This window comes from Polyodon spathula, chromosome 4 (genome assembly GCF_017654505.1).
Source record: "Polyodon spathula isolate WHYD16114869_AA chromosome 4, ASM1765450v1, whole genome shotgun sequence".
NCBI lineage: Eukaryota > Metazoa > Chordata > Actinopteri > Acipenseriformes > Polyodontidae > Polyodon > Polyodon spathula.
In genome coordinates this window covers 57,543,582-57,662,064 of record NC_054537.1, presented here as the reverse complement: position 1 = coordinate 57,662,064, position 118,483 = coordinate 57,543,582, and the positions used below count along the sequence as shown (strand labels likewise).

The window sequence follows — 118,483 nt, the reverse complement described above, 5'->3', positions numbered from 1 at the left end:
GCAGGGCGGCTAAGCCGTTTACCTGTCACAACACAGCACTTACTTTACTTCTGACTGCTCGGAAACAACGCACACCTTCCGCTTCCTACTACTCAGCAGCCCCCCGAGTAGACTGGCTGCTGACTATTTATACCCTGCACGTGGTCCTAATTTGCAATAATCCCCAGGTGCGGGTGACAATTAAACAATAAAATAATTAACAAAAATTTGCATTCGCACCTGTTTTTGACAGGGAAACTATTAACCCCTTCACTGCCGTATTACACATCCTCCTCCTCGTCTTTTCAAGATACCGGCCATTTAACGGCCACCTCCCTCCACCCTTAACCTCTTACGCCACCTTGTCCCGCAGGCAGAACATGGTACTGCAATTACACATTACATATAATAAATTATCTGTAATATTATTACAAAAGCAAAAGAGCAAAAAAAAAAGCTGACTCAATATCAAAATGTTGTTTTCCTACCATCAAACAGCGAATGAATTTTCCGAATTCGCAATTTCACCACTGATATATCCCCTTCGCAATGTGTCCCGGTGGGTAGCGCGAAGGATGAAATAGAAATGGTGGAAATGACAAATGACTGCTTCCTAACACAATTTGTGAAGGCACCCACTAGAGGGGAGGCATGCCTTGATTTAGTCTTTTCAAATAACAAAGATAGAATAACTAAAACAGAGGTCAGAGAACCACTGGCAAACTCAGACCACAACATGGTCTCATTTGAAGTGTTTTTTAAATCCCCAAAAGTAAAGACTAAAGCTAAGGTTTACAATTTTAGAAAAGCAAACTATGAAGGCATGAAACAGAGACTAACAGAAGTAGATTGGAGTAAAATAGAGAAAACACCCACAGAAGAAGGATGGTTGTTCTTCAAAAATGTAGTACTAGAGGCGCAAAACAATTATATCCCTAAAGTAGACAAATCTAAATGTAAAACTAAATTGCCAAAATGGTTTAATAGATCAATTAAAAAAAATATTCAGCGAAAAAAGGCACTTTACAGAGCATTAAAAAAGGACCAAAAAGAAAGTACGCAGAAAGAGTACACAGAACTGCAAACGCAAGTCAAAAAGGAAGTTAGAAAGGCCAAGAGAGAAATAGAAATGAACATTGCTAAGGGAGCTAAAACCAATTCCAAAATGTTTTTCCAATATTACAACAGCAAGAGAACATTCAAAGAGGAGATTAAATGTTTAAGAGATACAAATGGCAAAATCGTAGAGGAAGAAAAAAAAATAGCAAATATGTTAAATGATTACTTTTCACAAGTTTTTACAAAGGAAGATACTGACAACATGCCCCACATGTCATCCAGTTCCTATCCAGTTTTAAATAACTTTAGCATAACTGAGGCAGAAGTGTTAAAGGGACTAGGAGCTCTTAAAATAAACAAATCCCCTGGGCCGGATGAGATCCTCCCAGTAGTACTCAAAGAAATGAAAGAAGTAATTTACAAACCGCTAACCAAGATCATGCAGCAGTCTCTTGACACAGGGGTGGTACCGACAGACTGGAAAATTGCAAACGTAATACCGATCCACAAAAAGGGAAACAAAACTGAACCAGGTAACTACAGACCAGTAAGCCTGACTTCTATTATATGCAAACTTATGGAAACTATAATAAGATCCAAAATGGAAAATTACCTATATGGTAACAGGGTACTGGGAGACAGTCAACATGGTTTTAGGAAAGGGAGATCGTGCCTAACTAACTTGCTTGATTTTTTTGAGGATGCAACATCGATAATGGATAATTGCAAAGCATATGACATGGTTTATTTAGATTTCCAGAAAGCTTTTGACAAAGTCCCGCACAAAAGATTAATTCTCAAACTGAACGCAGTTGGGATTCAAGGAAACGCATGTACATGGATTAGGGAGTGGTTAACATGTAGAAAACAGAAAGTACTGATTAGAGGAAAAACCTCAGAATGGAGTGTGGTAACCAGCGGTGTACCACAGGGATCAGTATTAGGTCCTCTGCTATTCCTAATCTACATTAATGATTTAGATTCTGGTATAGTAAGCAAACTTGTTAAATTTGCAGACGACACAAAAGTAGGAGGAGTGGCAAACACTGTTGCAGCAGCAAAGGTCATTCAAAATGATCTAGACAAGATTCAGAACTGGGCAGACACATGGCAAATGACATTTAATAGAGAAAAGTGTAAGGTACTGCACGCAGGAAATAAAAATGTACATTATAAATATCATATGGGAGATATTGAAATTGGAGAAGGAATCTATGAAAAAGACCTAGGAGTTTTTGTTGACTCAGAAATGTCTTCATCTAGGCAATGTGGGGAAGCTATAAAAAAGGCTAACAAGATGCTCGGATACATTGTGAAAAGTGTTGAATTTAAATCAAGGGAAGTAATGTTAAAACTGTACAATGCACTTGTAAGACCTCATCTTGAATATTGTGTGCAGTTCTGGTCACCTCGCTATAAAAAAGATATTGCTGCTCTAGAAAGAGTGCAAAGAAGAGCGACCAGAATTATTCCGGGCTTAAAAGGCATGTCATATGCAGACAGGCTAAAAGAATTGAATCTGTTCAGTCTTGAACAAAGAAGACTACGTGGCGACCTAATTCAAGCATTCAAAATTCTAAAAGGTATTGACAGTGTCGACCCAAGGGACTTTTTCAGCCTGAAAAAAGAAACAAGGACCAGGGGTCACAAATGGAGTTTAGAAAAAGGGGCATTCAGAACAGAAAATAGGAGACACTTTTTTACACAGAGAATTGTGAGGGTCTGGAATCAACTCCCCAGTAATGTTGTTGAAGCTGACACCCTGGGATCCTTCAAGAAGCTGCTTGATGAGATTTTGGGATCAATAAGCTAATAACAACCAAACAAGCAAGATGGGCCGAATGGCCTCCTCTCGTTTGTAAACTTTCTTATGTTCTTAGTACCTCATGGTTCAAAAACAACTCAGATCGACTAGCTCTGCGTTTGGCTGCTCTGGCCTTACAACTATCTGTTGATGGTGAAATCTTCCTGATTATGTTGTAGGGGAGGTCACATGCTGTCCAATCACACCTTGACTTTGTTTGTAGCCTAATCCATTGAACAGTAAATCAATGTGCGTATGTAAACACACCATCTGTATTGCAAGGAGAACGCACCGTTACGCACTTCGGATTAAGGTATCTGATTATTTTTCAAATCGTAACATTTGTAAATCGAACCAAATTTCAAGCAGTGTTCCAAAGCATCCCAAAAAAGTCGATTCAGTCTTTTAGAAGTTTTGGAGGAGATGGATAGGAGTGAATGTGATGTTGAAAATGATCAGCTTTCTGGGTTGGAGAGCGCTGATTCAATGTCTGAAGCAGCATTTGAAGATGTATTGGATCCTCTTCAGGATTTGTAAAGATCCACATTTATTATTATTATTATTATTATTATTATTATTATTATTATTATTATTATTAACATTGAGCACTTCAGGGATGTAAATAGTTCATTTGTTCATTTTGTACAGTTCGTGTTATTAGGTTTTTGTTCAGTTTTATTCATTGTTTAAAAAGGAAAATATTTGATTTGATTTGAAGTAAACAGTTTATTTTGAAAAAAATCTCATTATTTTGCTTCTTGACATTTACATACTTTCAAGAAAGTGAGTAACAAAAATACAGAGTCAGGCACTGAAAATTCAAGTTACAAAAAAGTCCCTGTAGTAACACTCTCCTTCACAAACACACAGTTACGTGGGAGCAATGTGCCTAACAGTTGTGGCATATTAACTGAGAGTATTTGTCATGTATACTCATCATGGATACATTTCGGGCACCCCAAAGCTCTCCAAAAAGGCCACCTTTTGAATGAAATATTGGACAAAAAATAAAAAAGAGGATTGCAAAATCTAATTCGTGAGGCAATGTATAGCATGTGATGTGCCAAAAGGTAACATCCCTTTTAGAACTTGCTCAAGAAACTGGTGTATGACTGGCCATAAAGATTTACACAATATTCATTTTTGTTTATAATATTTAATATTCCTAGCTTTGTAAAAACTCTTTTAGAATTTGATCCCTTTGTTCAATCAGTTTCAGTGTTTGTTGTTTTTTTATGTATTTTTTCTGAATATCTCCCTCCAGTGTGGTACTGAGTAAGACTTTTATCAAATCTAAGGTTTTAGTCCTGATGCCACCGTCGGGAGCCAGCTTTCACGGAATACTTCCGTGCCATCTGATCCAAAACATCAACTATTATATTTTATAACATATTTTCTTGCGTTGTAAAACTCCACGGTCTCTGGTATTTATTTTCAGTAGTCACTGATGCTAATTGACTGACCAAAACAGCACAGCTGGCAAGCAGGCACCAGCCTTTGAAAAGGCTGATTGAAAAACAATAGTCTGTCAGTCACTCATTCAGGCAGAGAGTAGAGACTAATCTAATTACATCTAGGCACATTGCGGACTAGTAAATAATAATAATAAAACAGAACACTGTTCTGAATAATCACAATTCAATTGTTTTCTCTGTGGCCATCAATGTGACTGCTCCCGGGGCTTTTAGGTATAATGTAATATATCTTTATTTCTGCACTCTCGCGTTTCATGCTTTACGAGAATATTTAATACAAATGGAGAGAAAGGTACATGAACGCGCAGCCCCTTATGTTTTACATGGCTGGAGAAAATTACATTTTAAAACCAAAAACCGCCAAAATGACTACCGCGGGGCTTCGAGTGTTAAAATAGTGAAATCATTCACTTATGGTGGTAGCGGTACTAAGCCCTTTGGACCCAGCAGAAAAGAAAATAATAATAAGTATGGAAATCGGAGACCTGAAAAAGGCATTGGAGCAGTCGACCGAGACATAGAGAGAAACAATGCGCTTGTTGGAAGAAATACACCAGCAATGGAGGCAAAAGATGGGGTTGCACACACAGGAACCGATGGTGTCGGAGCTGGAGTTGAGGCGCGAGTGGTGTGGCCGGCACCACAAGAAGAATTGCCGGAGGTGGGGCAAAGATTGATGGCAGCCTAGTGAGAATCGATGGTGGAGCAGCAGTTGCTACCGTCGGCTATAGAGAAGAGGTGGAGGTGAGGAGCCCACCTCCACCACAGCCCCGACCACCCCTTCAGTGATCCAGTCCGGTACTGCTTGGTTTGATCCCTTGCCCTATACTCCCAGACACCCTGCCGTAATGCCCGGAGCTCCCTGGGATGGACCTAGTGCCCAGGTCGGTGCATCACCATGCACAGCTGTTCGCCTAGTCTCACACTCCGCTTCTCCTAAAACTCCAGACGTCATGGCGCAGTCGGCTGATGTCAAGTGCATTCCTCCGCTTCCTACTAAGTTCACCCTTGGAGAATCGGATGTCGCTGCGCCAGATCCAAGACTCTCACCTCTACCTGCTGCTGCACCCACCAGGTTACCAGCCTGTGCATCAGTTGCCCTGGACACCCCGTTTGGGTCCCACGTAGCAGGTTCGCAGTCCCGTCCCATCCCGAGGTCACCGGTGAATGGACTGACCCCCCCCTCAAGTCCGCCCATAAATGGTGAATGAGTTTTAAAGGTGGAGGGAGAATGTGCCTTGGTATGGCCTGTGTGCTACACACAAGTGGGAGGATGTGTGGCAGACTAGGGGAGGAAAAGGAAAATATGAAGCCCAGGAGAGGGAAAATGACTACATACCCCCAAAATGTCAGAGAGGGAGCCAGGGTGAAACTCACCTGGCTCTAATAATTAATGAGTATCACCTGCCTGTGATTAAGCAGGGAGGTATAAAGCAGTTTGAAAATGTTTGTTCTGGGCAGTCTTTAGTCAGTGTGAAGGCAAGAGGCTGTCAGTAGAAAAAAGGTACTTTGTGAAACCTTTGTGTGTAACTTTCGTGTGTAAAAGTGTTTATGTTTTACTGGTAAACAGCTTAACTGTCCAGCTGGTTACTTTAAAGACGGAACAAAGTGTAGTTAGTACTCCATGTGGTAGTTAGGTTTTTTACTTTTTATTTTTTTATTTTCTGTAAATAATAAAACGGCACTGTCTCTGGGTCTGCTTAAAAAGGGTTATCGAACCTTTAAAATAGTGAAATCTTTCACAGATCCTTTTGTCAAAGGATCTACCTTTCCTGTTTCACCAGTGTGCAGTAACACCTATCAGTTCTCCATCCCATCCAAGTTCTACCTGCACCACGTCTAGTTGATCGAACCAGTGATTTACCAACAATGCTAGTGCATTCGGAAACTACACGTAGTGGTTGAAGGGTTACCAAACCTTCCCATCTCAAAGACTACAAACTGACATAGTTAGGACTTTATAGACATGTGTAATGCACAAACACAAAACTTGTTTTGCGTAAACTACACTGTGTTCCGATTGAGAAAAATAAATAAAACCTCCATTACTGGAAACCTTGCATCGCTCTGAATCAATACAAACACAACTTGAGTACTAAGAGAAAATATGCATGAAAAGAGCCGCAATATAGTAATTTCAATATTTGTTGTATCTTCTTAGCGATATCTCTAGCATTCTAGATTGTGAGAGTCTGCATCACTGTTCAAATAAATAGTTGGAATTCAGTTGTCATTTGCTGCAGCAGAGGGCGCCCAAAGGATGACGTCCATACATGCAAGGGTGCAAGAATCAAAATAACATTGTTTTTGTTAAATGTAAACGTCATCTGTACAATGCATTCTGTTCCGTCTTCATTTTATCTATTGCAATATTGTTAGATATATAAAAAAATGAAAAGCAGTTTAATCCCATTAGATTCTATAGTGGGGCCCCTACCTTCACCCCCAAAAAGCTTTTCATAAAGTAGTCCCTCTCTAAACCGGACATTTGTCTGACACAAACAGGAGTTGGGTTTAAAACCAATACGATAAAATCGCACACACATACATTTATAGTGCTCAATATTATATATATATATATATATATATATATATATATATATATATATATATATATATATATATATATATATATATAACAAAAAAAAAGGATGGATAAGTTTCTTCTAATCACAAACTCTTCTTTCAACACTAAGTAACTTTGATGATTGTCTTACTGTGGCTAATCAAATAGTTTCAGTGCACTTGTATGGCATCTTTCATAGGGACATACCCAGCAAAGAACCAACAGACAATTTTATGGTGTTCTCCCTGGTTTTGTCACTTTAGTTTCTGAAAAGGTAAGATGGGTGATTTATTATTATTTTTTGTATTATGATCTTGGATAAGAACTCAATCTTCAAACACTGGTCTTTATATACAGTGCCTTGCAAAAGTATTCAGACCCCTGACCAATTCTCTCATTACCGAATAACAAATGGTACATTGAAATTTCATTCTGTTTGATATTTTATTTTTAAACACTGAAACTCAGAATCAATTATTGTAAGGTGACATTGGTTTTATGTTGGGAAATATTTTTAAGAAAAAATAAAAAAACTGAAATATCTTGCTTGCATAAGTATTCAACCCCTGAGCTCCCAGGAAGCACCGATGAAAGAAATTGTCCTAATGAGGACACAATTACCTTACCATTGGCCTCCACCTGTGAACCATTAAAGTTGCTGTCACATTTTCTGGATAAAAACCCCAATGTTGAAGGATCATTTGTAAGGCTGTGAATCTGAAGGAAAATGAACACCAAAGCGTGTTCTACAGAAGTTAGAGATAAAGTAATACAAATGCATAGATTAGGGAAAGGGTACAAAATAATATCCAAGTGTTTGGATATCCCAGTGAGCACAGTTGGATCAATAATCAAGAAGTGGAAGCTGCATCACACCACCCAGGCACTGCCAAGAAAAGGCCGTCCCTCAAAACTCAGCGCTCAAACAAGGAGACTTGTAAGAGAAGCCACAGAGAGGCCAACAATCACTTTGAAGGAGCTACAGAGTTCAGTGGCTGGGACTTGAGTAATGGTGCACCAGTCAACCATATCAAGAGCTCTGCATAACACTGGCCTGTATGGGAGGGTGGCAAGAAAGAAGCCGTTACTCAAAAAGTACCATCTGAAAGCACGTCCGGAGTTTGCCACAAAGCCTGAAAGTGACTCAGCTTTGTGGTCAGATGAGACCAAGATAGAGCTTTTTGGCCAAAATTCAAAGCGCTATGTGTGGCACAAACCTAACACTGCCCATGCCTCAAGACACACCATCCCTACAGTGAAGTATGGTATTGGCAGCATCATGCTGTGGGGATGCTTCTCATCAGCAGGGACTCGGCATCTTGTTACAACTGAAGGAAGAATGGATGGAGCAAAATACAGGAAAATACTGCAAGAGAATCTGCTTCAGTCCACTAAAAAACTGAAGCTTGGGAGGAAATTTACCTTTCAGCAGGACAATGATCCTAAGCACAAGGCCAAGCAACATTGGAGTGGCTCAAGAACAAAAAGATGAATGTCCTACAGTGGCCCAGTCAAAGTCCTGATCTCAATCCCATTGAGAATCTGTGGCACTATTTGAAAATTGCAGTCCACAAGCATCGTCCAACCAACCTGAACAACCTGGAGCAAATCTGCCAAAAAGAATGGGCCAAAATCACTCTGACACTGTGTGTAAAGCTGGTACATACTTACCCCAAAAGACTTAAAGTTGTTATTGCAGCGAAAGGTGGCTTTACCAAATATTATGTGTGGGGGTTGAATACTTATGCAAGCAAGATATTTTAGTTTTTTATTTTTCTTAAAAAATATTTCCCAACATAAAACCAATGTCACCTTACAATAACTGATTTTGAGTTTCAGTGTTTAAAAATAAAATATGGAACAGAACTAAATTTCAATGTACCATTTGTAATTCAGTAATATGAGAGAATTGGTCAGGGGTCTGAATACTTTTGCAAGGCACTGTATATATATATATATATATATATATATATATATATATATATATATATATATATAGTTTTCTTCCAGGACAACCTTGTACTTTGCTTGGTTCATGCCAAAGCTGCCCGATTCCAGCCTTGAAGCACCCCCAGATCATCACCGATCCTCCACCACATTTCACAGTGGGTGCGAGACACTATGGCTTGTAGGCCTCTCCAGGTCTCTGTCTAACCATTAGACGACCAGGTGTTGGGCAAAGCTGAAAATTGGACTCATCTGGGGGTGCTTCAGCAAGGCTGGAATCGGGCAGATTTGTCTTTGTGAAGGACGCATGAATCAAGCCAAGTACAAGGTTGTCCTCGAAGAAAACTTGCTTCCTTCTGCTCTGACAATGTTCCCCAACTCTGAGGATTGGCTTTTCCAGCAGGACAATGCTCCATGCCACACAGCCAGGTCAATCAAGGTGTGGATGGAGGACCACCAGATCAAGACCCTGTCATGGCCAGCCCAATCTCCAGACCTGAACCCCACTGAAAACCTCTGGAATGTGATCAAGAGGAAGATGGATGGTCACAAGTCATCAAACAAAGCCGAGCTGCTTGAATTTTTGCGCCAGGAGTGGCATAAAGTCACCCAACATCAATGTGAAAGACTGGTGGAGAGCATGCCAAGACGCATGAAAGCTGTGCTTGAAAATCAGGGTTATTCCACCAAATATTGATTTCTGAACTCTTCCTAAGTTAAAACATTAGTATTGTGTTGTTTAAAAATGAATATGAACTTATTTTCCTTGCATTATTCGAGGTCTGACAACACTGCATCTTTTTTGTTATTTTGACCAGTTGTCATTTTCTGCAAATAAATGCTCTAAATGACAATATTTTTATTTGGAATTTGGGAGAAACGTTGTCAGTAGTTTATAGAATAAAACAAAAATGTTCATTTTACCCAAACACATACCTATAAATAGTAAAACCAGAGAAACTGATAATTTTGCAGTGGTCTCTTAATTTTTTCCAGAGCTGTATGTATATATGTACAGTATACAGTACAGTAGTAAAATCAAATGCAATCTAGCACACTTTCTTTTTGCTTTAGCCTATCGGTAACACAAAATACATCATGCTGCTGCATTGTACACATTGGTGTACAATGCAAATAAAAGATTTTAAATTGAAACTAAATTATTATTTATTATTTAGTTTTTAAATTATTATTATTTTTAACTTGGCTTACTTAGTAGCCTAGACAATTACACAAAACAGATCATGGTCCTCTACAGATGCTCAGAATGACCTGGAGGGGTTAGTGGCACATGTGAGCATTCTATTGCTCCCAACACACTGGGAAAATCACAGATGTCATAGAAACATGTTTTCAAGGCTTGTAAGTACACCCTGACTTTAGTGAAAATTAGGTATGTAACAGGGGAGATCTGTGCTGACTGCGATGTTTGCATAGTGTTGCAGGAAGAGGGTAGCAGTCTCTGAAGATCCACTTATCATAAGAACATAAGAAAGTTTACAAACGAGATGAGGCCATTCGGCCCATCTTGCTTGTTTGGTTGTTCTCATGGCAGTGACACGGAGAGGAGGGGAAGAGGGTGTGTTGGCATTCCCTCTGTCTGAGTGGCTGAGAGGCCGGCAGAGATTTCTTTCCCTATAAAATAACACTCTCTTTTTCCCTCAGATCTGCCCCTATAGGATGTAAACAAAGCCAGTGGAAGCTTTGCGGCCAGACGGAAAAATGAAAGGAGACCACCCACAAACAAAATAAAGCAAAACAAAATAAGAAAACGGGGAAAGACCCCGAAAGACCCTTGGGAAGACCCTGAAAATATATTTTTAACCTACGCAGTTGAGGGAACTGTAGAATGCAGGTTGTAGTCTCGGGCTATGCGGGTAGCGACGGACAGAGAAACTCTGCAGAGGGCAGCATCTTTATTTTGTACTTTTGTCAACAGTGTTTTATTTTCTCTTTTTCTTTGTGTCTTCTGTATTGATTATTAAGTTTTGTGCACCTGCGAGTGTACCCAAGGTGATCTGTGAACCTTATACCATTGCTGGTAATCACAGGATAGCTGTGCCACCTTGTGGACAATAATAAATCATGCACCCAAGTGGTTTTTAGCACTACAGTTTTCTCCTGTGTCAGAGAATTAACCACCCTTCCACAAAGTACTTGGGTGTTTGCCTCAAAAATGCATTCAGCACAAGTAAAAGCGAACTGGGAAATGCCAGCAATTGCCACTGTTTCAAAAGTTCTTAACAAATTGATGCAATTGTAAGTGTTGCAATTGTCGGCAGCTTTAGTACATCTCATAATATTTGAGAACCGTCATTTTCACTATCTCCGCCCGCTTTTTGCTAATTTATGCAGAATCGCCCATAATTACATATTCATTTAAGGTTGAACCATAAAGAAAAACTGCTGACATAAAGCATTCCTAAAAAGTAGCTAACAGCATTGCGCATGTTTCGTACATTCGCCGTAGACTTCTGACTTGTCTGTAACTGGTTTGCAACTATTCCGACAGGCACAACACTTTACTACATCTACCCATCAGGGGTACATGTAGTAAGATGGGCCAGTCCCAGTGCAAACATACCACAATTTGCATTTTCGTTGCGACAATTCTCATAAGTATACATTTTGTCGTATGTCGTATGTGTATGTGTAAGAGAAAATGTGTTAATGAAAAGCGCAGCAATATACTAATTAAATATTTGATACGTCTTCTTAATACTGTGTATTAAGATAAGAATATATATATTAAGAATTATATAATATATATATATATAAAGTATATATATAAAGCATTGATTATATATATATATATATATATTATGACTATATATATATCATTACGCTCCTAGTTTTCACCCTAGATGTGTTTGCGACTATGCGAGTTATGGAGTAAACAACAGGAAAACTATTGACACAAATGCAATGTAAACAACCGCCCGTGTGTGTGTGTCCCGTCTCGCTCATTGGTTAAGATAACTGTAATATTTTACAACCGCACCAAGTTGCTCATTAAGTTATTTTCTTATGTGTGGGAAATATCCCTTCAACCATGCCAAGCAAGGAAGACAAGCAGCGTGGGCAGACATGATCGGATGTTGCTGTTGCAATGTTCTCCAGCAGTTTTTACTGCAATCCTGGTCATTGTGTGGTTTGCAATGCAGGTTTGCTTTACTCCTGGAACCAGCACAACATGAATCGATTACACCGTGTAACAATTTTTTTTTTTTTTTTGTGTCCTGGGTAGTAAGTGTTATTTCCTAATTGCTTATGCCTCAAAAGTATAGAAAATGGCTATTATTCCCCACAGACTTTGCTTTTGTGACCAGGACAGGTACATTTCAAAATACCGCTATTTCCAATGAGAAAACAGGCACTTTTGTGTCTTTTCGTTCACATAAAGTCAGAAAAAAACAATATATGAATCCAAATTAACATGTATTTATACTAAAGAAATACAAAAATGACTACAAAAGATTTAGAAGTGAGTAGTTTTTCGAGATTTATGATTATACTGTAAATTTATATTTGAAATGTACCTGTCCTGGTCACAAAAGCAAAGTTTGTGGGGAATAATAGCCATTTTCTATACTTTTGAGGCATAAGCAATTAGGAAATAACACTTACTACCCAGGAACAAAAATTGTGTTACATAGTGTTATTAAAACCAGAAAATCAAACAGGCAACTAAAGGGTGCGGTTTTTTTTTTTACTTCTTGTGTGCAGTTTGCATGGACATTCTCAATTTGAAAAACAGAATTAGCTTTTTTGAAATGTTAATTTCAAAATATAATTAATTGCTTTTTTCTATATTTCCCTTACTATTCCCATACTGAGTTATTGTTTTTTCCATAAATCTGCCTTTACTTTATGCTGTGCTTTGATCTTGTCTGGAGAATCCTAAGTCCCAGAACTGCATTCTAATTATGTGAATATACGACTTTTCAACTCACTAACCCAACTTACTCTACATGTATATCAACAGAGGGAGTAGGTGTCCAATAAAAAATGTAACTCATTGACTCTTATAGTTTACACTCTGGCTGCTCATACTATCTGCAGGCCTGACTATTATTCATGCCTTTCTTACTTACTGTTAACATTGTCCTATAGACTTTGCACAATACATTGACCTAGTAGGGACCAGGGGTGAGTAGATATAGTAGCCTCTTGTGAAAGGATAAGGGGTGCGGACTCCACTGCAGCTCAGTGTGTTGGAAAAATTGCAGTTACAAAATGTGGTTGTTGTGTATCATGCATAAAAATTAAAAATAAAAAAAAAAAAACTTTTAAAGTGCAGATAAATCTGTGAGAGGCAGGGAAAAGCAGACTACAAAGAATAGATGCAGCTTGAGTAATTGAACTGCACATAGCTGTGTGCTTGCCTTGTTCTTCAGTGTGCACTACAAAACTCCTGGGACCTTGAACACAGAAATTGTGGCAGGTAAGAACACTCTACTGAGTGATGATTTTTACCAAACTATTTTAGGATGCTGTCTGGGTCTGGCACCATCTGAGCCCGTAGCATCTTAGTTTCCAATTTAGAACACTGATTCCAAAGATATTACATGAAGCAATGAAATGTCAACTCTGCTGGCCTTACCAGACTATTATTATTATTATTATTATTATTATTATTATTATTATTATAGATAAGGAAATGTGTGTGGCAGCTACTATAAACAGAGCCTATCATCCAAATATGCAAAAAGAGCATGCAACAAATTATCCACACTGTGATCTTAATTAATCATACATATTATTTGCACAGTACATTCTTTTTAAGGTTTTAGAATAAATAATATAAAACAACTGGTTTTCATTTTTTTAAACATTATTTGTTTTTCATTTTTATAATACGTTAATGTAGTGTATATTACAGTTTATGCTGATTAGAGAAAAATCAACCAGATCAAAACTGCAGAACCAAAAATTAAAACTGTAAATTTCTTCATAAGTGATCATATTAGGGCATTTCTTTTATCTGTTTGGGCACTCATTATCTTGCTTTTCTCTGGTAAATTCAATTACAGTGTACATGCAGTGACTTTCTGTAGGGAAGTGAAAAGCACAGTGTCGTTATTGCACACACATTTTCTTCCGCTTACTGATATCAGTTATACAGTAAATGGTAGATTGCATTACTCAAAATTACCCAACAAAATGAAGCAACATGGTGAAATCAGTTTACTTAAGTGAAAAAATTCCACAAAGGACCAGATTTAATAAGCTTTTGCAACAGGTTTTTGCCAAATGGAACATGTTCATGTTCTAGAACCGACTATGAACTGCTCTGGATGGTAAAGTCTGGGTTCGATACAGTGCATGCACCTGGATCAAGCACTTTGTAAATCTGTCCGATAGATTCAATTGTCTGTTGTCACAGATAAGGATGATATGCATAAGTGTAGTGTAGTGTGAAGAAGTGTGAATGCATGGAAAACCACAGGCAGTGAGGAGTATGTTAAACAAAACGGTACACCATGGTAAATAAATAATATGAGCAGGCTAAACTGCTTATAGCTCGTATGTAGCTGTACATTTCAGAATGGGATTGTGTTTGCTGTTAATGTGATACAAGCAGGGGAGACAGAGATCCTCAACAACACATGTGGTGTTGTATTGTTTTGTATCTGTAGTGAAGGCTAAAGCTCAGCCTACAAGTGATGTGTTCTTTAGTTTGAACCTTTTATTTGGCCGTCGTACCAGTTTATTTTGTTCCTTTTCTTGTATTTGTTTTTGTTAATAAATGTGCACACCAGTGCTTAAACTGCAGTTTTCTGTCTGTAGGTCTAACTCCTGCCAGTAGCTACCCTGTCACATGTGGTATTAATAGTGGGATAGTGCCCCTTGTGATCCAGAGCAGGACTGCTGTTTAAAAAAAATGGACAATTGGATCTGCTGGAACCCTGACGCATACCAAACCCATTGAGACAGCGAATTGGAGGACCTCCTTGGTAGCCTCGAGGACCAAGGTTGGTGCCTTGCATGCTGGGAGGTCGGGCACAAGGTGGTAGTTAGGGATACTTAATAGTATTACCATAATTTATATATGTGTAACATGGCTGTTACCTAGCGTTATGCTTTTTCTTTTAAAACATTGTAAGTACAGAAAAACTTATATAGCATCTTTTAATTCAGGAGATTTAACAATAATCATTTTAATTTGGTCTAAAGCTGCAGGATTCTGAACTGGCTAGAATCTGTAAAAGGAATCAGAAGCAAGGAGGAAATGCCACCTCCAGTCTACAGTCCAATTTACAAACAAATCCCAGAAATGTCAATAAAATAAACTATGTCTTTTTTATTTTGCTTCCTGGAGCTCAACTAGAGCTTACACTTGACATCATTCACCGCATCACCTGGGACCTGGCTTTCCTGTTTGAGTATATATTCGTATGAGCTTAACATGCAGCCTATAGCATTCAGTGCTCCCAGGTCGCCCATCCAAGTACTAACCAAGCCCAACATTGCTTTGCTTAAGCACTGCATGGTAAGTTCGATTTGAAGAGCTTTTTGCCGTCAGAAACGTTGCTCAGGGGACACTACTAGGAAGTAGCTCTTCTTGACCCCCTCCTGTTTGAGTGAAATTGGCTTTTAAATTAGTTGTAGTTAAAAATAAATAAATAAATATAACAAAACAAAAACAATTCCATAAACCTAATTCAACAAACACTTCCATTTGCTATGAAGATCTCAAGCATGCAGTGTTAAACTAAACATGCTTTTTCATTTTAAACCACGACATCTGGCTCTATAGTTGGTTAAAGAAAGTTCCCAGTTTGCTTGCCTTGCATGCTACTGCTTCCTAAGTCAGGGTCAAAGCTTGTCACTAGCTGCCAATAGGGAAGCACACTCTTTGTAAAAAACATTTCTGGTGAAGAAGATGGCACAGAAGGATAAACCACAGAAGCACACATTCAGCCAGGAATCATATGTTAGTGTTAAACTGAACTTGACTGTAACTGTTGATTTGATTTCCCTGAGAAGCATTGAAACACTCTTTTAAATCCCTATTTACTACAGTATTACTTTGTGTCTATTTCTATAAAAGCTAAATTCCTGTGCATTTTTACATAACTATTCATCCCATATCACCCCATTTGGTTTGCACTACCTGTTATTATTATTACAAGCTGGATATAATTGGTAAATGGAGGCTGGAGAAGGAGATACTGGCTTACTAGGGGAAAGGGGAATTCTAGAGGAATTAAACACCTTAATACCATCTGGCAGCCCTGCATCAACAAATACAAAACAGAGTGACAGAAATGTTAACTCCTGTTGTTTTAATAGTAGCTAGTACCATCAATGTAGCTGCTAATGGTGCGCTGTGCATAGTGAAACCTGGAGATGATGGAGCAGAACCAATCTGAGACAGCCAATCAGAGGGATTCACAAGTGCCATTGCTGCCCTTCTAATAGATTCCCAAAGTAAAAGCATAGCAAAATGTACCCAGCACAGTGAAAGTATGATAAAGCATAGGTAAGCATATTAAAAAACATGGTAAACTATGGTAAATATATAGTATAACCAAGGGAAAATCATGCAAAAACTGCAAATGTATGGTGGTAAACATTTAGAAGAGTGAATCAAAGTTGGATAGAGGGGAGGGAGAAGAGGACATGGATTTTTAGACTTAAGTATGAAAGCTCTACTTTTTCTATGACCAATATGGGCCAGTAGCGATGTCTTCCTACTTACATGCAAATATATATTATCAAATAGTATTTATATTGTTCTTTCTGAGCCAACCCTTCCAGAGAGAGAGAGAGAGAGAGAGAGAGAGAGAGAGAGAGAGAGAGAGAGAGAGAGAGAGAGAGAGAGAGAGAGAGAAAGAAAGAATCAGAAGCATCGACCCATTCAGGATGACAGGTTTAATTCAAAAACAGGTTCACACTCACTAAACACTGTCACGGCTGTATACATACGGTGTGATGGAGAGGGCAAGGAGCCAGGGGGAAGAGGGCGGTAGGAAAAGAGGCAGGCAGGCACAGAGGGAGGAACCAGGGCTGGGGTTAAAAGTCTTTAAATTGTGACAGAGCAGATGAAGAGGCTAGAATGGGCTCAGAGATGAACTCCACAGACATGACCTCCACAGATCAGAGGGCCTCCCTGGATGTGAACAGGAATCCCACCCCGGGGTCCGCTGGATCCTCCAACTCCACTGCTAATCATGGGTGAGTAAGACTGACTTAGCTGTGGAGCCTCAAGGCTTCTCTCTTTAAACTAGATAACACCGGAGGAGGGGTTTCCCCATGGAGCCATTGCCTTTTTAAGGTTCATTGCCTTGTATACTTACAATAAAACATATCTCAGGAGGCTGTTACTTATATAGTTAAGAAAGGGGTCTTTCAAATTCATATATGGAATGGCTATTTATTCCTAATTAGTTCCTAATAACTGAATGATACTTTTTGTGCACAGGTTTAACTTGGTAAAAATGTAGCAAAGTGAAGTAAAGTATAAAGCTGTGAATACATGTCAAAGCAATAGGAAGCCCATTAAAGAATGGGCATGGTGAACAATCACAACCATTTTTATGTTGAAACATTATTTAATTTCACTAAAACAAGTGTACATTGTATAAAATTATTTATTGTATTTATTTTGTAAAAAAAAAAAAAAAAATTATTATTACAGTATATTACAAGTTTGTATGTTTTTTGTATGTTTTAATTTTAGAAATGAATTGTTGGCACATCATTACAAATTACAACTGTGAAACTTTCAGTTACTGTCTGTATGAGGTACATGGGCTAAAATTAATCTCTCAGATGAAAGTAATCTGATAATCACTCAACACTCCTGTGCAAACACATCGCACAGACAAATTAAATACCACAGGTCCTGTGCGGAAACTTGTCAGGAAAAGTCTAACTGTCTTAGACTGAACAGACTTCCTTATTCCAGTCAAATCATGTGACAGAGTAGATTGGGATAGCAAAGTCAGAAAATTTGAAAAAAATGAGGAAGTCTTTTGAAGGTCACATGGTTTGAAAGGAATGAGGGGGTTTGGATTCTCCTGACAAGCCAGATAAAGACAGGTACAGAGAAAAATGATAACTCAGTCTTGGAGCCTCAAAACCCCAAACCACTCAGCCTGATGACAAACATCATAAAAAGGGGGAGGAGCAAATAAGTTACATTTGGAGCTGCTTATTTACTTACCTTTTAGAAACATGTTCTGAAGTGAGGTGGGGAAGCACATAAGTGTTGCACCGACTCTTCTCTCCAGTGTTTCGTACAATGCTAAAAGAGCAATTTTTTTTCTGGAATAGTTAGTAGCATGGAAAACAGTTATCAAAGCAGCAGCAACAATGTATAATCTAGGGATGTGCTTTTGGTAAAATTTTTATGAACGTTTAAACTCTCTGCAATGTCAGCGTTTAAATGTTTAAACCATATATATATATACTGCGACAGAAATACAATGATTCTTGGTTGTAAATCTCCCTCCTGATCTGTGAGGGCGCTAAGCAGCGAGTTCCTTGGAAGGGCTGGCCTGACAGTTCTTTCCCAGGGTTCAAGGGAAGTTGGCCAGCTCGGAAGGGGGCGAGACTCAATGTTGCAAGAACACATTGACCTGGACAGGAAACCATGTGCCAGCCGCAGATTGGAGAGGCGGTTGCACTCGTTTACCAAGGGGTCATGTGTGACAGCATAAAAGGGGACAGAGAATCATAATCTGTTCCTTCGCTTGGTTTGTGTAAATAAACTGACAAGGACTGTGAGAGACCACGTTACCAGACAGCTAACACAGATCTGAAGCTGTCGTCAAGGGCCAGCACTAAGCTGGAACGGCACTTCACCAATAATCACTAAATAAACTGTATCACCCACCCGAGCACTACTGCACGCACCCAGGACTGGTGACTGTGCATGTATTATTGTGGGTCAGATATGGTGTTTATTAGTTGGGACTGCAATCCTGTTATTGTTTACCCCGTGCAGTACACATTGTTGTGTATTGCAGGTGGATTATTGTTTAAGTCATCAGACCTGGAATATAAAATAAAGATTCACTTTTCCAAACTAGATTACAAGGCGTTTCATTACCACACTGCATCACTCCTGCACCTGTTCCCACAATAAACACACACATTCTTTATATTAGATTCTGATACTGGCAGCACTGGTTACTACTGTCTAAGCAAATAAACCTAAATAAGCAAATAACGTTTTAACATCGCAAAGACTTAACTACAAAGAAAAAAATAAATAAATACAACTCCAACACATGAAAGTATATATTAAATGTTTAAATTTATGGTTGCAATTAAAGTTGCCAGTGAAGATATAACTTTATACTATATACATATTTAACACATTTTCGGATAGTATAATGTTTTTAGACTAGTATGTTTCTTAAAGGTTCATTTAACAACAACAAAACAGGAACATATTACATTTTTTAGTTTTTGTTTTTTTTTGTTATAAGTAACTTTGCCCAAAATGATATGGTTTAAAAAATAAAAATAAATAAATAAAAGAGATGACCATCAACCACTGTACAGCGCGAAAATTATTTTACTTACAATTGAAAAAAACATTGGAAATATTTTCACTTCTGGGAAAGGTAATTACCAGGGATAATATCACAATTTCTGGAATTTTAAAGAGCACTGTGACTGAAAAAGTCTGCGGTCTTTGTTAGAAACGGTGGGATTAGGGATTTTTTAAATTGTTGCTCGAGACGAGTACTTCAGCATTACAATTTGAGTACTCGAATCAAACGGCATTCTCCTCTATATACTGTACTAGTGTACACAAACCTCCCAAATATTGCCACAAGTCCTATTTGAAATGCCAAATTAATACACAATCAAGTAATATATTAAGTAATTAATATGTTTGGCTTCTTGTGCAGTTAATTCAGTATGGTCAAGTATTACTAAATAACGTATTCAAATTCACGTATCCACACAACTTTATATTAAATTGTAAATAGATATGCCTGGCCTACCTGTTTGAAGTGTGTCTCCGGGATCCCTTACTTTAATTCAGTAGTTCCAACATACAAATACAAACTGTACTAAACATAAACGGTCGTTCGGTCCAAAAGCTTACAGAACAATTTCAAGTGAAAAAAAAACCTTCCTCCTATGGGAAGATTGGGGAATGGGGTCCACGAGTCTATGGTAATTGTAACTTTTTCTCCCTTTGAAAGTTTTGTGTGAACAGCTGCAGTATGATTTTCTGGAATTTTTCCAGCCTCGCTCTTATTGTTATACGACTCAGCACAGTATTGGGATAATCTTACATCGATTTCAAAACTGCTGCATTCACGATTCACACGCACTGTTCTCATCGGGGATAACGCGATCACGCCCAATGTTCGGCCAAATCTGTTGCAAATGGTGTCACATTTGTCACGGGACCGGTTATACGTCTAGCATATTATTAAACGTTTTACCACTTCTTTGAAGTTTTTACATTTAAAATTCCCATCCCCAGTATAATCATGACAAAGAACACACACAATAAAAATATAGATGGATTAAAGTACCCCAGCTTTTTTGATCATAAACTGTAGATCTCCAGTGTATACCAAAAGAAATAACATCAAAAAACCTCAATATTATTAATAAGTATAGCTTAGTATTTGTGAAATTAAAAACACTGATTTTACTTTGTTAATTTCACGAAGACAGCAAGAGTGTTAATAAACCACTGATAAAGTATGTATAGTAAGAACTGGTATTTATTTTATTGCCACTAATTTTTAACATTATTGTCAATTATTTTTATGTTTTGTTGACACTTCTCTCACTTTTGAGGGCACTTAGTAGGTGCTGTATACTATGGCAATGGGCAGTCAATACATCACTCTGTATTTGAACATCTCTTTTCACAGCTCTTCCTGTCCCATGAAGATCCAGAAGTATATACGGATCAAGAACTGGGAGACCGGCCAGCTATTCTACGACACCCTGCAAATGCAGTCCACGATGGTTAGTTAAAAAACATTACAGTCAGTACAGTACAGTGTCATTGCAATAAGTCTACAGTCAGTACAGAACACAGTGTCATTGCAATAAGTCTAGAGTCAGTACAGAACACAGTGTCATTGCAGTAAGTCTAGAGTCGGTACAGAACACAGCGTCATTGCATTAAATCTGCAGTCAGTACAGAACAGTGTCATTGCAATAAGTCTACAGTCAGTACAGAACACTGTCATTGCAATAAGTCTACTCAATACAGAACAGAGTCATTGCAATGAGTCTACAGTCAGTACAGTGTCATTGCAATAAGTCTACAGTCAGTACAGAACACAATGTTACTGCAATAAGTCTACAATCACTACAGTACACAGTGTCAGTTCAATATCAATAAAGTGTGTCAAATGTGTGCCACAGAGTTAAGCTTGACAGGTAGTAATAGTGGATTGTAAGGAAAAGGATGGCTATTATAAGATTGTCTTTTTGTGATAGAATGGATAGAAGCAACAGTTCCTCTTACAGTATCACTAACATTAATCCCCATTGATCTGATCTCTAGAGGAGGGGCGTGTGTGTGTGGGGGGGTATGAATTAGTTAGTCTCCATGCCTGTTCATTAATTAATCCCCATTAGCTGCTATCTATGTGGGTTGAGATGAAGTAATATCCCACCTTCAACCCACCCCCCAATCTTCCTGGAACTGAGAGATCTCCATCCCTCAATGAGCCACTTAGCTCAAGCACACTGACGTGAGTAGATACATTTTCCTGTGCTTGCAGGAGGTACCCTGTGGAGAGCGGAGGTGTTTGGGCTCAGTCATGTTCCCTGAGCAGTTGATCTGCAGACCTTCAGAGGAGCCTGTCAACAGAGAGAGGCTTCTGAGCATGGCAACAGACTTCATCAACCAGTACTACACCTCCATCAAACGGTAAGGAGAAGAGAGGGAGAGAGAAAGCACAATACCAAGGGCACGTAAAGTTGTCAATAAGGCAAAAGTGTGTGTAGGGTGGAGGGGAGGGGTATGTTGACTCATGGAGGGGTGAAATTAAATTAAAGGCATGATTGCAGAGGGAGTATTTTTATTAGGTAGGTATATTACGTTTACAATTAGGCATGCTTAAAATTCAAAGGTAGAGCACAGCACACAGTCACGCTTAAGAATCATGACGTGCAGTTAACATATTGTGACAATCTCTGGGAGGGTGGGGGTTCCTCAGGAGTTATCTGGTGTGATTGTGTGAGTGGTTGAGGGGTAGGGGAAATGCGGTTGGGGTGACTGTAAGTGCAAGCTAGGAGTGGGAGGCGGGGTGTAGGGAGGAACATATGCGACATTAATACGGGCTCAAGCCTTAAAAGTGGCAGGATAATGAAGAAGAGAAAACCAGGTAAGATGCTAGTGCCAGCCTGGAGAGGAGACAGGGAGCTTCATGTAGGAGAGGATCGGTAACTAGGGCGAGAGCTCAGGTGGCTCTGGTCGCTGAAGTGAAGCACGGCTGAGGATAGCCGAAGAGTGGCCGGAGATGCACAAGGGTGACCCAGAGCTGTGGTGGATGGAGCCGGAAGTGACGGAAGTCACTGGGGGTATTGGGGAATGACATCACAGCCCTAATTATAAAGATGTACCCATGCCGGCGGATAGCATGTGACCGCATGGGGCGGGATGCGTTTCTGGGTGCTGTTACACCCATTGAACTCCAGAGCCACCTACTGCTTGCGGGGCCTGCTACCCTGCAGCAGGCCATAAATTAACCATGGCGACTTGAACCCATTCTGTTGCCAGCCCCTGCCCTCCCCAGTACTCAAACTGCCCCAGTTAACACCACAGCCCCAATGCACCTGTGCCAGCCTGTACTTACCGAACCTGGCATGACGCTGGTGGTAGAGCCAGTGTGGATGGCCCTGGTAGTCCTCATGAACAAGAAGGACGGTAACTTGAGGTTCTGTGTGGAGTACCCCTGGCTCAATGTGGTGACCTGCATCGATGAGGCACTGGATGAAATTGCAGGGTCCATGTGGTTCAGCTCACTTGACCTCAGGAGCGGCTACTGGCAAGTAGAGCTCACCCCGGAGGCTTGGCCCAAGACAACGTTCATGACCAGACAAGGCCTGTGGCAGTTCCAGGTCATGCCCTTTAGCCTCTGCAATGCACCCGCCAGGTTATGGGTCATGTGTGGCTGATTGCTTAAGTTGATTTGGTGATTTCTGTATAGTACATTATAGATTTTTTTAATTCATACCTCATTTTCTTTGCTTTCAATTAAGGAAAAAAATAAGAACAAAAAATAACAGTAAAGGTCGTCCAAAGCCTAAATTGGACCTCTGTAACAGGGAGGACTAAAACAGAATTGCCTTTTTAATTGCTCATGGTATGAAAAAATCAAATGGTTGATTGAGAATATTCGCAGTTTGGTTTTTCAAACCGGCTCTTCATGTTACCAATGGATTTCTGTGGGCTACAGTGATTTAAAAAATCTTCCACCAGCTACAAAAATATTTTTTCTACAAATGACATCACTCAAGATTCACCAAGCCCACAATGTTTTTGTTCTATTCAGTTGCTTGCCTTATGTGCTACTTATACAGCAAAGCAGCCCCAAACCATCACACTCCCACCACCATGCTTGATGGTTGGGATGATGTTCTTCTGTTCGAATGCAGTGTTTGGTTTTCGACAAACATGACGTTTCTCACTGAGACCAAAAAGTTATACCTTTGACTCGTCTGTCCAGAGAACATTGTGCCAGAAGTCTTGTCGATCATCTATGTGCTCTTTGGCGAACTTCAGACAGGCAGCAATGTTCTTTTTAGAGAGCAGTGGTTTCCTCCTGGCTATCCTTCCATGAACACCGTTCTTCTTCAGTCTTTTTCTGGTAGTTGAGTCACGAACACTCACATTAGCCAAGGCGAGAGTGGCCTGCAGATCCTTGAATGTTACTCTGGGGTTCTTTGTGACTTCCGGTTTGTTCTTGGAGAGATTTTGGTAGGACAACCGCTTGAACTTTCTCCATTTGTCTGCTTTCTCCATTTGTAGAGAAAGTACCATCTGTCTGACAGTAGATTGATGGAGCCCAAATCGTGAGAAATGGTTTTGTAACCCTTTCTAGACGAATGAGCATCAATAACTGTTTTTCTGAGGTCCTGAGAGATTTCTTTTGATCGTGGCATGACGTGTTTCCACACACCTGTATGGTGAAGACCAAATTCACAAAGTTTCTGATCTTTATATAGGGTGGGGTCTCCCAAACTCACCCCTGAAGATCTACCTAATTATTTAAACACTTGATTCTAATTATCCCCTTAATGAGGTGATAAAACCAGGGGTTCACTTACTTTTTCACATACCCTGAATCTTTATTACCTATTGTTTGTCTAATTCATGCACCATTTTGTTTCAAAAGACATGGAATTGGTTAATAAAAACCCAATTGTATATTTAAGAAAAGACTGGTTTTAATTCAAGAAGGCTATCATGCTAAAACTACGGAATTTCCATAGTTATCACTGGGGTTCACAAACTTTTTCTATCCACTTTCTATATATATACACACATAGTGCCTATAGAAAGTTTACACCCCCTTTCAAAATGTTCATCTTTTGTTGCCTTATAGCCTGGAATTAAAATGCATTAAAATAGTTTTTTTCATTTATCTACACATCCTGCCCCACAACTTCCAAGTGAAAAATATATTCTAGAAATTTAATTAAAAATAAAAACTGAAATAGCTTGGTTGGATAAGTGTTCGCTCCTCTTGTAATAACAATCCTAAATTAGCCCAAGAGTAACCAATCGCCTTCAAAATCACACACCAAGTTAAGTGGCCTCCACCTGTGTTAAATTGTAGTGATTCACATGATTTCAAGATAAAGTCAGTAGTTCCTGTAGGTTCCCTCTGCTGGGTAGTGCATTTCAAAGCAAATACTCAACCATGCGCACCAATGCACTTTCAAAAGAACTCCGGGACAAAGTTGTTGAAAGGCACAGATCAGGGGATGGAAATAAAAATATATCAAAAGCCTTGAATATCCCTTGGAGCATGGTCAAGACAATTATTAAGAAGTGGAAGGTGTATGGCACCACCAAGACCCCGCCTAGATCAGGCCGTCTCTCCAAACTGGATGACCAAGCAAGAAGGAGACTGAACAGAGAGGCTACCAAGATGTCAATGGCAACTTTACAAGAACTACAGGCTTTTATGGCCAAGACTGGTCAAAGTGTGCATGTGACAACAATATCCCAAACACTCCACAAATCTGGCCTGTATGGTAGGTTGGCAAGAAGGAAGCCATTACTCAACAATAAAGCCCACCTTGAATCCTGTTTGAAGTATGTAACACTCAGTAGATTCTATAGCCATGTGGCAAAAAGTTTTGTGGTATGACAAAACTAAAATGTTACTGTGAAGCATGGTGGTGTCAGCATCATGTTATGGGGACTGGGGGCACTTGTCAGGATAGAAGGGAAAATGCGTGGAGCAAAGTACAGAGAAATCCTTGAGGAAAACCTGTAACAGAGAGCGTCCCCTATTTTTCCACATTAATGCCTCTTATTTACTAAATACCACGGTATCTCTGAATAAATAATTGTCTCCTTGTTAAAAATATGCAAACTATTTTAATGAGCAGTTTGTCCCTCAATTGCTGTGGTACCCAAATATGATAAATTTACTATCAATGCTAAATTACTGGTTTGACACATTCTCTTCATTTTACCCTTAAAAGTAGGTCTCTGTCTTTGGACTGCCAAGGATAATATTACAATGAACACTGTACCAGTCTTGGCAGTCAATACGTTTTGGTGGGTAAAATGTAGAAAGTGTCCAGCCACTCATTCAGCAATGGTAGTAAATTAATGCTATATAGGGTACCACTGAACATGTGAGATGCATTGCTCTTTAAATTCCTTACTGCCTATGGCTCTATGCTACAGACACAATCTTGAACTCTGTGAAGACCTTTTGCTGGTGGAGATTATTTTTTTTGATAGAAGATAATGCCCATTGTCATAGTGACAGGATTGTCATGGATTATCTTGAGCAGACTATATACTGTCAGTTATGGACTTGGCCAGCAAAGTCCAGATCTATAATCCCATAGAACACCTTTGGGACCTTCCAGGATGTCATGTTTATTAGCATTGTAACCCTCCATGTGACATCAGAGAGCTTGGTGTTGCACTGACTGAAGAATTGGACAGGATCCCCTAAGACGTCATCTGTCACCTGATTAGAAGCATGTCCTGTTGATGTAGAGAATGCATTTTGCCAGAGGAGCTCATACTCAAAAATGAGACATTCATTTGGACCATTTTCAAACTACCAAAAATTGATCTCCAGAGACCAAGCCTATGGGTATTTTGATTTCCATGGGTCTCATGTTCAGATGTAATTTACTGATCTTTGAAATGTTGTTTTTTTTAAATGTGTATCTCTCTCTCTCTCCTCATTGTTTAAATTTCATTGTTTACTAATTGTTTATTTTTTAATCACTGTGTTTTTTGTTCATTATAACTATGTTATTTTTCTCAAGCAAACAGTTATAACAAAGACACCAAAAGTAAAGCTGGGAGGAGAAAATATTTAAGAAAATATATATTAGCATTGAAACATACACTTGCAGTACAATTCTAAACAGTGCAGAGCAGTTTGTGCGCTTACCCCAGCAGGGCTGTGCTGATTCTATGTGTCTCTGATGCAGGTCCCAGTCCCAGGCGCACCTGCAGCGTCTGAGCACGGTGCAGAGTGATATCAGAGCTACGGGCTCCTACCAGCTGGAGGAGACAGAGCTGACCTATGGTGCTAAGATGGCCTGGAGGAACGCCTCCCGCTGTGTCGGGCGCATCCAGTGGTCAAAGCTACAGGTAACTGGGCTGAGAGTCAAGAGAAGAAAGCAAACCAGCATTGTAATAGCCCACATTTCATACAAATCATGTGACAATTTGACCTTTCAACTCAGCCAGCCTATATAAATGTAGAGTAGGTAGAGAAACGTTGAAAATTCACATTGTCACATGATTTGAATGGATTCATGAAGGCTGTTCAGTCCCAACACTACTTCCAGCAGGATTGTCCAGACAAGCTCAAACTAAGGTAAGAGCAGATTTAGTGAAAACAATACTTCGTTATTGGAGCAGGAAAACATAGAACCATTCAGGATGATTGCAAATACCATAAACAAGCAAGGGAATGTAAAAACAAAATGAAAAGCACATCTGAATGTACTCACTCTTAAATAAACTAGTAGCAGTTCAGGGTTTTTCAAAATTACCAGCCCAGACTGATTATATTGTTCTTTTGTCTTGTTGCAGATGAGAATCAAATGTACAGCGATGGCGCAGCATACCTCTGACTTTTCAAAAGCTCTGTACATTCAGACAATTAAATAACTGATAGAGAATCTGACATTTTTCATGTGTATATATATATATATATATATATATATATATATATATATATATATATATATATATATATATATATATATATATATATATATATTTATTTATGCCTATAGAAAGTCTACACCCCCTTGAACATTTTTTCACATTTTGTTGTGTCAGTGCCTCAGAGTTTCATGCATTTAAATAAGGATTTTTTCCCTCTTATCTACACATCATACTCCACACTGTTAAGGGGAAAAAAGTTTTTATTGAGAAAAAAAAAAAAAGTATTAAAAATACAAAACTGAAAGATCATAATTGGATAAGATTCCACCCCCCTGAGTTAATACTTGGTGGAAGCACCTTTGTTAGCAATTACAGCTGTGAGTCTGTTGGGATAGATCTCTACCAACTTTGCACACCTAGATTTGACAATATTTGACCATACCTCTTTACAAAAGCCCTGTCAAGTTCCTTGGGGAGCATTGATGGACAGCAATCTTCAAGTCATGCCACAAATTTTTGATTAGATTTAATTTGGGGCTGGGCCACTCAAGGACATTTACCTTTTTGTTCCTTAGCCACTCCAATGTAGCTTTGGCTGTGTGCTTTGGGTCGTTGTCATGCTGAAAGGTGAACTTACGTTTCAGTTTCAGCTTTCTTCCAGAGGGCAGCAGGTTTTCCTCAAGGACTTCTAGGTACTTTGCGCCATTCATTTTCCCTTCTATCCTGACAAGTGCCCCAGTCCCTGTTGATGAGAAACATCCCCATAACATGATGCTACCACCACCATGCTTCACAGTAGGGATGGTGTTCTTTGGGTTTGCGCCAAACATAACGCTTTGCATTTAGGCCAAAAATTCCATTTTAGTTTCATCAGACCACAAAACTTTTTGCCACATGGCTACGGAATCTCCTGATTGTTTTTTTGCATACTTTAAATAGGATTCGAGGTGGGCTTTGTTGAGTAATGGCTTCCTTCTTGCCACCTTACCATACAGGCCAGATTTGTGGAGTGCTCGGGATATTGTTGTCACATGCACACTTTGACCAGTCTTGGCCATAAAAGCCTGTAGTTCTTGCAAAGTTGCCATTGGCCTCTTGGTAGCCTCTCTGTTCAGTCTACCTCTTGCTCAATCATCCAGTTTGGAGGGACGGCCTGATCTAGACAGGGTCTTGGTGGTGCCATACACATTCCACTTCTTGACCGTGCTCTAAGGGTTATTCAAGGCCTTTGATATTTTTTTTTATACCCATCCCCTGATCTGTGCCTTTCAACAGCTTTGTCCCGGAGTTCTTTTGAAAGCGCCTTGGCTGAGTCTTTGCTTTGAAATGCACTACCCAGCAGAGGGAACCTACAGATACTGCTGAATTTATCCTGAAATCATGTGAATCACTACAATTTAACACAGATGGAGGCCACTTAACTTTTATGACCAATAAAATAACTACCCATATAGCGTAATGTATGCTCTTGCTGTACTGTGTTGGGGCCTGCTTAACCTCTGCTTCATGTCTCTCTTGGATCAGTGACTTTCTAAAACATGTTCATGGTTATCATTCAAGTTTGTCTGTATGGTAGACTCATGGGAAGGTAGAATAGAGGCTGCTGTGTTGTCTAGTAATGGTCTGAGCTGATGAGATAAGGTTTACACATTACACAAGGATTGCACATATAGCACAGTAGCCTACCTGGAATGAAGGAAGGTGAGGAACTTATATTCAGTGGTATCATGGTTAGAGCTGACAGACTTGGATAGAGTGGTCTAGTGGTTAGAGCTGAGGGACTGGAAGGCAGTGTGGTCTTTAGTGGTTATTTGAGCTGTGAGAATGTGCACTTGGGTTTTGTTAATTAGTTTGGTTGCAATTTATGGTTTATTCACTAATTTATTTAATGCTGTTTATTGTTATTTATATTGATTACTTACCAGTTCTGTAACATTAATGGTTTGTTTTTGCACAAAAAATAGTGCTAACTTACCCTGGTGATTTCTGAAAATGGCCCAACATTTGTTTCCATACTGTAGCACTTCCACAAAAAGTCACCACACAAGAGTCTGTTTGTAATAGTATACTCTATATTTAAATGCAATGCTTTTGGCTCTAACGGAGCTGTGGTTCAGGGTATTTGACTCAAGGTATTTGAGAAAAAAAAAAAAAAAAAAACATGGGCGAGTTCTTTGTGATACATTATCTCTCAGATCCCAATGTAATATCCCCCGTTTTTTTACTTGTTTCTATTCACTGTCTACAGACATGATCAACTGGGTATTTATTGTGTATTTGTGAGGAAACTGCAGAAAAGTTATAGGTTATTATACAGTAATTATAAGGGAATTAGCATAGCATAACATGGTTAGTATTACTTATATAAATACATTCTATTAATTATGTAGTGATTGTAAATTTCACTTTTTTGCATTAATATTGTTTTATTATCCTCTTAATGATCATTAAACTCCCAAAGTGGTAATTATGTATTGTTTACATGGCATTTATTTACTGTATGTTCCCCTCGCAACCTGATGCCTCACAAGTCGCAAAAGAAAAAAAGATTAATGAAAACTAGAGCTGTTGTCAGTTTGTATTTGCAGAGGCCAACACCAATCTTACAGACACTCAGAAATCAAATTTATTATATATTTAATTTACTGTGAAATCTCCAGGATGCTTTTGGTCACACAAAACTCTAGGCTTAGAAATACTAAAAGAAACATAATACATTAAATGACAAGTGTTTGACTTTCTGCAGGTCTGCTACTGGCAAGTGTTTCATCATTGGTACTGTTTGAATTCTGGTATCAACTAGTCAGGGCTGTTGTGTAACAATCTTTTGTTTGTGGCTCCACAGGTGTTTGACGCCCGGGACTGCAGCTCGGCTAATGAGATGTTTACTCACATCTGCACCCACATAAAGTATGCCACCAACAAGGGCAACCTGCGGTGAGGAGAGTACATTGTTTCTCTGTGTAGCGTAGAGTCTGCATACTCAGCCAAGCCAAGGTCTGGATAAACCGCAAGCTCTTCTGTCACTATGGGTGGCACTATTAAAAGGTGCAGAGTTAAGGGCTGGGCCGAATTTATGTAATCGGGCCACCTCTTATTAAAAAATACATTAGTAACACATCTTTGAGTTCATCTGAACACCATAGATAAATAACAATTTTAAGGTAAAACTAAAAGAAACTAAGTCAAGATGGTAACCTTTTGGCTAGTATCTCTGTTACACTGAAGGCGGCACTAGCCAAAACATTTGTCTAACACACTTGCAGGATTAAACTAAGTCACCTTTAAGTCTACAGGTTAAAATAGCAATTTGTGGGAAATAGCTCAAGTGTGTCATTTTCGGGACACCAATGCAAGCTGTATTAACATAAATGATATGAAATGATAGCTGGATACATGTGAATGAGTCACATTTGATCTTAAATAAGGCAAGCTATGACTATCCTTCAAATTCTTTCCCTACTCACACAGACAGTTACGTCACAAACAGATGTTGCTACGTCTGGTGTAACCCTTCTCATTCACAAAAATGCAGGACACACCAAAAAAAAAAAAAAAAAAATCTTTAGCATAGTTTGGTGGCCATATTTAATTTGTAATTTTTATTTTCTGAAATCGTTACGGCGATTGAATCGAAACTTTGCATACATAGTCTTGGCAAGATTGGCTATGAAGTTTGTTAAAAGCAAGTCGCTACATAAAAAAAACAAAACATTTTTTTTATTCTTATTAAACTTCTTTAGTCTACCACCAGTGTCCATTGTTTGTTTGTTTATTGATTTCTTTTTTGTTTACATGAAGCTTAAAATTCCTATACAAAGTGTGGGTAATATAATTTATGCTTAATACATATGAGCCAATTGTTTTTTTTATATATTTTGTTATAGTCACTTAAGTGTTTATCGGGGTATAAAGATGTGTTTTCTTAGAAGAGGAAATAAGTAGTTAATACCTGTACATTCTAATTGTAGTTTATGTGGCTGGTTTAGTGTGATATAAAACAGAAAAGTTTACAGACTGTCAGCTGTATTAATTTATACATATACAGGTTAGGAATCTGACATTAGATTATGGTTGAATTATTAATGCACATGAAAGCTTTTTTAGGTTATTATTATTATTATTATTATTAATAATATAATAATAATAATAATAATAATAATAATAATAATATTTTAGGTCAGATTCTGACCTAATCACAACGTTTGCCACACAAAATGGCGAGAGCCAGTCAAACTAAAAGGAATGTCCCACTCCAAGAACCTCCTACTCCTATGGTAACCCTCTCTATATTACAGGGATCAACATCCCTTAAACTGACCTACTATTGTTGCTTCCGAAATCCCGGCCTCCCAGTCCTGGCTGAGCAGCCTTCACGAGCACCGTCCTGCAGTCGAGGGGTTCTGTGTAGTGGTTACTACAGAGCGGATGCTTCCCTCCACGATGTAAACAAACTTGTTCTAGATCAGCGCCCATCTATATAGCAGTGGCCTTGCAGCTCCTTGAACTGTGGCACAGAGACTTTTTGAACTCTGTGCAGCATCCCTGGGCATGCTACCCCAGCCAATCCAGACCTCCACTCAACGCTGGGCAGTCTAACTGCCCAATCGGTTGCCAAGCAACGCAGGCCCTGTTGTTCAATATACAGATGGTTGAGGCTTGGAAACCTGTATCTGATCCACTGGGAGAAGCTGGGTGCCAGTTACTGACTATGCCCACCTTCCCCCCTTCTGTTCTTCCTCCTCTCTGCAGATCGGCCATCACAATTTTCCCGCAAAGGTCAGAGGGTCTCACGGATTTCCGCATTTGGAACCCTCAGCTGAATCGCTACGCCGGGTACAGCCAGCCAGATGGCTCAGTCATTGGGGATCCCGCCAACGTCGAGCTCACAGAGGTCAGTCTGCCTTATAAAAGTTTGCCATAGTAAAAGCATAGCAAAGCATAATAAAACAAAGTGAAAGCATGGTAAAGCATAGGAAAGCAATGTAAAAAATAATGAGGTATGGTAAAGTATATTAATAAACATGGTAAATCAGGGTAAATTATGGTTAATACATGGTATTACCAAGGAAAAAGCATGGTAAAAGTGCAAAAATACCATAGTAAACTTGTATTAGGGTGGACACAGCCGGGATAACCTCTCTTGCACCCAATCAACACTTCATTGATTACAGACTAATGGAAATATAACTGTGTACTGCTCCAGTATATTGTTCCCTATGCTTGTACAGTACTATAACCTTTCCTCAGTAGACATGGCAGATTCTACTCCAGTTTACTGTCACCCTGTGCTTGTCCTCGCAGCTCTGCATGCAGTAATATACAGTACTTTGATATACAGTATACAGGTACATGACTGTGTCCTGCTCTAGTTTACAGTCACCTTGTGGTTATTCTCACAGCTCTGTATGCAGTCATATGTCTTATTCTACAGCACATGTCTGTGTCTGCCCCAGCCCACCTTGTGCTTGTCTCCACAGCTCTGCATCGAGATGGGCTGGAAGCCTCGTTACGGGCGCTTCGACATCCTGCCCCTGATCTTGCAAGCAAGGGACGAACCACCTGCTTTCTTTGAGCTGCCGGCCGAGCTGGTCCTGGAGGTGTCCATCACACACCCCACGTGAGTCCTGAGCACACGGTGCACACTGACCACAGGAAGAACAACCCAGCCACTGCTGTGTAGATGTGGCTTCTGTTTCCAGCACTGTATATTTATCAATTGTATAATAAAAGTATGAAGGACAAGAGTGATGGCAAAAAATGTAATATTTACTATGAAAGTTATTTCACCTTTGATAGAATTACCATAAGGGATACATCTACCAAAAATAACTTTGTTGTTTAAAGATGCAGAGATTTGAGATAGAGATTGGTATTTATTTACTCACTGCTGCCACAGTTGCAGTGGGGCCAGAAATACAGATTGTATAAGATAGAGTGAGAAATATATGTAGTATGAAGAATATTGATTTAGAAATGTCCTTAGTTTTATGTATATGAAATTTAAATATTTCTGAGTCATAAGAGGAATTTTCTTTGCCCTTGATTTCCACCTCATCTAAAGAGCCTTTTGTGGTCATATTTTTTATATGCATATTTTAGCTGACCCTATTTAAAAGGTATCATAGAAAAAAAACTTCATACCTTGTACAAAGGAGTATGTCTATCTCAAATCTCTGTATCTTCAAATCTGCATCTTTAGGGTGCTGTGTGGTCCAGTGGTTAAGGAAACAGGCTTGTAATCAGCAGGTCTCCAGTTCAAATCCCAGCTTAGTCACTGACTCATTATGTGACCCTGAGCAAGTCACTTTACCGCCTTGTGCTCCATCTTGTGGGCGAGATGTTGTTGTAAGTGACTCTGCAACTGATGCATAGTTCACACACCCCCTAGTCTTGTATTTTGTAAAGTGCTTTGTGATGGTGGTCCACTACAAAAGGTGCTATATAAAAAGAAAAAAAATATATTCTGGCTAGTGATAAGAACAAATGTTTTATTGCTAGTAATTTAAATTGATGGCTTGTCTCTCTCTCTCTGGTAGGTTTGAGTGGTTTGCGGAACTGGATTTGAAGTGGTATGCGCTCCCCGCAGTGTCCAACATGATGCTTGAGATTGGAGGGCTGGAGTTTACAGCAGCCCCCTTTAATGGGTGGTACCTGGGCTCTGAGGTCGGAGTCAGAAACTTCTGCGACAACCACAGATACAACATCCTGGAGGTATCATCACTATTTTTTACTTTAGTTACAAATCAGGTATTTTCCTGAAAAACACAGGGCTTGCTGCTGAAATAATCCCAAAATATCTGTGTAGAGAATTTAGTTGCAGTCGCCTGAAGAAGAGAGCGGAATGGTCTGCTTTTCTGTTGTCCCTGCTCCTTGCAATACAATGCTTTGTTTGACTGCACCACCTGCCATATTAAAATATCTTATTACTGTGGCAGGCTGGCGAGTGGATAGAGGCCCAGAGACAGACTGCAGTTCAAAAAAATAACTATTTTATTATAAATAAACACAAAAATGAAAGGGCACAAGGGCCAAAACAAAGCAATTTAAACAGAAAGACAAAAAAACCAAAAACTTACAAAAATAACAATTTCCAGGCTGGGCAATGCCTTCACTGGATTCAAACTTTCCAAACAACCAACCAAAAACCCAACCTGCTTCCTCAGCTCCCTCCTCAAATGAGAAGCAGAGGCCTCCTTTTATGTCAGGTGGCTGGGCGCTGATTGATCGTTAATTAAACTAATCATCTAATCAACCCCAGCCACCTGAACACAATGAACCCAGGCAGGTAGGGGAATTTAACCCCATCCCTGCCAATTTCTAAAGGGCAGAGCTGTGCTCTGCCACAATTACATATAATGGTCTTTTTAAAAATGAAATTCACTAAATAAGAACCATGCAAATTAAGCCAGTTATTAACAAGGGTAGAATTACATTTTTCATAACAATAAAACAGCTGGCTAACAGCAGTGTGTAACAGAGCCCCTTTCCATGTTCTAGTTATGTATCTCGAGTAAACACCAAACACAATGTACAGGACACAACATTATCCGGTTTTGCATCGATCTCACCAATACTTAGCAGGGCATCCTTTGAGAATGAGACATTTCTGCAGTTCTAATTTATCAATGAAAGTTGGAATAAAGCTCTGAACTGCTCATTTCAACATCGATCCAAAAGGGCTATATGTTGTATGACCTGCTATGCTTAGTAGAGCTACTAAGTACAGCAGTAGTACCAATAGCTCCAGTACGGTTAGTCTCACTTAGAGCTTACAACCCCAAGACTAAATCAGATGTCTTATGTGTTAATATTAGCAATGTCATTTCTGTGTTGCACAAGCAGTTGTCATTCCTCTGGGTTCCTTGTTTCTCTGCTGTAGGAGGTGGGCAGACGGATGGGGCTGGACACCAAGAAGACCTCCTCCCTCTGGAAGGACAAGGCTGTGGTGGAGATCAACATTGCTGTGCTGCACAGCTACCAGGTAACACAGTCTCAACACCAACTTGCTGCTCAGAGCACAAACCTGTACCCCAGGACCAACCTGGGGCAGCGTAGGTACACAGGTGTAACTGACCAGCACTGCAATCTGGTGGCATGGTGAATAGAACTTTTACATACAAAAATTGAGAAACAATAGTGATGTGTTAAATTGAAAGCAGGGGGGCAGGGGGTGCCAGGGGGCCAACCTCAGTGGTAGAAGCACTCTCCAGTGGATCTGTTTCTTGTTGGAAGCGATACAAAAAGTTTGCTCTTATTGTGGCAAATCTTTTGATTATTTTATTATTAAAGTCAGGAATAACTACATCAGACATCGTATCTTTTTCAATTGATAACATGGCTAAAGCATTTAATTGTTGGGATTTCATACTGTTTCTCAAGAAGGTTTTTATCCGCTTCAGTGTTTATGCCTCTTCTGTAGTCATCGGAGTGGTAATAACTATCTTCACTAGTTTTGTAATCTCCAGAAAAATTCTGTCCAAGTTGTTATATATCATCAGTTCAAGCATACTTAATGCATTTTCAGCATTTTTTAAATCTTCTGTTTCATACACTGTTTGTAAGTCAATGACGAGGAAGTCTTACTAAGCACTAGATATGATTGAACTGTTTCCTCAAAACAGTCACTCTGCAGCAATTTGCAGAGACAAGATGTTTTCTGAAGGCAAACCGTTATTTTGCGTGAGAGATGATGATGTCACAAATTTGCATGGCAGCTGTCATAATCTTCTGTGGTATTTGGGCCCCTTCTTTTTGGCATTTGTGGCAGGTTCTCAGGGAGGCTGGGTTCCATTGTCCTAACAGATGCTCGGATGTCCTGATTGCTTTGAACAAATTGAGTTATCGCTTCATTTGCATCAACAGATGTAATATTCCTTGCATGGAGATTCCCATACAAAATATCCACCTTCTTCATTATCTTTTGGAACAAGTATATGAAGCACAGAAACTCTATCCATGAGGCTATGGCAAAAACTATTAGCTTCTCTAACTGTGACACTGTTAAAGTCACCTGAATCACTAATTGTTTGAAAACACTAAGAGGTGATTGCGCTGTTCAAACACTGTCTTTACTGATTGACTAAGAAAATTCCACCTTCATTCAAAACAGCAGTTTTCTTTGGAGAGAGAGAAAAAAGTTAAAAACCATAGATGGTCTGGCAAAAAATTTTAACCTCTGAAACTTGACTTGCTGCTTGTCCCATGCATTACACTAGCTCCATCGTAGCTCTGTGCAATTATTTTAGCCTTTTCACTTTCTTCTCTGAATATAGCATCTAGCTGTTGTATAATGGCTGTGGAAATAGCGTCAGCATTTCCATGTTGCAACGCAACCCATCGCTCAACAACACTTCCAGTTTTGGGAACAATGTACCTAAAAACTAGTACACTTTGAGAAATATGTGTAATGTCACTGGTTTCATCGACTTGAATAGTAACATAATCAGTCTGTTTCAGTTCTTTCACAATATTTTCCATGCAGACCTCTAACATACAGCCTAGAAGTAATTTTCTACTGTCTTTGAGGTGCCTTTAAAGACTGTGACTCCCTCAAGTGTGTTTCTAATTGCATGCTCAAGCTTTGAAACAAAATCTACCAGCCCAAGAAACACACCAGGATTGGAAGATATTGATGAGTCATGACCTCAACAGGCCAATTCAAAAGCTCCACAGAACTTTATGCATTCAGTGATGTGTGCAAGTATGTGTTGGTTTTTAGACACTTCTTTGTTACGCTTCTTTATGGCATTTTGGTAAGCAGTGCTGAGCTGGACAACAATATTCACTGTCCCTAACATACCTAGATGCATTTCACATGTTTTACGAACTCCTGAGTTTTCATGTTTCTTTTTTTTTATTTAAAGGAGAGATGTTGCGGGTCTGTAACTCCGGTTCTTGACCATGCTGCATCAGTGTCAACCCAAGCCTTAACAAAAAGGAGGCAAAGAAAGCAAAACAGTGGATTATGGTTTTCACTTGCACAACAACATGACCTAAGCTTATACCACAACTCGTTAAAAGTTTGATTGTGTGCCAGTCCTCTGTCACTATTCACCTGCACTCATTTTATTGGAGGTCTGCTGGGTCCCAACCTTTTGATCTGCAGTTTCTGCACTTTCTCCACTGTAGCAAAATTATTAGCAAGCAAATATTCTACCGTATTCATGTCTTAGAATATAAAAACGTGGCAATATACAAAAAAAAAAAAAGATTAAAAAAAATAAAACACACTGAATGTACTCTGAAATTTAAATGTGTACTTATTTAAATTTAAGTTATCCCTGAATCTAAATCAAGTTCAAAGACCAGGAATAGGAACAAATAAGACCTTAAATGGAAGTCACAAATAAGGCCAAAGGAAAAAGAAAATAAAAAAGCACTGAAATTAACAATGAAGTACATTTTAATTTTAATTTTCAGGAACCAACAGATCATTTATATAGACCTACGACTGATTAGTCATTAAGTACTGTAATCTGGTGAGGGGTTGGGGTAATTATAGATTGTGATAAACACAGAGACACAGAGATATTGTGATATGGTTTGAACACCACGGTGTCTGTATACAGTGCCGAGAAAAAGTTTGTGAACCCCAGTGATAATTATGGAAATTCCGTAGTTTTAGCATGATAGCCTTCTTGAATCAAAACCAGTCTTTTCTTAAATATACAATTGGGTTTATATTAACCAATTCCATGTCTTTTGAAACAAAATGGTGTATGAATTAGACAAACAATGGGTAATAATGATTCAGGGTTTGTGAAAAAGTAAGTGAACCCCTGGTTTTATCAGCTCAATTAAATGCATAATTAGAATCAAGTGTTTAAATAAATAGGTAGATCTTCAGGGGTGAGTTTGGGAGGCCCCACCCTATATAAAGATCAGAAACTTTGTGAATTTGGTCTTCACCATACAGGTGTGTGGAAACATGTCATACCACGATCAAAAGAAATCTCTCAGGACCTCAGAAAGACAGTTATTGATGCTCATTAGTCTAGAAAGTGTTACAAAACCATTTCTCAGGATTTGGGCTCCACAAATCCACAGTCAGACAAATGGAGAAAGTTCAAGACCACAGTCACTCTACCCAGGAGTGATCATCCTACCAAAATCTCTCCAAGAACAAACCGGAAAATCATCAAGGAAGTCACAAAGAATCCCAGAGTAACATCCAAGGATCTGCAGGCCACTCTCGCCTTGACTAATGTGGGTGTTCATGACTCAACTACCAGAAAAAGACTGAACAAGAATGGTATTCATGGCAGGATAGCCAGGAGGAAACCCCTGCTCTCTAAAAAGAACATTGCTGCCTGTCTGAAGTTTGCCAAAGAGCACATAGGTGAAGCACAAGACTTCTGGAACAATGTTCTCTGGACAGATGAGTCAAAAGTAGAACTTTTTGGCCTCAATGAGAAGCGTTATGTTTGGCAAAAACCAAACGCTGTGTTCGAACAGAATAACCTCATCCCAGCCATCAAGCATGGTGGTGGGAGTATGATGTTTTGGGGCTGCTTTGCTGCCTCAGGACCTGGACAGCTTGCCATCATTGACAAAACCATGAATTCTGCATTGTATCAGAAGATTCTAGAGGAGAATGTCAGGCCGTCCGTCCGTGAGCTGAAGCTGAACCAAAAGTGGGTCATGCAGCAAGACAATGATCCTAAACATACAAGCAGATCTACAAAAGAATGGCTGTAGAAGAAGAAATTCCGCGTCTTAAGAATAGCCTAGTCAAAGTCTGTACCTAAACCCATCGAAATATTGTGACCTGAAGCAAGCTGTCCATGCAAGGAAGCCCTCAAATGTCACTGAGTTGAAGCAGTTCTGTAAGGAGGAATGGGCCAAAATTCCTCAAAACCGATGTGAGAGACTGACCAACAGTTACAGGAAATGCTTAGTTGAAGTCATTGCTGCTCAAGGGTGCGCCACCAATTACTGAATCTAAAGGTTCACATACTTTTTGTTGAATCATTTGTGGATAAATAAATGTTGAGAAAGTATCATGTTTTTATGTCATTTGTTTAATCAGGTTATCTTTCCCTATTGTTAGGACTTAGATTAAGATCTAATAACATTTTAAGTTTGAAATATGTGAAATATGCAATAATAGACAGTCTGATGGCTCAGAAAAAAGTTTTTTTTTTTCCGGGTTCAGGTACTCATCCAGTCCAATAGTCCATTCCACTACTCGAGATCTAATTTTGTTTCAAAGTCGTAGCCAATATATCCTTTGTTTGTTTGTTTCGTTCTTTCTTTCTTTCCTTCTCGCTCGTTCTCTGTACGTCTGCCGTCCTTAAAGTCCTTTTCTTCACCACTACACTCAGACTCAGTTTGCTGGACAGAGCCTGCTTTTATAGGTGCATTGATCCACGGCACCTGTCTCTTATTGAGCTTGTTAGTGCTGAATAACAAATGACAAAAAAGGCGAAGGTACACAGCGGCCATCAATTACCCTACCCTCTGACATATTATAGTATTTAGTGTTGCATAATGTCATTTATTTACAGTTATCTGTGAGTTTACAATGTTCCAATGTATATAAGTCAGTATTCATGTTGCTTACCTACTAGCTTTCAAATTACTGTGCGTAGTCGTTACTTCGTCTCCACCACCTCGATGTAGCGAGTCGCACTTCATTGCGAGTGCGTGCGTGGAAAAAGCTGCATATCTGTGCAGCTGTTGAAGTCCATGGCCTTGTGACTTGGTGATGTAGAAGGTCATAATCTGTGCAGCAGACTGAGAAAAGTCTTAGGAAATTTAAACTGGAAATTGATGGTCAAATATTTTTCGGACTTGCAGAATTTTCGTACATTTGGCCATTTTTGCAATTATCGATAGGTTGAAATAATCGTAGAAATCCACACTTTCAGAGATGCAGAGGCTTGATGAGGCTCTTCTGTGCAGCATTACCATCTGGTTTGCTGGTTCCTCAGCACCAGAGAATTGTCTGCAAGAGCTGTTGAGTGTGCTCTGTAAGAAAAATGCAGTCACAAGGGTCACTGAAATATTAACAGTGACAGAGCCAGACATTATATATCCCATGCACCCCTGGTCCCTTTTTGCTGTGAGATTAAAATTATATTATTCAGGCAGGGTGCCCCCGCCCACGTGCATTTTTTATGTTTCATGTTGTATGTGGTGTGTGTCATGTTGTCTGTTATATGTGGATATAGTGGTGCACATAATATTAATTGGGCTATTTAGCACGAGTGTTGTAATATGTATTTTTAGGTACAGGGATTGCACAATCACTTCAAGTGCAGATAAAATGTGTATTAGTATGAGAGCACAGGGAGTGCACAGATTAGTTCACGTGCTGCGATTCAATTGAATAATTAATTAGTAATTGAATCCTGGCACAATTGTACATAGAGGCACGTTTCATTCACTTGGGGTTGGGTGTGTTTGAGAGTGGAGAACAGGAGAGGAGAGAAATAAATTATAAAATCAAAACAAATGGTACTCATGCGGGAGGACTCGCATGATACTTGTTTGGCGTTTCGTCTAATGTTTGTTTGTCTGCCTATTTGTTTTGGCCACCTCACCGTTTGTTTTGTTCAGTGTTTTGTATTTTGTTAAATCTTTTTATTTATTAAAACGTGCAAGCAAGCGCATTCACATTTCATTTGACTCGCAGTGCTGTGTGTTTCTTACGGGTCTGATGTCACCACTCAGGCCCGCTTGTCCCAATTATCTAGAAAGTGTAGGGTTTTATTACGGTCACTAAAATTAGCAATAAAAGAAAATGACTCCGAGGCTTGTCTGCACAGTTCAGATATTTCTTACTGTTTTTCTACTGTTGATATCAAGAGGTACACTAAGTAAAGACGCGTCTGTTTCGGCAGCTGGCGAAGGTGACGATTGTGGACCACCACGCTGCCACAGAGTCCTTCATGAAGCACATGGAGAATGAGTATCGCACGCGAGGGGGCTGTCCTGCAGACTGGGTGTGGATCGTCCCACCCATCTCCGGCAGCATCACCCCTGTCTTCCACCAGGAGATGCTGAACTACTTCATCTCACCCTTCTTCTCCTACCAGGTACCCCAAATCAGCAGGGCATCTTTCTCACAGTGCACCCCAAGAGGCCTGCTCTCCAATGTGCAAAACAAAATCGTACATAAGTCCTTGATCCAGCAAAACAATCATTCTCACACAAATTTCATTCTACCTGTCAATAATGAAAGGTGCACAAATAAAGGAATGTAAAGCACAATTGCCCTGGGGTAACGTGAGCCATTTATACTAGAGTAACGTTGTTATTATTTGTATTGATTAGGTCTATGTAGGATACAGTCTGTAAAAAATCTCTCTTCCTCACTGTGATTGTCTCTCTTTCAGCCTGATCCCTGGAAGCTCCCGGGTTTCTCTACCAAGAAGAAGTTAACCTTCAAGGAAATCGCAGAGTAATGCTGCTTGCTGACTAACCCACACTCCCAGTTGGGCATTCTCCACTTAGTGACTTGGTGTTCATTGTGCTGTTTAGTGTTTAGTGCTGTTTACTATAAACTGCACTTTGAGATCTATGTAAGTAATGATAATGCAAAACAGATAAGGTTTATGTAATTACTTTTGCTTCAGCACAGCAGTCTTGTCAATTGAACATAATTATACAGCTGTGTTAGCTGGGCTAACAGAATCTCTGGAATCCTCTACACATCACAAGCATTTCCCAGCAGACGAGTGCTCATCGTAACTTATTCTCATAGTTACTCTGGGATGAGTAAAACCCGGGACACTAATAATGAAATGATTCCATTTGGAATTAAAGCTTGCTCTGTTTTTATTTCAGGGCAGTAACGTTTTCTGCCAGTCTGATGTACCACGCCATGGCAAAGCGAGTGAAAGCCAGAATTCTGTATGCCACGGAGACAGGCAAATCTGAGACCTATGCACATATGCTGTGTGACATCTTCAAACAGGCCTTCAATCCTAAGGTCGGGGATAGAGGAAATTGCTCATGTAATACCTCTTTTGACAATGGTGTTCAGAGGTTTTTGTAATTGTGACAATGCCAATTAGGGATTTTTCAGATGAAGAAAAAGATTTGTATACATATGTTATGGGTTTCTGGATGTGAAGATCCATCCTCTTAATTGTTGATATTTACGGAGTCTGGACTATATTGTTTAAGACATGACCACTAATGTTATGTAGTTTATAAACATTTTGATTCAAGCAGAACAAAGAAAAAACACAACGCGTGTATCTTCCTCAGAATAGATACACGACAATTGCTAACTGGAGATGAATTAATCCAATCATTGAACAATACATTAAATAATATACGTAGACAATTTAAACATCATATAACATTTCTGGAAAAACATTGCTATCCAATTAAAAAACTATTTTGGAATAAACTATTAAATATACTTTATATATATATTTAATTGTTCAGTCATTACACCACTTTAATATATTGAAATATTTAAAATATATACCATTACAGATCATACTACATTTAATATACAAATATGTCAGAAACTTTTGTACTCTCATTCCACTTAACCTGCAAAAAAGATTAAAGATTCAAGTTGGCATGTAACAATTAATCATCTAGTATTTCAGAGAAATGGAATGAAATCGAGGATTTTATTGTGGGTTCTATTTTTTAAAAAAACTCAATAAAAAGCTGCTTTTTGTAACAAAACCTAGTAGTAACAGAATCTGAAGGATAATACAACTCATTAGTGTTTTTACACACTTAAGAGATTTGTTTCGGCATGTTTCAAACTAATGGAAAGCTAGCTTTTTAGTACAAATATGCTTTTATATTTATAGACAAGCAAAATGTGCAAGTCAGTGCTGGGGATGGGAAACACACAGCAACATATCTAAATAGAAATGCAAAACAAGGAGAGAAAACAACACACACTGTTCAAATAGTGTGATATTAATGCACTCTGTGTTCTGTTGGTTGGGTTTGAGTGATGTGCGGTACTGTGAGATGGTTGACACACTCTGTTTCCCTCTTATTTGCAGGTCGTCTGCATGGATGAGTATGACATTGTCAACCTGGAGCATGAGAATCTGGTCCTGGTCGTTACCAGCACCTTCGGGAACGGAGACCCGCCAGAGAATGGAGAGGTGATCAAACTTTCTTTTTTTATCTTTCTTTTCTCAAGACAAACTATCTGGTTACACAGATTCCAGTTAGCACAAATCTACCTCATTTTACTTTTAAGTTATAACAACTCCTTTGATAACTGTCAAAACATGTGGTGACAGCAATTGCTGAACAGAATGTATACTGTGAAATAAAGGAGACATTTATGGATCAACATTTCATAAGCCCTTAATTCAAAACCAAGGTGCTGTAATTTGCTGTGAATCTGCCCCTTGTGTGGAAAAGTTGCAGAATTAGAACATGTAATGAGCATTGTTCCCTTTCAAGTAGGGAATATTAACCATGACAAAATGGGTGTTCCCCTTTAAGACACCCAAACCTGAAAACTTTATACCAAAGACACTCGTCAGAGGAGGGTGCCGTAGTGCTGCTCTGCCTCCAAGATCATAAACTCACTATTCACCCTGACAGTATCGACATTTTCCTTTTCAATCTAACCTGATTAATATCAGAGAGTTGACAGCAAATCCTCCTGACTATTTTCACGCTCCTTTTAGCAATTGATTTCAAAGAAGTGTGGAATTAGTACGGAATCGCTATAATAATTATTTTTATTATTTCTAGCGTGCTTCTGTATATTTTCTGTGTATTCTAATGTTTCAGTTACTGGAAGGTAAGCACAAGTGGTTTGCTTAGCTTGTTGCTCAGTGTTGTATACCATGTCCTTGTGACAGATTGGGTATATTCATAGAACATTAGGGTGGGTCCTTACTAATGTTTTTATTCCAGCCTACGCTGGTATTTGAATCAGACACAAGACGGTGTAGTTTTTAAAAAAAAAAATTATGTATGCTCCATGTCCTTACAGCTTTGGTATACCCACCCATTTTGTAATGGTTAATATTCCCTACTTGAAGGGGAACGTTAGGTTATTATCATAACCCTGGTTCCCTGAAATAGGAATATTAACCATTAACGTAGGTGTAACAGAGTGAAATCCCTCCCTTACTAAATTACAGCAATGGACTTTTTATGTGCTGATAGTTTGTATATAACGAATGTACATAAACATAATACTGAAATGTAATACAAAATGCTTACTGGAGCTTGTGGCCTGCGTTCCATGAGCTGCTGCGAGTGTTGTTCAGTGAAAAGCGGGCGCGCACTTCATGTGCATCTTTTCAGGGAGTTGGGGGTGCGCCTAATGTTGTTCTATGTAAGGGGGGGAAGAAGAAATGGTAAATGATAATTTTAATGCCACAATAGTAATTGAATGGGACAGTTTAATGTACACATATATATTATTGAAGTAAATAGCCCAGATAGGTTGTTTTATTGTTTAATTATTGGTTGTTATTAAACATCTAACATGTAACGGAGTTGTGTAAATGCCAGTCTGGCGATCAAACAATAATCCTCCGGCAATACACACCGATGTGTAAAGCACAGAAGAAAACGACAATGAAATGGCTTGCAGACCAAATAAATAATACAGGTTATCCGCACCACAGTAATAACACAGTACACGGTCACCAGTCCAGGTGGGTGTTGTAGTGCTCGTGGTGGGTGATAACAATTTAACAGTGACAGTGGTGCAGTGTTGTTCCGGGTAGGTAACAGCTCCAGAGACGTGTTAGTGATGGTCTGTCTGTGATTATTCCTGCACTGCATCACCTATGCACCTGTTCATAATCAGCAGCCACTTTGCCATAGGCCCTATTTATCAACGTTCGCAAACCCCTAAGGCAATCGCAAAACACTTTTGCGGACAGTTAGCGCACCAAAATCAAACGCATATCTGGGCAGACTTTGCCCACCTATGTGATTTAGCAACCCTGTTTTAGCTCCCACGTGGTTGGTGCTGGACATGGGTTGAACTTTAGCGGAGTGTCCTTATTTGCGTATAACTGTAATGATTTAGCAAACTGCCAACAGTGCTAGCGTTTGAATGGGAAGCAGGTAAAGAAAAGAGAGAGAAAAAAGAGAGTGCACTGGATTTCTATGTGACCAGACAGAGAAAGGAGGAGGAGGAGATGTCCCCAAATATTTAGAAGTCATCTGTTTTTTCTGAGCCTTTCTGAAACATAATGTATGCAGCAATTTTGCCTCAACAGACAAACAATTACTGACTGACTGAAAAATCTGCCAACTGCTTCAGGCTGACCTGGAAGAAGACATTGTTTGCCTATAGCACTAAGGGTACCTGCTGAACTAACATTTTATACCACTGGCTCGTCCCACCTCTACATGAATCGTAAGGGGCCAGATTCTGTCAACTTGCAAGTAGTATGTGATGCCAAAAACTACTTCACTATCCTGGCTCCCCTTATGACTCGTTTATCCTCGCTAATTCACAGGTGGCAGCTACGTTTCAGCTGGATGACAGTCTGAGAGGCTGGTTGATAGGGGAAAATAGGTATCCACTGAAGCGGTGGCTACTGACACCGCTGCTCAACCCCATGACCCCTGACAAACAGAGGTTTAACCGTAGCATTAAATGTGCTTATACTGTAATTGAGCAAACATTTGGAATCTTCAAAATGCGATTCCGATTTTTGGATGTCTCTGGGGGAACACTACAGTACACACACTCCTCAAAAGATAAGGAACATCATCCTGGCTTCTTGTGTTTTACATAACATAGCTCTCTGTAATGGATGTGATGTTAAACTGTGGCAAAGTGGTAAGGTAATCTGCAGGTGAATAACAGGTGATGTAATCCAACTGAAATAAACAGGCAACAAAGTATGGATGAAATGGTTTGTTTATTAATTTGTAATCCAGGTGGTCTGATGACAAGGCAGAAAAGAATAATTTTCTGGCAATACACAGCAATGTGTATTGCACAGTAGATATAAAGGGTTGCAGTCTCTCCAATAATAACTTGCTACAAAACACCCACGATGTACAAACAAGGTCACCAGTCCAATAGTGTGTGCTGTAGTGCTCGTGGTGCAAATACAATTAATCGTGATACACAGTGCAGTGTTGTCCGGTTTTGTGCTGGCCCTTGGTAACAGCTCCAGATCATGTTAGCCGTCTAACAATGACAACAAGCAAACATTTAGACACGACAAAACAAGCAAAACACTCATGATACAATACGATAAGGGACCTTCCTGGTTTCGTAACACAAGGATGAACAGACAAAACAAACAAGCACGTGCTGGTCCTCCAGCACGACGTAGCAATTGCTTTTCTTTGCTTTTTCTCCTTCTCTCTCTCATTTCTCCATGAACATCCAACCCTGAGTGAGTGCTTCGTGCCACTATATATACAGCTGTGCCAAGATTCACTTGAATCTCGACACATGAACTAAATTGTGCAATCCCGTGCTGACATATTATTACATACTTTATCTGCACGTGAAGTTATTGTGCAATCCCTGTGCCTAAACACAACTATATATTTTAAATAACTTGTGTTACACAGACTCATGTATATCCTGTGCACCAATACATATACACAAACAGTAACACACCACATGCAACATTTAATGACATAACACACACATGGGCAGGGCACACTGCTACATGAACATGCAGAGGAAATATTACAGGGTTTGAGGGAAGCAGATGCTGAACTTGAAGCCCCAGTGTTGGGTGTTGCAGATGCTAAGTGCCAGGTAGGTCAGACAAAGTCTTATAGATGACTTTTTTTATTTTGTAAGTATTCACTTTACCCCTCCAGGCTGCTAAAAAAAAAAAATGTAGCCTTGCTTGAGGAGCTTGGCCTTTAATTTGTTTCCGCTTTTATCTCCTTTCTTCATTTTTTTTTGGTTTCAAAATGGCCCCTGTTCACCATTGCAGAGGCAGTGTGGTCCAGTGGTTAAAGTTCAGGGCTTGTAACCTGAAGTCCACCAGTTCAAATCCCACCTCTTCCACTGTGTGCCCCTGAGCAAGTCACTTCACCTCCTTGTGCTCCATCCTGCAGATGAGATGTTAAATCAATGTCCTATTATAAGTGACTCTGCATATAATGCACAGTTCACAGCCTCCCTCTGTAAATCACTTTGTGATGGTGGTCCACTATGAAATGCGCTATATAAAAATATTATTATATTAAAGGGAATGTTGAATCCTTATTGGTTGTAACCTTACGCCACCCCCCTCCACTGTGCTTTGATTGGCTGGGTGCATGATTTGCTATTTGATGTGCGTTAGCCCAGGCATGAGATTCGACTTCAAATCTGTCACGACGGGTCACTAACGCTGTCATTTTTGCCTGAGCGGAAGCTGCTGCTCACATATTTGCTAAATAGGGCCCTAAAACTCAATGCAATAAATCTGTATTGGCAATCTTTCTGTGACACTCACAATAATTGAATCCCTCTTCTCTAGAGCTTTGCCAAAGCACTGATGGACATGGCCCAACCTACCTCAGAACAACCGGAACCTCAGAAGTGAGTATCGGAAGCTTCAGGTTGTAACAAGTAGATGCTTCAAGTAGAGCTGTGCTGGATAAGACACACCTGCAATTCTGATCATTTTATTTCAATAATACATGTACTGGAACAGAATACAGAGTTGCAAGACAAATAACAAAACCAAACCAGGGTAAAACCATGAGCACGGACCATTCCAAGATCCAGATGTGTGTTATTAGGTTTTTAGAATAAAAAAAAAAAACATGGTTTGGTTCTATAAATGAATCAATTTATAACTGTTGTGTGTGTGTGTGAGTGTGTTTTAGGAGCTACAAGAGGCGTTTCAACAGCCTGTCTAAAATGGACAGCATTCTGGAGTTGCAGAACAGGAAACCTCATCTGTCCAGCACCACAGAGAGTGCCGGGCCCCTGGGCACTGTCAGGTACAGAATCAGTCTAATACCTTACTGTAGAGACCTGCACTTTAGGTCTATCTTACCCATAGTACAGACCTGCAGCTCAGCACTTAACCTGTCTAGACCAATATAGACCTGCAGCTCAGCACTGTCACTGTCTGGTACTGTAAACAAAGTAATACTATAAGAGACAAGTTTTAGTGTACTAATACCTTATATACCTGTAGCTCAGTCCCGCCAACACCTAACCTTGTCTGTCCATGCCTGCAATTCCTTGCTGGATGTGATGTGTGCTGGGTATAATGCATATTTCTTCACAGGTTCTCTGTGTTTGGTCTGGGCTCAAGTGCATACCCCCACTTCTGTGCTTTCGGCCATGCGGTGGACACACGCTTTGACGAGCTGGGAGGGGAGCGCATCCTGCAGATGGGAGAGGGAGATGAGCTCTGCGGGCAAGAGGAGTCCTTCAGGACCTGGGCCAGGGACATCTTCAGGGTAACCTCTCCATAAAACATAGCTATTACATCTGTTTATCACTTTAAAGAAAATACAGTTGATGCACTGACGTGGCTGGGCCATGACTGTCCCTCTGTATACTCCTCTGGGGGCTAGTTTTTTTATACCAGTTTTCAATATAAAGTCAACTTAATAGTCTCAGAATCTGGCTGCATGCACAATTATGCAATACTGGATTGATATAAATGCAATTTGGGTTTCCTGCCTTCAGGCTGCTTGTGACACATTCTGCGTGGGGAGTGATTTGAGTCCGGACCAGGACGAGGATGTGTTCTCAGGGGATCACGGCTGGCAACCTGAAAAATACAGGACAGTGATCGAGGCCACACCCACAGACCCGATCACAGGTGAGCACTGTCAGCAGATGAGGGTCCTGTGCCAGTGGATAGTGGAGTCACATTCTAACCACTCTGTCACAAAAAGCAATGGAATACACCCTTTGCATTCTCAGACAAAAACAGCGGTATTCATCAGATAAAAGAGCTTTGTCACATTATCTAGTGATTCAGTAATGAGCCCAGATATGTGTGTACATGACCTATGTGTTATTGAATCACTAGAGAATGTGCCAAAGCTCTTTTTATCTGATGAATAGCACTGCTTAGAGATCTGATCTGGTTGTGTGTTCAGCATCTGAGCATTCTGACACCTGTATCAATGTTCTGTCTACCAGGACCCCTTGAAAATGAGATGTTGATTTCAATGGTTTGCCAACCTCCTTATATAAGAAAGCATGAATTTGATATTGATAACATAATCGTATGGCAGCCTTGGTGACAAATAGATTCCTTCTTGCTGTGCAGTGAATTCTGTCCCTATGTCTGTCTGTCTGTTTCCAGCCCTCTCCAAGCTCCACAAGAGGAAGGTCTTTCAGGCTAAAGTCGTCTCAACACAAAACCTGCAGAGCCCAAAATCCAGGTAACTCAGATTCCCTTTATTTAGTATTGGCATACAAAATGTAGCTGTAGGTGTACAGTATGCTTTTCTTTCTTTTCTTAACCTGCCATTTGTAAAAAGACACAACCCTGGGTACCCTGCATATTTTAATACATTTCAGTTATTGAATTTAGATTATCACTTTCTAATCCGTACAAAATTAGGATACAATACAAACAATATAATATCGCTCTCAAGCAGTGTTGGGGTCAATTCCACTTTTTCATTCCAATTCAATTTCCAGTCCCAATTCCCTTTTATACAATACCAATTCCTATTCTGTTTTACAGCACTGTCCTGAGGTTTATGCAATAGGCTTTATCAGGTTAACTGACAAGTTCATTAAGTTGTATACAGTATTTAAATGCTCAATAAAGCATTTGTTGTAAAATGATTGGAATAGGAATTTGAACTGATTAAAAGGGAAATGGGATTAGAAGTTATGAATTGAAAAAATGGAATTGACCCCAACTCTACTGAGCCCAATCTAATCTGGCACAGAAATTCTATTTCAGTCAAGATTTTTTCCAGATTGCATTTCAGTGGAACAAAAACATTGATTCCAGACTTGGCCATCCCTGACTGTATTTGCACAGACCCACGTGGGAATGACGTTGTGGTCTCTGCTCTGACTTGTGTGCACTAACTGTGTGTGTTTGTGTGTGTGTGTGTGTGTGTTTGTGTGTGCATGCAGTCGTGCGACGATCCTGGTGCGCTTGGACACAGGGGGGCAGAAAGAGCTACAGTACCTCCCCGGGGATCACCTGGGCATCTTTCCAACCAATCAGGACGAGTTGGTGCAGGCCGTGCTGTCCCACATCTCCGATGCCCCGCCCATTAACGAGACCATCGCTGTGGAATTCCTGGAAAAGAATGGTAACCAGGGGACACACCACGGGGGGGGGGGGGGGGGGGGGGGGGGGGGGTTAGCAGGGCTGTTCTTATCGTTGTTCATTTTTCTGAATTGCAAGCTGTCAATGTCAGCTAATTGTATGGCTGTATCAGGTGTCATTGTCATTGTGGTTTTGTAAACATTCAATAAAAATGTCTTTAATGGACAAAATGCTTTTCAAGCCTAAAACTTTTTGTAGTACCATATGTAGACTGGTGTTTGGTTACAGCTGTCAACAATATTGATGGAACGACCAACAAGTTAGCAGGTGAGACAAAACCACATGCAAAAATAATGTAACCAGGAAATACACAAATATAAACCAAAAATATAGGTATAATAACAATAATAAAAAAAAATACAGTATAATCGTAAGTCTCGAAAAACTACTCACTTCTAAATCTTTTGTAGTCATTTTTGTATTACTTTAGTATAAATACATGTTAATTTGGATTCATATGTTGTTTTTTTCTGACTTTATGTGAACGAAAAGACACCCATTTGCCCATTTTCCTATTGGAAATAGTGATATTTCAAAATATCACTGTCCTGGTCACAAAAGCAAAGTTTGTGGGGAATAATAGCCATTTTCTATACTTTTGAGGCATAAGCAATTAGGAAATAACACTTACTAGCTATGGAACAAAAAAATAAATAAAATAAAAAATAATTGTTACACGGTGGAATCAGACACAAAAGTAAAGCAGTTTCTGTAATCTTTATTAGCATGTCATTAGACTGCTTGAGGACTTTTAATGTATGAACTAGTGTTTAAAATTATAGACAAGATTTATTAGAGCACAAAAAAGTTTGGCAATCTTGTTTTGTGCTGTTTGTTTAAATGTAAATGAGTCTTGTGTAACACACATGCCATCTAGTGGCTAAGGAATGTACTTGTACTAACTTTTTTGAAACCTGATTCTGCTGTGAATCTCATAAACAGTATCACATCTTCAAATCTAATGCCGGTAATCTTACAGTTCATGACTTGATCCCACGTGTTCAGGGGATTGTGGATTTTGTAGGCTGATGGGACTCTTTTTCTCTGCTGCAGGTAAAAGCAGCTGGGTGCGTGAGAACCGCCTGCCCCCCTGCACCCTGCTCCAGGCTCTGTCTCACTTCCTAGACCTCAGCAGCCCTCCAAGCCCCAAGCTCCTGCGCTCCCTGTCCCAGTGTGCCAGCGCAGATGAGGACAAGAGCAGGCTGGAGAAACTAAGCCAGGTAGGACACACCCCTAATAAATGGTTCCCACAGTAAAAGCATAGGAAAGTGGAATAACGCACATTGAAAGCATGGTGAAGCAGTTATGCAGAGAGGCACAGTAAAGCTTGTTAAAAATCATGGCAAACCAGGGTATACTGTGGGAAATGGATAGTATGACTATGGGGAAGGCACGGTAAAAATGCAAAAATATTGTGCTGAACTGTTTTTAAGGGACAGCAGGGCAGTGCAGACACACAGGAGAGCTAGTTAAATCCTTTAAACAATGCTGCCATAAAACATGTATTTGATATACCACAGACCTCTTTTGAAAGCCTTTGAAACACTGAAGCAACCCTGTTCAAAAACTCTAGTGGGGTAAATTTGAATGGAGACTGTTTTAAACATTAGTGTTATGTGGCTTTTCTAGGAGCAGTTGTTTTCATGGAAATTCTATAAATGTCCATGATTGAAATAACAAAAATTGTGGATGTTTTAAAAAAAATACAAAAAACATTTAAGACTTAAAGCAGAGTAGTGCTGAGAGCAGTGGGGTTGGTGGTTTCACTGTGGTGTGACTGTAAAGCACAAAGCAAAGCAGACAACTGTGTTGTGAGCGTTATTTGTACCGCAGGCTGGAGATGACTATGAGCAGTGGAAGTGGTTCCACTCTCCCACACTGGCAGAGGTTCTAGAGGAGTTCCCCTCACTCAGCTTGCCCTCCTCCCTCCTGCTCAGCCAGGTGCCCCTGCTGCAGCCCCGCTACTACTCCATCAGCTCCTCCCCCGAGACCACCCCCAGCCAGGTCCATGCCACCGTCGCTGTGGTGCAGTACAGGACACAAGGTTAGAGAGCTGTCTATCTGTCTGCCTGCCTATCTGTCTGTTAAACCGATTTCACAGAGCTTTCGGAAGAAGCCGGGTCGACCTGTGTGATAGAAGCAAGTAAAGGCGCGTATGCAATGCACTGGAAGGAGCTTCTTACAGACCTTTCCATTCAAGCTTCTCTAGATTGATTCATCAGCCCAAATGTTGATTAGAGCAAATGTTTCTTCATCCCTGCTGCAATCTAGCTCAATCAACAAAAATATGGCTAAACAGAGATGTTGCTTATAAAAGTAAAACCTTCATGCAGGTGTGGCAGTTTGTTACTTCGTCTGCTTACACCCATGCATTTTGTTTCACTCTACCCGGGTCAAAGCATGTCGACCCACAGGTTAACCCAAATACGATTCAAGTACGTGGTTTCACACTATGCAGGATTGTGACCCAGGTAGCCAGAACCCGGGTCGGAACCCGGTTAGGAGCATCAGTGTGAAAAGGGTTTTAGACTGTCTACTTGCCTGCCTGTCTGTCTATCTGAATGGATGTCTGCATATGTACCGGCACCTTTAATGTAGTATAATTGTTTGCCTGCACCTACCTGCAGGGCAGCAGCCATGAATTTTGTGGCCCAGAACAATCCTGCCCCCCCTTAATTCAGTTAGCGCACATTGACACTGTTTACTTTGTAAACAACCTTCTAATTTTATAATTTATTTTCTTTAACAAAACCTTACTTGTCAGCCATGAACCAAGACACATATTCATATACACATATACAGCAAACCTATTTGAATAATTATTTTCTAAACTATTTAGATACATATTCATGATTTTGTATGTACTTATTTCCCTAGGATTAATAGCCCATGTTAAAGAAACAAAAACAGTCCACGTTATGCAGACACCAGCTGTTACAAATAGTAGCTTAACTGCTTGGGCTTATACCCAGTAATAAATCGAGACCAGCTGAAGTGTTCTTAGTTGTGTATCAGTTAATACACAGTTTAAAAGTGGCTGTTCAGACTCTGAACATACCATGTGTTTTCATAATGTCCAACTCGTTTATTGAAATGTGTTGTGTTGCTTTACTTTGAGAAATAATATAACGTTTACTACTTTTAACACTTTGAAAGGGATATCATTAATATGCAACATCCAAGGTTAAATACTATATACATATTTCAATTATTGCCTTTCTTAAATTATTTTCTTAGGCTTATTGATTTTTATGAATATAATTTTGTAGATTGCATTCAGTAGGTCCACGACCTTTCTCTATGTGAAAGCGCCTTGTTTTTCTCTTTATTTACATCACTTACAAAACACTTTAATACAGGGTTCCTGCTTCTCAGCTCCGATTCGCTTTTCTCTTTCCTTTCTCTATTTTGCTTTCGCGAGCCGGATTTATGATGATACATTGAATCAGCCTACAATCACACTTTTATGGACGAGCATAATGCATACTAAGAATCCGTTTGCTACGGAATAACGCAGGAAAACACAGATTTTCAATGCTGTCGGAGAATTTTTAGTTTTACACTTAGGGATTTTCAAAAGGCATGCAAGGCTTTTTGTTTGTTTGTTTGATAATCACATCAATACATGTACCATATATAATCATCAATACAGGCAAATTTTCTTTAAATTTACGTTTACATACGTGTTCAGTAAAACTGCTTCTAGTGTAGAGGTCAAGGTTGAACGAGGCGCGCTGTCACATTTATGTTGAAACGAACGTATCTGCAATTTACTTCAGTATCCAGTGCGTTGTTACGACTTCCCTTAAAACATGCAGACAACGATAAAAACCACACCTAAGACCGGGTCAAGGAGTTTGGCAATACTATCCCGTTAACAAAGTCTAACTCGGAGATAAACTGGTATGAATACTATTTATTATTTATTATTATTATTATTATTATTATTATTATTATTACTACACAAACGTATTGGTAATGTTTAAGGTAAAATTGTAAGTTTGTTTATATTAATGACTGATGGCACCTGTGAGCTTGTTAGTGTTACTTCCTTAGAATTGTGTTAACTGTTATTCTATAGTACTGTTTGTTTAACTTATGTGACGGTGGAAGCTCAATTTTAGCCTTTTATTTTAATTGCGGAATAATGCGGATTTTGTGTTTTGGTTATTTTTTTTAAATCTGAGAATTTGTATTTATTTATTTTTATTCTGGAAAGCTAGGATCCGTGGTGATGACGGTATGCGTGAGGTCAGTCGATAGCGCACGAGCAAACCATTTCTCAGCAAAAGGAAAGGGACGGGGGACGGGGGGGGCATTTAAAGCTTATTGTATGATTTGAAAGCAAACATTATTTGAAAATATTTCCAGGACATAAGGAAATGTGTTTTGGCAATACAGTTAAAACAATAAACAAAGCCCTTACTGCTCGGCCCGGGACAGCTGTCAGGGTTGTACCCCCCTGATGGCGGCCCTGCCTACCTGTATGTCTACCTATCTGTTCTTGTCTGTTTGTCTGCCAGTTTGCATGCCTGTCGATCTGTTTACTTGTCTGTCTGCCTCGTTCTCTGTGTATAATGCCCCTCTTCACCTCCCGCTTTGCCTCGGTCTCCTTTCCCCCCAGATGGAGCAGGTCCCCTGCACCTTGGAGTCTGTTCCACATGGCTGAACCAGCTCAAGCCTGGGGAGGAGGTGCCCATCTTCATCAAAGGGTAAGGTACACCGTGTGTTAAGGGAAGGAGGAAAGGAGGGATGTATTCAGGGCTGTGAAGAGACCTCGCTTATGTGAAATGATGATGGATGGAGTGGTTTACTCATCTCTACTTAACCCACTTCTTAATCATCAGTGTGGTTTAATTCATCATGTTTGTGGCATACAGGCAGCAGCAACAAGTATGTGAGCTAGTTTGCACAATTTGCAAAAGTTGTTCTGTAAAACTAAATCTATTGTTAACACCAAAGAGCACAACCATTTGTATGTTTCTATGGTAAAAAGTAAATGGCTTTGGTGTTGCCCAAACAAAAAAGTATGAGAACCTTTGCACTAGACTTCCCCGTAGGTTAAGCTGGTTTTGAACCCAATATATCCCACCTATTAGATCACTAGACCACAGTCCTCGGCTGCAGCTCTACACTCTTCCCTTACAGGGCACCCTCCTTCCACTTGCCTGCTGATGACTCTGTGCCCTGTATCCTGGTGGGGCCAGGCACTGGTATCGCCCCCTTCAGGAGTTTCTGGCAACAGCGGCTGTACGAGATAGAGCACCAAGGTCAGTCGGTCTCCTCAGATAATTTCTTGAGCAATATCAGCATTCCTTTGCTCTCGGTTTTGCACGCTAAGATACCCTCATTGTATCTGTTTTGCTAATCATTTATGTATTGTCTATTTAACCGGGAGAGTACCCATTACGACACAAGCCTATTTTACAAGGGGGTCCTGAAAACACAGACCGAGAAGTCAATCAGCAACTCAGCAGAAGCATCAGCACTCAACACATATTTAAACACATTACAGTAAAAATAACTGGGATAAGAGTAAGGAGAGATAGCGTCGCCACCTACACTACCGGTCAAAAGTTTTAGAACACCTAAATTTTTCCAGTTTTTATTGAAATTGACACAGTTTAATGTCTCAGCGTACTCTGAAATTAAAGCATAGAACAAATAAACAATTGGAGATAAAAAAGAAATCATGGAATCATTTGTTTACAAAATTTAATCAAAATTTTTGACTAATCAAAGTAGCCACCTTTTGCAGATATAACAGCCAAACACACTCGTGGCAATCATTCTACGATGGAAATCAAATATTGTTTCGAAAGTTCTTCCCAACACTGTTGTAGAAGTTCCCACAGATGTGTTGCACTTGTAGGTTGCTTTGCTTTCACCCTTCTGTCCAGTTCATCCCAAACCAGCTCGATGGGGTTTAAGTCTGGAGACTGTGCCGGCCATTCCATGATTTGAAGCCTACCGTCTTGTTCTTTTCTTCTAAGGTAGTTCTGACATAGCCTGGAGGTATGTTTTGGGTCATTATCTTGAAGGAGGATGAACCCCTGACCATCTAGGCGTATACCAGAGGGTATTGCATGGCCCTGCAAAATGCTGTGGTAGCCATTCTGGTTCAGGGTGCCACTTACTCTGTTCAAGTTGCTGATTCTGGATCCAGCAAAAGAGCCCCAGACCATCACGCTTCCTCCTCCATGTTTGACAGTTGGTGTCACACACCAAGGAACCATCCTTTCGCCTACTCGACAGCGTACAAAAACCCTGCGTGATTCATCGGTCCATAAATTTTGATTCATCGGTCCATAAACATTCTTCCAGTCTTCAGTAGTCCACTGGCGGTGCTTCAAGGCCCAGGCAAGCCTTTTTTCTTATTTTACCATCTTAGCAATGGCTTTCTTACTGCCACTCGACCTGTCAAACCTGCAGCTCGAAGTCTTCTCTTCACAGTTGAAACTGAGACTTGCTTACTTCGACCAGTGTTAAGCTGTGCTTGAAGCTGTTGTCCTGTGAGCCGCCTATCACGCAAGCTGTTGACTCTCAGAAACTTGTCTTCTGATGCTGTTGTGGCTTTGGCTCTGCCAGACCTCTTCCTGTCAGAGTTTCCTCCAGTTTCCAAGTGCCTTTTGATGGTGTAGGAAACTGTACTCACTGACACCTTGACTTACAATTTCTCTAAAGGAAAGACCAACACTTTTAAGGGTTATAATGGTCTGTCTGTCTTCCTTTGTTAATTGCCTTTTTCTCGCCATTATGATAGCAATATACTACTTCCTGCAGTTCAATACTGTCCAAATAATGCTTAAGAGGGTGTAGTAACACAGTCTGCTTTTATACAGACAGAGGGTTTGTAAGTAATCAACAAAAGTTGGGACACCTGTAGGAATTGTTAGCATCAACTTTCAAGGCTTAATTTGCTTCCATTGCTGCAGAACAGCTGTAAGTTGTTAACCCATTACTTGTTCCCTGAAAAAGGCCTTTTTGTATAACTCTGAAATGTACATTATTTTTCAGTTTTTGGTAACCTAAACCTTTTTTTTAACCTCTGGCAGTTTACTGCTTACCTTTGTACCTCTGTGCTTAAATTTCAATAAAAACTGGAAAAATGGGGGTGTTCTAAAACTTTTGACCGGTAGTGTAACTTTAAATCAACATGTTGGTCAGATAAAAGTCACAATCAGTGCAAAATGTGCTGTTCAGTATCTATACAACAAATACGTCCAGAGAACTTTTAAATCTTATCCTATACAGTACTGGTAATGCTTGAGTCATAAGGTTCGTTTCGTTTGAATTTTTAATGGGTACGTCAGCACTACGTGAAAAATAAAACATAAACTATCCCACCTTGCTATTTTGAATGTATTTGGTCATTCTACGTGGAGGTACTATAGCTTACACAACGCTTCATTGGGCATGCACCAGTACACCTGACAGTACATGCAGAAGTCAAGTTTTCTGGCTCAGAAGAGATGCTCCAGAAGAATGATTTTGGACATTGTCCGTGCGGCATTAGCAAATGTTTGGACGCATACAGATTTTTATACAATGAACATATACATTCGGAACAGCAAGGTAGTTTATGTTTTACTTGTCATGTAGTGCTGATGTACCCTTTAATAACCCATTTCTCTAATGCACCGTTCTTAGGAAAAAAGCCCAAGGAAATGGTGCTGGTATTTGGCTGTCGCCGGGCAGAGTTTGATCACATTTACAAGGAGGAAATGGAGGACGTGAAATGCAAGGGGGCCCTCAGTGGCGTGTACACAGCCTACTCCAGGGAGGAGCACACCCCGAAGGTACTGCCCAGACAACGTGCATACCCATCTCTATAGAGCAGGGGTGGCCAAGCTTGGTCCTTCCAGTCCTGGTCTTTGTTCCAACCCTGTTCTAAATTGTTTTCTGTAGAGTAGCATGGCATTCTGTTCTCGTCACAGATGTATGTCCAGGATATTCTGCGGGAGCAGCTGGCCTCACAGGTGTACCAGACGCTGTGTGTGCAGAGGGGTCACATGTACGTGTGCGGAGACGTCACCATGGCGAAGGATGTGCTGAACACGGTGAAAGAGATCCTGTCAACACAAGGGGGGATGAGTCTCGATGAGGCTGGGGAGTATCTCAGCAAGCTGAGGGTGAGGATATTATTACAGATTTAATTAACATTACAGTATAAGCTAGAATGAACATCAAACACAAAAGTGAGTTTGCCTTATTTTTCAACTAATAAAGCGTTACTAACTTAGCATGATCATTAATTAGCAGCTAATACCTGTAGAGCAGTAATAAAGATTAGTAGTGCTGAGAATATGAAAGTGGAAAGTTTTGCAAGCTCTTTCTGCCTCTTTTTAATGATTTCACACTCATGTGAATGAATAGGATTCAAGAAAGAAATGTAGTTTGGAAAACATTCAGTAGGGAAACAGGGTAGTTAGAATGTAAAGCTACATACTGTTACTAAAACATGAACCCCAGTTTCCTCTGCATTGACTTGGCATCCATTGCCACTAATTTGACATTATTTGCTAAGGCAAAGATCTACTCACTATCAAATAACAACCTCTTTTTTGCAGGACCAGAGCCAGTACCATGAGGATATCTTTGGGATCACTTTGCGTACACATGAAATTAGGTCTCTGATCCGATACAGATTCCACTTTCAGGAGCAGAAAAAGCTCGGGAATGTGGAGAAGTCAGAGCAATAATCTGCTATTGTCTTGTCAGTGGGACCCATACCACATTTACACACACTAATACACATAAACACACACACACACACATATAATGTGGACATACACAATATATACAACTCAGTCAAGCAGACAAACGTTTCGGCTCTTGCTTCAACAACAACAACAACAACAACAACAACATTACATTGATATAGCCTTTCAAGCCAAAATTGTTCCCAAAGTGCTTAACATTAGGTTCATGAAACAGTTTGAGCCAACCAACTTGAGCCTGCTTGTTCAAGCATGTTTGTCTTCAGAAGAAATTATATTGTATCTTTTCTATCAGTTAAGCAGGGATATCCCATCCCTGTGAGAGCTATATGTGAACAGCACTCATACTTATGGTTGTGTTAATGGGTGGGGTTTCATATAAAGTCTGACACATGAAGTCACACATGTTCTCTTAAGTTACAATCACCGTAATACTGAACACACTCAATTACACTCGCATGCAGTCCTCAGCAGGGCCTCCCAAAGACATTCACAGGCATTCTACTGCCCTGATACCCTTAGTTCATTACTAAAAAAATTATACTTGCCAATGATTGTTTAAATGCATCAAAAGCTTTGTTTGATTTGTTTCTTCCAATTTTTGTAGGTGATCACAATGCTGTATGGTTTTCTATTGCATGACAAGGGGAGTCTGTCTGCCATTCCCATTCCTTAAGATTCCAACCCTTTATTCTGTGATAAAATTCCGACATACAAACATCATAAAGGGTCCATAGCGATAGCAGCCAGTCAGCAAAAGCAAGTCATAGCTTATTTCATTACAATTCAGGACATAAAAAAGACAAATCTTCTCATATAATAGCTATAGCCACAGTACAAGGCACCTATCCTATACAGATTCCTTCGCAAGAAGAACATCTCATGATGTGCTCTGTATTTTTCTCTTAAATGTATTTTTAAACCTCTATGATCACAATAAAGCCTCAATCACAGAATACTTTTTAATGACCTATTAATAAAGTCTCAGACGTTTTGAAATCATGATGCTTTGTTTTAGATTTTGTTAATATTGAAAGGTTTGTTGAGCGTTGTCTGTGGTGTTCCACTGGATTCTTTTTTCACACAACCTCGAACCTGAATCCAACGTTCAGCTGTGGAGGAGGGTCAGCTGTATGTTCCACGGTGGTGTTATAAAACTAAAAAGAAACTTGGTTATAAAATTAGACAAACTTTCAATGACTCTTTGTCAATGTCCAATCCACAACATTGGAAGGTGGTTTAAAGGAATATTTAATACATCCACAAACACAGAGCACAACAAAGTACTACTAAGCTATATGTTTACACTTCTTTTTTTCGTTAGACAGCATGAGTTGTTTTTAACTGAGTTCTAACATAAACAGTGGCCCCTGCAGTGATGCAACACTTACAACAATTTTAGAAAGAATAAAATGCTGCATGCGGCAATGCTTCTTCAAAGTTATAGTTTTATTGTGTTTTGTGTAATGTGCTGATGTGATCACTGTTGTATGGGATGGTATGTTCTTATGTCGACTTTTAGCTTCTGCTATTTACAGGCCATTGATTGGTAGAAATGCATTAAACATTGAAATGCCTATTTTAAACTGCTGAAAGAGCCAGCTTGAATAAATTAGAATCTGTTATTGTTTGAGTGGTCTCTGTAAGCTCCTCTCACCTCGACAAGTGCCATGACAGCAAAAAAGGAAGTTACTACAAAATGTCTATGCAGTATAGCTAATTAATGTAGTCCAGATACACAAACAAATATATCATGGATTTGAGTTTAAATCTGGCACCAGAATTGTATTGGGGGTATTGGTCTTGAAATTGGACAGTGCTACACACACACTCATTGTAGGAGACAGTAGGCCTAATTCAAATTTAGTTTGACACATCTGTATAAAGGGAAATTCACAGAGGAAAACGTAGAAATAGCATTCCTTAAATATCAGTAGCTACACTATAAAATTATATAGTTGTAGCTTTTGGAACAGTTGCAATGAGTCAGATTAGATTATAATCAGACTAAGTTAATTCTATATTATATATATATATATATATATATATATATATATATATATATATATATATATATATATATATATATAAATATATAATCAACAAAAGGTGAACATTTTGAAAAGGGGTGTAGACTTTCTATAGGCACTATATATATAGTGCCTATAGAAAGTCTACACCCCCTTTCAAAATTGTTGCCTTATAGCCTGGAATTAAAATGCATTAAAACAGTTTTTTTTTTCATTTATATACACATTCTACCCCACAACTTCCTAGTGAAAAAAATGTTCTACAACTTTGAGGAAATTAATTAAAAATAAAAACTGAAATTGCTTGGTTTGATAAGTGTCCACCCCCCATGTAATAGCAATCCTAAATTAGCTCAGGTGTAACCAATCGCCTTCAGAAATCACACACCAAATTAAGTGGCCTCCACCTGTGCTAAATTGTAGTGATTCACATGATTTCAGGATAAATTCAACAGTTCCTGTAGGTTCCCTCTGCTGGGTAGTGCATTTCAAAGTAAAGACCCAACCATGAGCACCAATGCGCTTTCAAAAGAACTCCGGGATAAAGTTGTTGAAAGGCACAGATCAGGGGAATGGAAATAAAAAAATATCAAAGGCCTTGAATATCTCTTGGAGCACGGTCAAGACAATTACTAAGTGGAAAGTGTGTTCCTACTCTGTATAATAATCCAACTGCTTGTGTACAGATTGGGTTGGCTAGGTCTTCTTAATTCACTCTGGGCAGAGCTACTAGGCTACTAGGCTCCCCTTTCCCCTCTGCTTTTTACTTTTTCTCTAGAACCGTATGCACAGGCTGTCAGGCAGTGCAGTAATATTGCTCCCATTGAAGTAATGGGCTCCAATCACCACATCTCCCTGTATGCTGATGATATATTGTTATTTATCTCTGATATATCCAACTCAATTCCCTGTGCTCTGGAATTGTTTGACTTTTTTGGTACTCTTTCTGGCTATAAAATCAATTGGTCTAAATCAGTGCTAATGCCTTTAAATTCAGTGGCCAATGTAACTCCATCACAGTTACAAATTCATCTACAGCTTCACACTTCAAGCTTTACTTATCTAGGTATCAAAATTTATACAAATTTTCAAACAATTCGCAAATTTTTTTTTATAAAGGCTCTGAGTAAAATGAAAGCTGATTTAAATAGATGGGCTCCACTACATCTTACCTTAGATGGCAGAATATCGGCGATAAAGATGAATATTCCCAGTCATATAGCATTTTTGTTTTCCATGTTGCCCTTGTCTCTTTCCCCTGGATACATTGAAGATATTAACTCAACATGGTCTAAATTTATTTGGAACAGCAAGCATCCTAGAGTCAGGCTGGCTACCTTGCATCGTCCGAAAGCACTAGGCGGGTTGGCATTACCAAATTTTAAATTTTATTATTGGGCTTTCCAACTTAGATCTCTAAAAGCCTGGCTTGAACTTGAATTTTCAGCTTCTTGGCACCCTATTAAGGCCAACATAGCAAAACCAATTAGACTCCAAGATCTCGCATTTAGTGGCCTCAAATAGCGTTTTGTCTCTCTACGTATGGTAACTATTATTACTAACATGCTAGAGTTATGAAGAAGGGTTAATAGCTTCTTTGGAACAAATGCTAAACTACATAAACTTTCCCTGATTTGGAACAACTTATTTCTGCTAACAGGTAATCAACTCTTTGTCTATCCTCTCTGGGCTAATAAACATATTTGTGTTTTAGGTGACATTTTCAATGATTCTGACCTACGCATATTTCAGGACCTTCAGAAAACATATTCACTCCCTGGTTTTCCATACTTTCTGTATCTCAGGCTCCGCTCATTCCTGAAGGCTTTTGGTGTACCGTGGAACTCGACTTTGCTCAATCACCCTCTGCAGTTCTTTTCTCCATTACAGCCAAATAGAGGCTTGGTCTCTGTACTTTACAAATATTTTATTCTCTATCAAACAGACCCCCTACCAATTACCAGTATATAGAAAAGAGCGTTAGTAACATCTGATTTTACTCCAGACTAGGAACAAATATGGGATAAGATTTTTAAGTCCTCAAGAAATATGGCACATCAATTAATACTTTTGAAATTTGCTCATAGAGCTTTTGCAACCCCCATAGAAAATACCAAATGAAAATATTGGGAGACCCCCTCTGTCATGGGTGTACACAGGGTGCAGTTGGCACTTATCTTCATGTGTTCTGGGAGAGACCCTCTGTCATGGGTGTACACAGGGTGCAGTTGGCACTTATCTTCATGTGTTCTGGGAGAGCCCCAAGGTCCAGCCCCTCTGGAAATTTGTAGTGTTAGTACCATCTGGTCTGATTGATGTTCAGGTACCATTGTGCCCAGAAGTACTCCTTCTGGGTGACAAATCGCAACTTGAAATTCACAGAATGCTGTTAGATATATATATATATCTCTGCAGACAAAAGTAATGACACCTTATGCTTATTATACCACAATTCAAGGTAAACAGATTAGGAATAGATTTGTAAACTTACCACTTGCATAAAACAAAAAGCAAAATACACAATTTCTAGTAATTTAACAAATAATCTTTACAAAAAAACAAAAACAACTTCATAAAACTATTTGTTCATGACAAAAGTATTGGCATCCCTTTTTAATATTTTGTGTGGCCTCTTCTTGCTATGTTTTTACCTACCTGTGTTCACATTGAAATTTTCCAAATAAGTAAGATGAAGTGTATTATCAAGCATACATTATATTTTTTCCCTTTTACATTTAGCCGAAAACACAAAAAACCTCAGACTTGCCAGAGCACGAATGCATAAGCGTGATTGTCTACAACAGCTCCATCCTGCCCACCCACCAGCACCATCTTGTTAATGTCTATTGTCATCTTCCTCTCTCGCCCTGCTTCAAAACTCCACGCCCAATCACAGCAGCTGCAGCCTGTTAATGTCTATCCAATTGCTGCAGTCTCAATTTAAACCACACCCTCGTCACTGCCCCAGCTTCATTACGGTGTGTCTCTTCAGGAATATGGGTAGGAAAATAAACGACACGCCAGAGTGCTGTGAGTAGTGACTGAGAAGCTGCAGTCATGGAGCACCACTACCACTGCACAGCATGGCACCACTGTGTACCTGTAACTACAACTGGAGCACCTTTCCGTGCACTTGTGGATTACAGTACTCTGTTATTGTTTTGTGAAACCTTTTTGTTTGGTTACTGGAAACCCACCGTTTGACCCCATAACATTGCTGGTTTTGGTGGTTGCTCTTGTTAATAAAAACTGTCTGTTTTGTAATCATAATGACTTCTTTGGACATTCACTTCTGTGTAACACCACTCACATCCTGACAGGGAGGAATAATAACAAATGTATTTACAATGATGAGATTAGTGTGTGCAGAAGGATGTATCTGACATCTATAACTGCGGATGCGAGGCACATTGTCAAAGACAGGTCCTGCTGGTGCAATAGTTGAATGCATGTTGGCTCAAGTGCAATAAGATAATGCTTTTGGCACCTAGGGGATTGTAATACTTCTAGCACACCCAATTCCCATAAAATTGAATATTACATCACATGATCTCATGTTACCAACATTTTCAAAGCAGCTTAAGACCTGAAATTTCATCAATCCCCTCTGAGTAGTAGTACTAGTCCAAGTACAAATCTGTTTGTTTCCACTACTGTACAAAGCAACATTACAATTAAAATACTGTACTCAGAAAATGCAGGACCTTTATTGTTACCCTGTAAGGGGCACGTACTGCATGGAGCACCACACTGTATCAGCATGGTTACTGATTTTCATATTTAAGTATGCTAGCTCAGCTAGTACACTTCAGCAACTGAAATCTAGAAATCTATCAGCAGCTTTTTTACTTCATACCATTTTGACAGGCATTGTAAAACCTGTTCCCCTTCATTGTGTAATATCTATTTAAAGTATAAGTATTGTGCAACACACCTTTCCAAAAGAGGCATCAGCATCAAAACATAACTATAAAAGAGAACTTTTACTGGAACAGCTCAACAGATTTTGCAGTCAGTTCCTGTTAGTGTTTTATCACTTCTGTATAAGGTTGTAGAAAGTTTTGTTACTGTTGCTGATAGAAAGAGAGATCTCGAGCAAGGAGCTGTGATTGGAAAATGCAGTCCACCACTGTACTGAAGATTATTTTTGTCACCGTCCTCTGTGGGGTCGTGAATGGAAAGGTGTTTGAACGGTGTGAACTGGCAAAGAAGCTGAAGATATCTGGTTTGGATGGATACCAAGGGTACAGTCTGCCAAACTGTGAGTTAACTGTTCTATCTGTTTGCCTGTCTGTATATCTACAGAATATACACGTCTATCCTCCCACCATTTTCTTTTCAATCCCTCCACCCCACTTTAAGACAGGACACAATAGAACGACACACAACTGCAGGAATAGGAAACTCCAGTTTAGTCATTCAATTCCATATTTAATACCAGCATGAGATGTGCAGGGGTTTAATTGGTTCAGTTTAGTAATACAGGTTGAACTGGAAGTACAATGTAGTCTACTCCTGGTATATTTTGGTCAATGGAAGATGATAGAGCAGGAACTGGCATTGTTTGCATCTCTAGTCCAGCACTGGCTTGCACCAGCTTAAAATCATATAGTTAAAATGTGCTGTAAAGCTTCTAGAAGGTAACACATTAAAAGCAATGTTAGTGAACACTATAATTAAGCAAGCTGGTGCAACCAAACACAGGTCTTTGGTACAACCGTATCTCTATATATGTAACTTCACCCCTGGCCATGTCTTAAAGCTCTTAGTCATTGAATTATTACACCTTGAGTAAAACTGCAGGTCTTGTTTTGTCATTATTTATACTTGATGATTATAGTTCACTGAGGAGGATTTTAAGGTGACTAAAGATTCAGTCATCTTCAATTCGAATATATCTAGCTTAGGCTCTCCGAAGAGCCTGTACAGATTACCAAGCCATGCTTTTTAGGTTGTATTGCTGGAGATAAATCAGTGTAAAGATAGCCCAGTGCTTCTCTGGAAGAATCCCATTTTCACTCTCTCCTCAGGGGTGTGCCTATCATTCTACGAGTCTCGTTTCAACACTCAGGCGGTGAACCACAACACAGACCAGTCCACTGATTACGGGATCTTTCAGATCAACAGCCGCTGGTGGTGTGAGGATGGGAGGACGCCGCGCTCCAAAAATGCTTGCAACATCCCCTGCAGCCGTGAGTGAAGCTCGGAAGGAGGGAAATGGGAGCAGGGGACATACATATTTCCTCAGGGTGTGCCTACTCTATTGTAGGAGGGGGGTGATGGAGATCCTAATAAAGTGGCTGAACCCTGTTTTTTCTTTCTTGCATTTCTGATAAAAAGTAATTTTTTCCCTCCTAGGCCTGCTGGATGATGACATCACTGATGACATCCAATGTGCTAAGCGTGTAGTGAGGGACCCAAATGGAATGAAGGCATGGTAAGGGCGTACTTATTATAGTTTGGCATGGTTTTCATGGGGGGGGGGGTCACAGGGCGGGATGTGCATAGTGGTGGTGGTGGTGGTGGTGGGGGGGGGGGGGTGTTGTTTAAATAGTTATGAAAATCTAAATATCAAGTCATGCTTTACATAGAGTAACAGAACATTGCAACACTACACTTTGACCAATCAACTAATACATCTCCGAATAACTACTTACAATGATACAATGTGTGATTGCCATTTAATAATTTTCCTGACAATATCAATATGTAACACAATTTTTGTTCCTGGGTAGTAAGTGTTATTTCCTAATTGCTTATGCCTGAAAAGTATAGAAAATGGCTATTATTCCCCACAGACTTTGCTTTTGTGACCAGGACAGTGATACTTTGAAATTTACCTATTTCCAATGAGAAAACGATCTTTTCGTTCACATAAAGTCAGAAAAAAACAACACATGAATCCAAATTAACATGTATTTATACTAAAGTAATACAAAAATATTTAGAAGACTACAAAAGATTTAGAAGTGAGTAGTTTTTCGGGATTTACGATTATACTGTAAATCGCTTTCACGAATCAGGCCCCAAATGTAGTCTCCCATCATGTTCTCGTTATACTGTCCTTGGTAGTAGCGTTCAAAGTCCAGTATATCCTGGTGAAAGTGCTCGCCTTGCTCCTCTGAGTACGCTCCCATGTTCTCCTTGAATTTATCAAGATGAGCATCAAGGATATGGACTTTGAGGGACATCCTACAGCCTATTGTGCCGTAGTTCTTCACCAGAGTCTCAACCAGCTCCACATAGTTTTCGGCCTTGTGATTGCCCAGGAAGCCCCGAACCACTGCGACAAAGCTGTTCCAAGCTGCTTTCTCCTTACTAGTGATCTTCTTGGGAAATTCATTGCACTCCAGGATCTTCTTTATCTGTGGTCCGACGAAGACACTGACTTTGACCTTTGACTCAGACAGCTTAGGGAAGAAGTCTTGAAGGTACTTGAAGGCTGCCGACTCCTTATCTAGAGATCTGACAAATTGTTTCATAAGGCCCAATTTGATGTGCAGTGGTGGCATCTGCACCTTCCGGGGGTCCACCAGTGGCTCCCACTTGACGTTGTTCCTCCCCACAGAAAACTCGGTCCGCTGTGGCCAGTCCCGCCTGTGGTAGTGCGCCTTGGTGTCCCTGCTGTCCCAAAGGCAAACATAGCAGGGAAACTTGATAAAACCGCCTTGGAGACCCATCAGGAATGCCACCATTGCAGCCTCTTGATGCCATCTCAGAAAAATGCAGATATGTATCCACTTAGGCAGCAGGAACTAAACTGAACTGGTGGGCTTAAGGCCCCTGTATTAATACTACTATTTATATTACTGGAAAGTTCTAGAAAGTTCTAGAAGTTACTCCAAGTTTACTCAGCACTGAATCTATCTGGAATGTTCTGCAAAATAGGTAAATTTCAAAATATCACTGTCCTGATCACAAAAGCAAAGTTTGTGGGGAATAATAGCCATTTTCTATACTTTTGAGGCATATGCAATTAGGAAATAACACTTACTACCCAGGAACAAAAAAAAAAAAAAAAAAAAATTGTTACACGGTGTATTCAAATGACATCTTGCAATCTTGCTCCAATGTGTTTAACTGTAAATGAAAAGTTTCTAAATTAAACATGGCATGGCAGTAAACAGAGGAAAAATAAACTAGGTTTTCTTAATGTTGCCAAACAGGTTTTTTTAAGCCCAAATAAAAGAGCTTTGACAGGCTCAGTTTCTTCTGCCAATTTCCTGTGCCTGAACACTGGTGGCCGCATTGCAAGTTTTTCTTGAAAAGATTTAGTTTATCATATGAAAAATAAAGAAAATATAGACATATGCATGTAAGTTTTTCATGTATTGCTATAATTTTCTTTTTAATTTTCTTTACTATACCTTTCTAGGTTTTACGAAACTAACACATGCTTTCACTATGCTTTATTACAGTATGCTATGCTTTTACGAGCTTGTTAGAATCAGTGCTAGGAGGCAGCATAGGCAACCTATAGACCCAGATTACTAAAAGCACAGCCCAGTACAAAAGTTTAGATCCTAATAACAGCAGCCACCTGCCATTTTACATTTTCATTCTTTAACATACTTCACAGATGTCATCATACTGGGATATTCTCAACCAGTTGGTGGTCCTGAAGGACTAGCACTGCTTCTTAGTTTAACACGAACAAATTAGTTAGGGAAGTGCAAGTCATTTAGATTTAATGTACTTCCTGTTTCCTCCAATCTAATTACCTCTTTCTTTTCATTCAGGGTTGCCTGGCGTAAGTTCTGTGAAGGTCGGGATCTTACCAAGTACACAGCTGGCTGTGGAGTTACACCAAAAAATAACTGGGTGGGCAGTGCATAAATTCTGTAACTTTTAGGAATCTAAAGTAATCTGGATTTCATGTCTTACAAATGCCTATTTTTCAATATAATTTTCTAGTGCTACATTTTTTATCATTAAAAAACAAAAATGCATGCACTTTTGCTTATTCATTTTTGATTTATGTATGATTGCAGAAAGAGAAGTGAAGGAGCATGCAATACTTAGTAAGCTAACAATGACAGAGCATTAGCGCTTGTGGGTAAAGCCAGAGTGACAGCAAAGCAGCACTTCTGGTTCCACCCTACAAGCACTCACACTCCAGAAACCACAATCTTTCTTTGATTTATCATCTGTTCAATTAGCTTTTTTCCTGTCAAATACATTGTAGAGTAGATTCCTGTTTAAATCAATAAAGTGTTCTTTGTGAATCCCATTTAATTGAATTGAGATGTCCTGTTTATTTATTTATTTATTTATTTATTTATTTGTTTTTGTAAAAAATGTTGTAAAGTTTATGATGCAAATCTGCAGATGTGTAATAGCGAAAAGGCTGGGCATGAACCGCTGACCAATCAGACCACAAGCAGGCATCTCAACCATCATGTAAACGAATCGGGCTCTTCTGCATTTGTATCGTAGAGCTTTAAACTTCATCTCATCAACATGGGTCAGAATCTGTAACTATAGTGTATCACACAACATTGCACGTTACAGGAACAGAGCACAAGTGATGAATGTGTTAGAGGATAGCAAGTAGAAACAGGACTGCCTTATCTTGAGTTACAATAACATGGTTACATGGTTAATGTTATGAAGATGGCCATTTTTAATGTTCTACTGTGAAACCCAAGAAGATGGGATCCTAACCATCAATACACAATAAAGAGCAATCTGGTCAATTGTGAGTGAGCGATTGAAAGAAAAGAGCAACACAGAGGCTCCAACAAATTACATTCACATTTTTCATCAACACACCTGTATATTACACCCTTGAAACCCATGTCATCATGAACACCAGCCTGAAGATCTGTCCACAGTATTGCTACTGGAGTTCTGGATCAGGCTGACAGTGTTTAATCAAGTCTGCTGCTAGGTTTTATTAGACAGCTATTCTGTCTATTATCTTCCCTGTGGTACTGTAGATTTAACAACCACTTTACATTTCAGAAATATTTAGAGTTGGTAAATACTTGTGTATTGTACTTTATTGACCAGTCCAGATCCCTTCCATGTCAGGGTACTGAAACAAGCCTCCATAGCAGGGATACTCGATTCTATTCTCTGGCTGGGCAGATAAGGCAATGTCCAAACCTTGGGGAGGGAGGTGGGTGGGGTTACAGGGCACTCATGATGTGCACAGTGGTGGGGGGGCCATTTAAATGGTTATGAAAATCTGACTATCCAGTCATGCTTTACAAACAGTAACAGAATGTTGCAACACTACACTTTGACCAATCAACTAATACATCTCCGAATAACTACTTACAATGATACAATGTCTGATTGCCATTTAATAATTTTCCTGACAATATTCAAACAACATCTTTCAAACAAATAATTATACAAATCCCACTGTAATGCTATTAAAACAGCATTCGTTTTAATTTTATAAAAATTTCTGTGCAGCAAGCATTTAAGTTAATTAACAAAAGCATGTCAATTATTGAACGCTTTACTTATTTTTTATAAGCATCTTATTAAGCGCCTGATTAAAAGTGTAGCACTGTGTCTAAATGTGCATGTTCCAGCTCCAATGTGTTTAACTGTAAATGAAAAGTTTCTAAATTAAACATGGCATGGCAGTAAACAAAAGGAAAATAAACTAGGTTTTCTTAATGTTGCCAAACAGGTTTTTTTAAGCCCAAATAAAAGATCTTTGACAGGCTCAGTTTCTTCTGCCAATTTCCTGTGCCTGAACACTGGTGGCCGCATTGCACATTTTATTTGAAAAGTGTTTAAACGTTTTACATACATTAAACTCACAGGAAACAACAGGAACAGCCAATAACAGTTTTATGAATATAAAAATTTATTTCATTCATTAAAACAAACAAAATTTTTTTATTTATACAGTAGGTATGGCCCAGTGCTACAGAACTAGTAAAAAGTCAAAATTTGTCAGATTTTAACAGCTTTTTTTCCATATTTCCCTTACTATTCCCATATTGAGCTATAATTTCTTCCCTAAATCTGCCTTTACTTTGCTTTGTGCTGTGCTTTGATCTTGTCTGGAGAATCCTAAGTCATGATTCATGCTTCATGATTCTCCTCTACACAATGATTCAAACCCACCTTCTTGGTTACCTTTCCACACACACACACACACACACACACACACACACACACACACACACACACACACACACACAGAAAATTATATAAAACATAATTTCTACTAAGTGCAAGTTTTGCTACTTAGAATTTATATTTGTGTGTGTCTGTGTCGAACATCTGAAAGTTAAATTTCCTTAACACTAGAACTGCAAAGTTGAGTATAACCGCAGCGGTTCTAGTGTTAAAGTAATCCACAAATGTACATTTTGTGTGTGTGTTTGGGGTGTGTGTGTTTTTTGTGTGTATGTGTGTGTGTTGTGTGTGTGTGTGTGTGTGTTGGGGTGTGTGTATGTTTTGTACGGCCTTTCCACTGGAGATATCTTGAGATTAAGTCAGAAGAATGGGATTTTGACTGCTGAAATCTCGTGAGCAGCAATCACAATTCCTGCTCCGGTTTAGATGGGTTTTTACACCTATTTTTTATCATGAGAAAGCGATTGACCCTGCCATTAAAGTCGCACTGCCAAAAGGACGTCCTTTTGCTGTTTCACTATATATTCGTGTGACAACGTCACACAGTCATGACTGTAGAGTCGATTTTCACGTGCATGTAAATTAATTTATCATATACATTATTAGTAAAGTACATTCTTTTTGTGGTTTTAGAATAATAAAACAGTTTGTTGTTTGATTTAACATTATCGGTATTAGTTTTTCAGTTTTTCAGTAAGAAATGAATTTAGAATATACTACAGTTCATGTATAGTTTTCATAATTGGCAAACAAATAGAAAAGGAACAATGAACAAGTCATATTAGGGCATTTCTTGTATCTGTTTGGGTACTCATTGCTTTGCTTTTCTCTGCTAAATTAAATTTCAGTGTACATGCAATGACTTGGGTTTTCTGTAGGGAAGTGAAAAGCACAGTATCAATATTGCACACAAATTTTCTTCCGCTTACTGATATCAGTTATACAGTAAATGGTAGATTGCATTGCTCAAAATTACCCAACAAAATGAAGCAACATGGTGAAATCAGTTTGCTTAAGTGAAAAAATTCCACAAAGGACCAGATTTAATAAGCTTTTGCAACAGGTTTTTGCCACTTTCTTTCTAAATGGAACATGTTCATGTTTTAAAACAGACTATGAACAGCTCTGCATGGTAAATTCTGGGTTCGATACAGTGCATGCACCTGGATCAAGCACTTTGTAAATCTGTCGGATAGATTCAGTTGTCTGTTATCACAGATAAGGATGATATGCATAAGTGTAGTGTAGTGTGAAGAAGTGTGAATGCATGGAAAACCACAGGCAGTGAGGAGTATGTTAAACAAAACGGTACACTACAGTAAATATATAAATACATAAACTGCTTATAGCTCGTATGTAGCTGTACATTTCAGAATGGGATTGTGTTTGCTGTTAATATGATACGAGCAGGTGAGGACAGAAAGATCCTCAATAATACATGTAGTGGACAAGAAAATATGTATTCACCCCCCCCTTGGACTTTTCCACATTTTATTGTGTTACAACATGGAATCAAAATGGATTTAATTAGGAGTTTTTGCCAATGATCAACACAAAAAGGTCCATAATGTCAAAGTGAAAAATAAAATCTACAAATTGATATTATTTAAAACTACTAAATTAATTACAAATATAAAACAGAAAATAATTGACTGCATAAGTATTCACCCCCTTTGCAATGATACACCTAAATAAGCTCTGGTGCAACCAATTGTCTTTAGAAGTCGTCACATCATTCGTTGAATGCAGTCCACATGTTTGCAATTAAGGAGTTTCACATGATCTCAGGTTAAATACACCTGTCTCTGGGAGGTCCCACAGTTGGTTAATACATTTCCTAAGAAAAACTACATCATGAAGATGAATGAACATTCAAAGCAAATCCAGAATAAGGTTCTTCAAAAGCACCAATCAGAGGTAGGATATAAGAACATTTCCAAGGCATTGAATATCCCCTGGAGCACAGTAAGGTCCATTATTAAGAAATGGAGAGAATAAGGCACAACTGTGAATCTGGCTAGAGCAGGCCGTCCTCAAAAACTGAATATCCGGGCAAGAAGGGCACTAGTCAGGCAGTCCACCAAGAGGCCTATGGCAACTCTAAATGAGTTACAGTCTTCCATGGCTGAGCTGGGAGACATTGTACATATGACTACAATAGCCCAGGTGCTTCACAAAACTGGCCTTTATAGGAGAGCGGCAAAAAGAAAGCCATTGTTGAAAAAAACTCACATCAAATCTCTGCTTGAGTTTGCCAGAAGGCATGTGGGACGACTCTGAGACCAAGTGTAAGAAGATTCTATGGTCTGATGAGACCAAAATAGAGCTTTTTGGCTATAACGCTAAGCGCTATGTTTAGCGCAAGCCTAACACCGCACATCATCCTGAGAACACCATCCCTACAGTGAAGCATGGCGGTGTCAGAATCATGCTATGGGGATGCTTCTCTGCATCAGGGCCTGGAAAGCGTGTGAAGATAGAGGGCAAAATAGATGCAACAAAGAACAAAGAAATCCTGGAGGAAAACCTGCTGAAGTCTGGGACTTGGGAGAAGATTCATCTTCCAGCTGGACAATAACCCCAAACATACAGCCAAAGCCACACTGGAATGGCTTAAAAACAAAAAGGTCAATGTCCTGGAGTGGCCCAGTCAAAGCCTGGACCTCAATACAATTGAGAATATTTGGAAAGCGTTGAAAATTGCTGTTCACCAAAGATCCCCATCCAACTTGATGGAGCTTGAGCAATTTTGCAAAGAAGAATGGGCAAAAATTGTAGTGTCCAGATGTGCAAAGCTGGTAGAGACTCATGGCTGTAATTGCTGCCAAAGGTGCCTCTACTAAATATTGACTCAAGGGGGTGAATACTTATGCAATCAATTATTTTTTGTTTTATATTTGTAATTAATTTAGAACAATTTGTAGATTTTATTTTTCACTTTGATATTATGGACTTTTTTGTGTTATCAGTGGCAAAAACTCCAATTTAAACAAATTAAATCTATTGTGATTCCATATTATAACACAATAAAATGTTGAAAAGTCCAAGGGGGGTGAATACTTTTGAGAGCCACTGTGTGTGTGTGTGTGTGTGTGTGTATATATATATATATATATATATATATATATATATATATATATATATATATATTAGAGGAGGCCAGTTGGCTCATCAAAGCCCAGTTTCAAGTAATTGATTGAACTCAGAACTTTGTCAAATTGGTCTTAAAGAATCTCAGCGAATCTGCCTTTTTGCTATTTTTGTGTATATGCTGAACACAAATACTGTAACCATAGTAACACACCTGTCTTGGTTTGTTTTTCTGAATGATGTTAGCGTATAAATGGATGCCAAAGCCCCCTGGATCTAGGAGGTGGAGGTGTGTGCCAGTGATGGGAATGGCATCAGGGAGCAGCCTCGGGATAACCACACTATCCTGGTCCAGGAACTGAGGGTGGATCCAGATGCACAGTGCAGCAGAGCACGACAAAGCCATATATGTTCTTCAGAGAAGGCAGTATGAGTTGCTTTAGTCCACCCTTCCTGACTTGTCTGAACACACCAAGGCAATGCACAGCCAGAGTGTCGCATTGAATCACATGGCTCCAGCACTAGAAGAGGTGGCAGACAGCAATCTGCAGCTGGTGTTGAGTGTCTCTACGCTCACTGCCAGTCACCAGCATGGTGTTGACATGATCCTCCAACGGCAGCCCGGTGCCGCTGATGACTACAGGTAATCCAAGCACCTGTACACTATTGCCACCAGTTCGGTCTTCAATGGGTCTCCGTAGGATGGGGGGAGGCGGGCAAGGAATGTCTTGTCTCGAACACTCACACCGTCCAGTAATTTTGTATGTTTAACTCTGCAAATATTTGTTGGGTCAACTTCATATCCCCCTGGTTTATGAATTTATATGAATCAAATATTATCAAAGCACATCACTAGCTCTATCAATTTAAACATTTTACATTTCAAAAGGTGTTCAGGGAACCTCTTTTGTTAACGTTTAATTGTATTTATGGCATTCAGTACCTGCTGTAAACAACGGGAAAGCGTAGGTTGCGATATTCCATCAATTGCTGAGGCACTTGTCTGTAACAACCCTGATGCAAAATAATGTAGTGTGCACAGTAATTTCACTAGACCTGGCATGGCATGACTCCTGTCTGTCAGTGGATCTCCTCATATATGACCTTCATGCTCAATCTGTACCTAGTTATTATCTCGTCCTCACACAGCCCTATTAATGTCTGCCTGGTCTTACATATTCTCTCCGACTCTTCTCCTTTCCCTCATTTGCGCTCCTCTCCTGGCTCTGTGATACAGAATCACCTCCATGTTTCGCACAGTGTCTGTATGAATATTTTGTTTATTTTGTTATTTTTACTTTTTCAAAACACTACTTTATTTCTTCAAAAAAGACTCACCACTATACGATTTATCGAATTCATTTGATTATAGTGTTTAAACATCAGTGATAAAATGTGTTGTCTAAATTTGTAGGTGTGTAGCAGGGCGGTAGGAAAGCCCTGCTGTTTAATTGTATTTTTCGTTTATTTTTAGAACGGGGTCTCCCCCTCCGCCCCAGTGTTATTTTGTATTTGTTTATTGTGTGTATTTGTGTATATTTATAGATGACGGCAAACCGCCGTGCATTTTGTTTTGTACTGTTTTGCAGCGTGGATGGGATTTGTTGCTAATTGTGAGATGGTCATCTGTATAAATACCTGCAGCTCTCTTCATTCTGGGTGGCTGTACGGAGGCAAGAGTGAGAGCGAGATATTGATATTTAAAATACAGGATCAGTGACAGCAATCTGCCCAGCCTGACCTGTGTGTGTAGTTTATTTTTGTGATCGTGATTTGTTTTTGTTTAAACCTTTTATTTTTGTACTCTGTGAGCAGTGTTTATTTTTGTTTTCTTTAAATAAAACAGTGCACGCACCACTGCACCGTACCCATCTGTTGTTCCTCCTTCTGGTCTGAGTGACCGCAACACCATTTCCTGCCACACGTGGTGTGCAGCGTGGGATCACCAGCGCCTCCTGGACTCAGGCCAGAAGAGGTACTGCAGAAGGGTACTGCAGTTTCGTTTTTGTTTTTAATTAATTGTTATAATTATTTTTTTTGGAGGGGAGAAGAGGAGGATGGGAGGAAAAAGAAGGAGCTCGAGGAAGCAGCAGCAACAGCCGCAGCAAGTCTGCCTGACTTGCTTGAGGGGGCAGGAGTGGTGTTTTAAAGTTGGCAATGTCAGCCACGTGTCGCCTGACTGCTACTACTCTCCACATCAGGAAGAGGAGGTGGAACCAGGGCTACAGCCACAGGAGGAGATTGGCTGGGAAGCCTTCCTCCTCAGCATGGGAGTGCAGTATTGCTGCTGCAACTGTGGGGAGTGGGGGCATTTCCCAGCAAACTGCCCCCTCCCACCAGAGGAATGCCTGCTGTGCCCACCCCCACTTCAACCCAAGAGGGAGGAGCCCGAATGTTCACAGCCCAAGAGGGGGGAGTCGGTGCGTCCACAGCCCAAGAGGGGGGAGTCGGTGCGTCCACAGCCCAAGAGAGGGGAGTCAGTGCATCCACAGCCCAGGTACCCACCAGCAGAGGGAGAATGCCTTCTGGGTCCACCTGCACCTCCATGGGAGGACTGTGTGCAACTACCACCTCCACCAGCAGAGGGAGAATGCCTGCTGGTTCCACCTCCACCTCTGTGGGAGGACTGCTTGTCGCTCCCACCTCCACCACCGGAGGGAGTATGCCTGCTGGTTTCCCCAATGCAGCCAGTAGGGGAGGACCTCCGGCCGCCATCACTGCCAGAAGGGGAGGAGCCCCGGCCGAGGTCGCTGCCAGAAGAGGAGGAGCCCTGTCTCCACCGCCACCAGGAGCAGAGCTGCAGGAGCTGCCTCTGTCTCCAACCCCGCTACAGGGAGAGAAGCAGGAGCTGCTTCTCCCTTCAGCATTGGAGGGACCAGGGCAGGATGCTGCCTGACTTCAGCAGCCCCTGCATAAGTTGCTGAGGGGAGCATGAGGATAAAACACCTGGCCACAGTGGCTGCGAAGAGGGTCAAACCCACCACAGCTAGGCCTGGCTCTCCTCCTGCCGTCGCCTCCCGAGGGTCCGTTGCTGCCCTGCCTCGCACCGTCCAAGGATGCCAGCCTCGCATCGCCTGGGGCTCCCCCAGCCGCACTTTCGGGGCGGGGGGAGGTCAGGAGACCAGTTCCCCCTGCTACAGTTCGGTTGGAGCCCCGGAAGAGGGGGCTACCAGCCAGGAAGACATGGGGTGAGCCTCCCACCATGGCCACCCCCATGGATTACCCCAGACCCCTCTTCCGGGACATTGAGACTGAGGGGGGAGGTGGCCATTGGGGCCATGTGTGCTTCGTACAAGGAGGGGGATATGTAGCAGGGCGGTAGGAAAGCCCTGCTGTTTAATCGTATTGTTTGTTTATTTTTAGAGCAGGGTCTTCCTCTCTGCCTGTGTTATTTTGCATTTGTTTATTGTATTTGTGTATATTTATAGATGACGGCAAATCGCCGTGCGTTTTGTTTTGCAATGTGGATGGGAAACCCCATCCACATTAAGAACTTGTGCAGAAGGTGGCCATCTCCCGATTAGCACAAATGAATCACTTAATTCGGGAGATGGCCACCTGTATAAATACCTGCAGCTCTCTTCATTCCGGGTGTCTGTACAGAGGCGAGAGCGAGAGTAAGATATTGATATTTAAAATACAAGATCGGTGACATCAATCTGCCCAGCCTGACCTGTGTGTGTAGTTTATTTATGTGTTCGTGATCTGAGTGACCGCAACACCATTTCCTGCCACAAGGTGATATTTGATTAAGTTGTTCCTAAAGTGTTTCTCATTATCTAGCAGTTTTTTAGAAGTATGTAACTTCTGAACAAACAGACTTTTTTAAAATATTCAAGCAGTCTATTATGTTAAACAAGTACTATCAAGCATTTAGGGGAACCATTCTAATATAACATTATCTCATGTGTTTTATGTAATGTATATGTTCACAACTGCTTCAGACTTTTGATCTCTCTAAAATAAGAACTGTATCTTTACTTTAAACTGCATGGAAGTTAGAACCAGGTATCAGGGACTGGGGATCGGGGATTTACGAAAAAGAAAAGAAAATGCACACACATAGGAAATAACATCTGTAGCATCAGTGAGTTCTGATTTTACTGTGTCATGATTATAAATGTACATAAAATAAAGTCAGAGTGATTACCAGTTTGTTTTCTGCTTTCTTTTTCTTTCCTGGGAGGGATAAGCTGACTGTGCGGTGCATTCAAGTGTACCGTAATGAGTGTAAGAGCAGTGCATTTAGAATTGTTAACACAGTGAAGAAAGCACCATTACTATGTTGTATATCCCACTGTTTTATACTGGTTCAGTATTTAACTGAACAGCAACTGTGTCAACTGGGAAAAAGTTCATTTGATATATAAAACAATAAACATTGCTCCCGGGCCACCATGAGAACCCTTGTAGGATGCTGGCTTCCAACCCCTGCCATAGAGGTTAATAATTTACAAGCACACACAAGTTGTTTTACTCCTATTGTGTAGAGAAATTAATTCAATTTACTTTTTCTAAGAAACAAGCTACTTTCCTGTTAATATTTACACACTGTAAAAAAGATAACACTTTTAATTTGTTTATGGTATTTTTTGTTTATTATGTAATTAACACGCACACACCCTGCAGTTGAATAAAATACAGCAATCCAATTGCAACCAGTGTTCGCCTTAAAAATAAAAAAAATAAACAATGATGTCAAAGAAAATTCACCTGTTGATTAAACAGAGTGCAGGGACAGGAAAACAAAGTTTCAGTGAAAGCTACTGCCTTTGTGAGACCACTTTGTGAGTTCAAATTAGGTTGTTTGGTTCAGGAGTGGGATATTTCTGTTTCTATTCCTTGTGGTCAACCCACATTGACTGCAGACTCACTTACATTTTTAGCTTTAACCTTGGAGAGCACGCCTTCCTATCGTGCTTTAACTTGGTGTGGACAATCTTTACATAAACTCTTTAGTGTGTCATAATCTAATTCAGTTTAATCTATAGTGATTTATTTCTGGCTGAATTTATGATTTATTTTTGAGCTAATGAAATACCTTCAGAACAGCTCACCCGAGTATGATAACAGTGTGTATAAAGTTATTCAAATAGTGTAATATACATTACAAACTGCATGTTAATAAATCTGATTAGTTTAAAAATGCATCCTGTAGATCTCAAGGAGAAAAAAGGAAGGAAAGAAAAAAGAAGCCCAAAGTGCTACAAAAAAATAAAATACAATAATAAAAAATAAAGCAAAGCCACACCTTGACCAATAACAAATAAACCTTCCAGTAACTCTTATGTAGGGTGTTTTCGCTTACTGTAAAATGACATGAATAGTTTTAGGTCTCCCTGTTCTGAAATTTCCTATACAGCTAATAATAAAATGGCAACAAGACAAACAAAGCAACACTGTAGAAAAATACATACATGAGATAGTTAAGTGCAGTCCAATCACATTTACACTGATCAGCCAAAGACCGAACTGTAACTCTGGTTCCTGATCTGTTCTGATCTACGGAATGCCTCAATTTACTCCGGCCACAAGTGAGGCAAAATAGTCAGTGCAGTCTCAATGCTTTTGATATTATGGTTTTACTGGGTCATTCCCAAAACTCCTTACCAAAGAAATGTAGGATTGCTAGTGTTGGAGGATAACAGATACACACACTCCACGTGCACGTCCCATACAACCTGAAGAACATTCCTGGTCTAAGCTACCTGCTGCCAGTCAAAAAAGGACTGGATTACACTATAGCTGCAGGGAACCCACTTTAGCAGAACTCAAATCCTTTAACAAACCACTGTCCTAAATCCTGTGCATGGCAAAGCATAACCCCTTCGTTCAACAGATTTCCCCGACTGGTAAGAGAGGGACCACTATTCCTGTGGGGCCCCTCCACTCTGGGGACTCTTGAGAGCATTTCTTTGGCTGCCCCTGTTGGGTGTGGAGGATTTACCCCCTTTCCCTCTGCCTCCTCCCCCACCTGTCCCACCTCCCTGTCTTTTTCTCCTCTGCCCCTGCTGGCCCGCTTCCCCATCGACAGCCTGTGCCCAGAGCTTATCGAAGCAGCCTGGCGCCTGGTAGCCTGGCTCAGCTGTGTCCAGGGGGTCCTTGGAGAGCAGCACCCAGATGGCGGGCACATTCCTCTTGACGGTGAGGGTGTCGAGGCCAGCCTCGGGTACAAGTGGTTCCCAGTGCTCTTCTATGTGTCGGTAGAGCAGCCGGGTGAGCTGGTGCAGCCCCTTGACGCGTCGCTTCATGATCTCCACGCAGGAGATGGTCTTGGCCACAGCCTTGCCGGTGCCGCTGAATAGGATGTGCCGTGCCGTATCGCTCTCCATGCGCCCGATAGCAAAGCCCATCAGGTTGCGGATCTTGCTGCCGTCCTTCACCTTCACCTCGGGAGTTTCGGGGGGAAGCCCTGTGAAGGGAGGGGGGCAGGGCAGCTCCACCGTACGAGTCTTGCGGTAATTCTCCATTCGTCAACAACCCGCACCTGCTTTGAAGAAGCAAGAGAACTTAACAACTTAATCTTCATCATTATAATTAAGTCTAAGGTTAGAAACTCACACTGGTCCTGCATCTAATTCTGGGTTTCAGAACTCCTCTAAATGTATTATAGTACATTTCCATACATTACATGGATTGTGCATGTCAAGAAAATAACTAAAGTCAGGGTTTCCCATAAACAACTTGCAAGAAATAAAGGTTGGGGTTGGGGCTAGGGGTAGTATTATATTAGATTAATATAAGTCATGAATATTATGGGCCTGTTGTTAACATCAGTGTGTAAATAGTAAGGGGGTCATACAATATTACACCACTACTTTGTAGATAGTGGCATGTGTATGCATGGCAGTAAACCATGCACTATTTCTTCACTACAGCACACACAAGTGGAATACAAAATAGACCAAGCCACAAAACCATTAAAAAAAACAAAACAAAAAACTGAAGTATAAATACATTGTAGTTTAATTAAAGCCCTGTTCACACGTACATTTTTATGCCTGTATTATTGCAGAACAGTATCGCAACGTCTGTTCACACTTGAGTTGACATCAGAACAACTGTATCAATACGAAACCCAGACAAGAGCAAGTTTAGTAGCAGTGTAGTGTTATTTTTTTGTATGCATTAAGTGACATGCAGAGCACTGCACTTGCTTGTTTTTGAGTTTTTCTGCAAGAAAGCAGAGAAACGCCCATTCAAAATCCGGTAGCTTACACTGTTTTAGGCCTTTTACATGGTTTTAAATTTAATTTATCATACTTTTCCAGTCTTTTACATAGTTTTTAATGTAAGTTATAATATTTTTCCAAAATTTAGCTAATAGTATGCAAATATTTATCATATGCAATAAATTGGGTGTTGTAATTTTTTTTATTTGTGACTTCTTATTTTGTGCTGTTCGTCATTAATATTTTTTTTCTTTTACTATTAAAAGATAAATTGGTTATCTGTTTTTAGTTTAAGTTTGCAAAACATAATGTATAATTCACTTTAGTGCTGCAACAAATATTTAAACAAATATTTTTTGACATGCATTCTGATACAAAAACAGATGTTTGTATTTGGTAGAAATGACAAAAACACCTTGCACTTATTTACCACCTAACCAGAAGCTGCACGACAGTTTCAAAAATGTCAAATGAAAAAGAGCTGTGTGATATGTAAGATAAATATATATAAAAAAAATAAAAAAAACACAGGATCAACACAGCAGCTCTTGAGCCTCTATTTAAAAGTTTTAGACAGTAAAAAGTAAACAAACCAGAGTATGCACATGCATGCATACGCCACTAAATAAACCTGGTTTCAGCGGGTCTTAACACAGTGCTTAATTGTTTATTTGGACCCCAGCACTGTTATCAGAATCGCTTTGGCGAATATGTTATTGATGGGGTAGGCGCTCTATAACGGGGCTAGACATGTCTTCAGAATACCATTTCAGTACCATTTCAGTGCCAGAACACAGCCCTAAGGGTTTTAGTTTATAGACAGTAAGAGTTGAAGAAGTTTGTGTTAATAAAAGGTTTTTACATCATGTCTTTTCCTTGAAAAACTATAAAATAGGTTATAAATGAAAAAATGATTTCAATCTATTTTTTGTTAGATTTTTTTTTAAATCAAGGGATTTAAATTGACTTGATTTAAATCAGCCAACCCCGTAAAGTAATAAAATTACTTATGAATATAATAGGTTTACATGTGCTTTTTTGTAGCTGAACAAACAGGTTCCCTGAAAGGAAGATGGCCACCAAAACATCATTATGGGATATACGCCTGCCTATTGGTAGGTGTCACTGAGCTCTTTCTATTAAAGCTGCCGATAGGCCCTCTCCCCTCGGTGACCCCCTCAGTCCCGCCTACCGAGAGTACATAACCGTCACGCAGGAAAGACTCACTCTCTTTTTGCGATGAAACCGTGATGACGACCGGCGCGACCTTGCGGTTGGTGACCATCTTCTTTTCAGGGAACCAGGTTTACAGTAGGTAAACTAACGTTCCCTTTCAATTCGAAGATGGCCACCAAAACATCGTTATGGGAAAACAAGTACCAGAGCTGTCGCAAGGGAGAGAAGAATGGCAGCTATGAAGGACGCCTTAGCCCTGCCTGACCAAGGTCAGCTGTGCGAGCGTGCAACCTCAAGCACCCTAGTGCCCATACAGTATAATGAGGGATCTATCATATTCAGGAGATAAAACCTGGCAAAAGTATGCAGGGTAGCCCAGCTAGCCACATCACAGATCTCAGCCATGGAGGCACCTCTGAAGAGGGCCCATGACGTAGCTACAGCTCTCGTAGAATGTGCTGTTACCTGCCCAGGTGGGGGTAAGTCGGCACCATCATATGCAGCCGAGACTGTGTCCGCAATCCAATGCGATAGTCGCTGCTTCGAAAGGGCTGTTCCAGGGTCCATGTCCCATGGCAGACGAACAGGTGGTCAGGCTGACACAGCGCTCTTGTCCTCTCCGCATAACTTCTCGATGCCCGAACCGGGCACAGAAAGTTCAACTTCCTATCCTCCTCAAAAGCAAACGGTAGACGGCTGTAACCACCTTGGGGAGAAAAGCAGGGTTTGTACACAGTGACACTCTGCTACCATCACCCCAAATACGCATGCAGATGTTATACCTGCAGCGCCTTGGAGAAACCAGGTAGCCAGGAAATGCGCACCTGGGGACACTGAGTCAACGGGGGCATGGCAAGCAGAAATAGCCGCTAGGGATACCGTCAGTGTGGAAGGTGATCTACCAGCCTCAAGCAGATCTTGCAGAAACTGCAAGATAACAGGCAAGGGACAAGAGATTGGATCATGACCGTTAGTACGGCACCAATCTTGGAAATATTTCCACTTATAGGCATACAGCGACCTAGTGGAATGAGCCCTAGCATTCTGCAGTTTACCAACAGCCACGTCCAACAGCCTTAAGGCTGACCAGCGGTCCCTTTCAGGCAGATCACCATACGTAGTCCTGACGCCGAGAAAAGAAAGGGGTCCCAAGCGAAACTTTAGCGCGTAACCATATTGTATGGTTGCGAGCTCCCACGCATCGGAGGTGCAAGCGCGCCAGTAGTGCAGCTGATGTGCCATAAACTGGTTCTGAGGACGCAAACCCTCAGGGGCCCTGCTGGGGCGGGGCTGGCTGAGGCAGTTCCCTAGGGTGAGTGCCCTGGAACTGCCTTCTAGGGCGCTGCTGCATGGACTGGCCACAGCTGCGCCCTCCATGTTGCGGGAGAGTCTTGTCCCTCGCCTGAGATGAGGCCTGTAGGTGATGTCTAAGGTCACCTAGCGGGCTGTGGGAACTGGCGCCATCCTGGTGACTGTGTGCCTTGGGGTTGTGTGCCAGCGGCTCGACCTATCCCACGCCGGAGGATCTCTTCCACTGCTGGACCAAAGGTATGGCCTGGCGATATAGGTGCGTCCAAAAGCGCAGCCTTATTGGCATCAGGCACCCACGCCTGCGACAGCCACAGCTGTCTGCGTGCAACCACTAGGCCTGCCAGGCTTCGGCCCAGGGCCTGCCCATGCAGGCCAGAGATCTGGAGCAATGTGTGCGATACTAATCGCAACTCCGTGGCCATCGGCTCTGGAAGCGGGGCGTCACGCAAAATACCATCCATGTATGCAACCAGCAAGGAACTCAGGTTCCGCCTCGAACTCCATCTCTGCTGAAAAAGCTAGCTCCTCCCACGTGGCGGCGATAGAGAGCGCGTCCTTGTCAGAGCAAAGCGCCCGGTCGACCTGCTCTCCCACGGGGAGGTCAGGGGCTGTACAGCGACTCTGGTCGGCACTGGGGGTGAGGTGGGCGCCACACGGGGGCCTAAGGCCGGCGCCGGTGGGGCATGTTGCCTCTCTAAAAGCTCCATTATTCGGCTGATCTGAGCTTTCCTGTCCATAATATCCCACGCCTGCTGGGACTACTTCACCCATCTAGCCGTAGGTGACAGGGAGTGGCTGGGGTGGACACAGACGCCTGCACAGAAGGGATCCCCCCGGACGGGCTCTGTGACTGTGTTGGGAGGCGTGGCTGGGAGGGGCCCGTAGCAGGGGACGAAGAACGCCCCCATGCGACTCTCTCCAGGCAACTGGCGAGCACTTGAGGCTGAAAAGCAGCGCAGATGTCGCAAGAGCCTTGTAGGGCTGTGGAAGCGTGCTCAGGGCCTAAGCACTCTCTCCAGGCAACTGGCGAGCACTTGTGGCTGAAAAGTACCGCAGATGTCACAAGCAGCCTTGTAGGGCGTGTACATCTACAGAGTACTGTGCAGCGCTGGGCACCGTGCGCACTGCGTGCACCGAGTACCGTGCCACACCGGCGCACTTGCCTGTATCGGTACTGCAAGTCAATAAGCACCGTGCGCACTGTGGTACTTAATTGGCACGGGCTGAGTCTCACGCACTGCGGTATTTAACAAACACTGGGGCCAGCTACGCACAGTGCCTACCCTGACCGCGTGGTCACACACCTGAGCAGTGCCTAGCATACAACAGGGGGACAGGGCCGAAGCCGCGGCAGGCGATTGACTTGTACAACACAGTAAATCACAATACAATATACAATAATAGTATTTATTACAGTACAGATGGGGGAGAGCACACTGTCTGTTTGATTGTAAGGCCTACACACATGGTGAAAGGCCAACAACAGGGGCAAGCCTCAGTGAGGAGTATAAGGCTGGTCTGGCTGTAAGCAGCCGTGCTGCAGCTAGTCCTCTGCGCAAGCACAGGGATGCGCAGCTACAATCAAAATATCAAGGCCCGACCGGCGGCCCGCAGTGCTGGTGGGCTAACTCGACAGCGGGGACAAGGCAGGCTCAGGGGAACTAGCAGCAAGCTCAACACAGCGCTTTTTAAGTAATAAAAAGGGCTCAATGCAACACAGAGGTCTTACCGTACCAATCTTGAGAAGCAAAAAGAGGCTCCCCTGCGTGACGGTTATGTACCCTCGGTAGGCGGGACCGAGGGGGTCACCGAGGGGAGGGGGCCTATCGGCAACTTTGATAGAAAAAGCTCAGTGACACCTACTAATAGGCAGGATTATAAAATATAACAATGTTTTGGTGGCCATCTTCGAATTGAAAGGGAACTGAAATTTAACTTTAAACACTTGAAATTAAAACTAACGTGGAATTGACATTGTAAAATGAAGGGGGGGAAAAAACTCACCGTTTTGGTTCTCATTTATTACATTCCACATAGTAGAAAGTCGCAACAAAAATTATATATAATATATAAAATCTATGTAAAAATCACTACGCAACATTGTTTAAGCATGTCAGAATAACGCCTTTTTTCTGTTCCGTAAGATTCTGACTCGCTCTAAGCAGCACAAAGTGTTTTTGACCCAGGTGGCTTTCCATAGAGATCACTACATACCAAACTAAATTAATTAATCTTAAATACATAAATAAAGCAAATTACTTATAATTGTGGCATCCTCTAAATGTGAACTACAATATGTGAACTACGAGAATTTAGCGATGGAGTACGCCAGAGAGAAATCCCCCTCACTCATCCCAGTCATTCTTTTCTTTTACTTTTCTTTCTTTGATTTGCTTTTTCTGTGTCAGTCCAAACACATGCAGTTGTTAATTAGGACTACTTTGCTTTATAGTGTGTTCAATTGTTAAAGATCCTGATTGCTGCCTCTAATGTAGGCGAAGGGAGGTTGAAGTACAGTTACAACAATGTGATGTGATAAAGGTATGAACAAGAATTTCAGCATTGTCAGTGGAGACATCAGGTTGGACCTGGTGTCATGTTACTTTCTGGTAAGCGTCATAAAAAACACTTCATAAACTTGTACCTGTATTAAGTATGTAGACACCACTTGTTTACATTAAAACACTCGTCAGAAACTGGACTGCATAAACGTGATTTCAATATAAATGTACCACTTATTTGACAGCTGCAAAACACAACATAATGTGGTACATATGAAACGTTATTTAAATATACTGGGTTGAAAATAGCGAAACAACCATCAGATCGCAATTGACAGCACTTGTACCAAAACCTGACAGCTTAACATTTTCTGACATTACAGGAGAATGTTTTAGTACGTTTAACGCATGCTGCCACCGGTACAGCTGCACTCGGAACTAAATGTTAAAATATGGACAGGTACAGTTAAAATGTGGACAACAGAATGGGTGAGTCTGAGGCATGCCCACACTTGCACAAAAGTAATTGAAAGGTTAGATGTATCGATATAAACCAGCTTAATGTGGACATAGCAACAGTATAGGTACGGTACTACTGCTGTTGTAGAGTGAGTCAGGACAGAAAGTGCTCCGTACGTTATATTCTAAACCGAAACCAAATATTACCAGTATCGTACCGGTACATATGTGAACACGGCTTAAACTACACACCCAGCAATACGTCCGACCTCCTACATATGAAACAATACAAAAACTCACCTAGTCAAAGTCAATCTAATACAATCTTAATCTATAGACTCTGCCACAAGACACAATTTGCTGTAGTGTCCCACTGTAGCCGTAAAGCTGTCTTTCTTCCTTACGTAAAATCAGCCAGCACTGGTGTAAAATGTTGTTTCACAGTTGTGGAGGTGGGAGTTGTAGTTTTTACTGTTGAAAACTGCAAGACATTTCAAACGTAGATTTTTTTTTCTTTTTTTTTTGTGCCAACCAATACATTTGTAATATTTACGTGGCAGTCCGCGTAGTCCAGTAAATGTATACCAAACTGTATTTTTAATACAAAAACATCCAGTCTATTGACTCCTAAAACGGTGCTGTACCTCTCTAACATATTTTTGCTGATCTATAAAACGCCGCCGCCCTTTCGCAGTATTAACACTGCATTGTTTTCGAGGCAGTTACTGCAGATTCCAGATAAGAATGATCTAGTACCACTGAATTGTACAGCATTAAGTTACACTGTACACTTCGGGCAAAATTGTAATATTTTGTAATATCATGTAATATTTACTACTGAAAGGGCATTTTGTCTGCAAAATTATAGCCACTGTGTTCAGTGCTACTGGCACTATATTACTCAGCATTTTTTTCTTTTAATACAAAGTATATTCTTTCTACTCTATTTTAAGGAGTTCAGAAATACACCCCCCCCCCCCCAACTTAATCAATTCAACAGTTGAACTGATTTCTAATTATGTGTATTATTACAGACATTTTGTACAGAAAGATGATTGCCTAGCCATGTGAATGAGGTCTTTATTTTGAAACTCATTGCAGGGAGAACACCAACTAGTCCGACTGAGAAAATGCCCATTACCTCACCAGGTACTGTACATCCTGTATTCCCGATAGCCCACCTCACCCATACAAACCACGCTAGGTGGAGCGGGGTCATGTTCTCCCTATATGCCAACACAGCCTGGAGTGCAGGTGGGTGGAAAACATTTTATTCCAGAAGAATCTCACCAATTTTAAAGTTTGACACTTTCTCAACTAATCAATATAGAACCCTGATAAGGGGGCAATACCATCTGTTTGTTGATCGAATTAGCAATACTGCATATCATACAAGGTCAACTACCAAGAAACTATTTGATATTCAGGGTTTTATTCCAATGATAATGTTAAATAATGTTAAATATTTCAGCAGGTTTCACAGATACCGACTAGCACTAATCTTAGATTATCCAATGTTACTTTTAGCAGGAGTACAATATGTGAAACCATCTGAATATTCTATTATTTAAAATGTTGTTGCACCCTCTAATGTATATTCCTGATTGATGGATGACAGCATTGAGTTTTCAAATACAACTACAAGTAAAGAAATCTAACAAACAAACAATAGTGGGGTTTATTAAGTTACATTTAATGTGGTCCTTTACAAAATACAGTTTTAGTTCTGATGAACAACAGGTATACTATCAGTTATCATACCTAAAAGGTGCAGATAGATGTTTCTGATCTGGTCCCCCTCTGCTCACTCTCTCAGCTGAATAGCTTTAATTTCTCTTCTCCATTTACCTGTACTGTAACAATCCCCTAACCTGCACTAACAATGCAGTGCACTGCTGTGGAGGACAGTGGTCAGCAAAGAGGCAACCCAATTTGTGTCTAAAATTAACAAAAATACATTGTGTGCAATGAATATATCAGCACTCAAGAAGAGGAAGTGTTTTTTGTTTTATGTTTTTTTGGGAGAGTTGTTCGGAGGATGGCATAATGGCATCACTCCTTCACCGCCTTCACTTGCTGGATGTTTCCAACAGCCTCAGCATCTCATCCCACTGCGAAAACTGCTTGGACAGGAGGAACATCTTCCAGCAGCCATTAAGGAGAATATTTAAATAACACCAAGCATGAATAGGATTGGATGTAGAACATTTTGTGCAAATATGAAATGATTAAATACTTGTAGACAGGCACACAGATGTGCAATCTCAAACAGTTTCCTAAGCAAGTGTCCTAACAATTGAACATGTGGTTGTCTAACCCTTAACCATATTTGCATACACATGTATGCACATGCATGAAATAAGGGGTAAACACTTCACGTAATTGACAGGCACACTGAAAATGGCATCGAGAGTGTAAACATTACATAAATGTCATTTGTATATAAACACACAAGAGGAATACTTGCCAAAAAGTCTACAATCTGTAGGTATAAAATTTCAAATGGTTTCTCAGAAATGTTGAAAGTGTGGCAGGCTTAATAAGACGACTACTAATAATAATGGCATAAAATATAACTTGGAGACCCGGTTGAGTAAAATATTTGAAATGATCAGTGAATAATAAAAATAAGGGTAACCACTGCAAGGCCAAAGACTTCATTCTTTATTGACCTAGCTGGGAAGGATGATTAGGAAATAGGATGCAGAATGCTAACAATGCTACACTACTGAACACATCTATGCATTCTGTTTCAGGAGCTTTCTGTAAAGGATACCATCTTGTTGTAGTCTTCAAACAGCATCTTCACATCCTCTGTCAGATCTTTATATTGGTCCTGACAGAAGACAAAGAGGGAGTCAGCCCAGGCAGCTCAAACTTTATCCCTGTCAATGATTATTCCTGGTCAGGATTTTGTAGAGATGTAGAGAATTAATTAATTGCTTAGTGATTATATTTTTGACCTGGTTCCCTCTTTGGAGCATCAAGTGTAATTATATTACTGGCAAATACTAATTATGTTGTATTTGGAGGCTTTTGTGAAGAGTCTACATTTTTTTTTTTTTTTTTTAAACTAAAGTTTGCAATTCATACAGCTCCAGAACATACATAAAATGAAAGAGCACCTTGTAAAACATTTTGTATACAAAGAGATCAGACAGAAAAAAGAAAGCCATAGAATAGACGGCAAACCTTGCGTACGTCACAAGTTTGCAGTCTATTCTATGTTTTTTTTTTCTTCAGTCTGATCTCTTTGTATACATGCCCTAAGGCAGTGTTAGTAATGCGATATATGTTTCTGAAGTCAGGAAGGAGAGATTTAAATTATCAGCTGACTATTATCCAATTGTGTTCCATGCAAAAATCCCTATATGTGAAGACATTAAGAGTTGGAGATACTGAAGCAAACAATCAATGATCTAAACTAAAGTACATACATAGTATTTAATTTTATTATTTTTGCAGTTTTGCTTATTTACCTTTATTTTATTTGTATTTGATTAAGACTGCAGAAAAGGTGCAGGGTCTGCTGTGAAAATCAAATCCCAAAGGACAGCAGTCCCAGGGTTCTGTTGCCTCGATCACGTCAATGACTGACACAGAGTGAATCGCTAACCCTACACAAAATATGTAACAATATAACTCAGGTGTTTTTTTTCAAAATTATACTGTCTATATGTATGTTTTACCATTTACTCTATATCTATCTATCTATCTATCTATAATATATATATATATATATATATATATATATATATATATATATATATATACACACACACACATATATACACACACATATATATATATATATATATATATATATATATATATATATATATATATATATATATATATATACACACACACTATATATATATTTGTATTCCTTTTACATAGTGTGCATAATTTTGCACATTTTACATAAACTTGAATATTTCTGTTATGTATATAAAGCATTTTACTGTGTATACATTTTGTTAACTAATATATATTAGTTTGTTTTTGTTCATAAAAAAATAAAATGTAAAAGAAAGGATTAAAAACTTGTCTGTTTTGCTTTATTAAATAGGACTACCTAGTACAGAGGAGCCTAAAGGGTTAATAAATGCACTGACTTTTCCCCCCCAAATATTATTTTACACCAATTTCAGGGGTAAAAATACCAACTGCAATCATTTCAAAATCTGGAGTACACACTCACTTTTGCACCTGGAGTTGAAGAGGTTGTTACCAGCCCGACATAACAGTAGGAAACTGCTTTCTGACTGCACTTTTATAATTTAAGACTTTAGAAGACAGTGAGATAGCTCACACAAGCTCCCCTTCAAGTCACAATAATTATATAAATAATGATGTATTCTTTGCACTGTGGTCTTAGTTGTACATTAACATTTATTTGATGTTTTAAAGAAGACTCTTTCCAGCACAGAGCTAAAAGCTAGTGTCGAGAAAAAGTTTGTGAACCCCAATGATAATTATGGATATTCCAGTTTTACCATGATAGCCTTCTTGAATCAAAATAATTTCTTAAATATCCACTAGGGTTTATATTAATCAATTCCATGTCTTTTAAAACAAAATGATGTATGAATTACACAAACAATGAGTAATTAAGATTTAGGGTATGTGAAAAAGTAAGTGAACCCCTGTTTTTATCAGCTGAATTAAGGGGATAATTAGAATCAAGTGTTTAAATAACTAGGTAGATCTTCAGGGGTGAGTTTGGGAGGCCCCATCCTATATAAAGATCAGAAACTTTGTGAGTTTGGTCTTCACCATACAGGTGTGTGGAAACACGTCATGCCACGATCAAAAGAAAACTCAGAGGACCTCAGAAAAGCAGTTTTGATGCTCAGTCTAGAAAGGGTTACAAAACCATTTCTCAGGATTTAGGCTTCACCAATCAATCCACTGTCAGACATAGTCTACAAATGGAGAAAGTTCAAGACCATAGTCATTCTACCCAGGAGAAGTCGTCCTTCCAAAATCTCTCCAAGAACAAACCGAAAAATCATCAAGGAAGTCACAAAGAACCACAGAGTAACATCTTAGGCTCTGTACGCCACTCTCACCTTGGATAATATGAGTGTTCATGACTCAAATATCAGAAAAAGACTGAACAAGAATGGTGTTCATGGAAGGATAAGCCAGGAAGAAACCACTGCTCTCTAAAAGGAACATTGCTGCCCACCCGAAGTTCCTGGAGTTCAAGGAAAATCCTTCAAAAGTCTCCAAGGTAAATCACAAAAGCATAGAATGTTAAGTTACAGTCCCCATTAACCATTTTTAACAGTAACATTTCATCTGTAATCCTGGTTAAAAATAAGTTGTTCTATTTATTTTCACACATGTCGTGCTAAAATAGATAATGTTTTGCCCAAGACAGATAAAAGTTTAAAGACATTCAATGAAAAACAAATAAAAACAGGCAAAGACACACATTAGTATATTAGACTAGTTTACTCGTCTGCTGTTTTGAGTTCACTTCCACACTGTTTCAAGTAAGAACATACCTGCTGCAGGATGTGAATTTGCGAAAGGGACTGCAGCTTGGATGCATGCTCAGGGGCCACTGTGCAGGACAGAGAACAGTTTTATTTTGGTTGCTAAAGACCAGTTAACCGCGCAGTATGGTTTAAAACATGTTCTTAGCTTCTTCTGAATTGTACAATTGTGTCTGACTGAATAAAAGCTTTCACCACTACTTCAGATTGCAACTTTAAAAAGCACACACTGTAGCTATGGTCCAGACATGAACATATTACTATATTTGTTCACCGTATTTTTTGGCAACTGCCACCCTTGTTCCACTGACATTCAACAGAACTCTAGAAACAAATTATTACAATAAGTTACTGTCTAATGTTGGGCTGCATCATAATACAAATAAAAATAAAAGGCAAACTGAATGACGTGCAGATTTGCCAAATGTCCTTCATCAGCTTAAAGACGTAACATGGAATGTCTCACTTTTACCTTCATTTAGCATTGTAATTGTCAATAGGAGACACTTCGCTGTATCTACAAATCAAATCTTTTAATGTTTGAGCAGTAAGCCAGTGTGTACTGTACCTGTAATGTGCGAGCTGTCAAGCAGAGGGCGCAGTCCACTCAACTGTTCCAGGAGGCTTGCTTGTGAGAGGATGAACTCCTCCTCTGTGAGAAAGAGAGACAGCATTCAAATTAGCTGGCCAATGTATGATAATTAGAGCTCTTAAATAGTTGTTTAACTAGCATATAAATGTGCAACAAAAAAGAATCCTGCTATTTTCAAACTTTTTTTTTCTTCAGAGTATGTTGCTTCAGACCAGTGGAACTCACTTGTGGCCCTTAATCCATCCCTATCCAGGACCCTGGTCTAACCAGTTCCAAACCTATTTTTGTTATACCTGTACTAAGTAAAACAGGCAACAAATGTTCTGCTCTTTTACTGTTCATTAAACATTGATAACAAATATTCATACATACAGTCAGCGCTCCAGATAAGGTTTTGAGTCATGGAGAAATTTACTCTCCAATTTAGACACTATGTGACTGAAATGTATTTTGAATAAAATGCAACATTACTTTCAAGTACTTTCGTATTTTAATGATTACTTATGGGGTATGCATTAACTGCAAAGTTACATTTTAACTGTACTGCTATTTTGAACTACTGTACAAAAACTTGGTCTTACAAAAACAATTATTGTTATTTGCTTTATTGACCACAGACAAGATGCTGCAGATGGAATATACTTAACAAAAAGACCTGAATGCACATAGTATATTATTTGTAAAGAAATTATAATATTGCATTCCTTACTGATTGCCTTACTATAGCAATATAAAGCATCCTGACACAAAATATTGTCTTTATTGTATAGATTTATCTTCCAAAAACTCAGTTGATGGACAGATAAATTGATAGTGTAGGCTGACAGGGACTAAGAGGGTGCTGAGGATCAAGAACCCAGTCACTAGCCAGAAACACGCACTGCAAGTGAGTGGATTCAACCGTACATTTGAAAAACAAACAAACAGAAAAATACTGAAAACCCAGACTTATTGGTCATGTGTTTCTGGAAATGTCCAGGCAGGCTACAACTAACTGTAGTTGTCCTGACATTTTTATGGTTAATTTACTAGCTACCCCATGCAGTATACTCTCAATTGACCATTGAAATGGCAGGACCAACAAAATACAAGAAGCCTGATAACATGCAAACTCAAGCTGTGCCGTAAAATTGCTATGCGCATTCTTTACACATTAAATGTAATCATCATACAGAACTCATATGTTTTCGATATATTAACCATCCGGTACGCAGCTAATCTAGAGCTAATCATACAGTGCATATATAATGCACACAAGTGAAGAAATACACAGACATACCTGCAAGGATGAACTCCACTTTAATGGCATCTGGAACAGCGATCTTGTCAATGAACTGAGGGTCCAGGTACTTCAACAAATCTTCAACTGGGGACAGAAACAAGAGACCTGACTGTGTGCAAATATTCGACAACAAAAACCAAATTGCTAGAGATGTTAAGAAAACAGCAAGTGGAAATACTAGAAACCCTGATTTCCGTACGGCTTTCAGTCTTGCTTTCCAGGACTCCCTTGAAAAGGAGTGTTTTTTTTCTGGTAAAGTAACTTTATAATAAAATCAAGTTCTTCAGGGACATAAAACCCCAGGAAATACAAAATGACAGCTATCAATATACAATAATGAAAAACGAAGATCTGTACTAGTGAGCGGGTGTTTTCAACAGCAGGCGACATCATTACTGCACAGAGATCACAGCTTAAAGCTAATAATGTGGATATGCATACTTTTTTTCATTTGTGGATGTGTGACATATTCAGAGTTGGTTCTGATAACTGCACAGCGATCTCAGCTAAAAGCTAAACATATGAAGAACTTTTCTGAAGAATAAATCGGGCATTATTTAGATGATTGCTTGGCACATATTGCTAAACAACACTTACTCTTCTTGTGTAAGATCTTGACACGCTCTCTCTTGTTAGCAGTGTTGGCTAGGGAAGCCTGGACTTTAACCAGCGCATCAGCACACTGACAAGAAAACAGGAGAGAGAGAGAGAGAGAGAGAGAGAGAGAGAGAGAGAGAGAAAGAAAATGTATTCGGGACCTGCTACACTCTGTATTTGAGCTGTCATTTTGTAATGGGGAAAAATACACACAAAAAATCTACATAATAAAACTTGCAAGAAATACCTTTGTAGGAGTGTACAAAACAAGTCAGAGGTATATGTAAAATATTGTAAAGAATTGTTGTGATAACCAAACTGCCAGATGCATCTGTAGTGTTACACCTGCATACTGGAAAAAAAAATAAACTGAAAAAACCCCGCCTCAGTTCTCCTGTCAAGATGCATTTATGACTTTAGTATTTACTGTTTTAAGAATCTGTGTTTATTCGAAACCCCTGCGACCACTAGTACCTTTACCGACTTGCCGGCCCTGACTCCTCGGTCGCCATACAGCTTCGTTTCCAGGTCATCAAGCCTCAGCTGTAAACTCTCAATCCCAGTTCCGCTCTCCATCTTTACCAGTAAAGATGTTGTTGTTACATACGAGACAGTACAACAGGAGCCGGAAACTGGTCATTGGACCTGCGTAAACGCAGATACAGCTGATGCTTTAGCGGCGCCACCTTGTGGGGCAGGGTTCACTTACTCACACACTCAAAAATAGAAACTTCAATTATTTTTTTGCTCGGTAAGCTTTAATAGGTCATTTAAACAACAATAAAGTGAGGAAAATACAGATATTGTGAATTTATTTATGAAATATAGGTGAAAACAGTTAACGTTACTGTGTATTACCTTTCAGTTCAGGGCGGTGAGGGTCGGATGTAGTCACTATAGTATAGGCAGCTAGCTGGTGCATAACAATTTAACACATGACCTTTATTAATTTATTTATTATTAAGACTAACTTAGTACGGTTGGTCGTTCTACATCGCATTTTAGTACGGTTAGTCGTCCATACAGCACATTTCAAAACAAAGACAGCTCAATTATTCTCTGAAATGCATCTGAAAATTATTGAAATGAAAAAAACCTTTTGTCCTGAAGCATTTTGTTCAGTAAGGTTCGCTCGCCGTTGCTGAGTCGCGTGAACCGCATCATGCGCAATGCAAGGTAGTGTAGACCCACATAACCCAGTGTCTCAAGTGAAAGGCATCACTAAAATGTAACAGAATACAGAACTATATATAATATTTTAAATAATTATATTACATTGACAATTGCACGGTGTACGTTGTATCATTACCTGTGTGTCGTTGATACACAATATTAAGCAATTATACATTTTCTAATTTAGCCTATAATTTAAATATCCTTTTCCTTTTCTTTCTCATTTATCTCCCTTATTTAAAAAAAAAAGTAGTATACTGCAAGTGTGCCCGGGTCAAAATATTACGGTTTTAGTTTAACTGCTATACTATTTATTAGTATAACTGCTATTTTACTTTAATTATACCAATGCTTTTATGAAGCAAATATTTATTTATTTATTTTAATTTATACAGACGGCTGTGACAAGGCCTGGATCCATATCGCCTGTCTTGAGCTGATGCAAGCCATCTTTCTTATTCACTAAAACCGGTTTCAGACCTTAAAAATAGTTTAGTTTGCTTTTATGAAAAAAATGGTGAACACTTGTGTAGTCATTGGCTGTTTTAGTAAGCATGTACGAGGGTCATTTCATTAGGTATGTTACTTTTAGCACATTATTGAATAGCAGTTAAGTTATTTGAAATGGCCTGTTCCAGAAATATAATATAATATAAATAAGTTACAGTAATATAAGAATCTAAATTGAGCAGCAAATATATTCTAATGATAGAATACTTCAATATAGTAGTATTTGTATATAAATATCTCAATATATTAATAATTGTTTGATTTTGTAACAAGCAGAATGCGGTGTTATCGCAAAGTTGATTAGAAAAGTGAATTAAGTTTGATATATAGTGTGGGGAGCTGTTCTGGTGCTGTAAGGAGACCCCTTGGGCTCGCAGCGTCGTCCTCTACGTTGATATAATCGGCCACAGCGACCACAAAAAAAACCCCCCAAAAAAACAGCTTGGGCATAGTAAAAAGTAATAAAATTATAACATAATAAAAAGTTATATTTTATTTACCTTGAATCCTTAGAGTTCGTGGAAGCAAATGTGGATGCGTCATATTTTTCCATGCAAAACTGCGTATACACAAATCTATATGATGCGGTTGGCAAATTGGTATACAAAAGGAAAATCGTGTATACATGAATTCCGCGGTTGGCGAGGGATTACTGTATATATAGTGCCTATAGAAAGTCTACACCCCTTTCAAAATTTTCACCTTTTGTTGCATTATAGCCTGTAATTAAAATGCATTAAAATAGTTTTTTTCTTATTTGTCAACACATCCAACCCCACAACTTCCAAGTAAAAAAAATATTCTAGAAATTTGTAGAAAATTAATTAAAAATAAAAAAAATAGCTTGGCTGGATAAGTGTCCACCCCCCTTGTAATAACAGTCCTAAATTAGCCCAGGTGTAACCAATCACCTTCAAAATCACACACCAAGTTGTGGCTTCCACCTGTGTTAAATTGTAGTGATTCACATGATTTCAGGATAAATTCAGCAGTTCCTGTAGGTTCCCTCTGCTGGATAGTGCATTTCAAAGCAAAGGCTCAACCATGAACACCAAGGCGCTTTCAAAAGAACTCTGGGACAAAGTTGTTGAAAGGCACAGATCAGGGGACGGGTATAAAAAAATATCAAAGGCCTTGAATATCCCTTGGAGCACGGTCAAGATGATTATTAAAAATTGGAAGGTGTATGGCACCACCAAGACCCTGCCTAGATCAGGGCATTCCTCCAAACTGCATGACCGAGCAAGAAGGAGATTGATCAGAGAGGCTACCAAGAGGCCAATGGCAACTTTACAAGAGCTACAGGATTTTATGGCCAAGAATGGTCAAAGTGTGCATGTGACAACAGTATCCCAAGTACTCCACAAATCTGGCCTGTATGGTAGGGTGGCAAGAAGGAAGCCATTGCTCGAGAAAGCCCACCTTGAAACCCCTTTTGAGGTATGCAAAAAAACACTCAGGAGATTCTGTAGCCATGTGGCAAAAAGTTTTGTGGTCTGACGAAACTAAAATTGAACTTTTTGGCCTAAATGCAAAGCATTATGTTTGGTGCAAACCCAACACAGCGCATCCCCCAAAGAACAGCATCCCTACTGTGAAGCGTGGTGGTGGCAGCATCATGTTATGGGGATGTTTCTTATCGGCGGGACTTGGGCACTTGTCAGGATAGAAGGGAAAATGAATGGAGCAAAGTACCTAGAAGTCCTTGAGCAAAACCTGCTGCCCTCTGCAAGAAAGCTAAAACTGGGACGGAAGTTCAACTTTCAGCATGACAACGACCCAAAGCACACAGCCAAAGCTGCACTGGAGTGGCTAAGGAACAAAAAGGTAAATGACCTTGAGTGGCACAGTCAGAGCCAAGACCTAAATCCAGTTGAGAATTTGTGGCATAACTTGTCGATTGCTGTCTATCAACGCTCTCCAACAAACTTGACAGAGCTTGAAAAGTTTTGTAAAGAAGAATGGTCAATATTGCCAAATCTAGATGTGCATAGTTGGTAGAGACCTATCCCAACAGACTCATAGCTATAATTGCTGCCAAAGGTGCTTCCACCAAGTATTAACTCAGGGGGGGTGGAGACTTATCCAATTATGATCTTTCAGTTTTGTATTTTATATACATTATATATATATATTTTTTTTCTCAATAAAAACTTTTTTCCCCTTAACAGTGTGGAGTATGGTGTATAGATAAGTGGAAAAAAAATCCTCATTTAAATGCAGGAAACTCTCCAGGTCTCCGTCTAACCATTAGATGACGAGGTGTTGGGCAAAGCTGAAAATTGGACTCATCTGGGGGTGCTTCAGCAAGGCTGGAATTGGGCAGATTTGTCTTTGTGAAGGGCGCATGAATCAAGCCAAGTACAAGGTTGTCCTGGAAGAAAACTTGCTTCCTTCTGCTCTGACAATGTTCCCCAACTCTGAGGAATGGTTTTTCCAGCAGGACAATGCTCCATGCCACACAGCCAGGTCAATCAAGGTGTGTATGGAGGACCACCAGATCAAGACCCTGTCACGGCCAGCCCAATCTCCAGACCTGAACCCCATTGAAAACCTCTGGAATGTGATCAAAAGGAAGATGGATGGTCACAAGCCATCAAACAAAGCTGAGCTGCTTGAAATTTTGCACCAGGAGTGGCCTAAAGTCACCCAACATCAATGTGAAAGACTGGTGGAGAGCATTCCAAGATGCATGGAAGCTGTGCTTGAAAATCAGGGTTATTCCACCAAATATTGATTTCTGAACTCTTTCTAAGTTAAAACATTAGTATTATGTTGTTTAAAAATGAATCTGAACTTATTTTCTTTGTATTATTCAAGGTCTGACAACACTGCGTCTTTTTTTTTATTTTGACCAGTTGTCATTTTCTGCAAATAAATGCTCTAAATGACAATATTTTTATTTGGAATTTGGGAGAAATGTTGTCAGTAGTTTATAGAATAAAACAAAAATGTTCATTTTACCTAAACACATACCTATAAATAGTAAAACCAGAGAAACTGATCATTTTGCAGTGGTCTCTTAATTTTTTCCAGAGCTGTATATAGTGCTGAGAAAAAGTTTGTGAACCCCTTAGGATTTTCACATATTTCAGAACTAAAATATTATTAGATCTTAATCTAAGTCCTAATAATAAAGATAACCTGATTAAACAAATGACACAAAAATGTGATACTTTTTCAACATTTATTTATCCACAAATGATTCAGCATTCAATATCCATGTGTGAAAAAGTATGTGAACCTTTAGATTCAGTAACTGGTGGCACCCCCTTGAGCAGCAATGACTAAGCGTTTCCTGTAACTGTTGGTCAGTCTCTCACATCAGTTTTGAGGAATTTTGGCCCATTCCTCCTTACAGAACTTTTTCAACTCGGTGACATTTGAGGGCTTCATTGCATTAACAGCTTGCTTCTGGTCACAATATTTCAATGGGGTTTAGGTCCGGACTTTGACTAGGCCATTCTAAAATGTGGAATTTCTTCTTCTGCAGCCATTTTTTTGTAGATCTGTTTATATGTTTAGGATCATTGTCTGAACTGACGGACGGATGGCCTGACATTCTCCTCTAGAAGCTTCTGATACAATGCAGAATTCATGGTTGTGTCAATGATGGTAAGCCATTCAGGTCCTGAGGCAGCAAAGCAGCCCCAAACCATCACACTCCCACCACCATGCTTGACGGTTTGGATGAGTTTCTTCTGTTCGAACGCAGTGTTTGGTTTTCACCAAACATAACGTTTCTCATTGAAGCCAAAAAGTTCTACTTTTGACTCGTCTGTCCAGAGAACATTGTTCCAGAAGTCTTGTTGATCATCTATGAGCTCCTTGGCGAACTTCAGACGGGCAAGTATGTTCTTTTTAGAGAGCAGTGGTTTCCTCCTGGCTATCGTTCCATGAGCACCATTCTTGTTCAGTCTTTCTCTGATAGTTGAGTCATGTACGCTCACTTTAGCCAAGGTGATCAAGACGGCTATCATGGTAAAACTATGGAATTTCCATAATTACCATTGGGGTTCAATTAATGGGGTAACCCATATATATATATATATATATATATATATATATAATATATATATAATATATATATATATATTACGACGCTGTATCAGTACACAGTGCTGTGTATCTACAGTATTCTTTTTTTTTGTTTGGGTTTGTGAACACGATGGCTTGTGGTGACATCAGACTAGGAAGGATAATAAACACAGCCAGGACTGAAGTAAATGAAAGCGCTGATGCACGGATCTATTGTAAAATAAAAGGTTTAAACAAAACACGAAAACACTGAACAAAACAAACGGCACTTTGGCCAAAATAAATAGACAGACAAAACAGACTTTAGACGAACCCCGAACAAGTATCGTTCTGGTCCTTCCAGCACGAGTAGCAATTGTTATTTTAATTATTCATTCTTTTTCTTTCTTTCTCCTCTCTCCTGTTCTCCACTGCGAACACACCCTGTGCACCAAATACATAAACACCAACAATAACACTCCACATAAAAGACAAAATACGCACAGGGACGAGACACCCCACCACAGGGTTCCATAAACCCTACAGTAAAATACCTGTATACTGCAGTGTGTAATTGTATTCTTTTAAATACATTTTATTCAAGTTTGTTCCATTAATTTTGTTTCTATTTGTAATGTTTTGCCATACTGTGTTTTGTATGTGTTTCTTTAATTAAATGCTGCAACTATTGGAGCTGGGGTAGGGAAAACAAAAAAAAAAAAAGCTGTACATGTTTCATTATTGAGAGCAGCATTTATTTCGAGAGTGGCATCTATTACAAATAGGGCAGTGGTAATACAAAGTAAAGACTTAAACTAGGGGAAAAACTAGCTTACAAATCTGTTATGCTGGTTCCATTTCTAATCATTTTACTCTCACAATCACTACAACGAATCACTACTCTCCTAAGAACGGCGTATAAACATAATGTTTTTTTTTTAATATTACACATTGTGACCAAACAGGCAGTTAAAAAAAGAAAACTTAAATAACAATAATAACTACAAGTTGCAAGTAACTTTACGGCTGCAAGGAGTTATTGTGAATTTTAAGCATTTTGATTGGTTGTCATAAGCAGCTACGACGCTATGAAATTTCAAAAGTTTTCATGCAGCAGTTTTCATTTTATGCATCTTTTAATGTTTTGTTTGTGGCAAGAAAAATAGTAATAATAATAATCTTAACAACAACAATAGAGTTCCTAGCCATGGGCTTGAAAGCCTGAAAAGGAATAAACTCTAGTGGCAAGATACATGACGAGACCGAAGGTCGAGTATCCGTATCACCAGAAGTCTGAAATACAATTACAGGTTTTTATTGCACACTTTGGTGTACTTTATGTGTTACAATTAGTTGTAGCCGCTTACAATAGTTTGAAAAAGAGCACATATGACCATTTATTTCCCTTCCCTTGTTTTTTTTAATACTTTTGTTTTGCCCCTAAACTTACTTTGTTTTTGTGAAGTCTGTTTGGTTACAGTAGTAAATTGAACTTTCATATTTTTGTCGCATTAAGTACCTGTCTTTGCTTCCTATACCGTAATGTTGTTGAGTTGCTTTCCTGGTATTTGATTCATTTTCCTATTTTCTCAATTTTCTTCCAGGTAAGCTTTTAGTACATTTATATCACTCAACATATTTTTCTTGTGGCAACATTTTCCTGATTTTCAATGAACATATCTCTGTTTTCCTCAATTACATTTTGAAATCTGGTCATCATTTTTATTAAACAGCCAGTTTGTGTGCTGTGGTGAAGTCAGTTAAGATGTCCATGTGACCTGTACAAAATAAACCTTATAATCGTACAGCTGTATATAATAAGACTGTAAACTCTGGGAGTTATAATTTATAATATAATCTATATGGCTAAATGGCTACTACAGATAATAATAATAATAATAATAATAATAATAATAATAATAATAATAATAATAATAATAATAATAATAATAATAATAATAACACAACTTGGCAATTATGTGTTAATGATTAGGAAAATGTATTATTAATTATAAGATAAGACACTGATCAAATTTAAATACATATGTAACTTTAAATGTGCTCTTACCATGCTCAATCCTGGAAGAGCTGCAGAATTCAGATCATGCAGTGATAGTGTACTAACATTTGATGGCATCAACGTATTTGCCAGAAACAGATGGTCGGTGCTTTTACCGATTTTTTTTCACTCTGGCATTCTGGATCGTTAAAAGAGAGATTTTTTCTTCTTTCTGAAGACTTCAAACAAACATATCTGCTTCTGTACCACAACTACATAAACAGTACAAGTCTATGAGCTTAAAATGTCTGTTTCGCTTCAACCGATCACACAAGATTACATGCAAGTCCACACTTATGAAGATGAAATTTTGCAAACCAAGGGTACGCACAGTGTGTAACTTGCGTATGGCTGTCGCCACCAATGCACACTTTGGCTTGATTCATATGCGTGCTTGCACAAAGTGGGGTGTAGCCGCCTCCATTTTTTGTACTGGCCCATCATCAGAGTAAGTCTGGCACCACCACTGTTTACCTTTGTGCCGGTTTTATCGAGAGAAATGGCAGTTTCTTTGCCAAGTTTGAAAAGAAACTGACGGAGCTCTCTAGTGAACATTGTGTTGTGCTAAATCTTGGGTATCACCAAAACAATACTATAAGATGTAAAGGCACTGTAGCACATGTATTAATTGATTTAATTGATTTATTAACATTTGAATGTTTGTTAGTTTAGAATTAGACCCTGGGACCCCAGGTTCTGTGTCTGTGTCTATGTGTAGTGTATTCAGATCTGCACAGGAGTAACTTCTGATTTTGTGTTGTGTAGGTATTTCAAGTTACATTAAGGGATATCTTTCCCATTTGTGCTTGTATTAGTTTCTTTAGATCAGTGCAATCTTTGTGGACATAAAAGAGACTTTGTTCCTTCTCTTTATCCTTAATATGAAAAACTTTCTGTCCTGCTTTTCTTCAACTTGGAGAATCCCTTTAAATGTAGAGTAAAGTTTTCCATCCTTCACATGTGCATTTAACCCCCTGTTACACAGAAACAGGGAGGGTTATTTATCAGGAGACTAATACATCAGTGGGAAAGAAGGATTGAGAACCAAAGGAGAGTGTGATACTTCCAACGGGTCAGCAGAGGGGGACAGACACTCACAGATAGAGTTTCATGGGAGATTTGAATGAAAACTGCTAATCTACAGCCAACTGATGTCAGTTTAGTCTCAATTAAACACAGATTATTAAGCAAACATCTAAGATATGCAAAAGCATGAATCACATATTAAACGTGGTTCAACACCGGGTGGTACACTTTTATTTTTCTAAAATAAACACAAACAGCAAAATATGACCCAAAAGGTACTGCCTTCTTAAGCAGGGTCAGCAGTTCAGCAAACTTCACCCAAGCTCCTCTGTTATACATGTGGCCAAGCTAAATTTGCATATAATTATCCAATTTAGCCTGACCTCATTGTTTCTTGTTTTTTTTAGCCCAGGGATAGGGAATTTGAAACATACTCTGCCAAACAAAACGGTAGGTTACGGATGTAACCCCAGTTCTCTGAAAAAGAATACAGGCAACAGCAATACTTTTGGGATATGCCTGCCACAGGTCAGGTATTTACCAAACATTTTATGTCAGAGCTGCTGATGGGCTCCTCCGGGGAGTGACGTCCTTGGTCCTGCCTACCTAGAGATTAAGTAGTCACTCCGTGGAGATCATGTTCTCTTTTGTATTGAACCTGTGAATGCGAGTGATGTGACCTCGCAAGGTTTGTTGGCCGTCTTCTCTTTCAGGGAACCGGGGTTACAGCCGTAACCTATTGTTCCCTTTCAATTCAAAGATGACCAATAACGATACTTTTGGGAAAGCATATCAAAGCTGTCACAAGGGAGCATGAGTGGACAGCAGATGAGGGATGTCCTGCTACCAGCAAAATAATCTTTGTGGTACGAGAGTGCAACCTCAAGGACCCTTGTGCCTAGGGAAAGCATGGAGGGATCTACTCCTCTGGTAGAGTGCACTGCCACCCTCCCAGGTGAGGGTAGGCTGGATTAGTATATGCAGTTGAAATTGTATCCATAATCCAGTGGGGCAGTCGCTGCTTTGAGAGGGCTTGACCCAAAGTCCTTTCGCTATGACAGATGAAGAGCTCTCATCCTATTCACGTAACATCTCAATACCTGAAACGGACTGAGGGAATTCAATCTCCGATCCTCCTCTGAAGAAAAAGGAGGGGGGTGGAAAGCCTCTAGTTCCACTGATTGATTCAAGAGGAAAGCTGTAACCACCTTAGGGAAGAAAGCGGAGTTTGTGTGTAACAACGCTGTTTCCACCATCACAAACACGCATACAGGAACTGTGCACTGAGAGTGCCTGTAGCTCACTAATCAGCTTAGCGGAGGTGATGGCTAACAAAAAGGCTGTCTTCATAGAGAGATATTTCAGTGAAATCCTCCAAACCACGTCTAGACTCCACTCTGGGAGGAATTCCTTTCTAAGAGGATGGTGTCAATGGGGAGTCATTTAATGTGTCTGTGTCTTGCCAGCTTTTCCCGCTGTCATGCTGTTGCTGCGCTCTACCTCACTGCTATTGCTGAAACACTCAAACCCTCTTTTTTTTTGAGCACTTGAACTTTGTTTGCATTATGCAGTTATCAGAATTAAAATGCAATGTACAATGGACTTTGGGACCGAGCAGCTTCATGCAATTAAGCAAATTATGTATTTAGCCGATATGCATTAAACCGTGTCATACAGTCATAGAAAATGATACACAAAAAAGGGACCAGCTGCATGCTAGGAAATTAAGCAATTAATGCAATTATCCAATATGCAAATAAGTGGAGTCTACTGTGCAAATCTTAATGTGCATTTTGCAACCTTTTTTTGTTACAAAGATGGGGCAGGGGGTAAGCCATCCAATTAGGCTTGGTTGCGATTTATTTTCTTATGTTGACATCTACTTTTGTATATATTTCAGTTTGTACGATTGTAGGCTATAAATAAATACGTCTGTAGTGTAATTTGTGTTTGTAGTTGTTAGTTATTATACATGTATACCTTCATATATTTATTAAGCTTCAAAAATTATGATAAAACTCCCTAACCCAATACACAATTTGTTTATAATTGTTCGGTAGGGGCTCCCGAATGACGCATCCGGTAAAGGCACCACGTGAATGCGACCTAAAGCCTGGACATCGCTGGCTATTCCACTGCTGACCATGGACGGTGAACAATTGGCTGAGCACTGCCCAAGGGGGTGGCAGAGGGAAGAGGGCTTAGGTCTGACGGGGTGTCCTTGGCTCACCGTGCATCAGCGACCCCTGTAGACTGTCTGGGCGCCTACGGGCCTGTCTGTAAGCTGCCCAGAGCTGCGTTGTCCTCCGACTCTGTAGCTCTGAGGTGGCTGCCCAGTGGGTCTGCAATGTGAAGATGAAGCGGTCGGCTAATGGCACACGATTCGGAGGACAGCGTGTGTTCGTCTTTGTCACTTCTGAGTCAGCACGGGGGTGGTAGCGGTGAGCTGCGCTTAAAAATAATTGGACATTCCAAATTGGGAGGAAATAAAAAACACAATTATATATATATATATATATATATATATATATATATATATATATATATATATATATATATAAATATATATATAATAAATTGTTTGGTGAATTCCTCTAATCATGTTGAATGCATGTTCTGTGATAGACTACTCTTTGCTCACCTCTGCGATAAATAAACTCAACATGAATTGATGCAGTCACTGAACACTTACAGTATTATAAGAACATTTCACATGTATACAGGCGTGTCATTCATAACCACAAGTATAGAAAAGGCTTAAATATTTTCATAACTACAAACATTTAATTATCTAGGTAGTCTGTAAGAAATTAACCCTGGTCCTGTACAATCTCTCGCTCTCTCTTTGTATTGTCAGCGTCAGAGCTGAGGCTTGTTACATTTCTGTTTCAAGGAATTATTTAAAACCCTCCTTTTTGAAGTGCAATTAACTCCTGATAAATTATGATAACGCGGAATTGCTTTTAAATTCCCACGCAAAAAAAAAAGAAACAGTCACATGAAGCACTGCTCATTAAGACAGTAACATTATTTTGAAAATCAACATAATTTCGGAAATCACATTAACACGATTATTTAATAACAAAATAAGTATAACGACTGCTTGAAAATGACAAAAGCAATGCTACATTCGAATTTGTTGATTAACACTGGAGTTTTCATTTACGACATTTTTATGTCAAACTAATGAAATAAAGATAAGACAAAATATTTACTGATTAAATACAAATATTTTTAATAGCTACAATCACAACAGTTTTAATCATTATAAGAAAAAAAAATGCTGTTTGATTAGCATTCATTGGTAATTGTGAAGGTGTGGGCAAATGAGTAAAAGGTTTTAGTAGGTTTCAGTTTATACCTAATTTAAAACATGTCAAAGGGAAACTTAGAATCTGAATCTGAAACAATAAAACATTTATTGTTCAATTTGATCCTTTTTTTTTTTAATTACTCACATATGAAATGAAAAGAAACAACTGTTGCTAAACTTTAACACATTACCAGTACATATGTTTCCAGTGGTGATTCCACAATAGTGGTACACTGTGAGCTCTACGCTAATCTTCTGAGCTGTAAATGAGTGCGCAGTAAAACCCCAGGATGGACAATGCCCATGCCGACCAATCGGGTTTTTTTTTTTTTTTTTGTATTTATTTATTTGGTTGGGACCACGTACAATTAAAAACATTCATGATTGAACATACGATGCATTATACATTCAATTTAGCCGAAGCTAATTTACATCGATAGTCCCAAAAATAAAGCAAAACATAAAAAACAACGATAACAGTAAAATACAATAAAAAAAAATCAGCAGGGAGGGGGACTAATAAAACAACAATAATACAATTAAAAAAACTAAAACAACAATAAAATACAATTAAAAATAACAATAAAAATACCATAAAAGAAAATCAATAAATGAGGGAGCGGGCGGCGGGGGAGCCGACTAGACATGGTCACAGAGCTGGTCCTGTTTTAACCAGTTTTTCAGTTCTGATAAAAAGCTCATGTAGTCCGATATACTTTTCATAAAGTCTGGTAGCGTATTCCACAACAAGGCACCCTTAATTGAGAAAGCTGTTTGTGCAAACTTAGTGTGACGCCGAGACACTATACAGCCTCCTCTAGTGGTTGATGGAGTGACTCTGACAGCTTTTATCGAGTAGGGCTGAACAAATTCCCTTAGGGGCGGAGATGCCTGTTCATGTAGAGACTTAAAAATCAGACATGCATTGGAAAAATGTTGAAAATTATCAAAACTTAACATGTTATATTTCTTAAGAATGTGACAGTGATGATATTTTACTGGCTTTTTGTCTAGAACTTTCAAACTCTGTATAGAGAGTGAAGTGCTTTTAACATTTGTTGACCCAGCCTGTGACCATATAGTTATATAGTAGGACATATGGGATAAAATCATAGAGTGCAAATACATCTTAGCAGCAGTTGTAGGTAAATAGTTTCGAATGCATCTAAAATTGGACAGGTTCAATTTCAGTTTTGATTAATTTTTATTTAAGGTTTAACAAGGCCTTGAAGCAGATTGATGTGTTTGTGTCATTGAGGGCAGAGGGTGTATATTACAGTAATAATTACAGTAAGGAATTGTGCTTATTGTAGGTCAGGTTCTGTATTTTTTTTAATATATATTTGACCTGCAAAGCATGAGGTTTAGTCTTAAAAATAAGTATGAATTCTAAAGGGCATGACATAGTTAACATTTGGTCTTTGTATAATATCATGTTTCATTACTGTCTTTGTGACAAACTGCCATGACAGATGTTATTGTCAAACTGCACTGCAGTCTTTTATTGCATTCAACTTTGAGATTTCATATATCATAATATTATAACTATTACACACTCCGGTATGCTAAATTTAGAAACACTGAAAGCAAAACAATAAATTCAGTGACAAACATTTTGATTAGAAGTCTTTTTGAAGACACTGAAAGAGATTTCAAGCCAAAGTGCTTGCCATTGAAATTATTATGTTTCTTAGTATTTCTTAGTAGAGTATTATACATTTTTCCCCTGACTAGTGTATAACATGTATTCTTTTTTTATTGTAATATATGAGCTTTAAAAGTAAAATTGCTAAGGTTCCTAATTCTCTAATTCATGCATCACTGTTGTTGTTTGATCTTGATTTTTTTTATTTTTTATCACATACTCCAAACTGTGTTTAAAGTTTAAAAGTTTGCCACAGTACCAAGGTTTTCCTATGCTTTTCATGTGGCTTTTCGTGTGTTTTTTAAATATTTGTATGTGCTTTCTCATACATTTCTGGGCTTTAAAATGCTTCCTATGCTTGAACATGCTTTCACTATGCTTACACTTGGCCATGCTTTTGCTATGGGTAATTTAAAAGGGAGGATCTCCAAGATTCAGTCTTGAAGACAAATATAACAACGCTATACATTTTAGACAAAACTACTTTCATTGTACATATATAATCAATTTACTACATCTATGAAACACAATTCCTACCAAATTAATTAACTTACAAAATACCAGAAACATCAAACTGCAATTGCAACAATTAACTCAATTGCAATGAACATTTTGCCAGTGGGTAAATGCACCCAGGTGATGAAGGTGAGACCGATTTGATTATCAGTAACACAGTGTCCTGGTCTCTGTCCTTTAGACATGTTGTACTGGTCTTACTAGTCTTAAGCCCTGGTCACACCTGGAACAGTAACGATAATGATAACCGTAACCATAGGACGTGCTGTTCTGCGGTGGAACACTGGAGGGCAGTCTTCTCTGTAGTAAATCATTGCAATCCCTGTATTTACTGTTTATCATGTTTAAAATAATATATAACATAGCACCAGGTAGATGATGGTGTCACATTTAATACAGCCCTGATTGGCCAGGAACATTTATCACTATCGGTGTAGTAGGAAAATCTGCTCTGAAAACAATCGAAACAATAGCTGCAATGGTCGTTATGGTGGTGTGACCACCTCCATTCATTTGAACTGGAATGCTTTTTTAAAATTGTTATCGTTATCATTCAGGTGTGACCGGGGCTTTATGTAGTCAGACATGTGGTTATGTGTCTTGCCGAAAAAAAAAAAAAAAGGTTTTAAGGATGTGACAAAATAGACAAACAAACAAAACAGTGGACAAATCCCAAACAGGTATTGAGCTGGAAGTAACAACTGTCACATACTTTCGTTATTTATTTCTTCTCTCTCGCTCCCATTCTTCACTGCAAACACCCAACCCTGAGTGAGAAATTTGTGCTGCTTTTAAGCAGCTGTGCCAGGACTTGATTGCTAATCATTTAATCTGGCCCCAACATAGTCTCCACGTAAAGTAATTGTGACTTCCCCGTGCCCACATACCAACATACATTTTAAATGACCTGTGCTACACAACTATACAAAACAACCCAAGTACACCCAGGGGTGGGGGTTACCCCATGACAAGGACACAGAAAGTTTCTTTGAACCACCGCTCAGGCGCTGCCTCTACTAAAGAGGGTCCCGCTACAAACCCCTCACTATACTGTATGGGGATCGTTCCCTGACCGTCCTAAACTAACCTTTTTCTATGATGAGTCCCTTTTTCACACACAGTGACTCAGGTTGCAATATTAGGGTAGATGGCTTTTACTTTTATTGTTGGCTTTTTGGGTCCGCCCCTCAGCCAGTCAGGGATTCACAATCAGCCAACCCTGGCCGAGTGCCCATTTCAACCAATTGACTGACAGCGTGTTTCCCCTAGACTGTCTGAGCTTCAGAGGCTCACATCCACTGAGAAGCCAGTTGTTACCTTTCTGTCATTTTCTTAATAAAACAGATTTAGGAACCTTATAACTCACACTAGTCCCAAGGGATAGAGCAGCATAGTTATACACATACTGTTGAACTAGTCTGGGGTAACCCCTAAACAGCAAAATTATTAGTAATGCACAAACACACGGAAACAAAAAAAACTCTGAGGTTTACAACTAAATTAACAGTTTATCATGTTGGTCAGGATACATGCGCCATGTTGGCTTTTACCACAGCAGTCACCACAGCTATGATTAGAATGTACACAAGAGTAACTTTGCATACACATGTTTGGCAATCATTTAAACCAACGTAGAAGCACATTCTAGTTTCAAATACATATATACACCTGTAGCACACTACAAAATCTGCCCCTGTAACAATCACTTTGTTTGCAGCCTGCAAACCAGAGGGGTGCCAATTCTTCTTGTGGAAATAGATCCAAAACCTGGAAATACTTACAAGAACACCTGACAGGAGCAAAAGTACAGTCACTATGCAGACACTTGTGGATTACAAAATTACTTGTGAACGCGATATTTACCTTGAGTGGACCTGTGCTTGGATACCTCCATATACAGTGGCTTGCAAAAGTATTCAGACCCATGACCAATTCTCTCATATTATTGAATTACAAATGGTACATTGAAGTTTTGTTCTGTTCGATATTTTATTTTAAAACACTTAAACTCAAAATCAATTATTATAAGGTGACATTGGTTTTATGTTGGGAAATATTTTTAAGAAAAATAAAAAACTGAAATGTCTTGCTTGCATAACTATTCAACCCCCACACATTAATATTTGGTAGAGCCGCCTTTCGCTGCAATAACAGCTTTAAGTCTTTTGGAGTAAGTATGTACCAGCTTTGCACACAGTGTTGGAGTGATTTTGGCCCATTCTTCTTGGCAGATTTGCTCCAGGTTGTTCAGATTGGTTGGATTATGCTTGTGGACCACAATTTTCAAATAGTGCCACAGATTCTCAATGGGATTGAGATCAGGACTTTGACTGGGCCACTGTAGGACATTCATCTTTTTGTTCTTGAGCCACTCCAATGTTGCTTGGCCTTGTGCTTAGGATCATTGCCCTGCTGAAAGGTAAATTAACTCCTAAGCTTCAGTTGTTTAGCGGACTAAAGCAGATTCTCTTGCATTATTTTCCTGTATTGTGCTCCATCCATTCTTCCTTCAGTTGTAACAAGATGCCCAGTCCCTGCTGATGAGAAGCATCCCCACAGCATGATGCTGCCACCACCATACTTCACAGTAGGGATGGTGTGTCTTGAGGCATGGGCAGTGTTAGGTTTGCGCCACACATAGTGCTTTGAGTTTTGGCCAAAAAGCTCTATCTTGGTCTCATCTGACCACAAAACCTGGGTCACTCCCATGCTTTTTGGCAAACTCCAGACGTGCTTTCAGATGGTACTTTTTGAGTAACGGCTTCTTTCTTGCCACCCTCCCATACAGGCTTGCATTTGTATTACTTTATCTCTAACTTCTGTAGAACACGCTTTGGTCTTCATTTTCCTTCAGATTCACAGCCTTACCAATGATCCTTCAAAAGTGGAATTTTTATCCAGAAAATGTGACAGCAACTTTAATGGTTCACAGGTGGAGGCCAATGGTAAGGTAATTGTGTCCTCGTTAGGGCAATTTCTTTCATCGGTGCAAACTGGGAGCTTCTTAAAAATATTTCCCAACATAAAACCAATTTCATTTTACAATAAATGATTCTGAGTTTCAGTGTTTAAAAATAAAATATCAAACAGAACGAAATTTCAACATACCATTTGTAATGTGGTAATATGAGAGAATTGGTCAGGGGAATAGCCACTATATATATAATGTGACAAAGTTGGGTATTCTTTATCACTTACAGGAATTTTCACTCTGTCTTCTTGTAAAAGGAACAGCACTCACCACAAACAGGTAAGTTTTTAACAGGGCAGGGCCTGTATATTTATTTATTTACACAAAAATAAAATGAACAGAACAAAACCTAACTTCCGGGAGTACTAAACTATACTAGTCACACAACACACATGTTACACACATGTTACACACAGGCTTTCTTAGCCATAAAAACAAAGATTTCAGCCCTGCTTATTTATACCTGCCTTAATTACAAACAGGTGTCACTAATTACATTAATAAAACAATTACATAATTAAACATGTGGCTACGTAAACCAGCCACAAAATCAACCCCTGGCCACATGGTATAAAAGGACAAAAGATTGTTTGTTGTGAGAAATATTGACCACTGGAAAATAACATTTATCAAATTCTCCTTGCAGATACTTCAGGTCAATTTCCTAAAGCAGCATTTAATTTAAAAATGGTATTCAATTGCAAGCCAAAGCATCTCTCTTCTGGGAGTTTAAGAGCCTTTAAAATAAACAAATAGCATTTAATTTTTTTATATATACTTTTTTTTTTCTGGAAAAATATATAGTTAAGAAAATTCTCTCAGGAAGCAAAAAATTGTTTTTCCTATGACTCAAACTTCCAGAAGAAACTAGAACAGCAGCAAGTGTGTTGTGATGGGGAACTGCCCCGTCTATATGAATGTGTTTGGAACTGGCAGGGAGGGGGTTAAATTCCTCCCTGCCAGGAAAACATGTGAGAAATGTTTTGAATGATTAGTAATTATTGATTAATTGGGCTCCAGCCACAGGGTATAAAAGCCAGGGGAGAGGCCCTGGTTGAGGTGTGTTTTTCTGTTTGGGAGTTTGTTTTGTGTTGAAGAGTTTTTGTGTTTGGAAGAAAGGAGTGTCTTGTTTTGAAAGACTTGGAACCTGACCATTTATTTTGTAAGTTTACTTTGATTATTTGTGTTTGAACTTCATTTTGTTGACCCTTGTGCTTGTTTATTTGATTATTTTGTTTTAAATAAAGAATTTTATTTTTACCTTTACATTGTCTCTGAGCCTTAGCCCTCTGTCATCCTGTCACAGGTGTGTTTGCCAATTTTATTGTTTATGAATGAAATTAAAAAAGTACCATTACAAATCCAATACACATTTAACATAATGTGTGTGTTTGTCTTCCAGGAAAATGTGAGATAAATTGACAGTACTACATATTAGATATGTTAGCTATAATACTTTAAGAGTGAAAATGAGGGAGGAGATAAATGGGGAGTGAAGAAGTGAGGATCAGAAAGACAGCAGCAGCTTGCAATAGGAAAACAGAATTAGATGGGCAAGAGACATGACAGAAAGACACTGCAGTTCCCTTCTGTGCAATCTTAAGCCAGCAAGCCGTACGTCACACACATCGTCCTCTCAGGAGTGCAGGCAAGGGACGAGGAAGAGGTCCACCCACAGACTGAGCGTGGGAGTGCACATGCAGTTCTATGTGAGTCATACGCACTCCATGTGAACTCCATCCGCAACCACCAGGCAAGCAGAATGTCTGCGACTGTACCAGAAATCAGAGAGGAGGGCAGTACTGCTGATGAAGAATAATAGTGGAGAGCATTCTATCTATATACTGTACTTTTTACCACTGTTAATTTGCAATGTATCATGGTTATGTGATGCATCTACCATAGTTTGCCATGTTTTTTAAACTGCTTTACCATACCTCTCTGGGCTTTATAATTTTTACTAATGCTTTACCAGGTTTTCAATATGTTTCATTAAACTTTGCTATGCTTTTACTATGGTAAATGACCGCACAGGTGTGGTATGGAATGGGTGCAAAAAAAAAAAAAAAAAAAAAAAAAAAAAAAATCAAAATGCATTTTAAAAGAAGACTTAATTTAGCAAAATTATTATTTTGTTCTTGTTTTGTGTTATTTCTTAGGAACACTGTGGTGGGGTACATCCAGACCCTATGTGTATTTTGTATTTGTTGTATTATGATCTAAATGTATTGTTTAGTGTTTAAAACACAACGTGTGTTATTATGGTTTTACAGCCTGGATGGGGTTAAAATCATCCATCCAGATAAAGCTTGTGCGTACTGTGTTCATCTCCCGCTCCTGTTGTTGATGAGAGCTGGAGAGAGTTTGGAGGAAGGAGACAGAGAGACAGTAAGAATTATACTAACTAAAAAACAATTGCTACTCATGTAGGCTTTACACCAGCACAACACTTGTGTGTTAATGGTTTTCTGCATGAGGTATTAATTATGTTTTTAATTATTAAGTTTTACATTATATGTATATCTTTTACAGTTAAGTTGTTTTTAATCATTATGTTTAAATTGTGTGTGAATGTGCTTTTTTTAGTCATTTTAATGCGCTTACTAATTCAGTTGCTTAAATACGCTTTTATATTAAGTTTCTGTACAGTATGGTGTAAGTTTCAAGTTCTTTAATTTCCCATCGGCAAAATCAGTTACTTGCAGTTTTGTATAGCCTAATACGACTCTGTCACAGATAGCTGTCTGAGCTAAATGCCAAAAGGCAGGAGATTAGCAGAGATAGTGTGAGATGGGGGAGGGGAACTGAAAGACAAGATGGATGCGCCCTGCTAGGTACAACATGGTATGCAACACATCATGGACAGAGCCCACCCCCCCCACACCCCCTTTTTCCCTACAGAGGGAATGTGCAATGATAGAGTGGAAATCAAATGGGAGTGGAGACAACAATTGTTTACAAAGTATAAATATCAAAAATTGTGAAGTTTTGTCAGTCACGCACTGCACTATACTGAGGCCTTGTCCAAAGTCAGTTTAAAACTCATGCTTATATGACTGTATTGAAGGTACACCTTTCTTGTATATAAAGTGTTTTTGAATCAAAAACCATTTGTCAGTTTCATTTTTTCACTACACTTGTTTTAATTAGTGTCTGTTTTGTTTTGGCCAGCGGGCCTTTTTGTTTTATGGCAAAGTGTTTTGTTTCTGTTTTTGTTTAAACCTTTTATTTCTATTTAATAAATATGCATATCAGCGCTTCATACCCGTAGTACTGAGTCTGTTTATTTCTTGGTCTGACGTCACCACCAAGCCATCCGTGTGACAAACACAAAAATGAAAAAAATTATCTGTTAAATGTAGTACAGTTTAGACAAAATACTAAATTTAAAAACAAAACTGTGAAATAACCTTTTCCAAGTTAGCAAACTAAATCATTTTGAAAGATGCTAAATTGCAGGAAGCTTACACACTCCTAGTAAATCATAGCCATCAGAACAGCTTCCCTAAGTGTCACTTTATGTATGTCGACACCTCTCACTGGAGTAGCTCTATCACTTAAGGCAATTCAAAGTTATGTACTCATGAAATTGACACTGAGAAACTCACATTTTGTATCTTTGAACTGCTGGATTCAACCAGTCGGCATCAGTTGGGTGTATCCGCGCTCAAGACCATGAGGAGAGGGAGAATCACGATGGCATGAATCACCTCTGCAGTGTGAGTGGGGGTAGTGTAGGCTGCCACTGAAGTGCAATTAAATTACTGAGTCACCTCATTTCATACAGCCCTGTTTAGCAACTGTCTGTGCTCTCCTGAGGAAAGCTTCCTCTTCCCTCTCTAAGCTTGTTTCCAAGGAGATGTTTTGGGGCCTCCCTCCCCCATAAGGTCTGAAACATTGAGGGAAGAACACCAGGTATTATGGTGGTTCACTGTTTATATATTTGCATATATAATAGTGAAGTTGCATTAACTTACATTTGTGTTGTCAGTTGTTCATAACTACTGTAAGTCATGATGCTGTGAATAAGATAACCTGCTTAACATTTTACAGTAAATGTAATTAAGAGCTGGTAATACAAACAGACATATGCTAAGTTATTTTTGTATTTTTTTGAATACTCCGGATGAATCACTATACTGTTATATCTTATTACCATGTAAGACCTTATCAGTATTATTTAACTTTATGACCAATGTTCTATATAGCTGTCTTTTTATGACTTCATTTTTTGTTGGAGCAAGAGGCTACACATATATTGGAATAAACATCCTCAACAAAGATATCGAACATTGCAAAGACAAGTCAAATGCATAATGCACACAGCTCCCTGACTGTAATTAAACTTCAGTAAATAGGCAATTGCATAGTAATCATAAAATAAAATGTTACAAAATGAAAAATCTATATGAGTTAGAGCTTCTTGAAGAGACCTTTCGGCGATATTTCCGGCCTCTGTGGAGGCTTCTGGTTGTCGCACTTTGCAGGGATGATCAGGTGGGCACCTCAAGTTTTCTGTGTTTCATTGACTAGCCCACAATACCTCAGGAAGGCTTGACAGTGCAGCTGGCATCCCGGCACCACTCCTCTCAATCCCCCACCCAACCCAGCCCAGTTTACTTACCTCAGCCATCCATTCCTTTTCATTGATGTTAACTTCATCCATCACCTCTCTTTTGAGGTCCCCAATTGGCCTCTTTCTTCCTCACCCAGAGCCAGTTGGTACTATTCTCAGCTTCCTTGGACAGAGCTTTCATTATACACTGCAATTGTCATGGAGTGCACAACGAATCCCCAACAACCCACCTCTACTGGATAAACTCAGACTCTCCACCCCCGCTATTCCACATCAGCGGCTACCTCAGCATACTGGAGTTTCTTCCTCTCATATGCCGCATCCACAAAATCCTCCCATGGATAGGAAAACAGGGTGATAGCTAACATCTGCCTGAATTCTTCAATCTCTAGCATCATACAATTGCCAAAGGTGACTCTTAGTTCTAATAGCCTGTCCTGTTGTTTGTTCGCACAGGCAGTGGAATGTCATTCTCTGGTTGCCAGCTATTACTGATATTGGCAGCAAGCTGTTGATCTTATTACTCCGTTCCTCTAATGCCAAGCATCACAGCACCTGGTCATGAGGCCAAGAAAAGGGATCCTGGCTCAGAGTTACCTTACATCCTATAAGAATGTACTTCAGGGTAGCTGGTGATGAATGAACACAAAGGACATGCAGGGTTCTCGTCTACCTACATATTCAAGTTCTGCTGTAATGGAAGAACATCATATGTGGACATGATTAGGAAGCTGATCCTCCTCTGTTCCATTGTCCACATGTCACGCCAACCAATCTTACACTGTTCCACATTCTCTCATCCAATCATTCTCCCTGCTTAGCCTGGGACACTGCCTTGACACACCTCATCATCTCCTCCTGCTTTTGTACTTCAGTAACTACCACCTTTCTTCTTTCCGCTACCTCCTTTCTTCTTTCCGTTACCTTCCATATTCTACTTCCATATTGAACTGCAAGTTCCCAAAGTATGTTTTCGTATGGTAGTACTAGGTACGCTGAAGAACTCATTCAAATGCACCCCAAAGGAGCTTATAAGGCAATGAGCAATATACATCTTTTTTTTTACCAAACATACCAAACATGCTTCCCAGAATTCATAACTACCTTTCCAAAAAGCAATAATGTTTTTCATCACTCCACAAAATCTTTGATCAGAACTCATATCCATCATTCAAATGCCGTTTTGCAAACTTTAAGCGATTGTCCTTGTGACATTTTCCTAAGAGTGGCTTTTTCCTTGGCCTGTAACCATTGAGACCTTCTCCATGCAACACTTGACCTATGGTTGAAATTGAAACCCCAGTGCCACTTGCAGACAATTCACACTGAATATGTGTGCAATAAGTACATATATAAAAATGTGTGTATATATATATATATATATATATATATATATATATATATATATATATATATATATATATAATATATATATATATAATATCAATCCATATATTGATATATATATATATATATATATATATATATATATATATATATATATTATATATATATATATATATATGCACACATATTAACATTCACCCTTTGAGACTGGGTAAGGATACTGCACTTTTAGTATCTGCATTCAGGATAGGTCATCCATGTTGACATTTCAATATGAGTTAATTTAGACAACTTACACAATTTATCATTTTTGCAGGCTTGTAGAGGGTAAGAGATGCTTTAAATTAAAATGATGAAGTTGATGTGTTGCAAAAGACAGCTTTGGAGACAAGCATCCCTCTGTAGTCGCTGCAGCATGAATTCAATATATAAAACA

The 118,483-nt window shown here is 39.5% G+C and overlaps 4 protein-coding genes across 6 annotated transcripts; 2 read left to right on the top strand and 2 right to left on the bottom strand.

Moving 5' to 3' along the window:
• Nucleotides 1-16,832: 16,832 nt before the first annotated feature.
• LOC121314660 (nitric oxide synthase, endothelial-like) lies at nt 16,833-59,161 on the top strand. Its single transcript, XM_041248133.1, has 26 exons — nt 16,833-17,011; nt 20,689-20,785; nt 21,553-21,701; nt 26,468-26,630; nt 30,001-30,092; nt 31,908-32,049; nt 32,636-32,775; nt 33,695-33,869; nt 35,038-35,139; nt 41,003-41,197; nt 41,498-41,562; nt 41,949-42,093; nt 43,142-43,246; nt 47,567-47,628; nt 47,919-48,035; nt 48,329-48,503; nt 48,736-48,871; nt 49,364-49,442; nt 50,155-50,336; nt 51,407-51,573; nt 52,187-52,397; nt 54,978-55,065; nt 55,502-55,623; nt 58,004-58,152; nt 58,291-58,485; nt 58,924-59,161. Exons 1-26 carry the CDS (start codon nt 16,893-16,895, stop codon nt 59,053-59,055), a joined length of 3,504 nt encoding a protein of 1,167 aa, XP_041104067.1. The 5' UTR covers nt 16,833-16,892; the 3' UTR covers nt 59,056-59,161.
• Nucleotides 59,162-65,088: 5,927 nt separating this feature from the next.
• On the top strand, nt 65,089-69,333 carry LOC121314659 (lysozyme C, kidney isozyme-like). Its single transcript, XM_041248132.1, has 4 exons — nt 65,089-65,364; nt 66,134-66,295; nt 66,462-66,540; nt 68,843-69,333. The coding sequence occupies exons 1-4, from the start codon at nt 65,220-65,222 to the stop codon at nt 68,937-68,939; spliced, it is 483 nt and encodes a 160-aa protein (XP_041104066.1). The 5' UTR covers nt 65,089-65,219; the 3' UTR covers nt 68,940-69,333.
• A 9,549-nt stretch (nt 69,334-78,882) lies between these two features.
• LOC121314657 (ribonuclease P protein subunit p25-like protein) lies at nt 78,883-87,869 on the bottom strand. 2 transcript variants are annotated; one of them, XM_041248128.1, is made up of 2 exons: nt 87,217-87,869; nt 78,883-80,787 (listed from the first exon to the last, which is right to left on the bottom strand). In XM_041248128.1, exon 2 carries the CDS (start codon nt 80,765-80,767, stop codon nt 80,165-80,167), a length of 603 nt encoding a protein of 200 aa, XP_041104062.1. In that variant the 5' UTR covers nt 80,768-80,787; nt 87,217-87,869; the 3' UTR covers nt 78,883-80,164. The 2 variants fall into 2 exon arrangements, with proteins under 2 accessions (XP_041104062.1, XP_041104061.1); XM_041248127.1 differs by having other exon boundaries at nt 78,883-80,784; nt 87,217-87,866.
• A 719-nt stretch (nt 87,870-88,588) lies between these two features.
• On the bottom strand, nt 88,589-95,532 carry LOC121314658 (dynactin subunit 3-like). 2 transcript variants are annotated; one of them, XM_041248130.1, is made up of 7 exons: nt 95,375-95,532; nt 94,895-94,979; nt 94,295-94,381; nt 92,992-93,075; nt 92,433-92,491; nt 89,693-89,752; nt 88,589-89,057 (listed from the first exon to the last, which is right to left on the bottom strand). In XM_041248130.1, exons 1-7 carry the CDS (start codon nt 95,468-95,470, stop codon nt 88,986-88,988), a joined length of 543 nt encoding a protein of 180 aa, XP_041104064.1. In that variant the 5' UTR covers nt 95,471-95,532; the 3' UTR covers nt 88,589-88,985. The 2 variants fall into 2 exon arrangements, with proteins under 2 accessions (XP_041104064.1, XP_041104063.1); XM_041248129.1 differs by having other exon boundaries at nt 95,369-95,530.
• Nucleotides 95,533-118,483: the final 22,951 nt, after the last annotated feature.

Bases quoted from the DNA above. Each gene is read 5' to 3' on its own strand.
- LOC121314657 (XM_041248128.1), bottom strand. From the start codon at position 80,767: ATGGAGAATTACCGCAAGACTCGTACGGTGGAGCTGCCCTGCCCCCCT.
- LOC121314659 (XM_041248132.1), top strand. From the start codon at position 65,220: ATGCAGTCCACCACTGTACTGAAGATTATTTTTGTCACCGTCCTCTGT. The intron at 65,365-66,133 runs GTGAGTTAACTG...CTCTCTCCTCAG, and splicing joins AGGGTACAGTCTGCCAAACT to GGGTGTGCCTATCATTCTAC. The intron at 66,541-68,842 runs GTAAGGGCGTAC...CTTTTCATTCAG, and splicing joins CCAAATGGAATGAAGGCATG to GGTTGCCTGGCGTAAGTTCT.
- LOC121314658 (XM_041248129.1), bottom strand. From the start codon at position 95,470: ATGGAGAGCGGAACTGGGATTGAGAGTTTACAGCTGAGGCTTGATGAC. The intron at 93,076-94,294 runs GTATGTCTGTGT...TCTTTCTCACAG, and splicing joins AGTGGAGTTCATCCTTGCAG to AGGAGGAGTTCATCCTCTCA. The intron at 92,492-92,991 runs GTACAGTACACA...TGTCCTGCACAG, and splicing joins TGACAGCTCGCACATTACAG to TGGCCCCTGAGCATGCATCC.
- LOC121314660 (XM_041248133.1), top strand. From the start codon at position 16,893: ATGGGCTCAGAGATGAACTCCACAGACATGACCTCCACAGATCAGAGG. The intron at 33,870-35,037 runs GTATCATCACTA...TCTCTGCTGTAG, and splicing joins ACAGATACAACATCCTGGAG to GAGGTGGGCAGACGGATGGG. The intron at 55,066-55,501 runs GTAAGGTACACC...CTTCCCTTACAG, and splicing joins GTGCCCATCTTCATCAAAGG to GGCACCCTCCTTCCACTTGC.